This window comes from Salvia miltiorrhiza, chromosome 4 (genome assembly GCF_028751815.1).
Source record: "Salvia miltiorrhiza cultivar Shanhuang (shh) chromosome 4, IMPLAD_Smil_shh, whole genome shotgun sequence".
In the NCBI taxonomy this organism is placed as follows: domain Eukaryota; kingdom Viridiplantae; phylum Streptophyta; class Magnoliopsida; order Lamiales; family Lamiaceae; genus Salvia; species Salvia miltiorrhiza.
The window spans coordinates 27,592,463-27,736,641 of NC_080390.1; the positions used below are offsets into that span (position 1 = coordinate 27,592,463).

The 144,179-nt window shown below is 39.3% G+C and overlaps 10 protein-coding genes and 2 long non-coding RNA genes across 24 annotated transcripts in view; 6 read left to right on the plus strand and 6 right to left on the minus strand.

The window, feature by feature from the left end:
- LOC131019563 (putative GEM-like protein 8) overlaps window positions 1-892 on the minus strand; it is a 1,135-nt gene extending 243 nt beyond the window's left edge. The window contains exons 1-4 of the mRNA XM_057948141.1: window positions 758-892; window positions 588-680; window positions 239-513; window positions 1-163 (exon numbers count right to left, since the gene is read on the minus strand). The exon at window positions 1-163 is cut by the window's left edge and continues 243 nt beyond it. Coding sequence (XP_057804124.1) covers window positions 1-163; window positions 239-513; window positions 588-680; window positions 758-878 — 652 coding nt within the window. The 5' untranslated portion in view covers window positions 879-892. The remainder of the gene's footprint in view (window positions 164-238; window positions 514-587; window positions 681-757) is intronic.
- On the minus strand, window positions 758-4,231 carry LOC131019561 (protein sym-1-like). Of its 2 annotated transcripts, XR_009100332.1 has the most exons (8): window positions 3,733-4,231; window positions 2,964-3,051; window positions 2,521-2,615; window positions 2,196-2,268; window positions 1,992-2,084; window positions 1,793-1,879; window positions 1,541-1,682; window positions 758-910 (listed from the first exon to the last, which is right to left on the minus strand). XR_009100332.1 is itself a non-coding variant. In XM_057948139.1 (7 exons), the coding sequence occupies exons 1-7, from the start codon at window positions 4,074-4,076 to the stop codon at window positions 1,599-1,601; spliced, it is 864 nt and encodes a 287-aa protein (XP_057804122.1). In that variant the 5' UTR covers window positions 4,077-4,231; the 3' UTR covers window positions 1,425-1,598. The 2 variants fall into 2 exon arrangements, 1 of the variants encoding a protein (XP_057804122.1); XM_057948139.1 differs by lacking the exon at window positions 758-910 and having other exon boundaries at window positions 1,425-1,682.
- A 3,852-nt stretch (window positions 4,232-8,083) lies between these two features.
- LOC131019568 (uncharacterized) lies at window positions 8,084-8,789 on the minus strand. Its single transcript, XM_057948146.1, has 2 exons — window positions 8,571-8,789; window positions 8,084-8,487 (listed from the first exon to the last, which is right to left on the minus strand). The coding sequence occupies exons 1-2, from the start codon at window positions 8,594-8,596 to the stop codon at window positions 8,157-8,159; spliced, it is 357 nt and encodes a 118-aa protein (XP_057804129.1). The 5' UTR covers window positions 8,597-8,789; the 3' UTR covers window positions 8,084-8,156.
- Window positions 8,790-20,738: 11,949 nt separating this feature from the next.
- LOC131019560 (DNA-binding protein RHL1) lies at window positions 20,739-24,867 on the minus strand. Of its 2 annotated transcripts, none has more exons than XM_057948137.1 (9): window positions 24,430-24,867; window positions 24,095-24,205; window positions 23,837-23,923; window positions 23,517-23,728; window positions 22,402-22,822; window positions 22,005-22,046; window positions 21,849-21,897; window positions 21,176-21,210; window positions 20,739-21,093 (listed from the first exon to the last, which is right to left on the minus strand). In XM_057948137.1, the coding sequence occupies exons 1-5, from the start codon at window positions 24,739-24,741 to the stop codon at window positions 22,672-22,674; spliced, it is 873 nt and encodes a 290-aa protein (XP_057804120.1). In that variant the 5' UTR covers window positions 24,742-24,867; the 3' UTR covers window positions 20,739-21,093; window positions 21,176-21,210; window positions 21,849-21,897; window positions 22,005-22,046; window positions 22,402-22,671. The 2 variants fall into 2 exon arrangements, with proteins under 2 accessions (XP_057804120.1, XP_057804121.1); XM_057948138.1 differs by having other exon boundaries at window positions 21,779-21,897.
- A 1,068-nt stretch (window positions 24,868-25,935) lies between these two features.
- Window positions 25,936-26,349, plus strand: LOC131019570 (uncharacterized). Its single transcript, XR_009100339.1, has 2 exons — window positions 25,936-26,055; window positions 26,139-26,349. It is a non-coding gene; the product is annotated as an uncharacterized LOC131019570 (long non-coding RNA).
- A 19,503-nt stretch (window positions 26,350-45,852) lies between these two features.
- Window positions 45,853-51,629, plus strand: LOC131019552 (plastid division protein CDP1, chloroplastic). Its single transcript, XM_057948118.1, has 12 exons — window positions 45,853-46,428; window positions 47,024-47,137; window positions 47,302-47,439; window positions 47,638-47,742; window positions 47,836-47,958; window positions 48,100-48,468; window positions 48,690-48,785; window positions 48,886-49,005; window positions 49,570-49,635; window positions 49,729-50,499; window positions 50,600-50,790; window positions 51,227-51,629. The coding sequence occupies exons 1-12, from the start codon at window positions 46,126-46,128 to the stop codon at window positions 51,309-51,311; spliced, it is 2,481 nt and encodes an 826-aa protein (XP_057804101.1). The 5' UTR covers window positions 45,853-46,125; the 3' UTR covers window positions 51,312-51,629.
- A 7,666-nt stretch (window positions 51,630-59,295) lies between these two features.
- LOC131023224 (uncharacterized) lies at window positions 59,296-61,182 on the plus strand. Its single transcript, XM_057952766.1, has one exon. The coding sequence runs from the start codon at window positions 59,296-59,298 to the stop codon at window positions 61,180-61,182; it is 1,887 nt and encodes a 628-aa protein (XP_057808749.1).
- A 12-nt stretch (window positions 61,183-61,194) lies between these two features.
- On the plus strand, window positions 61,195-61,817 carry LOC131023226 (uncharacterized). Its single transcript, XM_057952767.1, has 2 exons — window positions 61,195-61,340; window positions 61,436-61,817. The coding sequence occupies exons 1-2, from the start codon at window positions 61,195-61,197 to the stop codon at window positions 61,815-61,817; spliced, it is 528 nt and encodes a 175-aa protein (XP_057808750.1).
- A 1,021-nt stretch (window positions 61,818-62,838) lies between these two features.
- Window positions 62,839-64,410, minus strand: LOC131019567 (uncharacterized). Its single transcript, XM_057948145.1, has 3 exons — window positions 63,957-64,410; window positions 63,581-63,751; window positions 62,839-63,467 (listed from the first exon to the last, which is right to left on the minus strand). Exons 1-3 carry the CDS (start codon window positions 64,170-64,172, stop codon window positions 63,390-63,392), a joined length of 465 nt encoding a protein of 154 aa, XP_057804128.1. The 5' UTR covers window positions 64,173-64,410; the 3' UTR covers window positions 62,839-63,389.
- Window positions 64,411-64,413: 3 nt separating this feature from the next.
- On the plus strand, window positions 64,414-76,248 carry LOC131019553 (pollen-specific leucine-rich repeat extensin-like protein 1). Of its 11 annotated transcripts, none has more exons than XM_057948125.1 (6): window positions 64,414-73,240; window positions 73,350-73,422; window positions 73,532-73,632; window positions 74,259-74,379; window positions 75,679-75,782; window positions 76,040-76,248. In XM_057948125.1, exon 1 carries the CDS (start codon window positions 67,541-67,543, stop codon window positions 69,494-69,496), a length of 1,956 nt encoding a protein of 651 aa, XP_057804108.1. In that variant the 5' UTR covers window positions 64,414-67,540; the 3' UTR covers window positions 69,497-73,240; window positions 73,350-73,422; window positions 73,532-73,632; window positions 74,259-74,379; window positions 75,679-75,782; window positions 76,040-76,248. The 11 variants fall into 11 exon arrangements, with proteins under 11 accessions (XP_057804108.1, XP_057804112.1, XP_057804106.1 ...); XM_057948129.1 differs by having other exon boundaries at window positions 73,350-73,419; XM_057948123.1 differs by having other exon boundaries at window positions 64,414-73,177.
- Window positions 76,249-93,188: 16,940 nt separating this feature from the next.
- On the minus strand, window positions 93,189-94,334 carry LOC131023227 (uncharacterized). Its single transcript, XM_057952768.1, has one exon. The coding sequence runs from the start codon at window positions 94,332-94,334 to the stop codon at window positions 93,189-93,191; it is 1,146 nt and encodes a 381-aa protein (XP_057808751.1).
- A 4,458-nt stretch (window positions 94,335-98,792) lies between these two features.
- Window positions 98,793-99,749, plus strand: LOC131019571 (uncharacterized). Its single transcript, XR_009100340.1, has 2 exons — window positions 98,793-99,078; window positions 99,431-99,749. It is a non-coding gene; the product is annotated as an uncharacterized LOC131019571 (long non-coding RNA).
- Window positions 99,750-144,179: the final 44,430 nt, after the last annotated feature.

The following is a 144,179-nucleotide window of genomic DNA, read 5'->3' on the forward strand; positions in this document are numbered from 1 at the left end:
AAATAGCCCTTCGAAGATTGAGCACAGCCTTCTCATACCTCACAAATCCCATGAACCAAAACTCATAATCATCTTGAGTCACAATCTCTATATACTTGTGCGTTGGATTGTTAACATTCTCACTCTCATTTGCTGCCTTGATCTTCTTCATCGGAATCGAAACCTACAAAGTCAGTTGGAGTTAGTTATGTTATGTAGCAAGTAGCTGAGACTGAGAGTGTGTAAGAACTACTCCTACCTTGTAAGGAATCCTGATAAGGCCGCCGGAAGAGGAGTGGACGGTGATGGATCTTTCACTGCAGAAAGAGAGTTTGTGTGTGGAGATGAAGAGAATCCCAGCAATTGGGCCTGCAGTTGTTGACAGATAACACTGAGATGCTTTCAGCAACTTCTCTCCATCACTCACTCCAAATATGTCTCTGAATATATTCTCTCTTCCCCCTTTCTTTATTATTTTCGCTCCAACGCTCAGCTTCCCCTTCACTGTTTCTGATAATTTTGGCCCCATCTTCACTGCACATCATCATTCAAGATTAATGCTAATATATAAACTTTCTCATTTAAATTTAATCCAATCGTATATATACCGTGTTCGCGAACTCTGTAAGCAAAACTGGTTCCCTTCCTCTCCAGTTTCTTCATCTTCTGATTCCTCCCAGCTGCAGCTACCTCCTCATTTTCTGCAAATTTCAACAACACAAATCCTCACACGCAGTGACAAAACAAAGAGTGAGAAATGATGGCGAGATTGGGATACCGGTGAAGGGAAGGGAGTGATCTGAGGAGGAGGGACTCCGAGATGGGCTAGAAGGTTCGGACAAGGAAGTCGATCTTGTCGGAAAACCATCTTCAAACTCATGATCCTTGGTTTTCTCCATCAAAGATTCAATCTTTTTTCTTGCTGACTGTGCTGATAAGAGAAGAGAAGAGAGAAGAGGAAAGTTTTAGGAAGAATCGTGGGGAAGTTGTGATAATTGAGGAATGGAAATTAGGGTTTACGCTGTCAATGTCGGAAGCCCCACAGTTTGCATTATTCGTGAGATTGAAGCACCCAAACAAAAATACAGCTTCAATTTTCCAAGCATTCTTTTCTTTATTCCTCATTTCAATTATGTGCCATTCACAAGTTTCCGTTGCCACATTTGGACTTGATGGAAACTTCCTCTTAGTCAAATTAGGTTTGCGCTTTAAACAATTGCTAAATAGGACAATTTCAGTTCCACGTAGTCGCATTTAAAAAAAAAATAACGTAATCGCATTTTTTTAATTAAGGGATTACTGTTTTATTAAATTATAATTATCTTTACCCATCTTTGGTTTTGGGATTCTTTAATATTCTTTTCTTAATAACTCCGACCGGTTAATTATACAACAAAATCTGTCTTTGAAAGCTGTGTTATGTAGCTAAAGAATCTTTGACCAACTTTGAAGGGTAATTTTGAATACATAATCATCATACCATAAGCATATATATTTCAAAATTTTGGCACAAGGAAGTAGTAAAGCATCCTCTAAATTCAAACAAAATTAGCATGAGCACCTCAGAAGAAAAACATGGATCATTCTTGAAAGAAGGTGAATTCTAGGAAGAAGGTAAACTAGTATTCCACAGGAACTTCTTTATGAGCTTTATAGGAAAGAATCACGTTCCATATCAAGGCGATAAAATTGGCAGCAAGGACCTGCAAACCAAATTGGTGATTATGTGACTTAATAAACAATCGTTTACTCAAATAAAAGAATAAATGGCATTCATCATCTTCATTCCAACTAGTTTAACGATTGAACAAACCTGAAATTGCTGTGGAACAAATTGGAAGTTGAGGAACTGAAATGGTATCCAGACAAACCAATTTGCAACAACTGATGACAACCATTCCTACAAAATAAAGGTTAAACATTATTATCGTGCATGAAAACTCAGATCCTTCCCTGTCGAACCAAATGTTACCCGTGTTTAGTAATCATAAAGAAAGTAAGAGTAAAAATACCTGTTTTAGCTTCGGGATTACATTTGATGGTCGTCCCTCAAGTGTCACCAGTGTAGATAGGAAAGTCCCAATAAAAATGGGAGAGAAAATAAACTGCATATGAAATACCAAATGTAAATTGGATTAGGGAGTTCGATTCAGGTATAACAACAGCCAAAAATTAATCGACCTCATAAGTGAAATTCAGCAGCTTAAAGATGTGACCTGATCAAGGAAAAGCCTCAAGAAAGTACCAGAAGCTCCAGGGACAGTAACCACTTTACTCAAATACGAATACCTAAAATATGAATTAGGAGTAGTTAAATCGTGTATATAAAGTATATTAGTGAATGCAGATTAGGCATTTATTCAAGACAACTTTTCAATGCCATCACTTGTGATCTCATGAATGCAACAAGAGAATATAAAGGAGACAAGATATAGGTCAGGGCTTTACGGTATCAAGTTCAAGTAGGAAACTAATCCATAAAGACAATAAGTAATACAAAAACCAGAAAAACAGAAGACCGGACAAATTTTCAACAGTTACCAGAAATGTAATGTCGGACCAACCAAAGCGAGACCCAACAGAGTGAAGATAAATGTCCGCTTCAAATCAGGAGATGGCACTTGATCAATAAAGAGCTGACGAGCATTGTACCCAATAGAAAGGAAAAGAAGAGTATTATTTATGGAAATGAAGATACAACATTCAGTCAATTACAGAGGTAAATAAACTAGTTCTACATTTGATGCATGACTATGCCACACCCAACTCTTCAACTAATAAGTTAATAAAACTTGGTGAAACACAATTCACAAGTTATAGTAACCACTAACCACAACTGGTTTCAAAGACAAAGCAAGTGGTTCTTTTCTTTTTCTTCTTTTTTTTTGTTTTTGTTTTGTTTTTTGTTTTGGCTTAATTTCTTATGAATTGATTGTATAGAGTTAAGCTACGTCATATAAATGACCTCTACCGGGCTAGTTTACCTGACAAATAACATCACCAACCAAAGTTAAAATTGCGGAAGTGACAGCCTTTGTGATCACAGGATGCTTGGCAAGAAGAGACAGATACCTGGAAACAAACTTAAAATGAGATGAATGCAAGGAAGTGATCATCAATTAGCAATAAATCAACAGAGACGCCAGCAGTCGTGTAGCTAAATCCCCTGCCATTGCTCTATAACATCATAATCTAATGTAGGACACAAATTGCACATAGAGATTAAGGGGTTGTTTACTTTTAAGGATTAGGCTAGATAGATTAAATTAGTATAGGCTAATCCATTAATTACTAAGATGAATTGGAACTTTGGCATATTCCAAGGTCCATGATAATTTCTATCATTTGAGATAATTTTGTTTGATTCATATCATTGAAAGGGTGTGTGATTGGAGAAATCCTAATGAGGATAAAAATACTCAATCGTGTATCTAATCGATCATGAAAAGTAAAGGCCCGCTAAAGAACATCCTCGGATGATGAATTTCAATTCAACATCCTAACACCATCCTCGGATGATGAATTTCAATTCAACATCCTAACACTCCCATATTTTTCATAGCCTCACTTCTCTTGCATAACTAAGGAACCAAAGATTGAAACTTTTTTGAGACTGAGCACTCCACTCATTGGACCAATGCTTAATTACTGAAACAGAAATTATCCAATTCCACGAAACTTTTCAAGCACAGAAATGTCATCAAAGGTGTAGTCCTTCAAACTAGATATATTACAATGTTTGAAAATAGTTACCATGAAATGAGTGACCAGTTACTATCATGACCTCCACCTCCACCTCCACCTGCATCTCCACCACTACCACTGTTTCTGCCATCTCCACCGCCACCGCCAGCTCCACCGCCACTCAAAACCTGAAAAGAGCGAAGGCCCAAAGGCTTCGACCCATATATTCTAAACCCGTTTGCAGAAGCCAGAGAAATCCTATTACGGCAGACTGCAGAGCTCCCGTTAATATGAATTGAATTGCACGCAAGAATTCTGCTTGGGGTATTACTCTGGGTGCGGCGGAAATTCGCCGCCCATCCCGAAAAAACATTGTACTTTTGGGTAACAGTTGTGGGATTCACGGCCACCATAGTTTGTGCTGCGTCCGTCCCTCGCTCTGCTTCCTATGGATAAAAATATGAAAATATGGGTTTTATGTACAGGCAATGTGGGTTTTAGAGCTATCTCCAAGGTGCTGTAGAGCTGGTCCTCATCTTAAAGCCTCGACTACAACACAGAGAAGGCCAAGGGAATTTTAATTTTCTTATTTTTATTTTAATATTGCTTTAATTTTAAACTTCAAGATTATGTTCCCTTCGTCCCAACAATAGTGTCTCAGTGTCTCATAGCTTTTGGCCACGGAGATTAAGAATTGTGTAAAAAGTAGATAAAGTAAATTGGTGAAAATTATTTAAATATTTGGTATAGAGAGATAATATATTATCAAAAAGATTAAAAAAAATTAATAATTTATATAAAATATACTAGTAAATAAAAATATTAAAATAATTAAAAAATAGGTAAACAACTAAAAGAATTTATTTAGAATTTTAAATGAATAAAGCTACTTGCAAACTACAGTATTCAAAATTCACCTCGAAAAAAGCTCGTTCAGAGCTCAATTCGATAATAAACGAGCCGAGCTTGAGTATGATTTTGAACTCGATAATTTTATTGAGCCGAGCTCAAGCCTAACAGCAGTTGGCTCGTTGAGCTTGCGAGCATGTTGGAATTTGATTGTTCGTGAACATATTTGCAAGCTTGTTCATTAGTCTGTATAATGCACGAGCCTTAAATGAGTGGAGCTCGAACTCGAGTAACATATTAATTAAGAAGCTTTTCTAAAATGTTTAACGAGTTCGAATTCGAACAGTATATATACGGACATCTAACAAGCAGAGCTCGAGCTCAAGCTGAAATTCGATATTATCGAGCATCATCAGAGCCAAGCTCGAATCGAGTGTGTGAAGAGTCGAACTCGATCAACAAGATAAAAGCTCGAACGCCCGAATTTAAATGAGCCAAGCTCGAACCTGCTAGTATTCGGCTCTGCTCGTTTACAGCCCTAGTCTCCACCCCCATTATTTTTCCTCATCTCTTTCTTCTTCCCCAAGTGATCCTATCTCTCTCATTTTCTTTTTGAATGTGCGTGCAAGCACGCGCAGTATTACACAAGCTTCGTGTCGGGATCGAAAAATAGAGTGAGGCCTCGAGTCAGGGGTCACTAGCGCAACGGGGTGTGATGGTGGGCGGCTCAAGCCTTGTACTCGCACCCCCGCTGGAGATGCTTTTAGTATATATATATATATATATATATATATATATATATATATATATATATATATATATATATATAGGTCGCATTCAATGGAGACCATTTCTTATATAGAGAATGAAGACCAAATCAAGGCCATTCATCTCAATCCAATCAATGATCCAGATTATTTCCTGATTTGATTTTTCATGTAATTAAATAATGGTTAATTACATTTATTTAATCCAAAAGGGCAAAAACGTCCACTCAAATCCACGAATTATGGCATCTGGTTGAACAAATCCCGAAAATTACTCTCTTCCAATTCTGGGACCTGATTCGTCAATGAACATAATAGATGAACATTAGTATGTTCATTGTTTTCCTACGAACATTTCGATGAACATTAGTATGTTCATTGGTTTTTCTACGAACATATCGACGAATATCAGTATGTTAATTGGTTTTTCTACGAACATATCGACGAACATCAGTATGTTCATTGGTTTTCTACGAACATATTAACGAACATCAGTATGTTCATTGATATTTTCTGCGAACACTTCATTGACGATATGCAGATCTGCAAATCCGGCGACGGCGCGGCGCGACGGTCGCCACCACAAGCGTTCTACCATCGTCGTCTTCATCGGCTTCACCCTGACGACGCCGGGGCAGCACAGCCTCGAGAATCCCTCTGCCTGCGACGTCGGCGGAGCACCAGGAGGAGGAAGAAGAGATGGATGCGATAGGGGAGGGAGGCGGTGGAAGAGAGAATGGAGGGGATGGCGGCGGAGCAGAAGCGGCGACGGCGGGGAGGAAGGCAGCAGAGCAGCAGGGATGGAGGCGGCGGGGAAGGGGGGAGAGTGATTGAGAGAGAGAGATAGAGAGAGAGCGTGAATGAGAGAGAGTGAGTGAGATTAGGGTTAAATAGAAAATGACATGCTTAACCTTTTGATTATAAAATAAATGAAAATTAATAAAATTAATCAATTAAATTACCACCATTAGATTAAGTTAGATCAAGGAATCAGATTTGGTCTTCATTCTTTATATAGGGGAGTGGTCTCCATTGAACTCTCCCCTATATATATATATATATATATATATATATATAAAGGTTAAACAGAGAATGATAAGTATTTAGAGAAAGGAGAATTAATCTGGATCATCCAATCAAACAAATCTAATGGTCATTTTTTTTCTATATATTTTCTATTATTATAACCGAAAAGGTTAATATTGTCCTATGAGATTTTCGGCCAGCATGTTTTAAGGGAAACAAATCTTAGTTTATCTATTTTTATTTGGTAAGATTTGATTCTCAATATCTATTCTAATCTCTTAAGTCTACCGTAAATTCTTCTTCTGTAAAATCTGTTATACTTCTCATTATACCGAAAATCTTCTACTGTAAAACCTTTTCTTCTCCTCATTATACCGAAAATCTGTAAGTCTTGTGAAGATTGAAGTCGGCGGCCATGGAGTCTGTTTTCATGGAGGATCTAGGTAATGTTGGAATTTTTCTCTAGATATGTTTGGAATAATTTTGAAAGTCTTCTGTAGGAATAATTTTCTCTAGATACCTCTTCTTTCTCATCTACACCATTATACCGAAAATATGAAAGTCTTGAGAAGCTTTAAGTTCTGTAGGAATAATTTTGTTAAGTTCTGTACATGAATAGTCTATCTACACCATTATTTCAACATCTCTTATTGTGCGTTATTCCCTGTTCGGTTTCTTTGAGTTGTCTGTTCGTTTTTTGATGATGTTTATTCATTTCTCAATTCTGTTCTGAATTCTCATTTTTTTTTGCTTTTTAAAGTGGAATTCATATTTCGCTATTTTTTTCCAGTTTGCTGTTATTTTATTAAACTAGCATTAACACTTCATCAAACTTTAATTTTAATGGCTTGCCATTTAGATTTTGCGTGGGTATTTTAAATAAAACAAATTTTATTGTTGTTTTGAAGAATATCTGGCGTATTTAGAAGATGAAACAAAGGAACTTGTATTTCCGGAATGCAATGCTAAAAGCAAACCGTTTGAGGGGCAGATATTTGCAAATTTAGGCGAAGCATGTCAGTTCTACAAAGACTATGCAAAACTATGCAAATTAATAGAAGGACATGGTTCTTGCTCAGAAGCCAATGCGTAATTGCAAGAAATGCAATAAGATGGGGCATCATGATTCGAGGAATTGCCCAACAAAAAAGACTTCTCATTGATTATTTAATTTTAGTTGATTAAACGTTTATTTTTTCTTATTATTGTGAACCTTTAGCTATTTAATTTTCAAGAACTATGGTGAACTTTTTTATTTGATATCATCTTATTGGGTTTTTTCATAATATTTATTCGTATAGTTTATTTAGTTAACATCATCGTCTATTAAATTCACGCATGGAAAAAATATATTCATTTTTTGGCGAAATATTTTCTATGTTCAATATTTTTATATAGGTCGTTCAAACATTATATGTATACTGTTCATTTTAGTCATTGTTTGGCGAAATCTTTGCTATGTTCATTATTTATATATTGTTCGTTCAAACATTATAGATAGTCTGTTCATTTTAGTTAGCCAAAAATCGTATGTACCATCATTACGGTTTATTTTATTTTGATACGATACACGTTCCTTTAGTTAGCCAAAGACAGTTTACTTTCTGGTTTAAAATCATGTTGTATCGCAAATCAATAAATTTAACTCATCGAATTAGACACAATTACCATAAATTAATCAAAACAATTTAGATAGTAAAAAAAGCCAGATAATTTATCTTAAGTCCATAATATTTCAAATCAATCTAAGAGCATAACATCTCTAAGAAAAAACGATCAATGTTGGAAAACTGATAATTAAAATATGTCCAAAAATCTAGATAATTAAACTCCCGTAAAAATGAAGCTAACTCAACCGGCCAATAATGAATTTATGTTAACAGATGGATCAAGACAAATCTCATGATATTCTTTTGCAGCAGTCTCCTGAATCTCTTTTTTCTTATCATTCCCATTCCATGATATTATGGACGAGCAATACCTCACGCGCATTCGAGATAATTGGCGTGCACTTGCGTTGTACATGTCACACTTCCAATTTGATGAAATATCTCCCATGAAGTTCTCCAAACATCGCATAAGATAAATAGCTGTGTCCAATGTATTTCGTTTGTCCGCCCACTTCAACTTGACAATATGTATTTTCGAATTAGCCACAGATTTTGCCTTGATGGTCTCCTCTCTGTAGTTGAGATAATACGCCCACGTTTTTACTGAATTTTACTTATGTTGCCGTCATGATATGTATTTATAGTAACCAAATACCTCATCGTCCTTTGCTGAACCACCATCGTCAGCGGCCGCACTTTTCATTTTCTTTGCAACGGTCATGTCACAAGCAATGTCTCCCTGTTCATCTACATCATCCAGCAGGGACGCTTCCATCCCTGAGTGTGCAGCAGGGACGCTTCCATCGATCACAACATCCTTGGAAAAAAAATATTAAAATGCATTAAACTAGGTTTAAAATATAAGTTTATTTTAACACAAATATATTTATAACGAATTTGACAGTAACCTAGTAATTTACCTTATCCATCGTGATAGTTTTTTGATTTTTATGATATTATATTCTAAATGTAATGGTTGATTTCTTTAAAAACTACATCCTCAGTCACTTCAGCTGTTGCGGCAACGTCCACTACGCTACTGATGCCTTCACCCTTTTCTCCATTGTTTTCAGCAACGATACCACCGATAACATCAACCTTTCACAAAGTATTTTCATATATATTATAACATTAAACGAACATACCATATCAGGAAAGTGAACAGAGGCACACAATTAAAATAACACCACCATATGCTTGATTCCATCGATAACAGCAAGCTTTCACAAAGTATTTTCAAAGTATATTTTATAACATTAAACGAACAGACCATATCAGAAAAATGAACAGAGGCACACAATTAAACGAACACTACCCTATGCTTGATTCCATCAATAACAGCAAGCTTTGACAAATTAACATTAAACTATATTTTATAACATTAAACGAACAGACCACATAAGAAAAATGAACAGATGCACACAAATAAACGAACACCAGCCCATGCATGATTCCATCGATAACAACAAGCTTTGACAAAGTAATTTCAAACTATATTTTATAACATTAAACGAACAGACCATTTCAGAAAAGAGAACAGATGCACACAAATAAACGAACACCACCATATGCTTGATTCCACCGATAACACCAAGCTTCGACAAATTAAAAAGAACTATATTTTACAACATTAAACGAACAGACCATTTCAGAAAGACTTCAATTTTTCACAAAAGTTTTTCGATATTCAGCGAAATTCAATTGTTCAAAACATAAAATCCAAAACCTTTTATATTTGAACAAAAAATCTCTAAAACATTACATGGATAGCCAACATCTCATTGCGAAAGACTTCAATTTTTCACAAAAGTTTTTCGATATTCAGCGAAAGTTTTTCGATATTCAATTGTTTCAAACATAAAATCCAAAACCTTTTATATTCGAACAAAAAATCCCTAAAACATTACATTGATAGCCAAAAAATTCGCAAAAACATAGATATACCCGTTCGATTTCAGCAAAATAAACCCTAAACAGAACAATGTTTGAAAATCACAATTCCCTCAGTATTTTTGAACAAGTCGTCGGCGGGATAGGGAAAAAAAGAACTTGAAACGAAACCTTACCTGGCGGCGTCGAAATCTGCTATAGAGAAACCCTAGCTATTGTGGCAATCGTTGGATACGAAAGGAAATAGACGCCGGCTGTTCGAATTTCCACTTGGGTAGGAGCAAACTGGTATGACGCGGTTGTGAGGAGTAAATGTCGGACCTACTGTTTTTACTATTTGCAATTTTACCCAATTACCCTAATGTCAATTAAAATATAATTTTGAACGCTTAATATGGTAATTAAAAAATTCAGCATGATTAAATCTGAGCCTTACGATCCATCATTTTTTAGGGATGAGATTTATTCTCTATTCTCTATACATAGGGTTATTCTTTGTTTAACTTGACCCTATATATATATGGGGTTCAATTCTACATAAAATGTCTCTAAGATTGAGAAGTAAGAAGTAATCTAGTCCATTAATTTCACATAATCCAACGGTTCAGATTTCAATCACAAGATCATTTCATTAAATAATAATATGCATGTAAATTAATTTGAAATTCATCAGGGTTATATATGTCAATCTTATTTCATCATATTAAGGAAATGTAATCAAATCCCCCTATTTTCTCTATTTCCTTGTAGATGACGATATGATTTCGATTTCAACGAATTTGTGGCATTTATCTAATCAGTGTATCATTTTATCAGTCGTTTTCATTTTCATCTTCCTCTCTGGTTCGACAAAATTCGCCATGGATAGCAGAAGAGTTGAAGGTTCCATTTCATTTCCATCCTCATCTCTGGTTATACGGCAATCTGAACTAGTTCGAAAGAGAAATATTGCAGCGACAGGCTTGAAGAAGGTAATGTTTTTTTAGATTTGCTGGGTTTCTTGTTCATGTGTGATTGATGAGTTTCTCTTTTTTTAATTTCCGATCAGGTTCGAGGAAACAAAGCTGGGGGGTGGGGGATCCTGGAGAAGGTAATTTTCTTGATGAAATAACACGGTGGGTGTGAGATTTTTTCATCTATAAAAATTCAAATATGTTTTTTCTGGGTTTTTTTTGTTCAATTTATAAGTTTAGTTCTTTGGTTTTAGTTATATAATTAGTTTCGTTCGAAAGATTGCTACTTTCTATATTTTGGTCATTAATGATAAATTATCTATATATTCTACATGGAAGTTCAATAAACTAAATCAATAAGTTTGTTGCATATTGTTATGTTGCTCGCTGAGTGGTATTCCGATCGTCGTTTCGCGATGGTGTTCAGCCATGGAGGCTCTGTTTAAGTTTACTTGTGCAGATAAACAGGTTGAGACCGTGATAACTCAATTTGTGCACCCGAAGAGTAAAGTGGTTCCTCACTCTCTGTGGGATCGACCCTAGCTTACCGCTAAGACTAACCAATCCAGTTGTGGGCATAGGAGTGTGTACTGTCCGTCTAGGGCATACACAAGTATTTTGACCGCGCCGCGCGATGGGCGCGTCGTCAGTCACCAAATACCCAAGAGCCTTGTAACTTCAGCGGCAATGGAAGCCTCATAATCAACCTTAAAATCATAGTTATTAACAGCGCAAATCGTGCTCACTGTCGCACATCACGCTGCGTCGCGCACGCAGATCGCACTGTATCGCGATTCAGAGGTTAATGTTCAATAACGAGCGCTATATACGCTATTTCCTAATCGCGCATCACGCTTTATAGCAAGCTATTGATTACCATGCTCAGAATCAACCAAGGAATCTTTGTCAACTTCCGAATCAAGCACCACAGCATCACATAGGGGCCCTTCTCCGTTGAGCAAGGATTTATACTCGCTACCCTCAACAGACAATATCAGACACAAAGTCATGAGATTAAGGAGACCATTTAGGGTTCAAGGATAGAGAAAGAATAGAGATTATTAAAGAATGAATGGGTAAATAGGGGTGGGGAGGGTAATGTTAGTTGCACTAGGATTAGTGTTAATTAGTTCAAGTTAATTAACTTGCTGGGAATGTTTAAAATAATTTGTAATGAAAAATTGTGTAAATAAGAGGGTGTAGGGAAGATAAAAATTAAATGAATTGTGTGAACCTTACTACTAAAATGGATGTGGTATATTTGTAAAAGAAATTGTTGCATAATTTTCGTGAATGGGGAGAGTAATTTTTTTGGTTAAATGCATCTAAATTAACAAACTTTAGTCAAAATTCATTTTTAACACGAACTTCAAAAATCCATTTTTATACACCAATTTTGGGATCTTGTTAGCGAGGCTAAACTTCAGTTATACGTGTGTTTTTAAATGGCCGGAGATGAATTTGTTGTTAATATTGAACAGGATCACAAAGTTGATGTACAAAAATGAATTTTAGAAAGTTCATGTTAAAAATAAAGTTTAACTAAAGTTCGTGAATTTAGATGCATTTAACTCTATTTTTTTTCATTGAAAATTTCACAATAGATTTTTTTTCTCAAAATAACTAAAAGGGACTAAAAGGGAATGAAAAAAATAAATTGTTGGATTACAAGCTCGCGGGCGTAGTTACAATGAAACCAGAAATGTAGGAGATGAGATTACAAGGTGAAAACTGAATTGAAATTACAATTTAACAGAACCAGAAAATAGCCGAGTCGAGGAGGGTCCTCTGTCCGCAAGACGAGATACGCCCCGGTAGTGCTCTCGGTTTGGCGTGTCGCCTAGGCCCAAAGACCACCCAAAGACCAATTGCCAAGATCCAAGTCCACGGCCGCGCGTCGGGTGACGGGGACGGGCCGGGACCGGGGTCGGGCGACGGGGCCGGGGCCGGGCGGGCGGCGGCGGCGGCGCGCGCGTGTGGGCTTTGCAACCCGTCACGTGTGCACACAGTTTTATTACATCCTGTGATGTAATAGCTTTTATACTGTAATAAATGTGATCCACATCCCGATGTGGGATAAACATTAAATCTTATTTAATGCTTGTCTTTTCCCACGACTCCATGTTTCAAGTACCCAACTTTAAACAATTATTTCTCACTCACCGGAAATCGGTTTTGAGCAAATAAATATACTACGATCATCTACTCGGAACGTAGATCGATCTTGTCCCATTTAATTCTGCTAAATTAAATGTTTTCGGTACTCGAAAAATTATCAAATATTGGTTACTCACAACCAATTTCCAACAATCCCCCACATGAGTGGAAATAGCCAAATGCAAATGCAGACACAAGCTCTGTTCTCAAGAGACCTTAGTGCATTAGAATAGGTGGTTTGCGGCCTTGAACCATCCTTAGTTAATACTATCGGATATACTGGTGAATTGGTAGAACTTGATGTCTTTGAACCATTTCTCCTTCGTGTATACCGAGACAACAGTATTAACACACTAACGCCTCAACCTCATTTCGTTCTCACGTTTTTGTCCTTTGCGGGCCTTGGACAGCTCTTTGGATTCATAAGTGTTAGGTCGATGCGGCCCCCACATCTCACTTATATAGGTGATTCTTTTCCGAGTATCCTGCTATACTCAACCTCCCTGAGGTGTTTAGGAATCATTAAAAGTCAGGACTTAACCTTACCACTAAGCAGGTTTCAACACTCAGTTGCTCTCTAGGGAATGCAAGTAGTTGAGTGTTCTACTTGGAATCTTATAGCTTAGTTTTCCCATTGAACCACGTTCTTGGGATCTCCAGTCATCATGGTTGGGTTACCACTATAATCATCCTTATTTTGTGGATTTTACACCCATTCCCTCTAGCAATTTATACATCTGATCTCGATTCAAAGCTTTAGTGAGCGGATCGGCCAGATTATCTATTGACTTTATATAGTCAATTGAGATAACTCCACTTTCGATCAAATGTCTTACGGTATTATGTCGTCGACGTATGTGTCGAGACTTACCATTATACAACCCACTTTTCGCTCTCCCAATAGCTGCTTGGTTGTCGCAGTTTATCATGACGGGCGGCACGGGTTTTGACCAACATGGAATATCTTCCAAAAAGTTTCGTAGCCATTCCGCTTCTTCACCTGCTTTGTCTAAAGCGATGAATTCTGATTCCATGGTGGATCTAGCAATACATGTCTGTTTTGTAGACCTCCACGAGATTGCTCCTCCCCCTATAGTGAACACGTAACCACTCGTTGATAACGAGTCCTTCGCGTCGGATATCCAGTTAGCATCACAGTACCCTTCAAGTACCGGGGGGTATCTCGTGTAGTGTATTCCAAAGTTTAGAGTATATTTTAAGTATCTCAAAACTCTCTCAAGTGCTTTCCAATGTTCTTTACTTGGATTGCTTGTATAGCGACTTAATTTGTTCACTGGGCATGCAAGATCAGGTCGAGTGCAATTTGTAATATACATAAGGCACCCAATGATCCTTGCATATTCTTCCTGTGCGACAGGTTCACCCATGTTCTTCTTCATGTGAACGTTGAGTTCTAATGGGGTTTTTACAGGCGATTTGTCAAACGCATTAAACCTTTTGAGCACTTTCTCAATGTAATGAGATTGTGTCAAAGTTATTCCATCAGTGATCCTGAGAATTTTCATTCCAAGGATCACGTCAGCCAACCCCATGTCTTTCATGTCAAAATTCCTTTTTAACATGTTCTTCGTATCAACAATGATACGATTGTTGCTTCCCATAATCAACATGTCGTCTACATAGAGACACACCATAACGTACCCATTGCTAGTGCTCTTGATGTAGACACATTTGTCACATTCGTTGATTTTGAAGCCATTTGACAACATGACATTGTCAAATTTCAAGTGCCATTGCAGCGGCGCTTGTTTTAGTCCATAAAGAGACTTTACTAGTTTGCATACCTTTTTCTCTTGTCCAGGTACTACAAACCCTTCAGGTTGCTCCATATAGACTTCTTCTTCCAGATCACCGTTTAAGAACGCAGTTTTGACATCCATTTGATGAATCTCAAGATTGTGCAGAGCTGCAATCGCGAGAAGCACTCGAATAGATGTAATCCTCGTCACTGGTGAATAGGTATCGAAAAAATCGTACCCCTCACGCTGCTTAAATCCTTTAACGACTAAGCGCGCTTTATACTTGTCTATTGATCCATCAGCTTTATATTTCCTTTTTAGGATCCATTTACATCCTAAGGGTTTACAACCTTCGGGTAAATCAACCAACACCCAAGTGTGGTTTTGCATGATTGAATCAATTTCACTCTGGACTGCTTCCCTCGAGAGTAGCCCGTCTGGTCTAGAAAACGCCACTTTGATAGATGAAGGTTCTTCATCTAGCATGAAGGCGATATATTCTGGACCAAAGTCCTTGGCAATCCTGCCTCGTTTACTACGTCTTGGTTCTGACACTTCAAGGTCAGGGCCTGGTCGCTTTCGCGATTCGGGCACTGTCTCAACAGGTTCAGAACTAGTAGCTTCTTCTCTAGTATCGTTGCTTGTACTAGCTTCTTCTTTTCCCTTGTCTTTACAAGGAAAGATATTCTCAAAGTAGACAACGTTATTTGATTCCATCGTCATTCCTACAGTCATTGTTGGAATGTCTGATTTGTGAACCAAAAAGCGATGTGCATTGCTGTTTAGTGCATACCCAATAAAGATACAATCAATTGTTTTAGGACCGATTGTAACTTGTTTGGGTGGAGGCACTTGTACCTTGGCTAAACACCCCCACACTTTAAGGTATTTGTATGAGGGCTTTCTGCCTTTCCACAACTCATAGGGAGTGACGTTGCTTCCCTTGAGCGGTATTTTATTGAGGATATAGTTGGCTGATAGAACAGCCTCCCCCCACATGTTCTTGGGTAACCCAGAACTAATCAACATGGCATTCATCATCTCCTTAAGAGTTCGATTCTTGCGTTCAGCAACACCATTAGATTGAGGTGAATATGGAGCAGTTGTTTGATGTATTATGCCACTAGCGTTGCATAATTCCTCAAACGGAGCAACATATTCTCCTCCTCTATCGCTTCGAACCATCTTAATTTGACTACCAAGTTGATTCTCGGCTTCTGTTTTGAAGTTCTTAAAAGCTTCAATAGCCTCATCTTTACTTCTTAGAAGATAAAGATAGCAATACCCTGTGCAGTCATCAATAAAAGTGATAAAGTACTTCTTACCACCTCGAGTTTGCACAAACTTTAGATCACACACGTCGGTGTGGATTAGTTCTAAAGGTTTAGTGCTCCTTTCCACAGAGTGAAACGGAGACTTCGTCATTTTTGCTTCAACACAAATTTGACATTTGTTTTGAGTGTTAAACTCGTTTATTTTTAGTAAATCCATATTTACTAATCTTTTTATCGCATTTAGATTAACATGTTCTAATCTACAATGCCATAAATCACAACACTCAACCAAGTAAGAGGAAGTAGTAGCATTTTCATTGATAGGCTTGCCAGTTACACGCTTGACCGGCTGAACATTAAGCTTGAAAAGCCCATTGGTGAGAAAACCCCTACCAAGGTACTTTCCAAACTTGGTTACAACAACTTTCTCGGACTCAAAAACTAGTCTAAAGCCCTTATTAACTAGTATGGACCCCGAGATGAGATTCTTGCGGATGTCCGGGACATGCAGCACATCCTTCAAGGTTATCTCCGTGCCGGATGAAAGCTTGAGCACCACATCACCCATTCCGGCAACTTCCGACGACGCTTGGTTACCCATGCTTAGCTTCCTCCCTTCAACAGCCTTGTAGGTAGAGAAGCGCCTCTTGTCGGAGCACACGTGCACGGTTGCGCCCGTGTCAATGAACCAAGCACCTTGGTTCTCAACAAGGTTGACCTCCTCGGTGATAACCGCCACTAAGTCATCCTCGTTCCAATCGTCGAAGTCCTTCTCGACAACGTTGGCATCTTGCTTCGCCTTTTTCTTCTTGGGCTTGCGACAGTCTTTCGCCAAGTGGCCCGGTTTGCCACAGTTGTAGCAATCCCCTTCGAACTTGCGAGCAAGAGCTTTAGCTTTGCCTTTGCCTTTGTCCTTGGGATTAGGACGCCCACGTTTGTTGGAGTTGGATGGGCCACCACGCTCCAACAAGTTAGCTTTGGCCTCAACTTGGCCCTTCCCCTTGCCATCGATCCTCCTTTCCTCGCATTCGATGCGAAGCCTCACGATCAAGTCCTCAAACGTCATCCCCTTTCGTTTGTGTTTGAGGTAGGTCTTGAAGTCCTTCCAACTTGGGGGCAATTTGTCAATCACCGCCACCACGGTGAATGAGTCGGAGACCACATGTCCCTCGGCGAGTACGTCGTGCAAGATAAGTTGGAATTCTTGCACTTGGTCGATGACGGGCCTCGAGTCCACCATCTTGTACTCCATGTACCTGGTTACACATGTATTCTTAGTGCTAGCATCATTTAGCTTATACTTTTTGTCTAGTGCCTCCCACAACACTTTGGAGGTCTTTACATCAACATATACTTTGTACAAACTATCCCCTAGACCACCTAGAAGGAAATTTTTATAAAGAAAATCGCCATTATGCCACGCATCATAGGCTGCACGAACGGTGAAGCTCGTCTCATTCTCCGCCGGTGTGGGCGGCTCGTTGTTCGTCAAGTATCCCGCATACCCCAACGTCGTGAGGTAGAAGAACATCTTTTGACGCCAACTCTTGTAGTCGGAGCCACAGAACTTCGGTGGCTTGTCGGCGGTTGCGTTTGCCCTTGGGGGTTGGGTTGACACCGACCCCACCATGTGGCCATAGCCCATCATGTTGGTCCCGAAGGCCCCAACGTTTTGTCCAAACATGGACCCCATGGAACCACTCGAAGTGGAACCAAACGTTGACCCAAACGGAGTTTGGCCAACCGTTCCTTGCACGGAACTATCTCCTCCAAGTGTGGTTTGGTTAGCACCAAACATGAAAGGAAATGGTGTTGAACCACCAAAAGGACCACCACTAAAAGTGGAGGCAGCAGCGGCAGAGGTGGCGGGGGCCATGGTTGATGCGGCCGCGGCAGCAGCGGCGGCAGAGGCAGCGGCAGCGGCGACGACATTGGCAGCCTCGGTGGAGTTCGCAGGACCGGTCGACATCTCCAGCAAAGGTATTAGGTTTCGAAAATATTATGTTCAATTAGAAGTTCAAAACTCCCACGTTGCAAGCTTATCTCGTCTTGCGATTGTTGGAATACAAGCTCGCGGGCGTAGTTACAATGAAACCAGAAATGTAGGAGATGAGATTACAAGGTGAAAACTGAATTGAAATTACAATTTAACAGAACCAGAAAATAGCCGAGTCGAGGAGGGTCCTCTGTCCGCAAGACGAGATACGCCCCGGTAGTGCTCTCGGTTTGGCGTGTCGCCTAGGGTAGGCCCAAAGACCACCCAAAGACCAATTGCTAAGATTCAAGTCCACGGCCGCGCGTCGGGTGACGGGGACGGGCCGGGACCGGGGTCGGGCGTCGGGCGACGGGGCCGGGGCCGGGCACCGGGCGTCGGGCGACGGGGCCGGGCGGGCGGCGGCGGCGGCGCGCGCGTGTGGGCTTTGCAACCCGTCACGTGTGCACACAGTTTTATTACATCCTGTGATGTAATAGCTTTTATACTGTAATAAATGTGATCCACATCCCGATGTGGGATAAACATTAAATCTTATTTAATGCTTGTCTTTTCCCACGACTCCATGTTTCAAGTACCCAACTTTAAACAATTATTTCTCACTCACCGGAAATCGGTTTTGAGCAAATAAATATACTACGATCATCTACTCGGAACGTAGATCGATCCTGTCCCATTTAATTCTGCTAAATTAAATGTTTTCGGTACTCGAAAAATTATCAAATATTGGTTACTCACAACCAATTTCCAACATAAATTAACAAAAGAATGAAAAGAAAAAAAAATAAAAAAAGAAAAAAAAAAGAAATTAATAACAAAACAAAAGTGGAGGAGGTGGTTTCACTTGGCCTCTCCCCTTTCTCCTCCAATATACCCTCAATGGTATTTGGTGGGAATGTATCATCAATGCGTTCCCTTATTAGAGATGCTCTAAATTGGTACTCCCTCCGTTCACAAAAAAATTATCATATTATAGACGGTACAAATTTTAATAAAATATACTTAAAGTTGTTAGAATGTGTTCTCTTTGATTGTAAATTTATCATGAGAAAATGAGAGATAAACAAAATTTAACCCTTTAAATCATTCTTTTCTTTTCCCACATTTCCTACTTGACCCTTACTCATTCCTCATTTACACTACAAATGAGGGATAATATTATCCCTCCAAAAATGGTGTGATAATATTATCCCTCCTTTGTTGTGTAAATGAAGAATGAGTAAGGGTCAAGTAGGAAATGTGGAAAAATAAAGGAATGAATGATTTAAAGGGTTAAATTTTGTTTATTATTTCTTTTCCCATGATAAATTTACAACCAAAGAGAACGCACCCTTAGTGAATAAAAATCTCACTTAATTGTGAGTGAAATTATGTGGACGATACTATTATAATAGAAGTAACTAATTTTTTTATGAAATGACCAAATAGAAAATTATACTTGGAAAATGGCTATTAATTATATGACTAGCATTTGCACTCGTGCAACGCACGAAAAATATTTTTATATTTTATTATATATAAAATTGATATTAATTTGATTATTATATAAAAAATTCTAAATATAATTAAAAAATACTTTAATTTAAAATAAATATTTTATTTTAATATAAAAAAATAAAGAATAATTCACATATATAAAAATTGATATTGTGAAAAAAAGAAAACAATATAAGTTAAAAGATAATTGAAAAAAAAATAGATTTATTCAAACGAAATAGGAGAGAGGAGAGAGAATTTTCTAAAGTTTTAATCTTTAAATTAATATAATTTTTATATTTTAAATCTAATATTTACATATCATATACTATCAAATTAAAGCTCTTATCATGATCTTTAATTTGATATCTATATCAAATATTTTATAATTAGTCGAATTTCATAATTTTAGAAAATAAATAAAATAGAAAAGACAAAAGGTTAAAGAAAAAGAAAAAAAAAGATGTATAGCTTATAAATAAATCTTTAATTTTATTGTAGTCACAAATTGCCACTCAGTTTTGAAATTGATTTGAAATCAATTTGAAATTGAGAACTCCCTTTTTAATATAGTACTAGCATTTGCATCCCGTGCAATGCACGGAAAAATATTTTTTATTTCTTATATTTATATAAAAATTAATACTAATTTAATTATCATACTTATAAATATAATAAAAATTAATTTTAACTAAATATATTTGAATTGAATATTAAAAAATAAAAAAAATTACAATTATAAAATTTGATGTTATGAAAAGAAAAAAAAATAAAAAAAAATAAAAAATACTAATAAAAAAGAATTAAAAAAATATTTTTTTTTTCAAAAAGATGAGAGGAGAGAGAAATTTATAAAATTTTAATATTTAAACAAATTTAATTTGTATATTTTTAAATCAAATATTTACATAAAATATATCAAATTAAAACTCTTATCGTGATTTTTAATTTGATATGCATATTAAATATTTTATAATTAATCGAATTACACAATTTCGAAAAGAAATAAAACAACAAATAAGAAGTTAAAGAAATGAAAAATAAAAAGAAAAATATAATTTAAACATAAACCTTCAATTTTTATTATAACTACATAATTGTTATTCAATTTTGAAATTGATTTCAAATTGAAAACTTCATTTTTAATATAGTATAGATAGATGTGATAATACTACGTGGCGGTGTTGCATAAGTAAAAGGCATAAATAAAAATAATAAAATTTTAGTGAACAGGCAGCTGCTGAATTGAAAAGGCAGCCAACTCGTGATTGCTACCACAAAACAAACCCTCGGATTATACAATCACAAGAGCTGAGCAAGTAACTGAATTACCCTTATTTTTATTCAAATTAATAAGGAATTTTGAATTCGATGCTGCTCTATTCAACATCAATCTGTCTCCACAGCTAAATTGAATGGCTTCAGAATTTTCATACAAAAAATAAAAATCGGTGAAGAGGATACAGGAAAAGGAAAGGAAAATTGAGCTGGTTCTATTGCACTAATACATTGATGTGTATGGAGAGGGAGAGGGAGAGACCTGTGGATTTCTTTAGTATATATGTCTGAATTAAGGGAGGGTAACACGGTCCTGCAGAATCTCATCAACTTTGATGCTCTAGTGTATAGTGCCGCCATTTCAAACAGTCCAATCTTCATCACTTTCACTCATGTCCTGAACAAATAAACCATCAACAATACACCAAACACTATTCCCTCATGTTTCACAGAATAGTCATTTTATACAAAAATAATACCTCATGTTTCTTTTTCTGGTCCTTACTTACCATCCCTGTATAAACAAGAAAACTATTACTGGAACATTCTTCCGAGAAGAATCATGCCCATAAAGATTCAGAATATAACAGAACGAAAGTCAAATCGACATCATTTTAAGAAATGCCAATGTCTCGTACGAGTAAAACACATTAATCAAAGAAATGACACAAATCAATGGCCTCTAAGACATTCAATTGCTACACATGATCTATCAATTCGAATTTTTTCATAGATCCCTCTTAGGCCAATAATTTTTAAATTGCCAAAGCTTCTCTATTGCCAGGCTTAGTGTAGCTTCAAATGGTTATATAGTCTTGATCTTTTAGAAGTGTAAATAAGTAAGGTATTTAGAGTCAGATCCAACAAAGAACTATGGGATTTTTATGTGTATACCAAGATAAATCCTAGTTATATTTTATATTCCAACCATTGGTGCATTCAAATGACATCGTAAAGATCACATACATAGAGAAAGCGACAGAAAGAAATAGGAAAGTTTTCAAGAGATTATATCCAGCAGAGAAATATGGAGCTTGCGTGTTCATTAAAATAACTGCAGTTATGTTTTACACCAAGCTTACATGAATTCGAACAGCATCATATTGATTGAATACACGGCGAGAGAGACAGAAGCAGGGTGAGGGTGCTAACCAGATTTTCTTCCCCCTGTTTTCTTTCTCCCTTTTATAGGCTTTGAGGCCTGAACACAATAACCATTGAAATGAGGGAATCAAGTAGATTTAAAAAAATCTCCGAGCCAAATTCTTTCAAAGGAGGCAAATGAAAGCAGAAAAGGGAAAGTCATACTTCAGAAGTGTTGGTTTTGTTTTCTGCATCCTTCTTCCCCTTCTGGAAAATTGATAGAACCTCATCAGACATGAAACATGATACAGAAACGCAAAAGAACATTTTTATCCATTAGCAGTAGTTTCAGTATTAAAAGCATGCATACGGCATAGTGGATACGCTAGAAGCAGGATGGACCTGCTCATTGTTAAAATTAGATTTTAACATGAACTATTATGCTCTATCGTACTGTACCAAACATGGGAGAAAAATATATTTGCAATAAAGAACATCTAATGTTATTTGATCATCAAGTTCAACGAGATCCATAAAACGCATCTACTGTGGCCGCTAGAAGTTATTTAATGGTAACAAAATTCGTAGGGAAATTATGCTTAAGGTAAATGAGAAACATTACCTTCTCCTCCACTTTCTTAAACAGTGAAGATAATGTTGTCTGAACAAGAGGTGTGCTCTGATTCTCAGAGGCATCCTTAGCCTTACCAGTCCGCTTATATCGATCTGAAGCTGGATCTTTTCTGGCATCATTGTTGTCACCCTCAAATACAGAAGGGGAGCAATTTTCTGTCTGTATATGTCTATAAGGAAATTTTCTATAGGAGATCAATACTCTTGTGCATACACGTGAACTATTAGAGGGGGGGGGGGGTCTAGACAAATATACAAGCTACTTCCTAGCTTGGTAAACGGGAAAAACAATAACAAGGATATTTGTAGATGGGTAAATTCTTTTAGTTTCAGTATCAACTTTCACATCCTCTTCTTCAGGTGTCTCATCTCCATTTTCAATAAAATCATCCCCAGATGATTCTGCAAATCTGAGAAGAGAGATACAAAATATCACAGGAATAATCATAACTCAGATCACAATAAAAGAAATGTTTGACATAGGTAGTGAAGAATTCGAATGAATGTAGACAAATTGGGACAAAATGAAGAAGTCTGAAAACTCTACTTGGCTTTCTGGGGCATTTTATGCTAATAAGATAAAAAATAAAATTAACTACTCCTTTTAGCAGGACATACTGCCTAAAGTTCTTGTATCAAAGAACTTCGGTATTGGAAGTCATGGTAAACAAAATTTTCATAATGTGCAAGATGTAATCCTTGGTATAAAATTTATAAATAAATAAATCAACAACTTTGCAAGCAATTATCTTAATGAATTAAGCTGCCACGTGATCCTGAGTTGTCTGAATAAAAGAAACTTCAAATAATCTTACCTGCATTGGAACATAAGCCTATGACAGTTTATCTCACATCAGATAAGAATTGGAAAAGTGCGTAGAGCCTACAAGCTTTTGGTTTTAATAAATTCTAAGACAAATTTGTCATGGGGGAGTATCTGCATATACTTGCCACTTACAGTTCCTAAGCAAACCTTAACACTCAATGAAAAGAAATGTGATGTCTAAGTTTAGCATTTAAAGTAAGCAGCCCTTAGAAAATGAATGAATCAGGCATCTTACAGTTCTTGTAATATATCATGTTAAAGGAAAGTCAAGTTTCTACCTGAACATTTTCCCAGCGGTCGTGGCTGAATGTCTGGTGGGAGTCATTTCGTCCAACTCTTTGTAATCATTTGGACCGTCAGTTAACTCATCCTCTAAATAAACTTTTTCAGACTCTCGTTCCAAGCTTTTCATTGCAGGTTTTCCAGAACTTTGTTTACAGTCCGACGTGACCCCTACTCCACCCTTGAAATCGACTTCTGCATGATTTTCCTGGGCGAAATCATGTCACGGTTATTTAATCACATTTGGTTTGAGCGAAAGGCCAATTGGAAAAGGTATTTCTCCAGTCACTTGATAGCAAAATAACATACAACTGACCTTATTGAGCTCCTTAGGAAACTCAAGCTGTAACTCTTCTGGATTCTCCTTTTTTGTCCCAATCCACCAAGCATCTGAAAATACTACCTGGAAGTAAAGAAGACCAAATACTTGACTTTAAGCCCCAAGAGAGTTAGAATAGGGAAAAGGGAAAAAATATATGTGAACTGTATGAAGTCTTAACATTTCATCTCGAAATATGTTGAACAAACAAATAACAAATAAAATTACAACGCCAGCATAGGAAAAGTTTCCAACCATATTCTCAAAGTAGTCATCACATGTTACATTCTTCCCGCTCTTGGAAAATTGCAGTGTCAAGTACCTATTCTTTGGATAAACAATTGTTCCAAACAATTTCATCTGACCCTGCACATTTCAATAAATCGGAAAACTATCATCAAAATTTGCTTAAGTAAAGCAATCTAAGATTTCCTTTCGCCATCCTTCCTGAATCAGGATAATACGGAAAGCATAACGAACAAAAATTCAGAACAACTATCGACCATCATCAACCTTCCCCAAACTAGCAAGCTAAAAAAACCCAGAAACGAGCAGAATTATAAACGGAGAAGACATTTAAAATCAAAAACCTGGGGGAAATCTAGGTATAGAATGGGGTTTTTGGTGCCAAGGTCTTTGAGCTCCCCGATTTTTCCACCAGAAATGGGGCCGAGAAGGCCCGGGAAGGAGAAGAGGTATTTGTTCTTCCGCTGTGACTTCCTCAAAATATCCCTGCCGTGGTGCTTGATCACCGTTTTTGACGGGCCGAGAGCATCTGAAGTGGCCACCTTCACGGCAGCCTGCGACAGAATGTTTCGGGAGAAGGCCAATTTCTTCAGCCGTGACCTCTCTCCCGCCTCCGGGTCGGCGGCGGTGACATCTTTCTTGCCTCCTCGAACCATTTTCCGTGCTTGAGCAGAGCAGCTCAGTTGTCGGTTGTGGGAAGGCGGGTAATGTGATTCATTAAATTTCGTATTTCATTTTACTCACCATAGCTTATGAAATACTATATGCAAACTGTTTTGGCACGCCTCCAATTGTATCTTACTCCCTAGGGATGGCAATGGATCCGGGACCCGGTCCAGATCCGCGGATCCAGACCCTTTTTTCTGGATCTGGACCTTGCAAAATTTGGACCCGGCGGATCTGGACCGGATCTGGACCACTCTCTAAAAAACCGGATCCGGATCTGGAGTAGAAGGTATAAAACCCAGATCCGGTCCAGATCTCTCTAAAAAACCGGATCCGGATCTGGAGTAGAAGGTATAAAACCCAGATCCGGTCCAGATCCGGATCTGGACCCGGTAATATTATAGATATAATATTTTTATTTTTTTAATTTTATCCAACCCTAAACATATCTAACTTTTACAATTCAATTTCAAAATCAAAACCCTACTTCATCTAATCATCTCACGGTCTCACTCTCACCTCACCTGCGCCGCTCACCTATCCTCCACGCCACCCGCGCCGCTCGCCTATCCTCCGGCCGGCGGCCGTGCACCTCCGAATCAGCCCCTCCGGCCTTCCCCACCTGAGAGCAGCAGCGTGAGCAGCAGGCAACGCCAATCCATCTACGGCCGCTCCATCTCCGTCCACCTTCGTCCACCTCCGGTCTCGGCCTTTCCCCCACCCGAAATCTGTGGACTTGAGCGGAGGCTCTGCTGCAGAGCAGGTTCTCAGCGTGAGCAGAGCAGCGCAAGGCAACGCCAATCCATCTCCGGCCGCTCCTCTCCGGCCGCTGCTCGTCCTCTCCGACCGCTCCTCTCCGGCCGCTGCTCATCCTCTCATCAGGTAAACCTTCATTCAGCTTTACTTTTGTTACTTTTGTTACTTTTGTTGTCTATTCAAATTTGTGTATCAATTCTTGTATATCACTAGATGATAAGTTGATGATGCATTTGTATTTAAGAATAATATCTGGAACATGTGATGTGGAGTTGTTGTTGCCTAGTGATGTTTTGTTAGCTAATCTTTATTTAGCAATTGGTGGCATATGTTGTGCTCTTGATTTTGATGAGATGATTCTGCTACTTGTGTTGTGGTTAATGCAATGTTATGTTATGGTTTATGATGTGCATTATTATTATCTCTTTTACTTGTATTCATAATATAATTTTTCTTTTTTCCAAGGTAAATTGGAGGACACACATTCTTATTCTATTGTTACCGAAGATTGTGATGAAGATGGAGATCAAATTGATTATATTGATATGGTATTTGATTTTAATCCATTTTATATTTTTTACAATTGAAATAAGTTTTATTTCTCATTATATCTTGTTCTTAATTTTTGTAGGATGTTGATGATGTCGAAAGTAGCTGCAATATGGAAGACATCTTTGAGGATTACAGAAATTGATCGTTTCAATATTAGGATTATTATGTTCTCATTTTGGATTGTTTGGTTTTAAATGAATTATGATGTTCTTATTTATTTTGGATTGTTTAGTTTTAAATGGATTATGGTGTATTTTGTATTCTTGAATGATTGTTGAAACTTTAGACAATTGTTATGATTTTTATTTTAATGTTTAATTAGCTTAGAATTTATTTTTTAGAAAAATGATATGGATCTGGGTCTGGACCCGAGACCCTGTGGATCTTATGGATCTGGGTCTGGATCCCATTTTTTTGGATCCAATGGATCTGGACCGGATCTGGATCTAAGTAAAAAAACATGGATCTGGATCTGGACCAAGCAGGATCCGGTCCAGATCCGGCCCATTGCCATCCCTATTACTCCCTCCGTCCCCAAAGAAGAACTTCTTTTGGGTACGGCATAAATTTTTAAGGAAAAATGGTAAAGTGTATTGATAGTGAATAAAAATATATTATAATTAGTATTGTGAGTGGTGAAAAGGTGAAAAAGTATTATAATTAGTATTGGGAATAGTAAAAAAGTGAAAAGTAAGAATAAATAAAGTATTATTAGTGGTGGGGTAGTTGTCCAAAAATGGAAAGAAAGAAAGAGGAACTTATTTGGGGGACGTCCCAAAAAGGAAAAAGAGAAACTTATTTCAGGGACGGAGGGAGTATCTTTTTGGCTAAATGTCACTTTCTGTCCCATCGTTTGACCGAATTACCGATTATGTCACAATTTTTTTCGATAATATCTAATTGATACTTAATCTATCAACTTTTTTTTAATTGTATCCTGTAAAAATTTTCAGGCGCCCGGCAAGAAGCTTAAGGATCTCCTTGCGCACAACCTCCATCAACATAGGATTCAAGCGCCGCTGGGCATCTCGCTTGGGTGTAGCTCCCTCCTCTAGGTTTATCCTGTGCATGCATGTGGCTGGACTAATGCCACGTATATCTCCTAGGCTCCATCCCAGTGCTGCTTTGTTTCTCCTCAAAATTTCGATCAGCGCTGTTTCTTGCTTTAGAGTCAGAGTAGCCGAGATGATAACTGGCTTCTCCTCGCCTTCTTCTAGAAAAACATACTTGAGATTGGCAGGGAGTTCCTTCAGTTCCAGCGCTGACCTCTTGGTTCCTATTTGTTCATCTAAGGGCAGCTCGGTATGGCTGGACTGCACTGAGCTCGGTAGGGCTGGCTGGGCTGAAGGGCAGAGCTGGCTTCGGCAGCTCTGGCATCAGCAGAGCTGGCTGGGCAGCGCTGAAGGGCAGAGCTGGCTTCGGCAGCTCTGTCATCGGCAGAGCTGGCTGGGCAGCGCTGAACTCTTCAGCTTTCCTAGCTAATTCCTCCATGTCGGCCGATCCAGCGCAAACTTCCACGCATTCCTGCTCCTGTAAAAATACCTTCTCAACCAAGCCATTAATAGCATCTATATATGAGCATTCATTCATCAAGTTGGCAGAAGGCATAGCCCGATTTTCATGCACCGAGAAAGACACCGATTCCCCTAACACTGTCATTTTAATAGTTCCATTTTTGACATCAATCAACGTGTTAGTGGTCGCCATAAATGGTCTTCCTAATAGCAGGGTGTGATCTCTACCATTCTCGTGCACATCCCCAATCTCAAGGACAACAAAATCAACAGGCACTATCGACTCTAACTAGGATATCCTCTACTATACCACGGGGATACCTGACTGACCTATCAGCAAGTTGGAGGCACATGCGAGTAGATTTTAAATTACCTAACTCTAATTGTTGAAAAATAGAGTAAGGCATCAAATTAATCCCAGCCCCCAAATCTAACATACCCGTGGCTTCCTTACCATTTCCGAAAGCAATATTAATCACAAAACTACCTGGATCGCGTTGCTTGGGTGGCAAAGATTGCTGCATGATTGCATTTGCAACTTCGGAGACCAGCACATTCTCATTGTCACCGAACCTTCTTTTGTTGGATGCCAATTCCTTGAAGAATTTCACATATGCAGGCACATTTCGGATCACATCAAGAAGAGGCAAATTCACATTTACCTTGGCCAACATGTTGTAGAATTCCTCAAACTGTCGGTCCTGCTTCTCATTTCTCAATCTGTTCGGAAAAGGAACTGGTGGTCGATAGGGTGTAGTAGCTTTGTGGAGCTTGACCTCCTTCTCCTTCTCTCATTCCTTTTGCTGGTCTGCCGTCTCTCCATCAGTCGGGCTGGTCAGCGCTGAGCTTGGCAGCTCTGGTCTGGGCTGGACAGAGCTCGGCAGCTCTGCTCTGGTAAAGGCAGAACTCGGCTGCTCTGCTCTGGTAAAGGCAGAGCTCGGCTGCTCTGCTCTGGTGTGTGCAGGAACATCCACTTTGTTATCCACCATCTTACCATTGCAGAGCTCGGCTGCTCTGCTCTGGTGTGTGCAGGAAGTATGGTGGTTGTTGTTGGTAGCCCACTTGGGGTGGTCGACGGTATTGATTCCCCCCAAAGTTTTGATTTCCCCACCCAGCATTCAGCTGATTTCTCCATCCTCCAATGACATGTTGTTAGCCTTGATTCATGTTCTGCCCATATGGTCTGCTTGGCCCTTGATTGTAACTTTGAAATCCTTGTGCCGCATAAACTTCAGCTTGTCCTTCCGGAGTAAATTCTCCCATTCTATGGCACTCATTGGCTCCATGGCTGAAATCTCCACGTATACCACACGGCTCAACATACGGCAGGGCTGGGTTCGGCAGGGCTGACATCGGCAGAGCTGGATTTGGCTGAGCTGACATCGGCGGCGCTGAGCTCTGAACTGGAGAATTTTCCATCTTTTCCATCTTGAGCTGTTGGACTTCTCGCATGATCGAGGCCAATTGTTGCTGCATCTCGAACTGATTTGTCACGACACTAGCCTCTACTCTCCGTCCTCGGACTGGTTTTTGTTGGGAGCTCTCGACCAAGGTCTTGAAAATCTCTTTCAGATCTGCCGCAGTCTTCCGAGCTATGTTTTCTCCTGCTGTGCTGTCCACCATAAATTGGGCAGTTTGCACTAACCCATCGTAGAAGAACTGCATCAACATAACATTAGTGAATTGATGTTGAGGGCATTGACGGAGGAGTTCTTCATATCTCTCCCAAGCTTCATGCAAAGGCTCATCCGCTCCTTGGGTGAACTCCATTATTTTTGTTCTCAGCTCCTGTATTTTGTGGCTTGGGTAGTATTTCAACATGAATTTTTCACAAGCATCTCCCCACGTAGTGATAGAGTTGGGCGGCAGAGAAAGCATCCACGTCCTCGCCCGGTCTTTAAGTGCATAGGGGAAGCACTTGAGCTTGAGTTGGTCCTCCGTGAGGCTAAGCAGAGGAATCGTTTGCACTTGTGTGCAAAAATCTCGGATGAATTGCAGAGCATCCTCGCTAGGCATCCCATGGAACACCGGCAACAAATTCGAGTCATTGGGTTTGAGATTGTAGTTTCTCACAGCAGTGGGGAGCACGATTGCCGACGTGTTGGTATCTCCAATCACCGGCCTGGTGAAGTCTCCCATATATTCCATGTTCTGCGCCATGACTTTTTATGAGGACGAAGGGAGTAGTTTTGAATGTACTGTATAGATATGAAATGAGAATGACTAATTAGTGTATTTTCCTTATTTATTAATAATGTTTACTTTGTTATGCTCGGGTTTTACTGACACATATAACCAATTATTATAGCAATTTATATCTAATTACTATACGGATTTGACATGAGAATAAATAATAAAATTATTTTTTTAATCAAGTTCGAAACATGTACGAGTATATAAATTCTAAACTGATCCTAACATTAATAGATATGTCAATATGATTTTTTTTTTATAATTTTTATTTTATTTAGCCTATCTATTATTATTGTTTTGTTTGTAATGTTCGATTGTTATTGTAACAGATAATTAATTAGTGTAACAATTTTGATTTATATATATCAAACAAGTTCTGGTGATTAGCGAGTATATTATACTTGTTGAGACATGAATGAGTAGTAAAATCACTCGATTGTTTGGGACGGGTATGGATACATTTCAAACGATTTGAATGGTTGAATCGTAGTCTCATTATTTCAATTCACCAATTGATTTTTTTAGAAAACTTCATATATTGTAGAATATAAATACATTGGAGTCTCATATATTTTAAAGGGGTATTGGCCTATAAATACCCAAACTTTTTGCATTTTCTGGTTTTGCACCTCAACTTTAAAATCAGCCTATAAATAACCAAAGTTTGTATTCTTTCTGATTTTGCACCCGACGAATTTTTACCCTCAAATCGTTGATGAGATGACAGTCAGATTGAGAAGGAAGTTTGAAGTTCATAACAAAATAGATAAGCTTGTTGTCAATGTGGAATTTAGAAAATGTAATTGTAGATTTGGGATGTCAATCCGGCTACCATATTAGCAACGATTTGGGGGTTAAAATTCGTTGGGTGCAAAATCAGAAAGAATACAAAGTTCGGGTATTTATAGGCTGATTTTAAAGTTGGGGTGCAAAACTAGAAAATGGTAAAAGTTCGAGTATTTACAGGCCAATACCCCTTTTAAAATATAGTTTTACTTTTTATTATTAATGTCTATCAAACAGTTGAGACTGAACCCCTTGAGCCTCCAATTGAATCTTGTCCCAGGCCTTCATCAACCCCCACTCAAATTCCATCCAATATTCATTCTGTCTCTACCACAAACGTGCCTCACCGCCCACGCTCTACACCTAAAAAGACCTCTACCAAATTCGTCTCAAAGTCAACATCCAAACTTACTTCCAAACACACCTCCAAGCCTCAGCCCAAACCTAAATCCAAGGGAAAAGAAGTACAATCATCCTCCCATGTGCTAGTTCGTTTTGGCAATACAGAACAACATAAATCTCTGTTTCGTCTCGCGGTCGGGCCATGCGGCTGCATGCCTGGACCGCGTGACCTCCGACGCGTGCGCTCCGTCCCGCGAACTTCCCGATGCTCGTTCTTCCTCGTCCGGTGTCCGATTTGACCTCCATTTGCACCTACGGACTCGTCTCTTCATATACTTCTCTCTACTATCCTCAAAATCATTCCAATTCGAGTCCGAAACCTATAAAAACAACACGAGCACAGACGAATAGTTTATTCCATAAAAATATGCAATTTAAACCATAGACAACTCAACACTCAATAAGAAACGCCCAAAATACTAAAGAATAACGCGACATAGGAGTGAAAAATGCATGTAAATCAATTAATTATAAATTTATTTTTACTATTATTTTGTTAGAATCTAATTAATGGTTAATTAGATTAATTTTAATTCATTTATAATATGTGAAGTATGATTAATTTTAATTAGTTAGATTAATTTGTTAGATTAAAATTTATTTTTACTATTATTTGGTTAATTAGAATCTAATTAATGTTTGTTAGAGTTTGATTAATTTTAAATTAAAGTTTGATTAATTATAAAGCATGATTAATTTTAAGTATGAATTTGTTAGAGATTTATTTATGTTAGATAATTTTATTAAATTAAGTATGATTAATTGAATTTTAAGTATGCTAGTATGTGTTTTATCATGAAATGATATGTTATTATATATTGTGGGATAGATTTAATCAATTTCTTAAAGATCTTCTCCCTTTAAGATAGAAATTGATTATTTCTTGAGGATCTTCTCCCAACAAATGATTGTTTTAAATTTAATTACTTTGCTTTTTATTGCTTTATATGTATTGTATTATTGCTTCGACAATGGGGGGTCGGGTAGACCTAGTATAGGCTTAGTAAATTAGGACCACTATGGTCACTATAGCTGCTGGTAAAGTCGAGCACTTGGTAGTTAGGATAGTGGGGTTATGCTGTCGAAATTTTGTTTGATTCAAGTAATTTATGATGTTTTATTTATTTTTTTCAATTAGAATTTACAAGAATGGGTGATAATCGTCTGTAGATGTATGTGAGATACAATGATCGTTCTGCATTTGAAACGAGACTTGAGAGTTTCCTTGAGTATGCGATAAATCAAACGGCGTACACAGATGGAGTAGGTAACATTAGGTGCCCGTGTAAGTAGTGTAACAATGAAGCCTTTTTATATGTACCTAAAGTCAGAGAACATGTTATTAGGCGTGGATTTGTCCACAATTACACAACCTGAGTTTATCACGGGGAAGCACTGATGTATATGCCGATTGAACATGTTGGATCTAGTAATTACCAAGTAATGGATGAGGATGATGGGTCATACAATAACTACGAAAGGATGGTGCATGATCATGCTGGACCTAGTAATTACCAAGGTCTTTCAAATCTGGAGGAGCCGCCCAATCCTGATGCTCAACAGATTTATGACATGTTGAACGCATCCGATAATCCATTGTACCCATCCTGTGACACTTACTCACAGTTATCCTGGATAACTCAATTCATGAGCATAAAGGCTGAAAGCCACATGTCAGAGAGAACTTACAATCAGTTGTCTTCTGACTCAACTGGAAACACCTCTAAGTTGACTTGCAATAGAACAAGGACATCCTAGTGATGGTAAGTTGACCCAGTGTCATCTCTCAAGGAAAGTCTTTAAGGGCTTTTAGTAGTATCGTAGGAAAAAGCAATAAAAGAAAGCAGTAAAGAGTTGGATTATTAAACTAAAACTTAGAATTAAAAACTTAAGCAAAAACCGAACTTAAAATTAAGCTAGGCAAATTAAACTATTAAACCCTAGGCAAAATTTTAAAGAACTTAAATTAAACCTACTTATGAAATTAAATACTTGTAAATCTAAAGACTTCTAATCTAGGCGTAAAACTAAGTGCATAATTTAAATTGCAGAATTAAAAAGAAAGCATAAACATAAACGAAAAGCATAAACATGATTAAACAAAATAAATTGAATTGAAATACGAAATACCGTAAACGTCTTGAACGTGTAATTGTGTCACGCAATCACAATCCAAGAATAAAAGCTAAACAAAACTAAATTGAAACTAACTAAAAAAATAATAAAATTCGAAACTATGAAAGCACTAAGAAAGCAAGTAAAATCCTAAGTTTTCGGCTGCCAAGGGAAGATCTCAAAGGCGTCCAAAAATTAGGGCAAAGTGTGATATTTTACAATGAAAAGTATGGCCCTATTTATAGACTTCAAATCCCTCTAGATCACCATGGAAGTTGCCATGCAAAGTAGAATTCTAAAGGCAATAGAATCGTGCAAGATAAGGCAACTCTCCAGCTGTGACGCGCGCTCTGGAAATAATCTCCACCCTGGCGTTTTCGATTCCTCTGGCCTGGAGATTGACTTCGCTGCTCTGGCGATGACTTCGCTGCACTGGCTATTGATTTCTCTGCTCTGGCATATGACTTCTCTGGCTTGTGATTCCTCTGGCTATTGGATTTCTCTGGCGATTGGATTTCTCTGCAGCGCGGGGCTTCGCTTCTCTGACGCGCCAGAGTATGCATAAAAACGTAATTCTTAGCCCAAACTTCTCCAACATTTGCACTCTTTATCTCGAAATCCTAAATCTCCTGCAAAGCATAAAATACACCATAAAACGCACCAATTTCCAGAAGATTATCTTAAAATAAAGCTCATGAAAGCCCCTAAAATTAGAACAATTAGGCATAAATCATCTTCGATGTTTCAAAATGTATTATCGAAGAATAACAACTGTCCAGAAGACTTCTATAGTACGAAGAGAAATCTGCGCGGTTTGGGTTTACCGATAGAGAAGATCGATTGTTGTGTTAATAATTGCATGTTATATTGGGGAAATGATAGTGAGTTGCACAACTGTAACTTCTGTGGCGAGTCACGATATAAGAAGATACGGCGTGCATCTGGAAGATTGCGAAAGAAACACGTTCCCGCTAAACAGATGCACTACTTTCTTTTGACGCCCCCACTGCAGAGGTTATTTGCATCTGCAGCAACAACCAAGAATATGCGTTGGCATGCGACTTCAACAGACGATGGGGTTATGCGCCACCCGGCAGACTCTCCGACTTGGAAACACTTGAATTTAGTTTATCTAGAATTCGCTCAGGAGACCAGAAATGTGAGATTAGGCCTCTCTACAGATGATTTTGCCCCCTTTGCACAATCAGGACGTCAATATTCATCTTGGCCGGTAATTGTCACACTATATAACTTGCCTCCATGGTTGTGCATGAAAGAACAATTCATGTTCCTCACAGCTCTCGTGCCTGGGCCATCTAATCTAAAGATGAAGTTGGACGTATTCTTGCAGCCACTGATACAAGAGTTGAAATATTTGTGGGACGTAGGCGTGAACACTTACAACGTATCTGTGAAGTAAAATTTCCACATGCGGGCAACTCTTATATGGACTATCAGTGATTTTCCAGCGTACGCTATGTTGTCTGGGTGGGGTACAGCTGGGAGATCAGCATGTCCACACTGTATGGAGAATACAGAAGCATTTACTCTACCGAAGAGTAGAAAACAATCGTGGTTTGACAATCATCGGAAGTTCTTACCTCATAACCATATGTTTAGAAGAAATAGAACTTCATTCTTGAAGAATAAGACTTGCAATATGGATCCACCAGAACAGAGATCGGGAACAGAAATCTTGAATCAAATAGAGCAGTTGGGCTTCGTGAAGGTTACAGAAGACTTTGATGGCAGAAACGCTCAACTCGCAAAATATCAAAACATTGGGTGGAAGAAGAAAAACATATTTTGGGATCTTCCCTATTGGAAGGATCTTTTGATTCGACATAATTTGGATGTCATGCATATTAAAAAAAATGTGTTTGATAACGTGTTCAACACTGTCCTCAATGTGAAGGGAAAGACAAAAGATACAGAAAAGTCGAGAGAAAAATTGAACATCTTCTGTCGACGGCCTGAATTGAAGAAACTGGATGGAGCCCGACAGTATCCAAAAGCATGTTACACGCTTGAAAGGGATGAGAAGAAGATTTTACTTCAATGGATCAAGAGTCTTAAGTTTCCCGATGGGTACGTGTCAAATATTAGCAGATGCGTTGATTTGAACAACCTGAAGATGCACTACATGAAAAGTCACGACTGTCACGTGTTCATGCAAATACTACTACTTGTTGCCTTTAAAGAACTTCTTCTTAAGAACGTTTGGGAGACAATTACAGAGTTAAGTTTCTTCTTCAGAGAATTAACACCCCGCAACATCTCAATACATGATATGGGAATACTAAGTGAGAAGATAGTTGTTACTCTATGCAAACTTGAGCGTATCTTCCTACCGAGTTTCTTTGACTCAATGGAGCACCTACCTGTTCATTTGGCAGATGAAGCACGACTTGCCGGTCCAGTGCAGTATCAGTGGATGTATCATTTTGAACAATATTTGGGGACATTGAAAAATCATATAAAAAATAAAGCCAAGTTTGAGGGATCCATCAGCAATGCATATATACTAGAAGAAATGTCAACCTTCTCTTCGTATTACTTTGAAGATCATGTGACTACAAAGTGGAGAAATTTGCCTCGCAATATTGATGAGCCTGTTGCCGAGAATGATGATCCTAATGTACTCTTAATATTCAAACCAGTTGGACGTCCGATTGGCCGAATGACAAAGAGATACATGGAGCCAAAAGAATACATTGTTGCGCACATGTATATTTTGAGCAACTATGCGGAGGTTACATACACATATATCAAGTGAGTATTCTCGTTCAATTTATGTATATTTTCAGCATCGTACATAGGTAGTAACATATAACTTTTTCTTTGTATCCCAGGATCTTCGAGGAAGAAATGCGATATGCAAATCCTTCAATCACCGGAGCAGAGTTAGAGGTTGCATATGATAACAATTTTCTTGTGTGGTTTAGCCATTATGTAAGATGCGACTTACTTATGTTAAATATACATTTACTTAACTAAAATTGGTGTGCAAACTTAAATTATTGCGTGTAACAGGTGAGTCGTCCTTCTAACGACGATTTGAACTTGTATATTAAGTCGCTTGCAGCTGGGCCCTTAAATGAGATTAAAACATACTCCGGATATTTTTTGAATGGCTATAGATTTCACACGACTGATCGTGATAGAGACAATGCGACTGTGAACAGTGGCGTTTGCATTAAAGGCTCGGTCTATGACAGAGATGTGCTAGATTTTTATGGGTGTCTGCAAGAGGTTTGCGTGATGGAGTATCCGGGGTATCCAATTAAGAAGACAGTCTTGTTCAAATGTGAATGGTTTGACTTGTCGGCTCAGGGAACTTCTATTGATACAGACTTCAAGCTGATTTCAGTGAACCATACAAGAAGATATAAGAAGTATGATCCCTTTGTTTTAGCGAGTCAGGCAGTTCAAGTGTTTTACTGCCCCTATCCCAGTACGAACCAATCAAAGAAAAACTGGTGGTCAACATGCAAGGTCAACGCAAGATCAAAGGTTCAAGTCTCTACTGCCGCATCTAACTCAACATTAGATCAACCGTTCCAACAAGAGGTTGTTACTATTATATCTACCCACACAACTGTAGACATTGACCAGCCACTTCTTGTTCATCCCCTCGGTGGAATTGTTGACATTGAAGATGACAATGAACTAGAAGACGACGATCAACCGTTGACATCTGATGACGACAGTAGTGATGATGGCAGTAGTGATGGTTAGGAAACATATTGGTGATAGGAATAATTGTATTTGTTTGTTTGGAATATTTGGCAATGTATATATGTTCATTTGTTTGGAATATTTGACAATGTATTTGTTTGTTTGGTTGGTATATAGTGGGGTTATATTGTCAAAATTTCGTTTGATTCAAGTAATTTATGGTATTTTATTTGTGTCAATGCTTATCTAAATCAATTTGAAATAAGTAACATGTCTACTCGTAGGGGGTTCTTAGGGTTTGGTCGATCTGCACAGCATGAGCAGACTGATGACTCCAGTGCAGGGTCCGGCCCGCACATTTCTGCGACTCCTGAGACTCTCCAGGCCTCTAGTAGTTCAAGGGCTAGAAGGCCCAGAGGCCCATCAGCTGCCGAGATCAGTGCCAGCTCGACTAGGGACGCTGAGAAGATTGTCTTTCAGATGATGCCTATGTTAGCATGTAAGATGAGCGAGGGCAGTTCTGTACACGAGCATGTCATGCACATGATAAATCTCTTTGATAGGCTCGAGTTACTCGGAGGAGGTATCGAAGGAGATGTCAAAGTCGATATCATCCTGAATACTCCCCCCAAGACTTTTGAGAACGTCCGTCTTAATGCCATTATGAGCAAGGCCAACTATACTCTTAATGAGTAATTGAATGCTCTAGTTATGGCAGAGGGAGTCTTGGGCAAAGGGAAAGAGGTACTTGTCGCTGCCAAGGGATTTGCTTATTCGTCGAAAGGCGGGAAAAAGAAGTGGAAAGGTCCGAAGGGCAAGGGAGGCAAGGAAGATAGTGGGAGTAGCAAAGTGGGCGGCCCTACCGGCGGCGTGAAGAAGCCAACGGGAAAGGGAAAGTGCTTCAAGTGCGGCAAGACTGGGCACTGGAAGAAAGATTGTCCGGTGCTAAAGGCAAAGGGACAAGGTACGTCACACGTTTTAGTAACTGAGACATGTTTAGCTTCGTTTTCTACTCATTCTTGGGTAATGGATACGGGGGCAACTGACCATATTTGTTACACCTTGCAGGGCTTCATCCCGACAAGGGAGCTGGAAAGTGATGAAATAACCATCTCCATGGGTAATGCGTCGAAGGTCGCAGCTGTTGCAATTGAAGATTTATCTTTATGTTTTGGTGATGACATTTTAGTTTTGAGAGATATTTTATATGTGCCGGAGTTTCGGCGGAACATAATTTCTGTTTCAAAGTTATTTTTGGATGGATATTCAGTTACTTTTGATAGAGGTGTTTCTATCATGAAAAATAACATGATTATTTGTTCCAGAATTTTGAACAACTCTTTCTATACTATTACATGTCCAATTAATAATTCTGACCATGTTGCATCTACATCACAAATTTGTCCAAATCCAAATAAAAGGAAATACTTTTCTCATGAACAATATACACATGATTGGCACCTAAGGTCAGGCCACATCAATCTAAACATGATCCAAAGGCTCGTGTCAAATGGAATTTTAAAAGATTTTCAAGCTGTTCCATTTAGAACCTGCGAATCCTGTATAGAAGGAAAGATGACGGCAAGACCTTTTAAAGCAAAGGGGAATAGGGCCTCACATGTGTTAGAATTGATTCACTCTGACTTGTGTGGACCGATATCCACAAAAGCTCGTGGAGGGTATGAGTATTTCGTCACTTTCATTGACGATTACTCAAGATATGGGTATATTTACTTACTTCAACACAAGTCTGAATGCTTTGAGAAATTCAAAGAATTCAAGGCGGAAGTGGAGAAGAGATTGGGTAAATCTATCAAGTCATTGATGTCTGATCGCGGTGGCGAATACCTTGGAAACGAGTTTAAGCAATACTTGTCAGATTTTGGGATCACATCCCAATTGAATGCACCGGGTACTCCCCAACAGAATGGTGTAGCGGAGAGAAGAAGTAGAACTCTTTTGGAAATGGTACGATCAATGATGAGTTATGCATCGTTGCCTATTTCGTTTTGGGGATATGCCTTGGAAACAACGGCTTACTTGCTGAATCTAGTACCGTCCAAGTCTGTGCCTAAGACTCCTACCGAATTATGGTTAGGGCGAAAGCCCAGCTTGCATCATATAAAGGTATGGGGTTGTCCTGCATACGTGCTTGACAAAGAGGCAAAGAAATTGGAGCCTAGATGAGAAGTAATGCTGTTTGTAGGATACCCAAGGGAAACGAAAGGTGGTTATTTCTATAATCCTAAGGATCAGAAAGTGGTTGTTAGCACCAATGCACGATTCTTGGAACATGATTATATAGATAAACACAAGTCTAAGTCCGAGATTGTCCTTCAAGAAATCGAAGTCAATGGACAGGCGATTCCATCACCCCAGCCAAGTGTGCAAGTGAATGCACCACAGGACACTGCACAAACCATTGTCACAGCTGTACCACCACCGCTTCATCGTAGTGGGAGGGTTATCGTCCAACCCGATCGATTTATGTTCTTGGGAGAATCTTTGGATCTTCTCCCTATTAATGAACAAAAGGATATCGACCCTGACAACTTTAGACAAGCGATGGAAGATTTAGATGCAGATTCTTGGTACGACGCCATGGTTTCTGAAATAGAATCCATGACTGCTATGGATGTATACGAGAAAACTGAATTACCAGATGGCTTCTTGGCCATAGGTAGTAGGTGGGTATACAAGAGAAAAAGAGATTCGGATGGCGAAGTCGCGGCTTTTAAAGCTAGACTGGTGGCGAAAGGCTATACCCAGGAACATGGTATAGACTATGATGAAACCTTTTCGCCGGTTGCCATGCTTAAGTCCATCCGAATACTCCTTGCCATAGCAACCCACATGAACCTTGAGGTTTGGCAAATGGATGTCAAGACCGCTTTCTTAAACGGTTTCCTTGAAGAAAGAAGGGACATCTATATGCAGCAACCCGAAGGGTTTGTGAAGAAGGGCGAAGAACATCTTGTGTGGAAGCTAAAGAAGTCCATTTATGGACTTAAGCAAGCTTCGAGGTCATGGAACAAACGTTTTGACGAGGTCATCAAATCCTATGAATTTACTCGTTGCGAGAACGAAAGTTGTGTGTACCATTTAGATGCCAATGGTGACGTGGTTTTCCTTGCACTTTATGTAGATGATATCCTCTTCATTGGCAACAATGTGGCACTATTATCGGACATAAAGAAGTGGTTATCCGAACAGTTTCAAATGAAGGACTTAGGAGATGCAGCGTACATCCTAGGGATCAAGGTTGTTCGTGATCGCCAGAAAAGGATGTTGAGATTATCTCAAGCGTCCTACATTGATATTGTGATTACTCGTTTTAGCATGCAAACTGCCAAGAAAGGGTTGCTACCTTTCAGACATGGCATTCCTCTGTCTAAGGACATGTGTCCTAAGACGCCTAGTGAGGTTGAGGAAATGAGGAAGGTACCATATGCTTCCGCTGTAGGTAGCTTCATGTATGCGATGCTTTGCACGAGACCTGATATTTGCTATGTCGTTGGCATGGTTGCGAGATATCAGTCAAACCCTGGACCAGGACACTGGACTGCGGTAAAGCATATTCTCAAGTACCTGAAAAGGACTCGAGACTATAGGCTAGTTTACCAGTCAGACAGTCTAACTCCTTTGGGTTATACCGATTCGGATTTCCAGGCTGACCAGGATGAGAAGAGATCTACCTCTGGTTATGTGTTTACCTTGGGAGGTGGAGCCGTATCATGGCGGAGTGCAAAGTAGAAGTGCATTGCAGACTCCACCATGGAAGCCGAGTATGTAGCTGCTTCTGAAGCTGCTAAAGAGGCTGTATGGTTGCGAAACTACCTCTTGGATCTAGGAGTGGTACCTAATTTGCCTAAGAGTATCATAATTTATTGTGATAACTCGGGTGCAGTGGCAAATTCTAAGGAACCCAGGACCCACAAGGCGACCAAACACATAGAGAGAAAATACCACATTATACGAGAAATCGTACACAGAGGAGATGTGCTGGTTGAGAAGAACAATACCTTGGAGAACTTAGCTGATCCTTTCACAAAGAGTTTACCGCAGAAGGCCTACGAGAAGCATGCTCGAAGGATGGGATTGCGGTTGATGCCACCCACTTAGAAAACTTTCAGTATAAGTGGGAGAAGTGATAGTGTTGTAATAGCTAATATTTAGACACATTGTATACTAAAAGTTTGCTTTAGTATAAGTGGGAGATTGTTGGATTTGTATACTGAAAGCAAGAACGTTTTATGCTTGTATACAATGATTCCTGTGTTCACTATTTAATCTCCTATCTGATTGTGTTCATGATTGCATATGTATGTCCTTTGTCTCTATACAAGTAGATTATATGGTGTGTTGTAGATCACAGAAGACCATATAATTGGAATAACCTTAAGAGATATAAAATGATCACAGCCGAGATGACTCTAGGATGAGTCGTTGGTTTAGGCTGCAGTATAGATGGAAGGAGTTTGTCTTGACTACTTGTCTATACTGGTACATCATAACGTATTGATAGGATCACAGTGAGATGTATTCTTCTATCTGACATAAGTGAAGAATCAAGATCTCGGTGACTTAATAGAATCTTAATATTAATAAGATTTCAAATATATATGTTGATTCGTGTATCACTTTGACTTACTATGGGTGAGAGTTATATATTAACTTGAGTACTCTGTATCTTGGGTGATAGCGGTCAATATATGATATTTGGTTATCTATATTAGTACCCGTATCCGGTATAGGAAAATGACATCCCCTTAAGGAGCTCAATAAGGTTTATTGCGTTAAACCCTGCAGGTTGATTAAGTTCAGACGCAATAATAAGGTTTGAGTGATACTGCTTAAGGATTACAAAGAGATTAATTAATTTAAGCTGTCAGAGCTCTAATTAATTAATGGATGTCAGATATTTTAAATACGAAGATTTAATAAGTCTAAATACAAGCCCCGACTCATCATCGGCAATAAAGAGGTAAGTCAGTATTGATTCTCTAGTGGAATGAATTAATACTTATGAATTAATTATGATCTGGGCTGATCATAGAAATTAATTCATTAGAGGCCCATCTTTATTCCTTGTATCTGGTCCCTGGACTGGCCCAAAGTCTCATGTGCCCTAGTAGGAGTTAAATTTCGCCCATCACAGTTATGGAAGCCCTAGGACTGTATTTTGTCTATAAATACAATTGTCTGTTCTCAGAATAAGATATACACAATATTAGGGTTTTAGAGAGCAGCAAAGGGGTGCCAACTTGAGAAGGCCGATTTTTCTCCTTGGGAATTCTCACAGCTCGTTGTCCATCCAACGGTGGGAGTTGAGCGGGATACAGTTCAGAAGGTCATAACTGGAGTCTTTCAATTCAGTCATTGACAGCCTTTGCATACAATTTACAAGTAAGTGTTTCTAACTCCAATGTGCAGAACTTAAATTCATAGGAGCATGTTAGGAATTAATCGTTGTATGGTGAATTAAGATATCCGAGAAACGATCCTATTGGGGCTAAAATCCTTCAGCCTAATGGGTAAGTATTTTAATTTAAATTATTATTTTTCGTATAACAAATAATTCCTTAAATTACTTTTACACAATGCTTTGATGGAGCCAGTGAGTCTGGCCAAAGCCTGCACTAAAGCATTTAAAAGGGTTGATAACCCAGGCGGGTACACTTGGAGGTTGACTCCCCCGGGGATGAAGGATTCGTACTTTGAGAAATTACGGGTATAATTAAATTTATAGTACATATAAATTTATCATGATCTATTGTTAAATGTTATATATTAAATTAACTATTTCTTTCAACAGAAAGAGTTTGCTTGGTCGCCTGAGGAAGAGTCTGAGGTAAGGGCGATGTGGGAGCACAAAGCCAGCAAGAGGTACAGTGACATGATGAGCGACCACAAGAGGAAGCTCAGGGCTAGTATCGATGCATGTTTGCTGATGGATAGACCCCTCTGGATGTCTACCGAATTCTGGACGGGACTCCAGGCATACTGGGACCAGGAGGCTGTTCAGGCCATTTCCCAGCGAGCACATGCGAACTGGATGTCTGAGCCCGATGGACCCGGTACAGGGATCAACAGGCACGTGGGAGGGTCTCAGTCCACTCGTATTCTACAGCAGAGTCTGGTTAGTAATTATCAAATAAATTCATAAGTAATATATATATATATATATATATAATATCGCAAATAATAACTTATTTATCTTATATGCATGCATGAACATAGCTTGGAGACTGGACTCCCCCAACTGCACAGAACTATAGCACCTTCCTCCGCCTCCACATGCGCGAGGATGGAACTTTTCTGTCAGCGAGGGATGAAAGACTAGATGTAAGCGTTTAAAGTTTAATCAAATATTAGTAATACATAGTGAAATGTATTTATTTTCTAACAATTATGCATTGTTATGTCTGAATTGGCGGAGATTCGTCGCATTGTTGTTGAGACTGGACGAGAGAACCGGCTGGATGAGATCTACTTGGAGGTCGTACAGCCCGATAGGTCCCGGCTCTACGGCACTGGAAGTGCCGGTCGGATCCAGGTTAATAGGGAGTCTACTCACAGCACAGGCACTTCCGCGATGTCTCAGCAGCTGTATGAGACACGGATCTCCACGCTGGAGGAGCGCCTTCAGGCCGAACAAGCAGCATTTGAGGCCAAACGAGCAGCACGTGAGGCCCTTGAGCAGCGTATGGCTCAATTCGAGGAGTTCATGAGGCGGTCGGGTCAGCTACCTTGAGCAGCACTTCTACGTATTTTTATTTGGTTGAACTATTTAATTCATGTTTTGGAACATAATTACACTCGCACCTTCTTTTTACATTTATGTTTTCTTGAACTATTTATTTCATATTTTCAAACAACATTGCACTTACTTCGTAACAAAGTAATAAATAAATATTTTTTCGACATAAAAATAAGGACGTATGGAAATAAATTCAAAATACATTACAATTAACAAATTAAAATATTTAAGGGGTATAAACTATATTGATAAAAAAAATATTAATAAATAAATATTTCTTCGACATAAAAATAAGGACGTATGGAAATAAATTCAAAATACATTACAATTATCAAATTAAAATACGTATAGTGTATAAACTAGATTGATAAAAAAAATAAAAAAATAAATTAATAATAAATATTTTTACGACATAAAAATAAGGACGAAAACGAGCCTGATCCGTAATTAACAACATCTCATGGATATCATCTCAACATATTCTAAGGTTATGAATATATGATATTGTATATTGAAGTATACTTTAAATGAATTAATAGGTACTAGATATATCAATAATACGAGTGTTCTGTACTGGTGACCATTCGAAAGGAACTTCAAAGTTAAGCGTGTTTGACTTAGAGCACAACTAAGATGGGTGACCGACTAGGAAGTTCGTCTAACTTATGCAATACAGTATAAATATGTAAATAAATTGTGGGTATAAATAAATAAATAAATAAATAAAACAAAAAAATAAATTTTAAAAAAAAATACCAGCGGCAAACAACCGCAGCGGGTATTCGGGTACCCGCAGCATGTAGGCGGGACGGGTGAGGGTGGGGGTTTCAGATGATTTTGTCCCGCGGGTACCCGCATTTCGCGGGTAGGGTACTCGCGGGTACCCGAATTTACACCCCTAATCTCTGCATATTAAAACCTCCAAACCAGGAACTGAAATACCTAATGGTGGCTCTAAATTAAAGACAACACAGATTCTGAATCATAACCAACAACATAATTCAAGAACCTCCACAAATAGGAATTCAAGAACCTTCACATATAGGCATTCCATTCCTAGTGATTGCTACAAATAGGACAGAGAAGTTGCAGTCTCGAATTTTTTTTGTAACAAAAATAACATAAATCATCAAGCAAAACATCATTGACTCAATCGATCTCTGCATATTAGAACCTCCAAACCAGGAATGTAAATTATACAATTAGCCCACCACAGAAGGATAAAACGAAGGCATCACCGCCATAAACCGTATATCAATTCCACAATTAGCCCACCATAGGAAGAGAAAACAAAGGCATCACCAGTCATAAACCGTAAATCAAATCCACAATCAGCCCACCGCAGAAAGAGAAAACCGAGGCATCACCGGCCTAAGCAAAGTCAAAAAATAAAAATATAACACAATCACATGCTAAATAAGGGTCAAGATGCCATGAAACCAAATCCCAAGCAATTTCAGATATCTTATTCTTTTTTCATTGCTCTAGCATTCAAAGTTGTTTGACCGACATTCTTGATCGTCGATGAAGCTATCCATGGCCAGATCTACGGTCGTGAGAGGCATTTTCGGCACCACCGTGTTTGGCTCGAAGGCCCACAAAAATAGTTGTATGGAATCGGTGTGGGTCGCCGTCAACGGACGTGAATAAGTGGGAAGAGATTCCGTCTCAGTCGTGAGAGGCATTTCGGGCACCACTGTATCCGGCTCCAAGGCCCACAAAAATATGGGTATGGATTCGGTGTGGGTCGCCGTCAACACCCATGAATAAGTCGGTATAGATTCAGTCTCAGGCTGCGAATCATAGAAATGTATTGAGTCACAAGGATGAATCAATCAGTGACTTAGAGAGATTATTGACAGACATCATGAGTGAAGGAGAAAAAATGATTCAAGCAACTAGGGTTTGTGTGTTGTTCAAAAAGGTTATGTAGATGTTAAGAATGGATAGGTTGGGTAGATTAGAAGGCCGATTAAAGCTTTAGATTAATGAGCCAACTTAATTAATTAAGTTGGGTTAGTGATTTAAGTTGTGGGCCAACCTGGTAAAATAGGGTAATTACATTAAAATAGTAAGGCTTTTTTAGAAAATTGTGTTGGGAATAGTGTTTAAAATGGAATGGGAACATTTTTTGTAGACGTACTACAACGGCGAAAAGGGAACATTGATAGTGAACGGAGGGAGTATTAAAGAAAATGAATGGATATAAAATATAGAGAAGATGAAAATTGAGTACTATGGGTAGTTCTGCAATGCCTCTTAAAATTATGGACCTCAATTAAATAAGAAGAAACTTCTAAGGTCAAATTAGAACATCCGAAAATTTGGGGACACCAAGACCAATTTCACACAATTAACGGAGTTCATCCCTTCCTTGTTTGGAAGTTTTCCTTTTTGATAGAAAGGAATAAAAGAAAAGGAAAGAAATACTCCATGTAGCAAGGAAGGACCGTTTAGCAAAAAATCGAGACAAGTTAGGCTCCATAATCCGTCCTCAAATTCGCCAATGCAGATCAATTCCCACTCCAAAAACCCTTGCTAGAATTTTTTTTCTTCAACATTGAGAATCTATTTCAGAAATGTATGCAGACGACATGGAGCAGCTGATTTAGGATTTTATGGCCAATATTCACACGTTGGTGCCCAGTGTAAATAACATATACTTCTACAGTGAAACTGGAAACAAGTTCTGCTGTTACAATGCGGGCGATACTCTAACTTGGCGGCGGAACTACGACGCGAAGAAGAAATGCAGCGGTTGTGATTTTCACAGTGGCTGCGGAGCTAGGGATCCGGCGGTTGGCCGCTCATGGAGATTGTGTGCTGCCACGGACCTTCGTGTCGTTCAGGATAGTCCTAATAAAAGTATCAATGCTCCGAATCAGGTTCCGCTTATTGAAATCCCCGTCACTTGCTACCAGGTTAATGCAGTCTTATTTTGTTGAAATTTGTAATGTCGTTTATATAATCTTTTTCTCTTGTGGATCGTAACTTGATTGGGTTATACAGTTGTTTTAGATTAATTGGCAATTATACTTGCTGGAAAATGTAGTTAAAAGGGGACACGTGAAATTTTGAAGCGATACTAAATGACTGAAAATGGCTAGAACTAACCTCAAGAGCTAAGTTACTGAGTGCCATAGATAGTTTCAGTTCACTTACGGTAAATATTATATTAGCTCGTCCTTGTTTTACGGGCACAGGAATGTCAGATTGCAATATTATAAAGTCCTTGTGATATTTCTCATTTAGCTCTGAACACCTTAAGAATATTTGTGTAAATAATGATCAGAATCAACTTGATACGGGCTTATCCCATCTCATTTCTGGTCCTTTGGTCTAGTGGGAGCTTTTTAGAGCAGTAGGATGTGTCATATTATGCGGCTAAGTTTCCGAAACTGCCTGCATTATAACACATGGTCTCATTTCTTGAGGGAAACATATAATTTACGTCACTACTAATTAAGGATTTAATCTCTACCTCAGTTCTTGATTTTTGGTGATATGTGATTTCAGCTTATTGGGGTTCATGATCAAGCAGAGAAAGATGAAATTGTTAAGTCAGTGATGCATCTAAAAAATGCAGAGATTGAAGAGGGATACACCAAGGATGCTGTTTTGTCTCGCCGGGTCTGGATCCTATGTTCTTTACGCACTCTTTCCTATTGATTCATTCCCTTCTCATGCCTGGTGGACGTAATATGATGAGTAACTTATTCATCTATGCTCTACCTTTTCCCCAGCAAGTTGTCCCTGATTTCTGTATTGCTCATATACTTGTGTTCTTTGCTCAGGATGTTTTGATGGATGTAAGAGACAAACTCCTTTTTGAACCAGAATATGCTGGAAATTTCAAAGAGAAGCAGCCGCCTAAATCTTCTCTCAAGATTCCCTGGACTTGGTTGCCTGGTGCTTTATGCCTTCTTCAGGAGGTAAGCCTGGTCATTCACTTAGATATTGATCTTTCCAATCTGCAGTACATAATGTAGCAAGTGTGATTTTAACCTTGCTAAAATACCAGCAGTATAATCTATTGTTTGCTGGCCCTACATATCTGCAAAAGGAGAATATAGTGTGGAAAGGTCTTCCATATAATCTAGAGTTAATGTCATTCTATTGGATTAATATAGGTCGGTGAAGAGAAGCTTGTGCTAGAAATTGGGCGAAGAGCTCTGCAGCATCCTGAATCAAAGCCATTTGTTCACGATTTGCTTCTATCTATGGCCCTAGCAGAGGTAAGAGAAAAAGGAAAGAGGTTAGAACCGCATCAATTTTTACCTGGCACTTTTGTTATGTTTCACCTTCTTATTATAGGTGCTTTCTTGAAGTGTGCAATTGCCAAAGTTGGATTTGAGAAGAACAATATATCTCAAGGATTTGAAGCTCTTGCCCGTGCTCAGTGTCTTCTGAGGAGCAAGATATCTCTCGGGAAGATGATGTTGTTGTCTCAGGTAACCACCAGTTTTATTGTGGGCTTTGACCCCGGATTTTCTTTTGTAAGGTTCTTCCCTGGTTAAACAAACAACAAATATACCAATCCTATTATTAAAGACAATTTGCTGCTTAATTTACTCAAGTCTTATTGCTTTTAGATAGAAGAATCATTGGAGGAGCTTGCTCCTGCTTGCACATTGGATCTTTTGGGCATGCCCCATACGCCTGAAAATGCAGAGCGAAGAATTGGAGCAATTGCAGCTTTGCGTGAATTGTTGAGACAAGGCCTGGATGTTGAAACTTCATGTCAAGTTCAAGACTGGGCTTGTTTTCTGAATCAAGCACTCAAAAAGCTATTGGCTACAGAAATAGTGGAACTCGTTCCATGGGATAGCTTAGCTATTATCAGAAAGAACAAAAAGTCACTTGAGGCACAGAATCAAAGGGTTGTCATTGATTTCAGTAGCTTCTACGTAGTTATGTTAGCTCATATTGCCCTTGGAGTTTCAAGCAAACAAATAGATCTGGTAGTTATCTTTTTCTGATACAATATCAATCATGTCTGACTTCCACTTAATAGATGATGCTCTATGCCTTTGATTCTACATTTTCTTCATTCTCACTCTTACATTACTTGTGAATGTAAGGTCATTCCATGCTTTATAGGATATATAGGGTCGTGGAAGAGGTCTATTTTTCGTTGTTTTCAAGTGATTATAACTTCTCCATTGTTTTTCCTTTTTTGTAGATTAACAAAGCAAGGTCAATTTGTGAGTGCTTAATAGCTTCAGAAGGCATTGACTTGAAATTTGAGGAGGCCTTTTGTGCTTTCCTTCTTGGGCAGGTACATCTTTATGCTCCTTTCCTTCTTCATTGTTGCATTTTATCAATTTATCCATTTTTTTTACCAGTGGTTAGAAAATCTTAGATATTGAATTTTCCAGGGTGATGAAGCTACAGCTATTGAAAGGTTAAGACAGCTCGAACTGAATTCTGCTCCTAGTTCTCAGAAATCACTGCAAATGAAAGAAACTAAAGAAGTTTCAAGTGCCAATAAACCATTGGTAGATTTCTCTGTTATTTAAACTTCTAATCTATATATGTCATTCTTACAATTACAAAAGACAAGCATCAGTTTTGTAATTTTTACATGCTACTGATTGTTAGTTTTCCACAGATCTATGACCTGCTTCTAATTTAGTGAATACAATCTTTATGTTATTTTTTTTCAAAGAAAATTGGATTGTGCTGTTTCTTTATAATCATAAGTTGTTTGGTTGGATGAATTTATGCAAGATAACCCTTTAGCAAATAGTTGCCACCGTTAATCTTCCTTTTTCCTTATATCTTAACTCTGAAACACGGAAAACTTTAGCTTGTTCTGTATCCAATTTATAATTAATCATATTGATATCCACAAGTAGGTTAAGAGCCCTTCTATACAGCCTTGTTTGCAAGCAAGTTGATTCATGAATGTTGATTTTGAATTTCTTCCTGTCATTTCTGCGGAGATTGCAATCAGTTATAGAGCTTGGTATGTTTGCATGTTGTTGATTGAAGTTCTACTGTAATTTTTATGATTCTAGTAATTTTGATGCTTCTCAGAGCTTTGCATTTTGTCTTTCTAGGAAACATGGTTGAAAGATGCTGTTCTTGGCATGTTTCCAGATACTTGCGATTGTACCCCATCCTTGGTAAATGCTTTCTTCCATCTCTGAATTTGCATAATGTTTGCAAATTGCAAGTGTTCTTGCCTCTCAAATTCTAATTACCAGTTGCAATAATAGGCTGATTTTTTCATTGGAGACAAAAGAGCTTCTGGAAAAAGACAGTACAAAAGATCTTCTCCAGCATTATCCGACATAAGGCACAGATCACTTTCTGTTGCTCTTCCAATGGATCGAAGAGATGAAGAGTCAGGTTCTTTAACAGAAACTTCACGACATCTTGGGCCAGCTGTCAAGCAGCTCACTCCTCCTAACCTGCAAAGTCCACTGATAGAGGGCAAGGCCATGGCTGGAAGCAATGTTAGCACACCCTCAATTCAATTGAAGAGAACATTAGGTTCCAAGCAGGGTGGAGTGTGGACTATGTGGTTGGACTTCGGTGATGTGATTGGTAAGATGGTATATGCTGCTGCATTAGGCTGCATCTCGGTTGCCCTGTTTAAGCTAGTAAAGTCGCAACGGTTGAGACTGGGAAATGGATCTAGATGGAGGATGTATGAACAAAGAATTGCTACAAGCTCTCCTATCCTGAAAAATTCTTCTACAGATTTTAGTTTCAGACATGCGAAAACTAAGCAAAATGGTATCATGAGACAAATCCAGAAAGCCTTTTCTCTTGTTACCATGCAGTCTAGGGACCATCCAGAATCTGCAGACCTGCAAACAGCTTCTCCCTCTTCTTCGATATCATCAACATATAGGTTTCCAATGCCGGTTGATGATGCTGAGGCTCTTGTCAAACAGTGGCAAGCAATTAAAGCTGAAGCACTTGGGCCTAACCACAACATACGCGGGCTTGGTGAAATACTTGACGGACCAATGCTTGAGCAGGTGAATTTCATTTCATGATTGTAGTGAAGTAGTGTATTTCAACGCATCTAGTCTCTGTCATATGCTTCTTTCTAACTTCTGGTCAGTGGATTTGTTCTAGTGGCAAGTGTTGGCTGATACTGCCGAAGCAAGGGCATGCTATTGGAGATTTGTTTTGCTACACTTGAAAATTGTACATGCGGAGATTTTGAAAGATGGGGTTGGTGGGGAGATGGCGGACATAGAAGTACATTTGGAGGAGGCCGCTGAACTGGTGGATGAGTCCCAGCCTAAAAACCCAACTTACTACAGGTAAAAACTTGTTAATATTCTTTTCAATCTCAGGTATTTTTTACTACCTGAAAACTGAGGAAACCTAGTGGTGCTTGTCTTCCTTTGTTTCGTATGAGCTACATTACGTATGGATATGTACAGCCATCTATTAATGTCTGATCAGGTCATAACTTGGTAGAAAATCTTCAGCATTAATGTCTAATTCGGGAGAGTGACCTGATATCTTTCTGCATAAGTTCACATTCTTTCAACTATCTGTTTATGTGTGGTTTTTTTGAGTCTAATTTTAGGTAACAGCGACTATGAATTATGAAATGCTTACCATAGAAAGCATGTTTTGCTTTACCATCACAAATGATTTCCATGATTGTGATTGTGATCGAACAAAGTAGAGCATTTATTCTGTTTCCTTGTGCACCTTAGCATTTCGTAATATCAGACTTATCTGGTGCAGCCCTTATAAGATCCGTTATCTCCTGAAGCGGCAAGACAATGGATCATGGAGGTTCTATGAAGGTGATATTCTAACTCCGTCATGAACTTTGGTCGGAGCTGACTGCTGCCGTGTGTAGTTCTCATCAACAGATGCTCCTCATCCACGCCAAAGCTGACTCTGAATTTGACGGAAAACTGAGGAGCATCGACATTGTCATCGGCATTGTGCTCCCCTCCTTCCTATAAAGCTTGTGAATTTAGCAGAGCTAGTTAGGGTATTCCATTTATTTGTTCTTACATTGCCATCAGTCTTAACCAGAAGCAGCTAGTTATTATAGGAGTTTGAGGTTTGTGGCCGGGCTTGAAATTGTATCTAATTCCATTATCTATTTATTTGGTAAATTGGGCCATTATTTGCTACAGAGACCTATTTATAAGGGAAACGGATCAAATTAGGAAAAGAAGGAATGGTACATAAACCAAATTTGATGAATCATTTACGAAATAAATCCAGGTTCATACATATGCGAAATTGATCAATAATCTTGCTTATGTAGGTTTTACTTTTTATTTTTATCTGTAGTTTTAATTGATCAATTATTGCAAATTCTATTTGATAATTTATAAGTCCCCTTATTGAATTATCTTAGTTTTCAATATTATTTTCACTCTCTTTTCAATTAGGATAATTTAATTATTTCTATGTTTACGAAATATGCCCTTTCGTCTGTATCGATATCAACATTCTTAACCTTTATTATAAATATAAATATTTTTTTTTAATTTCTTATTCGTATCCAGATTTTCCCAAATAGAATAATTGAATAAAAAGATCCAAAAATTCAAACACACTAGTTAATTAATAATGTTCGAGCATGACTATGAATTAAAATGATAAGATTGATATTATTCAGCCACCCAGATTTGTCTAAAATTTATATATTCGTATTTGTTCCAAAGATAATCAAAAAAATAATTTTATTACTCGCTCTAGTCTTAAACGCGCATTGACTAACCAAACACATTTGAATTTACAATTTTTTTTAATAATAATTGGATATTCGTCACAATAATAACTTGATCGTCATAAATTAAATATTAATAATAAATAAAAAAATAAGAAAAAAATAAAAAATAAAGTGTAGACATGTCGATTAATGTTCATATCTGTTTAAGAAATGAGTTTGGTACACATGCTCATCCAAAACCACCCGTATAATAATATCCGCTAATTTCTCAAACCCATTTAGATCTATAAGATAGACTAATTAATTCAGCATTAATTGTTACAATATTTTATTATATGTCTCAATAAAACTCAAGCATTACAGAGTAAGCATTAATAATACATAGTATACATATTCATTAACTAATCTTTCTTATCTAAAACTCGCATAGTAATACCCTCTTGCTTCCCGAATTCATTTGAATTTATTAAAATAAGTTGTTATATGATTGATTATATGTCTCAATAAGATTCTAGTATTACTTCGCTTCCTCATTAGTGAAAGAGGAGGGTTTAGGACCACTGTTCGATAAGGCGAACAGTTTACGAACAACTTTGGAGACATTGATTGGTACTTCTTCTTGCACTTCGAAGTCCGAAGAGGCAAAGACATGAACTTTGGTGAAAAGTTCATCAGAGTCGTTATAGTGCAGTTCTTGGTAGAACTGTTTGATCGGAGAAGTCAGAAGGTATGGTGCTTCTTTGATGACTAAGGAAAGCCATTGGTGCCTTGACATAATTTCTTTGGCCTCTATGTACCCTGGTTTTGATTGGAAGGAGGGTACATCCAATGAATGTTCATATCGCACTTCCTTGTTGCTGTAATCTATTGTTTTCTTTGAATATGATTTCGCCATATCTGTGATTCTGAAAGAACAAAAGATTTGAGCAGAAATTCTCACAATGGATTGTTGTGGAATGAATGATTAGTTTACATGTAAGAGAGAGAAGAGAAAATGATCAGGCGTGGATGAGAGATAGACAAATGATGATGTGTGATCGTGGGAGATGAACAATTACTTAGGACTTTGAAAAGACACCGACAGTTTGAAATCCGCGCGCCAATGTGTATTTAATGAAATTTGAGATCCGCATTAAATGCCCGTCAGTGAAATTCCTTAAAATAAGAGATTTATGCGATATAGAGTATTTTGTTTAAACTTTAGAAATGAATGAACTGAATAAATTTTACTAAAGGCGGGACAAATTAAAGCATTTTTAAACCCAATTTAAAAGACTTGTCCAGCAAGAATGTTTCAATCTTAGTTCCCAACAATCAGTTAAGGCTTCAAACATTTCTCATCAGTTAGACAAAAGAATTTTTAAACATAAATGTTAATAACTGATTTAACTGATAAACTCTTGTTTAATGTATAAATTTGAGTTACTCACTAATCGACTGATCATCGTAGTCAGTCAATTCCTCGTCATCAATTGAACAGATGAGTTTAGTTCCCCCTCAAAGATATAATCTTATATTTTTCATGACTATCACAGCAAGGTAACAGGAGCAAACATTAAACATGATAGAGACAATGAGAGTTTGTCTTTTGACAAAGAATTTCAATTCATTCAAGAGGGAAACAATAACTGATAAGTCATTAGTTACAGAACAAAATAAGTTAAAAACACGATTGAAAACACGCGAAAATACTAATTAGTCAAAACGACAAAACTATCTCCTTTCATCTATCTTACCAAACAAGTTCAGCAAACAAAACACACTTTTCTCTTCATCTTACCATACCACCTGGATTAGTCAGTGCGAGGTCATTTGGTAGACCTTTCTTCAGAATTCTTTTCAGTTGTTTCTTCACTCTTCTTTTCAGTCTCAGTCTCTTTCTTTTCATTTCCTTTCTTCATTCCGCTTTCCTCCTGACGACCTTGAGGTTCATTTGCAGCTGCATCTTTTGCTTGATATCTACTCTGATGCTGAAGACTTATTACTGCTGACTCAAGGAAGGCAAACTTGGACTTGAGATTAGTTATCTCCATCTCTTGAGCTTGAAGTTTCTTCTTTCAGTGCATTTGTCATGAGTTTGTCTACTTCTTTGTCGGAGAATGTTGGGGTAGAGCCATCGGAAGGGAGATGAAATATTTTCCTTACCACTTGAGAGACATTTATGATATGTTTCTTTGAGGATGAGAAATCTGCATCAGTGAAGATATTGATTTCTGCGGTGCATTCTCCAGTGGCTTCATTCAGAGCAATGGAGTCGTAGAACTCTTTGATGGTCTGATCTCCGAGTAGGAAGGTTGGCACTGAATGTATGAAGTTTAGCCAGCCATGTCGACTGAGAATCTCGTTAATCTTGTCGTGTTCGGCAAGATTCAACAGTGCTTCGGTAGAGATTGAGGATTCATAGCAAACGAATTTCTGATCCACTGGCTTGGATGTTTTCGCCATGATGAAGTGACTTTTAAAATTTTTCTGCAGAAACTCAGAACTTTCTCTCACAGTAGATGAACTGTGGAGTTCAATGGTTAATCAGGGAGAGAGAGTTGAAGGATAACTTCTGCTGTGAGTTATGAAAAGTTAGAAGCAGAGGAATTGAGCGTATCCTTGCAGAAAATGAATCGATTTTAAGAAAATATGGAAAATCGTGTCCTAGGCAGTTTCAACGATCTTTTGGAATCCGGACAAATAGAAAATCAACACGTGTCATGAATTCCGCTTTGTTAGTAAAAAGGGCGGGATCATGAGATCGTGGAGTTAACTGCTTTGAAATAAAATCTAAAAAGATTTTCATTAAGGCAAATAAGTACAGCATAAGCATAAAGCAGATAACTTAAGACAATCCTATTAAAATGGCAAAGTGTTTCAGTCAACATTTCTCAGGAATGACAAAGAGGCTTACTAGCCAACTGATTATTTTAATCAGTTGATTCCAGAAGATGGTTGAGATGTGGTTAAGTTCTTTTTGTCGTCGTCGACTGATGGCGTCAGTCATGAATCTTCAGTTGATGAAGTTCCCCCTTGACTGATACCTTTTGCGGTAACTTCAATTGTACCTTCAGTTTGTTGACTGATCATCTGACATTGGAGCTCTTCTGATTCTTCATTTTTAATCTCATCTTCGTTCTCTTTCTTTATTTCTCCATTTTCATTGTCGCCGTTGTCTTGGCTGCTGCTTCCCTCTTTACTATCCTCGATTGATGTGGAAGCGAAGACGAATTTGAGAGTCAGTTCCATCAATCGTGAGGATAAGTCTGCTTCACGATAGATGACTGATCTTCTTTCTAGTGATGAAGGATCATCAGTGTGAGTCGTGATCTCTTGATGCTCGATTGTTAGTGAGGAATGTGCAGTCAGAATTCTCTTTCCCTTGTCGTCTTCAATCCGTTTCTTTCTGAGAAAATCTTCTCGTGAGATGGATGGGAAGAGCTTTACTTTGTCTTCCTTCATGTCGAATTCAACCCATTGATCTTTCTTGACTTTTACATTTGACACTTTGATCAGAACCTCATCAAGATCTCTTCTCGTCCGAATGAGATTTGCATCTACGTCTCTGAGAAGATGAATGAGTTGGTCTCTCTCAATCTGATTTGTCTGCATCAAGTCTTCCAGTCTGGCGTACTGAGTAGCCAGTTCTTCTCCATCTTCATCTTCAGCGGGGATCATGGAGATTTCATTCATTCTTGAGGTAGTCTTGGCTATGACCATTTCCAGTTTTTGTTTCTTCACAAGAACATTCTAAAAAATTCTCCTTTGATCACCGTATACAGTTAAAGCTTGATCAACTTCTTTTACTTCAAGAAGATCTTGTTCTGAAGTGGTGGATTCTTATGATGACCTTGAGTACTCAAATCCTTCTTCAGCAATTGCCTTTCATTTCTCGATTTGCTTATCTTTAATCTCTCTAGAGTGTGAGTGTGAGGATGAGCTGCAGGGGTTAGAAGACATAGCAAGACAGAAGGAAAAACAGAGGAAGAACACTTAGCACAGAGAAGAAATAAATTTTTTGAAACTCTTCAAAATCTTTTGACAACCCTTCTGAATAGGATCTAGTTCAGTAGAACCGGATCAAATCAAATTGTTCTTGCGAACAACCTGCTCTGATACCAATTGTTAGGTCCCGGAAGGTCTAGAATAGGTGTATGGGGAGGGGGGAATACACCTATAGACTATTTTTTTAAAACAAACACAACCTTTTGATTATTAAAAGAGTTAAGGAAAACTTTGATTCCAAAGGTTGAAGACTGATACTGAATCTCTCTTCAGTAAAGAGATATCAGTTAAGTGCAAGACTTTAACTGATAAGTGCGAGGCTTCAGTCTTAGTTATAAAATAGAGGAGTGTTATGAATCTTACTGACTATCCGAAGATTTATCAGTTAGACTTATAACACTGGCAGCGAAAAAACTTTTCTTTTGAAATAGCCTTTGTGATTAACACGTTGTCAAGATTTTAGTTTCACTTTGTAGTTAATCAGTTTCAGTTAACAAAGAGTTTGTGCACAGATAAGAAAGTAAGAACTGAAAGCAATAAACGACAAATGAATTTTTACGTGGTTCGGAATCCAATTCCTACGTCCACGGTCAGTTGATCACACTGACAAACACTCTGGGCTTGTGCTTACGGGTGCGCAACAAACCTTACAACTGAAAATCAAATTTTCAGTACCAACACATTGGGTTGGATTTCTCAAACACTCTTAGCTCGCTAAGACACAACAATGTCTTCTTTGCGACTGCTAAGATCTCTTGGAGTTAGAACACTGGTCTGAACTCATCTCGGCTCAAACTCTCTTTTCGGTCAGTTGAAAGGAGGTTCAAAAATTGCCAACAAGATCACAAATAACAGATTCTCTGTAATCGGTAACTTAGGCTTTGGATAAACAATATTTGCCTAATGTTCTAAGAGAATATATGTAATCAGTAGTAGACTGATTTTGGCCTTAGGATTCTCTTCTTCGATTCATACTTTGGAAGGCTTTGATTGGCTGAGTGGCGATTTCGGCAGCGTTTCAGCTTGTGTATTTGAGTCGGTGAAGATTGAAGTGTTCCTCGAGCTCTATTTATAGGAGAGGTACGTCTTAAATAGATCTGTTGGCGGAGATGGTCTTCAAGAATTCATCCGTTGGAGAGAAATTCAAACTTGGCTGTGGCTTCAATCTTCGAGGTTCCTTGTTTGGTGAGAAACGGCTATTCAGGTACAGGAGGTAAAACGTCTCTGAAAAGTTAATCACCAAAAAAGAATGCTCTGCAGAGAAATGACGATCCTTAAAATCTCTGCATTTAATGCGGTTGTACTTTGGAGTGCGTGACTTCCTTTAAACTTCTAGAGTATCAGTTCAAGGAAAAATATTAACTGATACTTAACTTTAGTATCAGTCTGCTGAATCCATGTGGTCTGCATTAATAAATCAGTCATAACTGATTCTTCAGATGAGAAACTCGTTTAGTCAAATATCAGTATTTGACTCTACCTTTAATCGCGAACAATAGTCGAGTTCTTCAGTCTTCAGTCTTTGGTCCTTCGTTCTTCATTCTTCATTCATCCAGTCTTCAGTCTTCAGAACACTAGCTAAACTAGAAGGTGAACTCCAACACTTGAGTTCGAAAGGTTCTAGTCTATTACAAGAAAAACCTAAGCATTTTGGTATCATCAAAATAAGGGCTAGGATATTTCATTAAGTTCTCAACAATGTTTATAGAAACTCCTGACTTATATACTCTTTCCATCAGGGACGGAGCCAGGAGTTAAGTTCGGGGGGCTGAATTTGTACGGGGTTCGATGAGAATTTTTTTTGGGCATCTTGTATATTTAAGGCATTTTTTTACTAAAATACGAGCATAATAGTAATAATTTCATAGATTATATAATTTCAATATATTACAAATTAGTTTCAATACATGACAATTTTTTTTGAACATTTCGTATATTTTAGGCATTTTTTTATTAAAAGACAAGCATAATCTAAATAACAAAAAAAAAAAAATAAAAAAAAATTGGCCATTTCATACATTTTCTATTAAAGACAAGTATAATAATAATAGTAATAATAATAATGAACAATATTTTCATAGATTATATAGTTTTAAATATCACGATTATCCTTATATATGAGTGAATATAACTAGCAAATCAACTTTTATATAACAAAGTTCTTTAATAATAGGTACAAACATATATTTATATGTGTGAATATATGAATCTAGCCTATTTCATATTGTAAACTTAAAATTTAGCCTATAGGATTAAAATTTAAAATTTTAGCCAGTTTTTGCGTGAAATGTCCGAAATGCCCTTGTATAAATAGTGAATTCTGGCATTTGCGTGAAATGTCCGAAGTGTGCAGCGTGAATTCTTCTTCTTTTCTCCTTCAATCCTTCAAATCTTCAAGCATCCAGCTGCAAATCTTCATCGTCTTCCGGCATCGTGCGGCGCTCCAATTGTCATCTCCGTTGCTTCGCCGAATTTGTCGTTGATGTGCGTGAATTTGTGGTTGATCTGCGTGATTTTATATATTCAATTTTTTTTTGTTCGATAATCTTCAATCTTTAATTTTGTTGTTGTTTTGTTGTTTTTCATAGTTTGTCGTGGTTCGCCGGCGGTTGAAGGTGTGTTTGCGAGGTTCATTGCTGTCGATTTTATCACCCTGGAGTTTGTAGGTTAAAGGTTAGAGCTTTTGTTTCTGTAGTTGTTATGAATGTTCTTCAATTCTCAACTAATTCGTTGAATTCACGACTAGTTATTTAAATTCACAACTGATTTGTGCCTTAGATTTGTTTACATGAACTGGAAACTAGGGTTTGTTGTGCTGGTTGTGAATTGTAGGTATAAATCTATAATTCACAACCATATTAATTTTAGTTGTGAATTTTGTGTGTCAGTTCTGAATTATAGTTTTAGATCTGTTGTGAATTAGTGTCTTAGTGTCTTAGTCGTGAATTAGTGTCACGACTAGGGTTTGTTGTGCTGGTTGTGAATTGACAACAATTTGATGTATTTTGTTGTGAATTATTGTCTTCGGCTGTGAATTAGTGTCTTTGGTTGTGAATTCCCTGTTTCAATTGGTAATTTGCGGATTTTATGTTTTAATTTACAGTTTTTTTATTAATTATATTTTATTATACAGATGAGTCGACCTGAGATTATTATACATTATGGTGGTGAATTGGTGAATGACAAGTATCTTGGTGGACAAAGAAGGTTTCACTTAATTCCTCCTGATGGATTGAAGTATTCGAGCTTGATTAGTCATATTCATTTGCTAGTTGCAGTTGATATGAGCTCTATGTGTTATCTATTAAGTTCTGTTGTTGTGGCACCTGATGGAGATAACATTGTAATGAATGTTATGAATGATTTGGATTTGCAGTATGTTATTGATACTTCTGAGGTTCCCAAAGTGTTTGTGACTGTTTCACCTCGTTTGTTGGCTGGACCTGTTGTTGGAGATGGCTTTGTTAATGATAATCTGTATGAAAACATTGACGATATTGATTTTTACTTAGATGATGGTGATGAGGTTTCTGATGATCAGGATAGTCTTGATGACTTGGATGATGATTTACAGCAAGATGTTCCCACTGTTGTTAGAAGTCGACATATAGTTCCACCTTTGCCATCTTCTTCTTTTGTTAATGATGGTTTGGATGATCAGAGCATTAATGTTGATACTAGCAGTATGCGACAATGGATTATTCCAGGTGCAATGTATCAAGCTTCGTTGCCTGTCGATGGAGCTATTGATGTTGAGTTATATTCTCGAGATTCTTTAGCTGTTGGATCTACCTATATGGACAAAGATAGTATGATTACTGCATTGGGTCTGTACCACTTGAAGAATCGAGTTGAATTTGTTGTTAGTAGGTCATCCACTAGCAGATTTAATGCTAACTGCAAGTATCCAGACGAGTGCCAATTTTTGATGCGTGCGACTGCTTCAAGTACAGTTTGGAGGGTGATCAAGTGGATTGCACCCCACACTTGTCAGATGGATTTTCGCCACCATGGTCCACGTACGGTTTCTTCAAAGATTATTGGTGCTTTTTTTGCACCAACATTGATGCACAATGGTGCAGTTTTGAAGCCTAAGGAGATGGCAGCTCAATTACAGCGAGAGTATGGATTTCATGTTGACTATTCAGCTGCTTATGCTGGGAGGAATCACGCCATCAAGCTTATTTATGGCGATCCTGATAAGTCTTTTCAGTTGATCCCCTCTTATCTTCATATGGTGCAGCATTGCAACCCGGACTCGATTATTGATTTGGAGACTAATGGAGATGATGTCTTTAAGTATTGCTTTATGGCTCTTGGTGCTTGTATTCGTGGTTTTTTATCATCTGGGCGTCCTGTTGTTGTTATTGATGCTACCCATTTAAAAGGAAAGTATAAGGGTGTGATGTTTGTTACTGTGACAAAGGATGGAAATGAACAGGTTTTCCCATTAGCTGTTGGATTGGGTGATAAGGAGAATGACAGTTCATGGTTATGGTTTCTTACACGGTTGAAACGTGCTTTTGGTGTTTTAGAGAACATGTTATTTGTTTCAGATCAGCATATCAGCATAAAGAATGCTGTTGAAGCTGTGTTTCCTGGAGTTCCTCATGGTCTTTGCACGTATCATTTGCAGAAGAACCTTGCAAGATATGGTGCAAATGTTGTAGCTATGTTTCAGAGAGCTGCAAATAGCTACAAGAGGGAGCAATATGATTTGCATTCTGGGCAATTGGCCTTGGTTCGTGACAAAGGTGCATATAGGAAGTTGATGGATATTCAGCCTTCTAGATGGGCATGTAGTCAGTGTAGAGTTCGTAGATATAACTTCATGACGTCTAATTGTGCCGAGGTATTCAATGGTAGGCTTCGATGGGATAGGAGATTGCCCGTATGCACCTTGCTAGAGTTTGTGAGAACATTGATATGTCATTGGTTTGCAGAAAGGCGTAGCAAGGCTTTGGCAAGAACTCATCCACTTACAGAGTGGGCTGCATTGAAACTAGACATCTCAGTTTAGAAAGGTCGGACAATGGAGGTTAATGCAATTAATGCATTCAAATTCCCAGTTTCTTCTAGTGATCGAAACTATGTTGTTGATCTTCGTGCTAGGAGTTGTTCTTGTCATGAGTTTGATCTTGACTTGATCCCTTGCCCTCATGCTGCTGCTGCTATATTGTAAGTTTTTATATGTTTGTCTTTATTTTTGATGTTTTTGCTTTTTTTTGTATTGTATATATTTTATTAAATTTGAATATGTTGTGATTTTGTAGCAAGTCAAAGCAATCTTGCATTGCTTTTGTGTCTAGCTACTATACAATGCAGACGTTACGTGAGATGTATTCTATTGATGTTAATCCTATCCCACATCAAGATGAGTGGGATGTTCCTGCGGATGTGAGTTCAAGGGTTGTTCGTGTACCACAGAATCCTAGTCAATCAGGGCGTCCACAGGCTTCTAGAATTCCTTCAGCAATGGAATCTTCTACAAAGTCACATGTTAGTGTTTGTTCAAGATGCCACAAAACAGGTCATTACAAGTCAAAGTGTAAAGAAGAAATTCCAATTCCCATAGAAAGTGATGAGCAAGAAGTTGATCGTCCTCGTCGTGCTAAGCATTGCAGTATTTGCCAAGAGACTGTGTCCGTCATTTAATGCAAGTGCTTGATTGTGATTTCATGATTTTTTTTTGTTGCTTTTTGTTTTTTGGATTGTGATTGGTTGTGGTTGTGAATTGTTATTTTCGTTGTTATTTTGATTTAATTCTGATCAGTTAGGTCGTATGTTTACTGTTATTGTGATTGAATTCTGAACAAACTTGGTTGTGAATTGTTATATTTACTGTTATGTTATTCTGGACTGTTTTGGCTCTAAGTTGAATGTTGAAGTTTGAATTCACAACTGACCTCTTATTGTTGGTTGTGAATTTAAGATATAATACTTGAATTCCAAACAAACAATATTCGTTGGTCGTGAATTCACAACTGTTATGATTAGTGGTTGTGAATTCATGTTGAAGAGTATGCATTGACAACCCATCTGTACTGTTTTGGTTCTGTGTTGAATGTCGACGTTTGAATTCACAACTGACTTGTTATTGTTTGTTGTGAATTTAAGATATAATACTTCAAGTCACAACCAACAATATTCATTGGTTGTGAATTCACAACTGTTATGATTAGTGGTTGTGAATTCATGCCGAAGAGTATGCATTCACAACCCATAATTCTTGTAGTTGTGAATTGAATATTTAAATATCCTATTGAGAACCAACGGCTAGTTTTGGTTGTCAATTCAAATTTTAAAGCATGAATTTACAACAAGAAATATTGTTTGTTGTGAATTCTTGCTTTAAGACTTGTATTCACAACCGACAATAGCCGTTGGTTGTGAATTCCACTTACAAAGCTTCAATTCACAAGTAATTAGTTTTTTAATTGTGAATTAAGGCCTTTAATCTCGTATTCACAACCAACACTAGCCTTTTGTTGAGAATTTGAGCTTTCAAGTTCGAATTCACAACCATAAAAATTTGCTAGTTGTGAATTAAGATATTAAGTGGAATTCACAACCAACGACAATTGTTGATTGTGAATTCTAGCTTTATGACATGAATTCACAACCAACAATAGTTGTCGATTGTGCATATATAACAAAATTAAATAAAACAGTAACGAAAACAAAATAGCATTTAACTAAAACATTCATCATAACTACCACAACCCAAAGTATTAAAACATTCATCACCTAACCATTCACACTAGCTAGCAAAAGTATTAAAACAGTCAAACCACCACAAACCAAAGTTATTATCCCAAGCATCAAACATAATCAGTTTTAAGTTTCTAAACCAACCACCATTAAAATTTTCAAATTCTTGTTTTCTCACTCGTCATAACTGGTACTGAATGCATAAACTGTCGTCGCCATGTGATTTCTGCACTTCTTCAAACTGTTCCCACTGAAGCCATCTTCCCAGCGCCCTGTCAGAATTGCCTCCACAAACTTTACTGCAAATGGTTCGCAGTTTATATCATCTTTTTGCTCGTACAAGTTGCTTTCCTTAGGATGCTCTATCTTCCATTGCTTCATAGATTCTTCGAGCTCTGGTCTTGCATCGTAGAAACCTGTATATTTCAGTACGTATGGAAGCAATCTAGACAATGGCACGATGTTCTGTGTGCTTAGTACATAGTCATTTGCTGTGAAGATGTGCTGCTGGGAGTCCTAAACTGTGATCGATGCTTCTACCAGATTAATGCATAAGGTGATCCAGTGATTTGCAATGTTCACCACTGCAATAACCTACAAATTCAGAACCAAAAGCAATAGTAGGTTGTGAATTCCCAACCAATATTTTCTTTGGTTGTGATTTTTCTAATACTTTAAATTTTTAATACATAATTAGTGATTTTTACCTTATCATAATCCTGCCATAGTTTAATATGGCCCCACGACGGCTGCTCTCCAATGACAAACTGCGACAGTTCAAATAAGTCTTCCGTATTAATGTGAAGTTTATTTTGTGAACTTGACTCTGGTGTCTCTTCTTCACTTTTGTACTTTACCCATGTTTGGAAGACAGCAGCCTGTATAAGTATAGCGTTTTTTCTTAGTTTTACTTCAAGTATGGAATTGAATATAATATTCATAACCAATTCTACTTGTTGTTGTGAATTCATCCTTTCAAGCATGAATTCACAACCAAAATATAATTTCTAACAACTAATTCACAACCTACAATAGTTAAAATCCTTTGATTATGATTTTTTTTAAGCAAACAGATTTACTTACTGATGAGGAGTGATATGTGCATAGTAGGGAAATGGTGTAAACCAGAGAAGTCATCCTCGCCAGAGGAGGCGTATCTGCCAGAGAAGTCATCCTCGCCAGAGGAGGCGTATTTGCCAGAGAGGTCATCCTCGCCAGAGGAGTCGTGCTTACCAGAGGAGTCACCTCCGCCAGAGACGTCAACATCGCCAGAGAAGACGCCCTCGCCAGAGAAGACATTTTCACCAGAGGAGTCACTAAAAGCGCGAGGAGGTCTCCCGCGTAAAACCGAAATTACTATCTTACCCTTCAATGTATTAAAGGGGCTTAAGCCCAATTATCTTAGGGAATGGGCTTGAGGCCCTAAGGCTTATTCACATGCTTATAAATAGAGACTTAATAGTAGGTTAGAGGGGGATCTCATTTTTTACTCATTCATCTCTTGTAAAATGTAATACTCTCTCGATTATAGTAAAAAACCCCCGTGGACGTAGGTCTTCTCGACCGAACCACGTAAATCCGTGTCGTTTACTGCTTTCTAGTTTAGGTGTTGGTTTCTCGTTTCACCAACTGGCGCCGTCTGTGGGAAAATCGAGCTAAGGCGTGAGATTCATTATTCATCGAGTACTGTTCATCGGGTACTGTTCATCGAAGAAATTGGGGAATTGGGGTTACTGTTCATCGAGAAAAAAATTGAGAAAATTGGGGAATCAGATTACTGTTCATTGGAGAGAAATTGGGGAAATTAGGGATGTGGGTTACTGTTCATCGAGGCTAGAAAATCTGGGCAATCCGGACAATCTTGACCATTACCGATCAAATCGCCGGAGGAGTCCCCTGGTTAGGGGATCTGATTTTTGGGAGATACAGTTCCAATAAAACTCAAGAGTAGAGGAGACATTTGACAGAAAATAAGGGAGCTCGACTGCATTTGGGTGTTAGGGTTTAACAGGAGTACCAATCGTGCGCCGTCATCGCGCTGGTCGCCGGTCGCCATCGGTCACCGCTGGTTCACCTACACGTCGCGCACCATCGCCATTACCAGATTCCATTCATCCTTAACAATCGAAGGGATGCGTAGTTGCTGCTCAATCTGGCTCGTCGAGAAGAGAAAAGGGGAATCGGGATTCTGGGCAGGGAGTTCATCTTCATCGATTCTACCACTGAGGTCATCGAGTTTCTTTCTCGATTCATAGCTGTTGTTCACTCTAGCGACCCACAAATCTACATCCCAACTCCGCCGCCACCACTGAAGAGCCGGCGGGCGCCACCTGAAACTCGCCTCCATCTCCGAGTTCGCCACTGTACTTGGACTGCCGTTGCTACTATGCTCGGGTTCCGACGAGTCTGCAAGAGCTCACCGTCTTCGTTTCCCCAAGAGCTCGACTAAACAGGGCACTTGACCCTCCAACAAAAGCTAAGTCCAATCTTCTATATGCAATAAAATGTTTGATGCTTCAAATAAAACAGCTAGCTATAAAAAAGTCAAAGATGTATCTATATCTCATTGTATGATCGTGGTGTGATATGTGCATTAAAGTGATTTTTATTATCAACTATGGTCTGTTGATGCGAGCAAACTTTAGAATATTGGAACACGCTTAACTGAGCCTGAAATTGTTTGAGATGACATCAACTTGGCAATTCGCTAATCAAGTTTGTAGCATATGGTGTATACTGTGGAATATGGAAAAGGATTTGACCCTCTAAACAATTATTATTATGCGTATTGATTATCTTTTAGCATGGTTGCAATAGTATGAAAGTCAGATTGGGGCGAGCACCCATATCTTGGTGAAATATGTGAGTTGGTTAGTTGTCAATCCAAGAAAAATGATGCAGAGCGTGTGGCCTGATTCGTTGTCTAATTGATCCTTTTAATTGATCTCCACTCTTGTTATGTTGATCATTTCAATTGGCATAAGACCGTTTTTGAGCCAAGAAGTTTTGGAAGGGGCATGAATGATTTTCTAATAGCTTATGTATTGTTTGCTTTTCAAAGTCAACTGTGAGGTGTTGATCAAATCTGGCATGATCGATTCTTGATTGGCTTGATGTCCATTTATGCTTAATTATTTTGATAGCTTTAATGAAAAACATAAATTCTTCATTGTGTGTAAGTGAGTACAAATATGTAATCAAGTAGAGGCCTAGAATCAGCCGTTCATACTAAACTCGAGCAGCGTTTCCCAGTTCATAAATCCGGTTTTGAAATTGTGCTGTAGATATTTTATTTGCAATAGATCTCTCTGTTCGCAGACTAAATTGGCCTTATCTTATATCTGTTGTGATTTTTTGGGAATTTCTCTGATCTGATAGGTATTCCTCTGCTCTGACGAGGTGACGGGCATTCCTCTGCTCTGACGGGTGACGGGCATTCCTCTGCCCTGACGAGGTGACGGGCATTCCTCTGCTCTGACGGGTGACGGGCATTCCTCTGCCCTGACGGGTGACGGGCATTCCTCTGTCCTGACGGGTGACGGGCATTCCTCTGCTCTGACGGGTGACGGGCATTCCTCTGCCCTGACGGGTGACGGACATTCCTCTGCCCTGACGGGTGACGGGCATTCCTCTGCTCTGACGGGTGACGGGCATTCCTCTGCCCTGCCGGGTGCTCTGACGGGTGTTTCTCTGCTCTGGCGAGTGCTCTGCCGGGTGCTCTGACTGGTATTTCTCTGCTCAGACGGGCTGCTCTGACGGGAAACACAGATTTTGGGAAAGACTTGTACAAATATGATAAACATCATAACATAGAAAGGTAACCCACTAACTAGTGGGGATTCAGGTACTTCGCAGAACTATACTTTATCATTGCAGGATCTTGTCAAAACATGTGAACTTGATTGGGATATATTATTCTTTGTCACTTAGAAAAAATCATGATTTATATGATCTTTGATGGGATTTGAAAATTTGAATGAATTCATCGGTATATGAATATGGGAATCAAGTTGTGGCAATGGATTATATAATCTAGGGTTCGAATTCTCTTTGCAGCCCTGTCTTAAAGGGGCTTTCATATTTATACTAATATCTGTGCCTAAGAGATCTTGTAGCACAGGGAAATTAAATTGGGGAAAGCTTTGAACAAAATATGGGAACCGCCATAACGTGAAAACGGTAAACCACTTGTAAGTGGTAATTCAGGTACTTCGCTGAACTTTATCTCGTGGAAGCATGTGAGCATGATGGGGGAGTATTATGCTTTATTACTAGGCAAAATTATGTTTTTAGGGTATTTTTATGGGAACATGTAAGTAGGATAGGGATTTGGGAAATATTCTACTTCCTTACTTGGGCAAAACCATGACTTATATGATCTATGCTGGGATTTATGCAATAATAATTATGTCTTGGAAGCTGCACACCTTCTGCATATATGCTAGGGCTTGAACTGCAACTTGAATTATGTTACTTGGGAACTGTAGTTATGCTAACTCTCTCACAATCATCACAAGCATGAGCACCAAACACACACACACACTTAACATGTTCATGCAGGGCATTGCACATGTCACCAGAGGGGGGAGTAGGGTGTATACCCGTAGTCCCCAATTTTCAAATTCAAAAATTGCTTCTCAGCAAGTCAAGGGAAAAACAGAGGGATCATGCTTCACCAGAGCAGAGGGGTCACACCCAACCAGAACAGAGAGGTCCCTGACAATCGTAAGCCGCGAAAGTTGGTCGTGCCATCCGGGCCTTCCATGCTCCGCGCAGAGGTTCCTGACAATCGTAAGCCGCGAAAGTTGGTCGTGCCATCCGGGCCTTCCATGCTCCGCGCAGAGGTTCCTGACAATCGTAAGCCGCGAAAGTTGGTTGCGCCACCCGGGCCCTCCATGCTCCGCGCAGAGATAGCACTTAATCATAAGCCGCGAAAGTTGGTTGCACCCCCCGGGTTTTCCATGCTCCGCGCAGAGGTTGCTTTAACCGTAAGCCACGAAAGTTGGTGGCACCCCCCAGGTCCTCCATGCTCCGTGCAGGGTGTTCCTGTCAATCGTAAGCCGCGAAAGTTGGTTGCGCCACCCGGGCCCTCCATGCTACGCGCAGAGATAGCACTTAATCATAAGCCGCGAAAGTTGGTTGCACCCCCCGGGTTTTCCATGCTCCGCGCAGAGGTTGCTTTAACCGTAAGCCACGAAAGTTGGTGGCACCCCCCAGGTCCTCCATGCTCCGTGCAGGGTGTTCCTGTCAATCGTAAGCCGCGAAAGTTGGTTGCGCCACCCGGGCCCTCCATGCTCCGCGCAGAGATAGCACTTAATCATAAGCCGCGAAAGTTGGTTGCACCCCCCGGGTTTTCCATGCTCCGCGCAGAGGTTGCTTTAACCGTAAGCCACGAAAGTTGGTGGCACCATCCGGGCCTTCCATGCTCCGTGCAGGGTGTTCCTGTCAATCGTAAGCCGCGAAAGTTGGTTGCGCCACCCGGGCCCTCCATGCTCCGCGCAGAGATAGCACTTAATCATAAGCCGCGAAAGTTGGTTGCACCCCCCGGGTTTTCCATGCTCCGCGCAGAGGTTGCTTTAACCGTAAGCCACGAAAGTTGGTGGCACCCCCCGGGTCCTCCATGCTCCGTGCAGGGTGTTCCTGTCAATCGTAAGCCGCGAAAGTTGGTTGCGCCACCCGGGCCCTCCATGCTCCGCGCAGAGATAGCACTTAATCATAAGCCGCGAAAGTTGGTTGCACCCCCCGGGTTTTCCATGCTCCGCGCAGAGGTTGCTTTAACCGTAAGCCACGAAAGTTGGTGGCACCCCCCAGGTCCTCCATGCTCCGTGCAGGGTGTTCCTGTCAATCGTAAGCCGCGAAAGTTGGTTGCGCCACCCGGGCCCTCCATGCTCCGCGCAGAGATAGCACTTAATCATAAGCCGCGAAAGTTGGTTGCACCCCCCGGGTTTTCCATGCTCCGCGCAGAGGTTGCTTTAACCGTAAGCCACGAAAGTTGGTGGCACCCCCCGGGTCCTCCATGCTCCGTGCAGGGTGTTCCTGTCAATCGTAAGCCGCGAAAGTTGGTTGCGCCACCCGGGCCCTCCATGCTCCGCGCAGAGATAGCACTTAATCATAAGCCGCGAAAGTTGGTTGCACCCCCCGGGTTTTCCATGCTCCGCGCAGAGGTTGCTTTAACCGTAAGCCACGAAAGTTGGTGGCACCCCCCGGGTCCTCCATGCTCCGTGCAGGGTGTTCCTGTCAATCGTAAGCCGCGAAAGTTGGTTGCGCCACCCGGGCCCTCCATGCTCCGCGCAGAGATAGTACTTAATCATAAGCCGCGAAAGTTGGTTGCACCCCCCGGGTTTTCCATGCTCCGCGCAGAGGTTGCTTTAACCGTAAGCCACGAAAGTTGGTCACACCCCCCGGGTTTTCCATGCTCCGTGCAGGGTGTTATTTCAATCGTAAGCCGCGAAAGTTGGTTGCACCCCCCCGGGTCTTCCATGCTCCGCGCAGAGTGTTCAAGCTTGGATGGGAAGCAGCAAAGGAGGGAAGCAGCAAAGGAATGCATACAAAGGAGGGAAGCAGCTGAGGAATACTCCACCGTGATCTCACTGCTCTGCCGTGATTTCACTGCTCTACTGTGATTTCACCACTCTGCCGTGATTTCACTGCTCTACCATGATTTCACTGCTTTGCCGTGATTTCACTGCCCTACTGTGATTTCACTGCTCTGCAGTGATCCCAATGCTCAGCCACCGTCCGTGATCTCAATGCTCAGCCACCGTCCGTGATCCCAATGCTCAGCCACCGTCCGTGATCTCAATGCTCAGCCACCATCCGTGATTTCAATGCTCTTCCGGGATTTCAATCCTCTGTCGGGATTTTAATGCTCTACCGGGATCTCAATCCTTTGTCGGGATTTCAATGCTCTTCCGGGATTTCAATCCTCTGTCGGGATTTCAATGCTCTACCGGGATCTCAATCCTTTGTCGGGATTTCAATGCTCTTCCGGGATTTCAATCCTCTGTCGGGATTTCAATGCTCTACCGGGATCTCAATCCTCTGTCGGGATTTCAATGCTCTTCCGGGATCTCAATCCTCTATCGGGATTTCAATGCTCTACCGGGATTTCAATCCTCTGTCGGGATTTCAATGCTCCGCCATGACTTTAATGTTCTGCTCTGAAAGGGCATGTCTATGCTCTGACCGGGCTGCTCTGAGGGACATTTCTCTGCTCTGAGGGTATTTCTCTGCTCTGAAAGGGTATTTCTCTACTCTGATCGGGCTGCTCTGAAGGTATTTCTCTGCTCTGAAAGGGTATTTCTCTGCTCTGATCGGGCTGCTCTGAAGGCATTTCTCTGCTTTGAGGGGCATTTCTCTGCTCTGATCGGGCTGCTCTGAAGGTATTTCTCTGCTCTGAAAGGGTATTTCTCTGCTCTGATCGGGCTGCTCTGAAGGCATTTCTCTGCTCTGAGGGACATTTCTCTGCTCTGATCGGGCTGCTCTGAAGGTATTTCTCTGCTCTGAAAGGGTATTTCTCTGCTCTGATCGGGCTGCTCCGAAGGTATTTCTCTGCTCTGAAAGAGTATTTCTCTGCTCTGATCGGGCTGCTCTGAAGGCATTTCTCTGCTCTGAGGGGCATTTCTCTGCTCTGATCGGGCTGCTCTGAAGGTATTTCTCTGCTCTGAAAGGGTATTTCTCTGCTCTGATCGGGCTGCTCTGAAGGCATTTCTCTGCTCTGAAAGGGTATTTATATGCTCTAACCGGGCTGGGGTATTTCTCTGCTTTGACCGGGCCGCTCTGATATGTATTTCTCTGCTCTGATCGGGCTGGGGTACTTCTCTGCTCTGACCGGGCTGGGGTACTTCTCTGCTCTGACCGGGCTGATGTATTTCTCTGCTCTGACCGGGCTGTTCTGATGGGAATTTCTCTGATCTGATATGTATTTTTCTGCTCTGACCGGGCTGTTCTGACGGGGATTTCTCTGATCTGATATGTATTTCTCTGTTCTGACGGGCAGTTCTCTGAGCTGATAAACATTTTTCTGCTCTGATCGTGTTGGGTATTTCTCTGTTCTACTCTACGGGCTACACTATTTTGCGTCTCTGCTCTATGGGCTGTTTTGATCTATTCTAATCGCTGCTCAGCGAGGAATAAGCCGCCTCTTGGGCGTGCCACTGTTATCTATTGGCCTTCTCACGCGCTGGATTTCTTACGCGCTCAACAACAGGGTATATTGTTCAGACTCGATAAATATTTATGACGGGTTTTCTCACATGATCAGAGTATCATATTTCTCACTTCAACATGGGTTTTCCTATGTTATTCGGGTATTCTTGCAACGGTCTTCTGATTTATCTAACACAAAGCATTCATATTGCTTATCTATGCAAAGTATTCAATATGGGGTATTCTCAGCGCTGGTTTTCTTATGCGCCCAAAGAAATGGAAATTATTTATCTTTGTCAACATTCAACAAACAAGAAGGAAATCTAACTTGGAACTACAATTCCAAAGTCAAGGGAAAAATGTTTATCTTTGCTTTCTTATAATATTAAAACTCTTATGTCTTCATGATTTGCAGGGATTAAGGAAAACAGCACAGCGTTGGCTTTAACGATACTTCGCTGGTTGAACACGAAGAATACCCGGTTCAACCAGACTAGGGGGGAGTGGTTGATGAGGAGTGATATGTGCATAGTAGGGAAATGGTGTAAACCAGAGAAGTCATCCTCGCCAGAGGAGGCGTATCTGCCAGAGAAGTCATCCTCGCCAGAGGAGGCGTATTTGCCAGAGAGGTCATCCTCGCCAGAGGAGTCGTGCTTACCAGAGGAGTCACCTCCGCCAGAGACGTCAACATCGCCAGAGAAGACATTTTCACCAGAGGAGTCACTAAAAGCGCGAGGAGGTCTCCCGCGTAAAACCGAAATTACTATCTTACCCTTCAATGTATTAAAGGGGCTTAAGCCCAATTATCTTAGGGAATGGGCTTGAGGCCCTAAGGCTTATTCACATGCTTATAAATAGAGACTTAGTAGTAGGTTAGAGGGGGGGGGATCTCATTTTTTACTCATTCATCTCTTGTAAAATGTAATACTCTCTCGATTATAGTAAAAAACCCCCAAAACCCCCGTGGACGTAGGTCTTCTCGACCGAACCACGTAAATCCGTGTCGTTTACTGCTTTTTAGTTTAGGTGTTGGTTTCTCGTTTCACCACTTACCATGAAAGTTGTAGAAGTGATCGTCACTCGTCTTTTGAATTTAATTATGCCAGCCATCTCTGGGGACGTGTACAATACAGCCAAGTAGGAATCGATATGGATGTTTTCCATTTTCTTTTTGGGATCTGCCATGATCTTGAAGAAGGCAGACGTCACAGCCATTGGCAAACCAACATTTCGCCTACATTATACATTATCACTACTACAAAAATGCACATACATAACACCTCATACATAACGGTTTTTTGAAAAAACCGTTATGTATGAGCGCATTTTTAGAATAGATAACGGTTTTGACAAAAAACCGTTATCTATGTAGTGTTGTCCATACGTTTAGATAACGGTTTGAGTTATTCCGTTATATTTGTGCGTTATCTATTAGATACATACATAACGGTATTACAAAACCGTTAAGCCGACCGTTATCTATGAGCATCTTTTTATAGAATTTTAAAAATTAAAAGAAAAAAAAAATCAAAAAATTGGCTTCTTCTTCCCCAAATTGGCTTCGACACCACCACTTTCCCCAAAAACTTAAAGAAAAACAGGGCTTCTGCAATTCTTCTTCTCCATCCGCCTTCTTCTCCATCCGCCTTCTTCTTCGCCTCTCCTCCCCCCATCCGCCTTCTTCTTCCCCAAATCGACCCCTCTGCCATATACCAACTCTGTTCGCCCCGATTCTCCACCAAGTCCCGACTTCGAACCATGCCGATGCTCCAGCGCGGCGCACACTTCGGCGACCCGGATCGACGCCTCCTTCACCAACTCCAGCGCGGCGCACGCTTCGGCGACCCGGATCGAACCAAGTCCCAGCTTCGAACCCTAGGTTGTCGCAGGTGGCCTGTCATCGAAGCCTCTCAGGAAAGCCAACTTTCCCCTCACGACCTATCTCGAGCTCCTCTCTTTTTTCCCCAAATTCAGAACCCTAGGTCGTTTGTCGCCACCTCCACCGCTTCCACCGGTAGTCACCTCCCTCGCACTGAAATACTCCGATTTTAATGGCAGCGACCCTCTCTCTCTCAGATAATATGCACAAATTGGGCATAACTTTATCTTTCTAGGGTTCTAAATTGCTCCGGTAACGACAGTTCTCTCCAACTCCAGTAAGTCCTGAACTCTGCACTTCTCTACTCTGGGTTCGAATTTTTAAATTCTCGAGCAATTTTGTAAGTTATGCATACTTAGTAAGTTCTAGTTCTCTTCTTCGGAGAACGGGGTGTTGCAGTTGATTGATTCTTGTAGTCCGACTTAATTCAATTGCTTCTTGCACTGTAGTTATTGAATTCGCGGGGGATTCTGAATTCTTGATTGCTCCGGGTCCGAATTGTTATGACAGTTTTCTTAGGTGGTAAGCTTTGCTTAATTGAATATTAGGCATGGTGGATGCTCACAATGAAATCATGTCTTGTATTCCTGTGCTCTAAGACCTAAATTTGAAACTGATCGTGTATTGTTAGGCTGATGCTGGAGGTTCACCCTCACTTGTTGCTCGAGGATTCAGCACTGTTCAGGCTGCTAGTGGTGGTGAGCAACTTGAAATTCAAGTTCCAGTTGAAAGGTTCATTCTTCATTTCTCATCTGCTATCTCTTTATCTATATGCATATATTTATATGTGTATTTGTGTTTTTTTATTATTTACTATGTTTGTGGAACTGAGGTGCTAAGTGATTTGTCACAATTTCAGAAACGACTATCTCTGTCCTTGGAATAGTCATTAAGCCCAGATTCCTTTGACTCTTCATTTCTAAACATATTCATCTTAATAAAATACTGCTCAACCTCAGATATATTTGGCTAAAACTGGCAGATTTTTGTATTATATTTTGTCTTACCCTCTTGAAATTTGTTTATGGGAGAGAGAGAGCGAGAGATTGTATATATATGTGTATATATATAAAAATGGTTATTGTGACGTAAGAGCTAGCTTGCTTGTTGAGTATTGAAAGCTAAGGCTGCCTATGGTTCATGCTTGCACGTATGGAACTATTACTTTGAAATTGATGCTTCATTCAACCAAAAATATTGTCTTTGTAAATAGCATATCCTAATCCAAGATTCCTAGTTTTTTTGCATGGAAATATGGAGCTAGATTTAATGAAGTAACTCCCACTCTAGCTATAGCAGCAACCTGTAGGGCTTTTTTGGATTGCTGGATCAGGTATTAATTTTGGATCTATAATCAGAATTGTGTTGTTATCAAAAAGCTTGAAGCAGCTTCATCGAAGATATTTGGTGGGGATAGATCTAAGATCAAGAAAATTGAAGAGCTGCGAGACAATATCAGAGTAATACAAACGAATAAAGGTGGGATATCTAACCTAGTCCTAGTGTTTGTGCTTTTTCTGTAGTATTATTTTCACTATCAAAAAGACACAATCGAGTTTGATTTTTGGGGCAGAAATAACATCTTTGTCACAGTTGAAAAAAATATTACATGTATGTTAAAGGGGCTGCCTTCTTGTAGTTTTTGTGGATTTGCTTCTTCTAGTTCTTTTATGTTAAAGGGGCTGCCTTCTTCTAGTTCTTGTAGTGCTTTTACATGTATGTTAAAGTGAATCTATGTTACATTTTTGGGGATTTGCTTCAAATTTTGAATAGTGTTCTTGTGGTGAAAGGGGCTGCCTTCTTGTAGTTCTCTTAGAATGACTTCGTCTGCATTCGTTTCTTTAGGATGGCCATTTGCTTAGTTTCTCTCAATATCCTACTTCTTACATGTATATTACTGTGTTTAGTATTCGAAGTTGGGTATCATGTGAAGAAGAGAGTTTGCTTGAATCTGACTAGTGAAGAGTTGGAAGTATTCATCCAGATTTTGGACCCTTGTCCAAATTGTTGTTTTCTCTCATCCTATGATTACCTTAAAAAAAAAAAAAAAAAACTAGGCTAGATGGTTATTTGATTTTGATGGAATAGATTTGATGTTTGAGTGTTTAATTATTCTGTAGGCAATAAGAGTATTATATGTTAAATTAGTTTTTGAAATTCCTTTAGTTAGATAATAATGGGAATTAAGTTGGAGAAAGTTGGTCAACTAGTTGGATTCTAGAATACCAAGAATGAGGAAGAAACGAAGGGATAATTTTTTTCCTACTTTTTTTTTATCTTTATCTCTTGTAAATTAAATTTTTATCATGTGAACTTGAAATGATGTAAAATTTGGGGATCTAAATGTTGATTGCTTTATGGTAGTTCTCAATCGAAAATTTGGGAACCTACTGCTTGATTGCTTTATGGTAGTTCTCAATCGAAAATTTTCTCATTCTATTAATTGTTTGGAAGATATGGATGAGTGAGTGATTTATTGCCCATTGGTTGAATTGGATGGTTGTGTGACTAGCTTGTTTAGTGTCTTCCTTGATGTGAGGGGAATTGTGATTATGAGGATTACTCAGCTTGCCGTCTAATTTGTAGAAATTTGTACATGGTTTTGTGTTCACTGCCTTTTTTGCTTGTATCTCTAGTTTGTGGATAATGAAGTAGAAAATGAGCTGTAATGATGATGAAAATGGGCTTTTAGTTTGGTTGATGCATTTGGTTTTTGTTGTGATTTAAGGCGTTTCGAGCACTGCTTGCATTTAACATAATGATGCAATATTGTGATAGGGATACACACATAAGTTTGAGATTGCAGAGACATGTTTTGGAGAGATGGGGAGCCATTTAGGATAATTGGAGGAGACTTGCATTATTTCCGAGTGCATCTTGAGGTATGTAAGGTCACTATTATGTTGGTATTTTGTTTTACCTTGGACCAAAAATCATATGCTTGTTCTTGCATCAATTTTGGGTACTTTTAGTGCTTAGTAATATTTTCCTAAAAAATGTGAAATGGAGAAGTTTTTAGTGCTTAGTAACTTGATAGGTTTTGTCCATTTTACCAATCACTTTGATATGCTTTTTAAGTGTTTATCATGATGCTCTATATTGTGATTCTTGGTTGGCTCTTTGTATGATTTTGTGGCAGGTTTGTGGTGGATTAAATGAGTCGTACGTTGAGCTGAAGAGGCTTGTGAATTCACAAGAAAAGTTGTACCATATGGCTAGCTAGTTGCATATTTAATATGTTTAGTATTTTTGTAAGGCATAATAGTATAGATAGAGCAGTTGTTGAATTTTGACTATATTCAAATCTTGTATGAATTCTTTTTTATGATAATAATATAAAATTAAATATTTTGGATGATATATAATATTATTATTGTTGGTTTTATCATTTATACTGTTATGTATAAATTAATAGATAACGGAGAAATAGAAATCTAATTACGGTAAAAAACGTTATACATAACGGATTACCAAACGTTATTAATATCAAAAAAACGTTATGTATAGGTGTGTACATAACAGTGAATATTAAACTTTCATGACGGTTTGAAACGTTATGTATAATACTATAGATAACGGATATAATCCGTTACATATATATAAACAATCATTATGTATAATAGAATAGATAACGGATATAATACTATAGATAACGGATATAATCCGTTATGTATAATAGAATAGATAACGCTTAAATCTCCGTTATGTATGAAATCCACATACATTACACAATTATATATTACGGATATTTTCGCACATAGATAACGGATAAAATCCGTTATCTATGAGCGAATTTGGCGTAGTGTATACATGTGTTAGAGTTTATATATTTTTCAGTTGAAGCAAAATGAAATATATCATAAAACTAATTTGCATAGAATTCACAACCAAAACATAGAATTATTTTATTTTTTTGGCTGCAGGGGTGGGGTTGTTGTGAATTACATTAGGGTTAATGATTTAAGGTTTAGAATGGTTTTAGGGTTGTGAATTAATTTTTTATTGTGATTTCACAATAAAAAATTCCAGTTCTTGAATTCACAACCTTAATCTGTAACATTCTTGTTTTGAAATTGATGTCTAAAATATAATACTGATTTGTAATTTTTGGTTGTGAATTCAAGTTTTGAAGCTTGAATTCACAACCAACTGTAATTGTTGGTTGTGAATTAATGTAAAAAATCAGTAACAGACATAACAATTTACACATAACAATTTACACAGAACATGTTTTTTTAAATATTTTACATTTGTATTCATATTATAATAACTTTTATGTAAAAGATAAAAGTTAGTGTACTTACTTGTCCTTTGCTGTTTTGAGGAATTTGTCAAAGTTTGCTCCTCTCTTGTCATACGGACGAAATGGGCTGCAGAGTGCAGCTGATGCAGCTCGGGCCCTGATGTGTGCATTTTAGTTACCTAGTTTAGTGTGTGTTTTGTCATGATTTTATATGATTTTACATAATTTATGATATTTTGGATATAGGGATTGGGCGAAGAATGGAGATGGATCTTGTGGATGGAAGAAGTCGAAGGAAGTCGAATTTTACATGGATTTTGATGAAGTTTGGATGATTCGTGAAGATGAAAGAAGATTTGGGCTTGGAATATTTGCTTGGATTTTAATTAAACCCGATTAATTATTTTTGGGCTTTTTGTTCGAATGTTTGGCAGCCCATTTTAGAGTTTGCGGCTATTTGTGAATTGTGGGAGCTAATTCCCTTAGTTAACTCTTTTTGACCTAGCCGCTACTTTAGATACATATATAGGTGATTAGTTAGTTTTGAGGATATCATCCGCAAGTTTAGATTAGTTAGGTTATTATTATTGGTTTTAGCCGCCATTTAGGACTAGGGAATTAAGGTTGACTTCGGAACAATTTTTATTTCCTACGCATCAGATTAGTTGTTAGTTCATAAGTTTAGATTAATTAGTTGTTTTTGCTTTTGGTGGATTGTTGAAGACTGGCGGCTATATCGATTTTGGCAGACGGTTTTTTTTTAGTTTAATTCCAGTGTTGATTTTATTTATTTCGCAATTTAATTTATTTTTTTGTCTCATGTTTACTTTAATTTATTTGCTTGTTCTCAGTTTAGTTATGAGTAGCTAATTCTTTAATTCGGCGAGAATAATGAAACTCTAATTTAATGATCTGTGAGACCTAATTGGTTTAAAATTGATTCCTATTGATTCCGATTAATTCCTAGGTTCAAAGATAATTTCGATTTTATTTAAGTGTGGCCAACTTAAGTTTAATTGGATTACAGTCAATTAGCACCTCCAATCCGTAATTATTGGAATATGGCTGATTAGTGATAAAACTACCATATTCGTAGTAGGAATTAATTGGTATATTAATTATTGCTAGCTTATCTAGGATAACTGATATAAATTGGGTTCCTTCATCTTAATGCTATTAGAATATTAAATCTAGGTCTGGCGTCTCCAGCTAGGTTATATTTTAATAAGGGAAATAAGCAGGTCTGACGTCTCTAGCTGTTTATCGACACAGTAAGTAGGAATTGGGGTACGTCCGTTGCGTTTCACGGTATCCTATAACTGGTTGGTTGATAGGGATTGATTAATTATTGCGTCGAGGATCAGAGTTGAATTTGAGTGGATTTATTTGAGCCGAATTACCCTTTTCATATATTTACTTCAAGCGTATTTTATTTGATTTAACTCTGCATTTTTAGTTTAATTAACTCCTCTTAAAATTAAGGCGTGGTGGCATCACCGTTTTTATAGATTTAGGGATTTGAATGAATTTTAACTGCTTTCTGTGGGATCGACCCTGCTTACCATTATACTAATTTATTTTGGTAATTCCGCAGGAATTATTTGGTGGTTGGCGACGTCCACCAAATTGGCGCCGTTGCCGGGGAGCGGTGTTAATTAATTCTTTTCCCTTTGTCTATTTTTTATTTTATTTTATTTGTTTATGAGCAGATCGTCCAAGCCGAACCTCCTTTACGATAGTGAAATTGAGAAGACCGCGAAGAAGTTAGGGAAAGAGGCGAAGGCGAGGAAGCTACTGGATCTGCTGGGTTCACAGTCCGACCTTTCGGTTCGAACGGAGCAGTTCATCGAGGAGAAGCCCGGTGCTGTAGCTGCTGACGAGGTTCTGTTTGCCCAAACAGACCACGACTCAGAGACAGAATCAGACTTTGAAGAAGAAATCGACTCGATTTCGATTGCAAGTACTGAAAGTGACATGGCTGACGATCCGAGACTGTGCGATCTCTCCAGCCACGAAGCTGATGACCCCCCAACTCCGATCCGGATGCCGGCGGCTGCTACTGCTATAGAAATTAAGCTTGGGTTGCTTAATGTTCTTCCTAAGTACTACGGGAAGAAAGGAGAAGATCCATATAATTTCCTGAGCGAATTCATCAAGATCTGCAAGGTACAGAAGCGCCCTACTGATGTAACGGAGGAACACTTCAGATTAGCTGCTTTTCCCTTCACCATGACAGCAGAGGCGAACTCTTGGTTCGCGAGTCTCCCACCTTATTCTATCACTACATGGGCGGAGATGAAAAGGCTATTCCTGGAGCATTTTTTCCCTCCCACCAAGACGAACGCGCTAAAGAAGGAGATCAGTGGTGCAAATCAGGAGTATGATGAGTCCTTAAGCGCTTACTGGACCAGATTTAGGAGATTGGTGGATAGTTGCCCAAACCACAAGTTTACTGAGGGTGACTTGTTGCAGTATTTCTACCAAGGGATGACCGTTGACACTAAGAATTTGGTGAACTCAGCAAGTGGAGGGGGATTTTCCCAAAACACGGTGAGTGAAGCCAAAAGATTAATTCAACACTTGGTGGAAGCTACGAGGGAGTATGAGGAGCCGCGCATCCAACAGCTCAAGAAAGCTGCTCAAGCTAGTTCATCAGATTTTGAGGAGAAGTTCGAAGCAAGGATGGGGAAATTGGAGAGAATGTTGAGCACTATGGTGGAGAAAGTCGCAATGGCTGGACAACCACCAGAAAAGCCATGTGGAGCATGTGGTAATCCAGGCCACACCATCCTGCAATGCACAGGAGATGAGGGAGAATATCAAGCCCACGCGAATTCTCCCCACAATTTTTACAGCTACGACGCGCCACTGCCCCATTTGCCCAAACGGGACCAGTACTCAAACAATCACAATGCGCCATGGAGAAACCATCCCAATTTTCGATGGAGAGATCCCGAGCCGAAGCAGCCACCAACGATGCAGCAGCCACAGCAACAAAACTACCGCCCTCCACATCAAAGGACGGGGTATCAAGCTCCACAAACTCAGCAACATCCTCCCGAAAAACAAGGCAAATCTCTTGAGGAGATGATGGCGGAATTGATTGGCAACCAACAATTTTTGCAAGGCAATGTGCAACAGCTTCAACAGTCTCATGCAGAGCAAAAGGTGCAGATAGAGGGGTTGGCTCGTCAAGTGTCTCAGCTCGCGACATCCGTGAATCTACTCAAGGGCCATCAAGGCAAATTGCCATCGCAAGTCCAAGTGAATCCTCAGGAAAGTGTGAACTTGATCACCTTGAGAAGTGGCAAAGAATTGGATGAACCACCAATCAAGAAAGTGGAAAAAGCTCGAGAAGGCGAATCTGGCGAGAGCAACTGTTTGCCCAAACAGAACGATTCTGAAGAACTAGTGCTCACTGGAGGTCAATCTGGAAATATGTCTCGTTTGCCCAAACAGGACGGTGAGTCCGAAGCTGTGCAGAAAGGAAGGGAGGCAGAACGAGAAAGTGTTGAAGATGATTCGACCAAGGAGGAACCAATACTGAGCCTCCGCGATCCTAAGTTTGTGCCACCAGTACCTTTCCCAAAAAGGTTAGCAAGGAAGAAGCCTGAGGAAGAGATCAATGACTTCATGAAGATATTTGGAAAGTTGGAGATTAATCTTCCTTTCCTCCAAGCACTCAAACTCCCTCATCTGAGCAAGTTTTTGAAGGACTTCATCGATGGAAAGTCTAAGAAATCTGGAAAGATTGTGATGGGCGAGAACGTGTCAGCAGTGATACGAAAAGAGTTGCCGCCCAAATGCAAGGATCCAGGTATGTTTTCTCTGCCATGTTTCATCGGTGATACTAAGATTGAGCATGCTATGTGTGATCTAGGAGCTTCTATTAATGTCATGCCCTTAGCTGTTTATAATAACCTAATTGGTGTGAAGTTGGTGGCTACTAAGGTGGTGATTCAGTTGGCTGATGGGTCACGTGTTCATCCTGAGGGTCTTCTAGAGAATGTTCTTGTAAAGGTGCATGATTTTGTTTATCCTGCTGACTTTTATGTGGTGAAAATGAGTGGTATGCAGTCGAAAGAGTCAGCCGGTGTTCTGTTAGGTCGTCCTTTCTTAAGGACCACTAGGGCAGTCATTGATGTTTATAGTGGTACCATTTGTTTGGATTATCATGGAGAAAAGTTTACTTTCAACATTGATGATACCATGAAAAGTCCCCTTGTTGTTAAAACTGTTTGTGCCACTAACATTACTGACCCTTCTGTCCAAGAACATCTTGAGACTAAATCTGTGCAGGACAAGTTGGAACCGACCTTGATCAAAAGAGCAACTGGTCTTGATGCTCGTGGGATGAACAATGAAGAAGTCAAAGAATCTACCAAGTCTCTTCATGCCCACCCGAAATTGGCAGATTCTGGAAATACGTTCTGTTTGCCCAAACAGGACAAAATTCTTCATGATGACCCAAAATTCACAGGTTCTGGACATACGGTTCGTTTGCCCAGACGGAAGCCACGTTATAGAACTCTGCATTTTAATGTGGAACCACCCGACTTAAAAGATAAGTGTGAGGAGGAGCTCCGTTTGGAAGCCTATAATACCAACATGGGGTATGCAGATCTAATAGCGATAGCTTATCACAAGCATCGATTCTGGAGAACATTTGAAGTCGGTGAAAAGGTTCGATTCATGCTTGGAAGGCAATGGATAGGTCCTTTTGAGATACAGTCTGTTTGGCCAGGCGGACCAGTGGAGATTAAGAGTTTGGCTACGGCAAAGACGTTTGTAGTCAACTATCACAAGTTGGAGCCATATTGCGATGCATCTCATATGACAACAGTGGAAGAAATTCCATTGTCACCTCAGACGAGATTCTGATTGCATCAATAGTCTAGCCAAAGACTTTAAATAATGGCGCTTTTTGGGAGGCAACCCGATTTTCTTTCCCTTTTATTTTTCCTGTTTTGCCTTTCTCTTCCTTTATTTGTGTTTCGTTAAGTTTTTCTTTCAGTTTCCTTGTGAACGTGGCTGCACTACAGGAGAGCATCGCGAACTTGAGCGCCACCATTCGACAAGAGATGCGGCGGCGGCAGCACAAACGGTGACTTCCTTCCTTTTCTTGTTTTAGTTCGTGTGTTTGTGTCGTTTTATGTCTTTGTTTTTTCTTTTAGTTGTGTGTTTCGTTTGCTCCCTTGCTTATACTTTGTTTTGTTTGCTTGAGGGCAAGCAAAATCTAAGTGTGAGGGGGGCGTCTTTGAGTTTGTGTTCTGTTGAGTCTGTTTTGTGTGTCTTGAGCCTTGTGATTGTTGAAGTATTAGTGATAAGCATGCTGCCCGGTTGAGTTGTGTGATGAACTTGAGGTTTGACTTTAGTTTAGTTTGGGGATACACTTTTGTTTTAATGCAGACGTCTTTTTCTTTCAATTTTCCATGCATGCAATTTCTTTATTCTTCATGCAATTCGATTCTCAAGTACTAGCTTCTTGATTCCCTCGCTTTAGTTAGTTCAATTCTTGTTTATTTTTGTTCATCAATTTGCGGCTGGACTGGAATTCGAAGAAGGCAGACGACATCTGGACAATTTAATTCAAGTTTGATTTATTTCTTGCAATTTATTCTCTCAGTTTTATTCGCATATTTTATTATGTTTAATTTTATTTATTTGATTGTTTTTATTTTAAGCATGAGTAGCTAAATCTTTTAATTCGGCGAGAATAATGAAACTCTAATTTAATGATCTGTGAGACCTAATTGGTTTAAAATTGATTCCTATTGATTCCGATTAATTCCTAGGTTCCAAGATAATTCTGATTTTATTTAAGTCTGGCCAACTTAGGTTTAATTGGATTACAGTCAATTAGTTCCTGCCAATCCGTAATTGTTGGAATTGGACTAATTAGTGATACAACTACCATGTTCGTAGGGGGAATTAATTGGTATATTAATTATTACTAGCGTCTCTAGAATAATTGGTATAAATTGGGTTCCTTCATCTTAATGCTATTAGAATATTAAATCTAGGTCTGGCGTCTCCAGCTAGGTTATATTTTAATAAGGGAAATAAGCAGGTCTGGCGTCTCCAGCTGTTTATCGACACAGTAAGTAGGAATTGGGGTACGTCCGTTGCGTTTCACGGTATCCTATAACTGGTTGGTTGGTAGGGATTAATTAATTATTGCGTCGAGGATCAGAGTTGAATTAGAGTGGATTTATTTGAGCCGAATTACCCTTTTTATTGATTTACTTCAAAAGTATTTTATTTGATTTAATTCTGCATTATTAGTTTAATTAACTCCTCTTAAAATTAAGGCGTGGTGGCATCACCGATTTTATAGATTTAGGGATTTGAATGAATTTTAACTGCTCTCTGTGGGATCGACCCTGCTTATCATCATACTAATTTATTTTGATAATTCTGCAGGAATTATTTGGTGGTATACGACGTCCACCAGGCCCTAACCGTTATGAAGTCAAGCTTGTCGGGCCCTAACCGTTTCAGTTCTTCATCCACATCCATGTTCACCTACAATATGAAATCAGTTTATGTTATTAGTTGTTGAATAATAAGTACTAAATTAATAAAACAATACTGATAAATACTAGCCTGTGTATCCTGCTCTGTTTCTTCTTGCGTATCTTTGTTCTTTTCCTTTGTTCCATTCTTCTTGATTTCTTCCAGCACTTCACCCACCCGCTTTGCCACAAAGTTTGCTATTTCTTCGCTGAGTATTGACTCAGTCAGCATGTGTGTAGATGTCGTCACAGCAATTGCATTGATGAATTCAATGTCGCTTCTTATCTTGTTATGGACTTTATTTGCAATCTCATCAATGTGCTCAGGATTGAATGCAGAATTTGTGGCAACGGGTGTGCCAGTGGGTGGCTTGGGTGTCCTTCGACTTTCACCAACTCTCCTTGTCGTTATGGTTTGAACTCTTGGTTTTTCTTGCTTTATGTCTTCTGGCTCAATTTGTGAGTCTTGTTCTTGCTGTCCCTCTTCTTTTTCTGCCTCTCCCTCTTGTGTTTGTGTCTCTGCAGGTGTTGATTTAGGTGTATAAAACTTGGCTGATTTTTGACTCTGACTAGAGATGGCCAAAAAAACCGGAACCGGGAACCGAAACCGGGAACCGGACCGAAACCGGCGATTCCGGAACCAGAACCGTTAGAGACGGTTCCGAACCGGAACCGAAACCGGCTCAAACCGGTTCGGTTACGGTTCCATTTTCTGGAACCGCCGGTTCCCGGTTCCAAACCGGAACCGGAACCGTGGAACCGTGGAACCGGCCCGGAACCGCCAGAACCGCCAGAACCGGGAGACCTCGATTTGCGTGCGCTTTTGGATGAAAATTAAAGTATGAGATGCAGAGATGGGCTGGCAGCATAGTGAATTGATTGGCATGCTTTGCAGAGCTTTGTCTACTGCCAATAGGAGCGTATGTTCCCATTTTTAAAATTTCAAATTCAAACACCAAATTCACCTCAAATTCACCTCAAATTCATCTCAAATTCACCTCAAATTCACCTCAACATCTTCCTATAAATACACCCCTAATTCTCTTCATTTTTCCTCACACCAACTATCATATCCTCATTATTTCTCTGCAATTCACTCTACAAAAACTCTCTCTATATTACTTTGTTACTCTCTAAATTAGTCTCTGCACTCTCTTTCTCTCTATATTACTTTCTCTATATTACTCTCTTTCTCTCCACAAATACTCTCTCTCTGCACTACTCTCTCTACTACTCTTCTTCCTTCTTTCATCTCATTACAAAAATGGCTGCTTCCGGCTCTGGTCGTAGTGGTGGCAAGGGAAAAGCTCCCGTTGACTACACTGCTACCATTGGAAATAAACCCCGTGCCCCTCGACGCCAACGTGGGGTTGTTATTCGAGATCTCGACGAAGCAACCTATATTGGGAGTGAGAATCCTACTTCTCATTTCCAAAGGGTGCCCAATCGCCGTGAACGAGAAGAAATAGAGGATGAACAAATCCGTGCCGATGCGGAAATGGCGGAGCGCCTTGCTCAACAACAATCTGATGAAGAAATTCCATCCACATACCAAGATGAACAAGCCGATGCCGAAGCCATCGATTTGGAGGACGAGATGAACGAGATGGACGAGATGGGACCGGTCCGACCTCAACGATCGAAGGCGAGCAAGAAAGCACGAGCTCCGCGGTCCAACGTCTTCACGGTGTACTTCAAAAAAGTACAAGTGAAAGACCCCGAAACCGGCAAAAATGTCACGAAGGCCGTGTGCAACCTTTGTGGCAAATCTTATGTTTTCAACGCGGGGAATGGTTATGGCACCTACAACAAGCATATCAACAATGTGCATCCTCCCACCAAAGGCAAAGGTAAACAAACGCAACTCACCTCTACCCTCGGCGAGCAAGGTACGCCCGAAATCTCTCTTTTTAAGTATAACGATATTGTTGCTAGGGAAGTTATGGCGAGATTTGTTAGTACGGAATCTCTTGCTTTTCAATTTGCCGATAGCATGAGGTTTGAAGGCGCCATGAAATTAGCATATAATCCCTTAGCTAGAAGAATCCCACGTACAACTATGACTAGAACCATAGTTAAATTAGCTAGAAGATATAAAATTCAATTGCGTAATATTTTGACTACCTTACCACATAGAGTTTCTGTGTGCTCCGATATTTGGACATGTGCATTTCAACATAATTCCTATATGGGTATGACTGTTCATTGGGTCGATTTGCAATGGAATTTGAACAAACGTGTTATTGCTTTCAAAAAATTCAATTGTGCTCATACCGCCGAAAATATTGCTCTTATTATCTTGAAAATTTTGCAACAATTCAAGATTACTGAAAAAATATTTTCAATTGGTTTTGACAATGCTAGCGCCAATACCGCTAGTGTGCCTTCTTTAATTTGTGCATGTAATCCTTCGCTACAAGGTAAGTATTTTCATACTCGTTGCATTGCTCATATCTTAAATTTGTGTGTTCAGGATGGCCTTAAGGCTTTGGATAAATCAATAAAACCAATTAGGCAAGCTGTTGAGATGTTACGTGATAAGCAAAAATTACATAGGTCATGGCTAAAATTTTGTAAAGCTCAAACTGGACGTAGCAAGTGCTTTAACATAAACGTGTGCACTAGGTGGAATTCAACATATGATATGTTGAATTCAACATACGAATTTAAGGATTTATTAGTAAATTTTTTTACAAGTGAAGTGAGCTCTATGATTTTATTGCCATCTTATTGGGATGATTGTTATGATCTTGTGCAATTACTTAAAGTTTTTGAGGCCGCTACTAAAGATTTATCGGGTGTTTATTATCCTACTTGCTCACGTGTTCTTGTTCATTGTACAGTGATTATGGCTCAATTAAGTGTTTGTAGTAATAAAAATTTTTTACAAAGATCCGTTACTTTTATGGTTTTGAAATGGTTAAAATATTTCAAATATATTCCTAACATTTTTTTAATTGCAAAATGTTTAGACCCGTCTTTCAAATACGAAGGTGTTTGTGGCCTTTTAGAAATTTATTATCAATTTTTTAACGATATAAAATATAGCGAGGGTGTTACTTATGATGCTTTGGATATGCCGAACTTTATGGATATCAAAACTAGGCTTTATTGTGATTTACAAAACCTTTATCTAGATTTTACTTCAAAATATGGTCCAAATATTTCTCGAAAACAAACTGTGAGGAGTACCGGGTCTTCCTCTTATGGATTTGACACTAGTACTCAAGCGGGTCAAATGCTTCAAAAAATTTTCGCCAACAAAGGTCATAGTGGTGGTCATACACAATATTCTGAATTAGAAGAATACCTTTCCGAGCCAAAGGGAGGCGAATTGCTTAATGCAGGGCCAAATGACGTGGACGTGTTGAATTGGTGATCAATTAAGCAAGGCCAATACCCTATCCTTGCAATCATGGCGAAAGAAGTCTTTTCCGTCCCCGCATCAACTGTAGCGGTCGAGCAAGCATTTAGCGAAACGGGATACATGCTCGATGAACGAAGATCCCAAATGGCACCGCATAATCTTGAAGCCCAACTATTGCTCAAAGATCATACATTAGCCGAAGCAAGAGAGCAAGAAAATAAATGGGATGATTTGTTCGTAGAGTACCCCATATCCACGACCGAAGGCGACACCACCGATGCGAGCGAGTCATCTCAATGCACCGAAGGCGAAGACTTTGACGATGACTTCGACTTCGACATGTAGAAGACTTCATGATTATGCGGTGTCACCAAAGGTAAGACGAAGGTAAGAGAACTACGTGGACTTTGATTCCTTCGGGATACGTAGGCAACTTAATTATAACTTAAATGTTATAATTAAGCTCAAGTCCTATTTCCTTTATTTCTTTTTTCCCCCAAATTACAAGTTGTAAATTAAGAGTTGTAATTTTATTTTAGCATCCAAAAGTTGTAATTTGTAAATTATACTAATAAGAGTTGTTATGTGTAACTTAAATTATATTTGTAAGAATTGTAATTTATAAGTAGTTGATTCAAATAAAGTAATTATGCAATATTTGTAAGAATATATTCTTAGAAATATATATTCTTACAAATATTCTATCAAATATATTTGATAGAATATTTGTAAGAATATATTTGTACTCCTAGTTAAATATATTTGATAGAATATTTGTAAGAATATATATTTGTTAGAATATATTCTTTGTTAGAATAAATTGCAAATTTGCAATTGCAATTTTTAAGTTAAATATATTAGATAGAATATTTGTAAGAATATATATTTCTAAGAATATATTCTTTGTAAGAATATATAACTTAATTACATAACAATATAAGTTAATTAAATAAGTTAAGAATATATTCTTTGTAATAATATATATAAGTTAATTATTTTATATTTGTAAGAATTACAACCTTTATTTTATTTAATTAAAGCATATTTAATTTGAATACAATTTAAAAAAAAAAAAAAAGGCGGTTCGGAACCGGAACCGGCGGTTCAGAACCGAACCGGAACCGCCGGTTCACGGTTCGGAACCGGAACCGTCAAAGGTGTAACTCGGTTCGGTTCCGGTTCCCGTGTTCGGAACCGTGGAACCGCCGGTTCCGGTTCGGTTCGAACCGGGAACCGAACCGTGGCCATGTCTAACTCTGACTTGGCTGACTTTCATCTGTTTCCTCTACTTGCACAAAAACATACTTGTCTTTGCCATAACCAAATGCAAGTGGTGTTCCCTCTGGTTCGACAGACTGCCAGTAATCAGTTTCAGATTCTTCTGAATCTGGTAAAATTATTTCATGCAACTGCAATGTAAAATTGTTAGTTGGTAAATGTTGAAATATATAAATAAGAGTCATTTATAGACTGAGTTTGAACTTTGTAAGCCTTAATTCACAAGCAAACAATAGTTAGTTGGTAGGTGTTTATTTTTTAAACTTTTGTTTCTAATATTGAATTCATAATGATTAATAGTTATTGTTGTGAATTCTTTGTCATATACTTCACAACCAAACATTAGAAATGTTTTCCATAAAATTGAATTTATTGACCATTATACTGTATGTTGTAAATTGAAGCTTTAAAACCTTGAATTCACAAGCTAAAGAAATATTTGTTGTGAATTGAATCTGTAAAGCTGGAATTCACAAGCAACATAACTTTAGTAGTGAAATCTTATTTATAAATTGGTAATTCACAATCAGAATATGTAATTGGTAATTCACAACTAAAATTTCTTATGGTTGTGAATTCAAGCTCAGATCTCGAATTCACAACCAACATAAATATTGGTTGTGAAATATAATTTGTAGTTCAGTTTCAGTTTAGTTGTGAATTCACAACTAGGGTTTAGTTTTAGGGTTTAGGGTTTAGATTGGGTTTAGGGTTTAGATTTTAGGGTTTAGGGTTTAGTTTTTTGGGTTTAGGGTTCAATTCAGTTCAGTTTCAGTTTCAGTTTCAGTTCACTTCAGTTGTGAATTTAGTGTTTCAGTTCAGTTGTGAATTCACAATTGCAATAATTCACAACTAATATTTCTTATGGTTGTGAATTCAAGCTCAGATCTCGAATTCACAACCAACATAAATATTGGTTGTGAAATATAATTTGTAGTTCAGTTCAGTTTCAGTTTAGTTGTGAATTCACAACTAGGGTTTAGTTTTAGGGTTTAGGGTTTAGATTGGGTTTAGGGTTTAGATTTTAGGGTTTAGTTTTTAGGGTTTAGGGTTCAATTCAGTTCAGTTTCAGTTTCAGTTCACTTCAGTGGTGAATTTAGTGTTTCAGTTCAGTTGTGAATTCACAATTGCAATAATTCACAACTAGGGTTTAGTTTTAGGGTTTATAGTGGACTTATGGTTTAGTGTTTAGAGTGGGCTTATTCTGGTTGTGAATTTAGCTTGTTGTGAATTGTTGGTAATTCACAACCAATATTTTTAATGGTTGTGAATTCAAGTTTCGAAGCTGGAATTCACAACCAAGAGAAATTTTGGTTGAGAAATATAGATCAGTTTGGTTTTATAATAGTCCTTGAAGTAATTTATTAATCTTAAACATGCTAAAACGAATACATATTGATGCAATGTTATTTAAGTATTTAAATGTGACTTACATTTCCTGTGACCTCCGTCACAACAGAATTAGCCCTCGGGAATTTGAACCTCAATATTCTTGGCATTTCCTTGTCCTGTTTTGGATGGCCACAAGTTTTTCCCAACTGTGGAATTGCAGTATATATCCATGCTTGTTCAATGAAAAATAACTTGTCAGAATTTGATAAAAAAACTAAATAAAATTTTGTAATTAAATCAATATTAATGAATAGAAGCTTACCAAGAAAGCAATTGAGAATCTAAAGAAATGAATTCCATCTAGCTTATCCTTGTTTCTTTCTGTTCTCTCTGTCGGTTCCGTCTTTATGCTCTTCATGTACTGCAGCAGGTGCTGGTAGCTGTAGCTTCCCCATGGAAAATTTTTCCATTGATTGTCATCTTCAACCATTGCCCATAACCAAGGCTTCACCATCGTTTTCTTAGGTTCCATTCCAAGAAGAAAGTAGTAGACTAGCAGTATCTTGGAAACCTTCACATCATCCATTTTGTCCTTTGTAATCTTCCCATTTACAAACAGGTTTTTCAGTGTTTCGACGCTCATAGACTTGTTCTGGAATCTCCTCGTGAACAATGACTTTGCTGGAATGATTGCTTCACCATCATTGTTGAATGTTGATGCTCCAAATCTGAGCCCTGTTATCAGAGCATACTCAAATCTTCTGAATCTCAGCCTCTTGTCATTTATCATGAAGCTTAGTTCATCCTCATCCTTGCCGAAGCTTATCTCCCTTGTCAGTACATACTGCACAGCGCTCCCACACTTGTTAATCACATCTGGCAGCTTCAAGAAGTGACCAAAGCATGAATTTGTCATCTTCTTATGTGCTGCAGATCCCCTTAGCTTCAACACTGAATCGATTATGTTTAATATTTCTTCTTTGCAGTAGAAGTTCATCTTGAATTTTACATCCCTCATGTTTGGCCTTTTGTAAACCCATTCAATCTGTTAAGATCATGTTTAAAAAAAGAAATAAAAAAATCAGTACAGTTTCTTACCAAGGCTCGAATTCACAACCAAGGACAGCTCCAATCTCTAGTTATTGGTTGTCAATAATTCACAACCAATCTCTAATTCACAACCAATTCACGATAGTATATTTATGCACATTCATGCTTCAAGACATATATGTTTTTTAATTTTCAACTAAGAATGATGTTTTTGTGATTTCAGATGCAATACTTGGGCTTGGTTGTGAATTGAATATGTAATGCTCGAATTCATAACCAACCACAGCTCCAATTCACAACCAAAAGCCCTAGCTCCAATTCACAACCGAAAGCCCTAAATATTGCTCGTGAATTTTAGAACAGTTTGATGTTAAAATGTATTCAAAAATATTCACAAAATATTCCAAAAACAATTATTAACCTTGATCTCAGAATTCACAACCAAAAGGCCTAGCTCCAATTCACAACCAAAAGCCATAGATATTGCTCGTGAATTTTAGAACAGTTTGATGTTAATATGTATTCAAAAATATTTACGAAATTTTCGTAAAACAATTATTAAGCTTGATCTCACGATTCACAACCAAAAAGCACTACCTGTTGTTTGTGAATTTTAGAATAGTTCATCACAACATATATTGAACAATAATTACAAAGAGTTACTCTAACAATTCATCGCATGCATAACATTAACAAATATAATTTTTCAGAATTTAATCTAGATCTAGAAAACTTACGATATTTTCAGTCGCTTTTTCTTCATCGCGCTTTTCCTCGGCTTCATTTGCTATAACTATCTCCATACATCCTTTTTCGCGGTTGATTTTTGTAGTTTGTTCTTTCTTCTTCGCGCTTTCGTCTTCTTCCTGAACGATTATTCTTTCTTCTTCCGGATCGATTTCTGTAGTTTTTTCTTTCTTCTTCGCGCTTTCGTCTTTTCCAGAGATTTGTTTTTCCACCGTCGAATCTTTTACTGGATTCGGATTTTCCATTTCAGGAGCGGTTGCAGTCGTTTCCATCGGTTGTTGTTCGTCTTTGTGGCGGTGCAGAGTGCTGTGGAGCAGAGTCCGTCTGTGGTGGTTAGGCGGAGTTGTAGAGTTATGGCGGTGATGCAGGAGACTTGTCTACTCGAATATCTTTTCGCATTCACGTTTTGGTGCGAAATTCGGAGAGAGAATGAGCTGTAACTATTTGAATAATGTGTTAAAATTGTGAGTTAAAAGTGAATATTTTTGGATAAAATCGGATCAAAAATTGGAGAGAGAAATCTGTGAATTGCTTGCGAGATTTTGGATTTTGGTTGTGAATTCTAGAGAGAAGAAAAATCTGATTTGCTGAGAGAAAATTGTGAATTGGTGCGTGTGTTTTGGTTGTGAATTGTGTGTGGCTATTTTTTTAATTTTTAAAGTTGAGGGTAAAATGGTAAGTGTGGCTATATTTTTATGTTTTTATTTTAGTGGACAATTTTTAAGTTTACAATATGAAATAGGCTATTTTCAAAATCCACTCTATTTATATATAGATTCGAAAAAAAAAAATGAAAAATTGGAAGGGGGATTCAGCCTGCCCTAGCCCCTGGCTTCGTCCCTGCTTTCCATCTCCCAATGATTTTGCTTATCTACTCAGGCGGTATCACTCAAGGTCATTCAAAGGGAAGAATAAAGGTCAGTGCACAAGTGATAAATCATACATCAACATGAACAAATGTTAAACCAAATGAAAAGTTAGTCTTTCAATTAGAGTGATAGAGAAAATTTAGATTTTTACGAACATGGAGGGAAATTGTGAAAATAAAACAAATAAAATAACTTATGTGGATGTATTGCCACATATGATGTAATTATTAAAGTCAAAAGATCTAGAATTTTAGATAAATGAAAAGAAAAATTTTCATGAAGCCATGTAAGACCTAAAATTAAGGGATCAGAAATCACTAATCATATTATATAATGATTGCGGTAGATGTTTAGGCTAGACATGCATAAGTATCTTTGTCTTGCTGCTTAGTGGACTCCTAATTCCTCAATATGATAATGTAGAGATTCAAAAAGTTTAAGTTTGATTTTGAGAATGAATTTGAGGAGGGCCTCACTTATATATATATATATCAGAAAATTATGGTCCAACATGGGCTTATTTAGCCCAGTTAAATGCTTTTCATGAACATCAAAGTGTACAGTGCTTTCCAAATCGATCTATTTTCCATCAAGCTTGAAAGAATTGGTGACGATTACTATTTAAATTTACTATTTCCTTAGTCCCACTTATCTTGATGACACGCTTTCCTTTTTAGTTAATGACACTTTTTAAAAATAGTACGTGATCTCTACCTTCTCTACACATCAAATAAGTGTGATCCTGATTCACTTTACACTCTTAACACCACATTCAATCTCCGTGTCAAAAGCAAATGTGCCAAGATAAGTGGGAGTAATATACTGCATTGCATGACCAATAATTTGACATGTGATAAGAAACTGCAAATTACATGATGCGTAGCTAGCTAGGCACGTTTCTGGTTGATGATATCCAAGAATCTCCTATAAGACTCTTGCCTCTGCAGTCTGATGCCGTCGTTGAAATTCTTGATGAATCTCTCGACTTTCCGGTTGAAGTCTTCAAGACTCATCGAAGGGTCTCTTCGGACCAGCCCTCCTCTGCGCGTTAATGAAACTGCATCGTTGAAAGTCTCCGCCTTCCTCAGCTCCCTCCATTTAGGCGACGTCGGCACCACCTCCTCCGAGTCCAGGCGGCGCGGCGGCGGCGGCGGCGCATCCCATGTTTCGCTTTTCTTGAGAGGTGTCTTCTTGGGCATGGGCTTGGGCTTGGGCTTGGGCTTGGACTTGGGCTTAGGCTTTCCTCCTCCGATTATCGCCTCCCAAGTGGCATCTAATGTGTTATCACCCTCTTCTTCAACGAATACGTCCTTCCATTTTTCAAGAGGATTAGGAACTGCTGCTGTTACTGTACTAGTTTCTTCGGGTTGATCTTTTGGAGATGGAAGAGTGGCTTTTCCGACAAGCACTTGTGTTGAAGAAGCATCATGGTACCAGCTTGTACCTGATGATCTCTGCAGAGAAGTTGAGCTACTGCTGTTTCTTGATGGTGGTTGTGGCGGAGGAGTGACTTGGACAACATCCCATATTGGTGGTGCAGATGGTGGTGGTTGTGGGACAGCATCACATATCGGCGGTGCAGATGTTGGTGGTGGCTGAGTGGCTTCGACAACGTCCCATATCGGTGGTGCATATGGTGGTGGTGGTGGCGGAGGAGTGGCTTCGACAACATCGTCCCATATCGGTGGTGGTTCAACAAGATCATCCACATCAACATCGAGAAGAGTAGTGGTTTGTTGGTGTTGGTCGTAGGGTTGTTGGCGGCGGCGGGAGAAGGCGGAGGAGGCTAATATGAGGATGACCATGAGATTGATGGCGAAAATGATACTGAGAGGAGAAGACAGGAAGCATGTAATGGAATTCCAAAATCCCATAAGGCTGGAGAAAACAATCTCGTAAACTGCCTCTTTCATCACCACAACACTGGAGATGAGGCCCATTGATAAGAGCAGCAGCTCCAAGATTTTGCCTGAGATCTGTACAAATCTACTGTAGTTGTTCTCAGCTAAACTGTCTACAAACAGAAATGGCATCTTAAGAGTTAAGACAACCTAAAATCAGATTGATTAACTAAGATGTGTTGTGTTCAACTCAGCTTTGTAAAGATAAGAAAGGTAGGAGAAATGAAAATGCATTGTGTCTGATTTGCTCCTGGATCTTTACATCGGGCACTAAACTGAACTCTCTCTCTCTCAGGGACGGAGCCAGGAATTAAGTTCAGGGGGGGCTGAATTTACTACGGGGGTTCGGGGGCAGTAGCCCCCGAGAAATTTTTTTTTGGGCTTCGTATATTTAAGGCATTTTTTTTATTAAAATACGAGCATAATAATAATAATAACAAACAACATTTTCATAGATTATATAGTTTCAATATATTACAAATTAGTTTCAATACATTACAAATTTTTTTTTGAACATTTCGTATTAAAAGACATTTTCATAGATTATAAATAACAAACAATTTTTTTTTGGGCATTTCATACATTTTCTATTAAAAGACAAGTATAATAATAATAGTAATAATAATAATGAAAAATATTTTCATAGATTATATAGTTTTAAATAACACGATTATCCTTAAGTTAAGTATATATGAGTGAATAAAACAAGCAAATCAATTTTTGTATAACCAAGTTTCACTATATTTTATTAAATGAATTTTGTTTAGTTCAACTTATTAAATTGGATTTTAAGTAGAAATTATATTGGGCTCGATCATAAAATGGACCACTAAAAAAATTGTATACACATGTATATTTAAATAAACATTTATATATTTATGCATATATATATACATAGAAAATTTTAAAATTTTGAGGGGGGCGGTGGCCACTACCAGCCACCCCCTGTCTCCGTCTCTGCTCTCTCTCTCTCTCTCTCTCTCTCTCTCTTGTGTGTGTGTGTGTGTTTCTTTACAAATGGAAGAGGGAAGAAACAAAACTGAGGAAGGGCTTTAAGTAATTGATAAATATTCTTAAACTTAAAGCTGATTAGTCCATATATATACTGCCACCAAATCAGCGTTGCTTTTGATAGTATATTTTACTCCCTCCGTCCACGAAATGAGTACCCATTTATGGACGGCACGAGTTTTAAGAAATGTATTGAGTGTAGTGTGAATAGAATAAGGGTCCCACATTTTTTAGTGTATTAATTAAAAAGTTTTGTGGGGTACACTTGCCAAAAAGGGAAATGAGTACTCATTTCGTGGACGGACGAAAAAGGAAATATGAGTACTCATTTCGTGGACGGATGGAGTATATCATGAATGATGTATGTCGAGAATATGGAGGCGTTTGGTTTGACTGATAAGGCATGATTGATAAGATAATCCACTTTAATCAAGTGTTTAGTTTGCATGATTGAGCCCGTGATTGATAACTCGGCTCGCATATAATCACCTAAATGAGTGATTGTTTATCACTCCAAAGGTGAATGGATTATTTAATCACCCATTCAATTTTATCAATTTAGTCTATCCCATTTATCAAACCAAACGACTCCTAACGTGATGTATTAATTCTGGGTTTCGGCTTCAACATGTGGAATTTAAACAATTGATGAAATTTGGAGATATTTTCTTGGAAATATTATATTAGTTATTCATTAATATGATAAAGAGCACTCAATAATTTACAAAAAATTAGTATAATTTATTATTTGGTGACAGTAACCTAACAAATAGTCAAATTTAGCATTGCTATCAGATAAGCACTTTTTCCATTTTTAATGAAAACTGTAAATTGCTAAAGAAATTATAGTAGCTACGTACCTATAACTATAGATAGGTACATAAAAATTGTAGCGTAATTTAAGGTACGAATTTTAATAAATGTATAAAATAATAATCTAATAAGTGATTTAGAGCTTAATGTTTAAGATTCACGGGGTATTTTTTATGGTTAGTCTTAATAAATAAAATAATAAGTTGATGGATTGAAACTTTAGGATATTTCAAGGCCATTGATTATTTCAATCATTTGAGCATTGAACTAGTTTTACTTAATTTATATCTCATTAAAAATGTGAAATTAAAGAAATTTCAATCTCGAGAATAAAAATACTCAAAATTATACAAAGTAAACATCTAGTTAAGATTTAGTTTATCACGAGTAACTTATGGAATAAGATATTATTCAATATTTTGTTAGTTTGTAAGTCAAAATCTGTTGGTATTTTCATTATTCATTAATATTACATCTACATTGACTATATATAATGTGCTAACTTGCTATTCTCTCATTTGTTCAGCGTTTATTTGGTTTCCAAATGTAAGATGTACATCAAAATTAATTTATATATGTAGTATATTATTGCTGCATGCCAAACAAATAGTACACTCACGATCCTAAAATGGAAGCAATTTTAATAAAATGATATATAAAGAGTTATAAAATTAAAATATATTATTAATTTGATTAATATATATATATATATATATATATATATATATATATATATATGGAAATATTTTCATATAGTACCATGTCTTAATGTAGTACCGTAGTACCCAATTTTGACCACACATTCGAGACATGTGGCGCATCAAGATTGTCATACGTGGCAAGGAGCTTCCAAGGCATTCCAAGACAAACACTGTAGAAGGGTAAAATCGGAATATAATTTTCGAATATTAAAAAAAATAGATTTTCTCAAAATAGACATATTTTACATGCATATAATATCACATAAAAATGCATAAAGCTTGACACAAAAAATGAATAACTTTGAACAGAAAAATGCATTTCATTTTTACAAATTTGGTATTTTCGCCACCCCACCCCACAACCCTCCCCCCTCCCAAAAAAAAGATAAATTTCACATGCATATAAAATCACACAAAAATGCATAAAGTTTCACATAAAAAATGCATTAAATTGTACAAAAAGCATTTCATTTTTACAAATCTGGTATTTTCGTACAATTTAATGCATTTGTGTGTGTTCTGTTATGCATTTTTATGTGAAACTTTATGCATGAAAAACATGTTTTCCCATAAAATTTTAAAAAAATCAACAAAAAATATGTATATAAAAAAATATTTTTATTTTTTTTAATATTCGAAAATGATTTTTCGATTTTACCCCTGTACAGATTTTGTCTTGGAATGTCTTGGAAGCTCCTTGCCACGTGTCACAATCTTGATGCGCCACATCTCCCAAATGTATGATCAAGATTGGGTACTACGGTACTACATTAAGACATGGTACTACAGGAACCCATCCCTATGTATATATATATATATATATATATATATATATATATATAGGGTTGCGCTAAAATAAAACCCAAACTTAGCTTATAAAATAAGACCAAATATGGATCTTTGATTTTATTGATTTGGACGGCTAGATTTAATTCACGCAGGATTAGTGATGAGGCTAAGATGGTAATTACATTATTATAGTAAATCTCGCCCCTCCTTAATTTAAGGATCACGTTATGCAGTTATTAATATTCCATATCTAATTCATACATAAAACTGACATGACAAATAATTCATACATAAACATAAAAAAAATTCATACATAAATAAAAAATAATTCATGCAACAAATATAGGGTGAGGTTAAAACAATTCGTACATAAACATGACATGACAAATAATTCATACATAAACCTAAAACAATTCATATAATCTCCCCCCCCCCCCTCCTAATTTAGGGATTACGTTCAGATTTTCTCATGTTACATAGTTTCTGTAACAATTTTATTTCTATTTGATATTCTAAGTTCATGAATTTTACAGACTGTATGCGTGAATATTTTAAATATAAATGTATGAATATTTTAAGTAGACATGTGTGAATATTTTACATATACATATATGAATGTTTCTGGGTGGATGAACGAAAATCTTTCTCTTGCTTCGGCTTTCTCTTCTTTTTTTTTTTTTGTGGTAGAATGAATTTTTTTATTTTGATTCAGAAGATATGAGTGCTTTCGATTAAACACAATAAATCAAAATTCAAATTTGTATTAATAAACACAAAAATATTCGGTCACTTTGTAGTTGAGATTCATTTAATGCTTAAATGGCGTCACTCCCTTCCATAATCCCAAGATGTAATCATTGTAAATTTTAATTTTTTTAATAAATTATGCTTTAGAATCGGAAGATATTGGATAAAAGATTTGGAAAGTCAAACCAATCTCTGTAGCGTTAAAAACAATATGTCAATAATACCCTTATATGGCTTTCGATGCTGAATAATCAATTATTTTATATGAATTAAATCACCCATTAAAGATGGTAATCCAGCCATCCATCATCTAGATTATACGGCTGTGATTTAGTCTTATATTATAGACTAAGGGAAGTCCATTGAATAGCACTACCCTATATATATATATATATAGGGTTGAGATCAATAAAGAATCCCTTATGTATAAAGAATAAAGAAATAATCTAAACCATTCATTCCATGAATATTAACGGACAGATCTCATCCAAGCATTTAGATTTTTAATAGATTTTTATTGAATAACCATTTATGGAGGGATAAATTTGTAACTTATTTGTTGAAATTACTCTCTCTCCTACCACCACACCCATCATTTACGGGATTCCTAATATCAAGCAGTGATTGTGAGAATCAATATTCATACTAATAATTATTGCTAGTTTTGTGATTTAGGTTACGCCATCTCCCTGCAAAAGCACGCCGGCAGCCACTGCACCGCGCTGCGCCTTCTCCAACGCCGAGCAAAGAGACAGCAACGTCCTTGCTGCGTACTTCGTCGCGAGGCTAGACAGAACCGGCGGAGGAGCACCATGGTTACCAATTCTAATATATATTCGCAATTTGAACCGAATCATTAGATTTCTTTTCTGGTTTTTTGTTCGATTTTTTTTGTTTGGGTTTTACAGCTTTTGAATCGAATTTTTTTGCTGGGTTTCCAAAACTAAATCGAAATTTTGGTTGGGTTTTCGGAATCATGTTCGAATTTTTTGGTATATGTAATATGATTTTTTGGTTGGGTGGTTTTTTGAAATCCAGGTCGTTAATATGGGTTTCAGATTTCGATTTCGATTATGTTATATGTAATATGATTTTGACTTAGTTTCTGGGTTTGTGATTTTAGATTAGGTTCTATTGAATATAGTTTTCGATTCTATACATGAGTAGGATTTGGAGAGAGTTTGCACACCGAAGAGGATGTTGAAGAAACTAGGAGCCTTCGCCAAGGATCCTATACCGGAGACTTGCATTACAGTATGCGATGTTTTTTAGCTCGACGCTTGTGCTAGAATTGTGTTATGTTAATATGAAGTATTGGATTCGTATAATATTTATTTTTTATTCAGAAAATTTGTATTTTTATTCGACATCTTATAGTGACATGTTCACTATAATGTACATAGCTATATTGTATTCATTGTATTAGTTAATTTATTCAGTTTCTTGTTTTACTTATTCAATTAATAACACAGTGGTATTTGATGAATTTTCAATATTATTCACTATAATTTTAGTGAATAATACAATTAGCTTATGTGTTATTCAATATATATTGTAGTTTATTTGTTAAATTTATATATTTATTTAGTATAATTTATAATTGCATTTGCGAAATTTATTATAAATCATTTTGCACCTAAAAAAAATATAATATTATTATCAGGATATTATGTAGTTTATTATTAAATTTTCCAAGTATATTCATTAACTTTTGTAGTTTATTCAAATAAATTTGATCTTTATTCATTTAATAATTCTATAATGTATATAAATTATGTGTGGTAATGTCCTGTTTGTTTATTTATTCTTTATATAATTAAATTTGAGGCAGAAACAATTTATTCACATAAATATGATTTTTATTCGATATGTCTTGAACAATATTCGAATACGATATATTCATGAATAATACTACTTTATTCAACAAATTATTTTTCTTATTCACAATTTATGAGTCATGATTACGTAATTCAACACATTAATATCCATATTCACAAAACTATAATTCTTATTTGATATGTTTTGAATAATATTCAAATAGAATATAGTTATTGTTTATCATACCAAGAAAGTTATTCAACAAATTACTATTCTTATTCGCAAAAATATAATTCTTATTTGGTACGTTTTTTAACAATATTCAAATAGAATATAATTATTGTTTATCGTACCAAGAAAGTTATTCAACAAATTACTATCCTTATTCGCAAAAATATAATTCTTATTTGGGTACATTTAGAACAATATTCTATAATGTATAATTTTGTTTATCGCACAAAGAAAATTATTCAGCAAATTAATATCCTTATTCGCAAAAATAATTCTTATTTAGGTGCATTTTGAACAATACAATACAATTAATATTATTTATTGCATAAAGAACGAAAATTAATATTTACAAGTTTTGAAATAACTCTTGATACACAAACATACTAATGAAAAAGTTAATATGGTACAAACACACTAATAAGAAAAATAAAATTCTACATAAATTACTAATTTTATTTGAGCGATTAGGACTTAAATTCTTCATGCATAATTAATTAATGGATAAATATATATAAATTAGGGGAAGATTTTATTAGTTTGTGATTACACATTAAAATTATTTGAAGAAAAAGAAATTTGGATGAATAAAAAACAATGTTTTACGGATTAAAACAAATAAGCGAAATATTAGTAAAAAAAAAAAAAGAATTGCAGAATTGTTGAAATTAAATTTATTACTAATAAAAAAGTATGTTGAATGAAAAAAAAATAACAAACAATTAAAAACGTAATGATAGGCATGCATGCATAATATCTTCCAAAAATAAAATAATCATGTTTGACTTAAATATAGGAACACGTTAGATTGAAAAAGGGAATTACATTTTAACCCTTATTGCCTAAAAAAGAGAGATCAAATCCGCCAATTTGGACCGTATGATCATCGTGCATCAATGAATAGGATTAATTCTTTATTCTTCCTACATTTAGCTTTCTTTTTTGATCCATTCCCTATATATATATATATATATATGGTAGTACTATTCAATGGTTTTCCCTTAGTCTATAATATAAAACTAAATCATCACCGTCTATTATACAAATCCAACGGCTGAATTCCCATCTTTAATGGGCTGTATAATTCATTTAATAAAATAATGTATTCAGTAAACATGGTGACGTAAGGGTATTATAGATATAGGATTTTTACCTTCCATATCTTTGATCTTCTCTCTTCATATTAAATAGGAAATTTAAGATACGCAATGATTACAACTTGTTTTTTTTTTTTTTTTTTTTTTTTTTTTTTTTTTTTTTTTTAAGGGAGAAACACGATTTTCCATTTAATTGATTCACACGGTTCTGATTCTCACTCCCAATTAATTAGGGAATTTAAGATTTGAAATTATTTGATTTCATTCGAGAGGCATGTACATTTAGTTCATACCGGATTTACTATAATTCATACTTTACTTGATGGAATAATTCACTAAATAACTTAAAAAATTCATATGAATAGAAAGTAATTTTTAATACAATTTGATTTTTTTTTTCCGTGCATACTGATTGTGTATTTATATTCATACAATGAGTTGGATATGGTAATATAGAGTGAATTATTTTTTAGATGCGTATGAATCATTTATAGTGTCTGTGTGAATTGAATATGATTTTATAGATGTGTGAGTTTGGTGCTGAATTCATTGATAATATAAATTATTGGCATACTTGAAATGAATTATTTTTGGGTCCTGTATGAATTTTTACGATTTGGGATAATCTGATTTTATGAATAGTTTTTTATTTTCGTACGAATTGTTTTTGATTTACGTACGTATTATTTTGATTTACGTATGAATTATTTGGTTCGCACGTATCATTCCTATAAGTTATTGTATATATATATATATATATATATATATAGGGGAAGGCTAAAATAAGAACGCTTATTAAAATATAAATTAAGAACCATTTTCAACCCTTAGATCATCAAGATCTACAGTTGATTCATCACCTTGTTGGATATATTCATGGTCATGAGTTCGAATCCCAAAGGTAGCAAAAAATTATTTTTTCGATATTCATACCTTTATACAGTTTATTCATGCGTGTTATACATAAAATTCATGCATTTTTGCTGGTTCGTAATTCTTAAAATAAGGGTGGTTTATTGAATAACCGCCCCTATATATATATATATATATATATATATATATATATATATATATATGGTTCGCACATATACACATAGTTATTCATGCAGGGAGTATAGAAACGCAGATCAATATAGTATTATTTAGGATTTGCAATGTTCATACCCAAATATACAAATATTCATACCACTGTAATAAACATTCATACCACCGTGATAAACATTCATTCATAAATTTGTTTTGCACGTATCATTCATATAAACCTCACTAAATATTAATACCACTATGATAAATATTTAATTTCCTAAAAAATTTCGCTTCAGAATCGGAAGAGATTGGATTGCAGATTTGGAAGGTCAAACAACGTTGAAAAAGATATGGCAATAATACCCATTTGTAGCTTATGTTAATGAATAATCGATTATTTTATATGAATTATATAACCCATCAAATATGGGAATCCAGTCGTCCATCATCTAGATTGTACGGTTGATATTTAGTCTTATATTATAGACTAAGTGAAGTCCATTGAATAGCACTACCCGATATATATATGGGTGGGCTACCGTAAGAACACATCTTAAAATAAGAAATAAGAGCAATTTTCAATGTATGAATTTTATGTAGAATACGTATGAATTCGCTGTATAAATGTATGAATTGTGAAAAATAAATTTTTGCTACCTTTGGGATTCGAACTCAGGACCATAAATCCATCCAATAAGGTTACGAATCAACTGTAGATCTTGATGATCTAATGGCTGAAAATGATTCTTATTTTATATCTTAAAAAGTGTACTTATTTTAGCCCTCCCCTATATATATATATATATATATATAAAGAGAGAGAGAGAGAGAGAAAGAGAGAGAGAGAGAGATAGAGAGAGAGGTGAGCTAAAATAAAAACACCTTTTAAAATATAAAATAGAAACTATTTTCAACCCTTAGATCATCAAGATCTACGATTGATTCATTACCTTGTTGGATGAATTCATGGTCCCGAGTTTGAATCTTATAGGTAACAAAAAAATTATTTTGTACAATTCATACATTTACACAGCGAATTCATACGTATTCTACATAGAATTAATACATTTTAGGTAGTTTGTATTTTATATATTAAGAAGTATTTATACCGTAGCCCTCCCCTATATATATATATATATATATATATATATATATATATATATAGGGTTAGGTTCCTGTGCGAACTGATGAACAACGATGTTCATGTGCGAACCATGAACAACTATATAAAATACATGAACAAAAACACATGAACAACGATGTTTATGGCTTACTATCTTTTGTTTATGTATTTTATGTATTTGTTCATAAATAAAAAACACATGAACAAAAATATTCATGTGTTTTTGTTCGACAACCGTTGGATCTGCCCAAATCAACGGTTGTGATTAGTTCCTCATTCTCACAAAAAGATGTGGTTCTCACTCGATCATTTCCACACACACACACACACACACATATATATAGGGGTGAGATCCTGTAGTATCCACTCATCTCATAGTATATAAGTCCAAATCTGGACCACACAATGGGGCCACGTGGCTCACTAGGAGCGCGCCACGTGGTAGCGGCCTCCCAAGACCTTCCAAAACCTTCAAAGGCAAAAAACACGTAGGGGTAAAATAGTAATTTCAAAAATTATAAAAAAATCAATTTTTTTTTTATTTTTTTTTACCGAAATTTTATTTTTTTTCTCGCGGTCGTCGTCAAAATTATGCATATAATTGCACCAATATGCATAACCATAAACTCAAATATGGATAACGTTGGATAGAAATATGTGTGAGAACGTATCAGTATGCAAAACCTCGGGTGCTTCTCGCTGTCGAATAATGATATGCATATTTATATTTTTCTTTATGCATATTCGTGTTGAACTATATGCATAATATTGTGCGACACCGTCAGGTAGCTCTCGTCGTTGGTCACTTGACGGATCATACTTTTTCAGATGGGTCACATACTGATACTTTCTCATGCATATTTCTATCCAGCATCATGCATATTTGTGTTTATCTTTATGCATATTGGTGTTCAATTATATGCAGAATTTTGACGACGGCCGCGGGAAAAAACATGAATTTTCAATAAAAAATAAAAAAAATAATAAAAAAATTAAAATAATTTATTTTATTTTTTTTATTTTCAAAATTCTTAATCCTATTTTACCATTGTGTGTATTTTGCCTTAAAAGCCCTTGGAAGGCGTCCGCCACGTGTCACTCTCTTAGCGCACCATATGCATACATGGTGTGGTCCTTAGTAAGGATCTATACAAACCAGGGGGCTTAGCTCACCTGGCCACCGGATCCTCACTTAAGTGATGAGACCCGGGTTCGATCCCCTTTGGGAGCGAATTTGGTGTTTGGAGAGATAAGGTGGGCTTGGTGAATTCTTGGAGTGTTTGGGGAACTAATTGTTAACATCTAACATAACTTTGTCCAATAAAAAAAAAAAGTAAGGATCTATACACTATTATAAGGGGGTGGATCTACATGTAGGGGTGTGCATTCGATTATATGGTTCGGTTTTTGCTAAAACCAAACCAAACCAAACCATATTTTAGTTCGGTTTAAAAAAAAACTGAACCGAACCGAATTAATCGAATGAACCGAACCGAATTAACCGAAATTTTTATAATCAAAACCGAACCAAACCGAAAAACTGAATTAATCCAAAAAAAACAGAAAAAACCCGAAAATTTTGAAAAAAAAATTGAAAATTCCAAAAAATACAAAAAAAAAACCTATAAAATTTAAAAAATATTTGAAGTTAGATATTATAAAATTATAATTAAAATATTATATATATATATATATATATATATTATATATTTATATATTATATATATATATATATTATAAATATAATTCGATTTTTCGGTTTTGTTGGGTGTTTAGAAATCCGAACTGAAAAATTGAAGTTTTATGAAAAAATAAACCGAAAAATCGAACCATATTTTAAAATTTTGGTTTGGATCGGTTCGGTTATTCGGTTTTGGATTTTTTGCTCACCCCTATGACTACATAATCCACTATATATATATATATATATATATATATATATATATATATATATATAGGGTCGCATTCAATGGAGACCACTCCCTTAGATAAAGAATAAAGACCAAATCAAGGTCATTCATCTCACTCCAATCAACGGTTCATATAATTTTCTGATTTGATTTTTCATGTAATTAAATATTGGTTAATTACATTTATTTAATCCGAAAAAAGTAAATATGTCCACTCAAATCCACTGAAATCTGGGATCACATTGAACAAATCCCGAAAATTTCTCTCTTCCCATTCTGGGACCTGATCCGTCAATGAACATAATAGGTGAACATTAGAATGTTCAATTGTTTTCCTACGAACATATCGACGAACATTAGTATGTTCATTTATTTTTCTATGAACATATCGACGAACATTAGTATGTTCATTAGTATTTTCTACGAACACTACAGATCTACAGATCTGCAGAACCGGCGGCGGCGCGGCGGTCGCCACCACGAGCGTCCACGTGACCGCCCTGGACGGCCTGGTGAACGTGAACTCCCTCTTCACCGTCGCCGTCTTAGTCGTCGCTCCTTGGCGACGCCGGCGTCGACAGATTGGGTAGATTGGGGAGAGAGGCGAGGGAAGGGAGAATGGAGAGGACAACGGCGGTCTCGGACTCGGAGGGGACGGCAGATGAGACGGAGGAGGAGATGGAGGCGAGGAGCAGCAACAGGAGGAGGAGGAGATGCCGGCGGCTTCGCCGGAGAAGAACAGTGTGGGAGAGAGAGAGAGAGAATGAGTTGGGAGAAGAAAATACTCCCTCCGTCCCAATAAATGTGGCCACTTTGTTTTCGGCACCGAGATTAAGAAAGTGATAGTTAAGTGTGTAATCGTGTGTGGCCCACTTTTTTAATTAAGTGTTATCTATCAAAATTAAAGAGCTAATTAAGTCTCATTCTCACTACATCAGTTCTATATTTTCGCCGGAGGCGACGCCGGAGCCGGCGACGAAATCGCAAACTGTTGGAATACAAGCTTGCGGGCGTAATTACAATGAAACAGAAAGCAGGAGATAAGATTACAAACTAAACTGTATTGAAATTACAGAAATGATTAAACCAGGAAAACAGCCGAGTCGAGGAGGGTCCTCTCTCCGCAAGACGAGATACGCCCCGGTAGTGCTCTCGGTTAGGCATGTCGTCCCCAAAGATGAAATGACTTCGTCTCGTAGGTAGCAGCACCGCAGACCAACGAGCTCCGACGAACTGGAATGAGGCGAGAACAGAACTTAACAGATGGTGCAGAATGCAGCAGAGTTTGAGTGTAATGCTTGTTTCAGATGTGTGGATGATGCATGGAGGCTGTCCTATTTATAGGCACAGACCACATCAATAGGGGGAGCCTGCGGGTTTAATTCCATTGTTGGAATTCAAATGGTGTCGGGAGTTACAGGCAGTAACAGACGTAACAGCAGGGCTGTTTGAATCTGCGGCCGCGCGTCGGGTGACGGGGACGGGACCGAGACCGAGGCCGGGGCCGGGCGTCGGGTGACGGGGCTGGGGCCGGGGCCGGGCGGGCGGCGGCGGCGGCGCACGCGTGTGGGCTTTGCAACCCGTCACGTGTGCACACAGTTTTATTACATGCTGTGATGTAATAACTTTTATACTGTAATAAATGTTATCCACATTTCAATGTGGGATAAGCATTAATCCTTCTTTAATGCTTATCTTTTCCCACAGCTCCATGTTTCAAGTACCCAACTTTAAATAATTATTTCTCACTCACCGGAAATCGGTTTTGAGTAAATAAATATACTACGATCATCTACTCGGAACGTAGATCGATCTTGTCTCATTTAATTCTACTAAATTAAATGTTTTCGGTACTCGAAAAATTATCAAATATTGGTTACTCACAACCAATTTCCAACAATCCCCGACATGAGTGGAAATAGCCAAATGCAAATGCAGACACAAGCTCTGTTCTCAAGAGACCTTAGTGTATTAGAATAGGTGGTTTGCGGCCTTGAACCATCCTTAGTTAATACTATCAGATATACTGGTGAATTGGTAGAACTTGATGTCTTTGAACCATTTCTCCTTCGTGTATATCGAGACAACAATATTAACACACTAACGCCTCAACCTCATTTCGTTCTCACGTTTTTGTCCTTTGCGGGCCTTGGACAGCTCTTTGGATTCATAAGTGTTAGGTCGATGCGGCCCCCACATCTCACTTATATAGGTGATTCTTTCCCGAGTATCCTGCTATACTCAACCTCCCCGAGGTGTTTAGGAATCATTAAAAGTCAAGGACTTAACCTTACCACTAAGCAGGTTTCAACACTCAGTTGCTCTCTGGGGAATGCAAGTAGTTGAGTGTTCTACTTGGAATCTTATAGCTTAGTTTTCCCATTGAACCACGTTCTTGGGGTCTCCAGTCATCATGGTTGGGTTACCACTATAATCATCCTTATTTTGTGGATTTTACACCCATTCCCTCTAGCAATTTATACATTTGATCTCGATTCAAAGCTTTAGTGAGCGGATCGGCCAGATTATCTATTGACTTTATGTAGTCAATTGAGATAACTCCACTTTCGATCAAATGTCTTACGGTATTATGTCGTCGACGTATGTGTCGAGACTTACCGTTATACAACCTACTTTTCGCCCTCCCAATAGCTGCTTGGTTGTCGCAGTTTATCATAACAGGCGGCACGGGTTTCGACCAACATAGAATATCTTCCAAAAAGTTTCGTAGTCATTCGGCTTCTTCACCTGCTTTGTCTAAAGCGATGAATTCTGATTCCATGGTGGATCTAGCAATACATGTCTGTTTTGTAGATCTCCACGAGATTGCTCCTCCCCCTATAGTGAACATGTAACCACTCGTTGATAACGAGTCTTTCGCGTCGGATATCCAGTTAGCATCACAGTACCCTTCAAGTACCGGGGGGTATCTCGTGTAGTGTATTCCAAAATTTAGAGTATACTTTAAGTATCTCAAGACTCTCTCAAGTCCTTTCCAATGTTCTCTATTTGGATTACTTGTATAACGACTCAATTTGTTCACTGGGCATGCAAGATCAGGTCAAGTGCAATTTGTAATATACATAAGGCACCCAATGATTCTTGCATATTCTTCCTGTGCGACAGGTTCACCCATGTTCTTCTTCATGTGAACGTTGAGTTCCAATGGAGTTTTTACAGGCGATTTGTCAAACGCATTAAACCTTTTGAGCACTTTCTCAATGTAATGAGATTGTGTCAAAATTATTCCATCAGTGGTCCTGAGAATTTTCATTCCAAGGATCACGTCAGCTAACCCCATGTCTTTCATGTCAAAATTCCTTTTTAACATGTTCTTTGTATCAACAATGATACGATTGTTGCTTCCCATAATCAACATGTCGTCTACATAGAGACACACCATAACGTACCCATTACTAGTGCTCTTGATGTAGACACATTTGTCACATTCGTTGATTTTGAAGCCATTTGACAACATGACATTGTCAAATTTCAAGTGCCATTGCAGCGGCGCTTGTTTCAGTCCATAAAGAGACTTTACTAGTTTGCATACCTTTTTCTCTTGTCCAGGTACTACAAACCCTTCAGGTTGCTCCATATAGACTTCTTCTTCTAGATCACCGTTTAAGAACGCAGTTTTGACATCCATTTGATGAATCTCAAGATTGTGCAGAGCAGCAATCGCGAGAAGCACTCGAATGGATGTAATCCTCGTCACTGGTGAATAGGTATCGAAAAAATCGTACCCCTCACGCTGCTTAAATCCTTTGACGACTAAGCGCGCCTTATACTTGTCTATTGATCCATCAGCTTTATATTTCCTTTTTAGGATCCATTTACATCCTAAGGGTTTACAACCCTCAGGTAAATCAACCAACACCCAAGTGTGGTTTTGCATGATTGAATCAATTTCACTCTGGACTGCTTCCCTCCAGAGTAGTCTGTCTGGTCTAGAGAACGCCACTTTGATAGATGAAGGTTCTTCATCTAGCATGAAGGCGATATATTCTGGACCAAAGTCCTTGGCTATCCTGCCTCGTTTACTACGTCTTGGTTCTGACACTTCAAGGTCAGAGCCTGATCACTTTCGCGATTCGGGCACTGTCTCAACAGGTTCAGAACTAGTAGCTTCTTCTCTAGTATTGTTGCTTGTACTAGCTTCTTCATTTTCCTTGTCTTTACAAGGAAAGATATTCTCAAAGTAGACAGCGTTGTTCGATTCCATCGTCATTCCTACAGTCATTGTTGGAATGTCTGACTTGTGAACCAAAAAACGATGTGCATTGCTGTTTAGTGCATACCCAATAAAGATACAATCAATTGTTTTAGGACCGATTGTGACTTGTTTGGGTGGAGGCACTTGCACCTTGGCTAAACACCCCCACACTTTAAGGTATTTGTATGAGGGCTTTCTGCCTTTCCACAACTCATAGGGAGTGACGTCCCTTCCCTTGAGTGGTATTTTATTGAGGATATAGTTGGCTGATAGAACAGCCTCCCCCCACATGTTCTGGGGTAACCCAGAACTAATCAACATGGCATTCATAATCTCCTTAAGAGTTCGATTCTTGCATTCAGCAACACCATTAGATTGAGGTGAATATGGAGCAGTTGTTTGATGTATTATACCACTAGCGTTGCATAATTCCTCAAACGGAGCAACATATTCTCCTCCTCTATCACTTCGAACCATCTTAATTCGACTACCAAGTTGATTCTCGGCTTCTGTTTTGAAGTTCTTGAAAGCTTCAATAGCCTCATCTTTACTTCTTAGAAGATAAAGATAGCAATACCTTGTGCAGTCATCAATAAAAGTGATAAAGTACTTTTTACCACCTCGAGTTTGCACAAACTTTAGATCAAACACGTCGGTGTGGATTAGTTCTAAAGGTTTAGTACTCCTTTCAACAGAATGAAACGGAGACTTTGTCATTTTTGCTTCAACACAAATTTGACATTTGTTTTGAGTGTTAAACTCGTTTATTTTTAGTAAATCCATATTTACCAATCTTTTTATAACATTTAGATTCGCATGTCTACAATGCTATAAATCACAACACTCAAACAGATAAGAAAATAAGCTCATTCTTATTATTATTGAGTTAGATAAGCTCATTGGCTATGCTCTACCAAAGTGCTATCTAAACAATGATTATAACAACTTGAACTCAAACTCTAGTCTAAGCCGCAAAGTTGTCTTGATCAACTTCTACTCAATGATAATAATATCATGTCTCGCCTTCTTCTTTTTGAGCTTGTAGCAATTCTTTGCCAAGTGACCCGGTTTGCCACAGTTGTAGCAATCCTTCATTTTTGCTTTGCCCTTGTCCTTGGCATTTGGGCGAGCACGCTTGTTGTTGGAGGGACCGCCTTTCTCCAACAAGTTGCCTTTGATTTGAGATGAGTTTTCGACCTTGGTCATACATTCCCTCACGTCAAATTCTAGGCGCAGCTTAACCATGAGATCTTCAAGAGTCATCTCCTCTCGGTTTTGCATAAGGTAGCTCTTTAAGTCAGTCCAGCTAGGCGGAAGCTTCTCGATGACTGCCGCAGTGATGAAAGCTTCGGGCATTTTCATCCCTTCGGATTCCAACTCATGCAAGATGAGTTGGAAATCTTGCATTTGATCCATGATCGATCTACCATCGACCATCTTAAAGTCTAAGAACTTAGCTATTACATCATCACTACGGTACTTATTCTCTAGTGCCTCCCAAAGTGGTTTGGAGGTTTTACATTGGCGTATACATTGTATAAACTATCCTCTAAACCTTCCAAAATGAAATGTTTACAAAGATAGTCGCCATAGCGCCAATCGTCATACCCGGCATGCACAAAGAAATTGGTCTCGTTCTCCGCCGGCGTAGGAGGCTCGTCTTCTCACAGGAAATCGACCAAGCCCAAAGTCGTGATGTAGAACATCATCTTGTGCTGCCACATTTTGAAGTGTGACCCACCAAACTTGGGTGGCTTTTCGGCTATTGCATTCGCCCTCGGGGGCTGCATTGGCACCGATCCTGCCATGTTGCCATAGCTCACCACGTTGGTCCCGAAGGCCCCAACCGTTTGTCCAAACGTGGACCCCATGGAACCACTCGAAGTGGAGCCAATCATTGACCCAAACAAGGTTTGGCCAACCGTTCCTTGCACGGAACTACCTCCTCCAAGTGTTGTTTGGTTAGAACCAAACATAAAAGGAAGTGGTGTTGAACCACCAAAAGGACCACCACTAAACGTGGAGGCAGCAGCGACAGAGGTGGCGGGTGCCACGGTTGACGCGGCCACGGCAGAGGCGGCGGCAGCAGCGTTGGCAGCGGCAACGGCGTTGGCAGCGGCAACGGCGTTGGCAGCCTCGGTGGAGTTCGCAGGACCGGTCGATATCTCCAGCAAAGGTATTTAGGTTTCGAAAATGTTAAGTTCAATTACAAGTTCAAAAACTCCCACTTTGCAAGCTATCTCGTCTTGCGATTGTTGGAATACAAGTTTGCGGGCGTAATTACAATGAAACAGAAAGCAGGAGATGAGATTACAAACTAAACTGTATTGAAATTACAGAAATGATTAAACCAGGAAAACAGCCGAGTCGAGGAGGGTCCTCTCTCCGCAAGACGAGATACGCCCCGGTAGTGCTCTCGGTTTGGCGTGTCGTCCCCAAAGATGAAACGGCTTCATCTCGTAGGTAGCACCACCGCAGACCAACGAGCTCCGGCGAACTGGAATGAGGCGAGAACAGAACTTAATAGATGGTGCAGAATGCAACAGAGTTTGAGTGTAATGTTTGTTTCAGATGTGTGGATGATGCATGGAGGCTGTCCTATTTATAGGCACAGACCACATCAATAGGGGGAGCCTGCGGGTTTAATTCCATTGATGGAATTCAAATGGTGTCGGGAGTTACAAGCAGTAACAGACGTAACAACAGGGCTGTTTGAATCTGCCATGACTCCTTCGACAGCAGCAGTTACGTGGGAAGCTTTCTGGGAGACCAAGGGTTCTCCCGGGCCAAGCCCTAGCGGGCTTCGTGTGCGTGCGCGTAGGCCCAACCGAGTTGGGCCTCGTCCCCTTCGAACTAAGTTTTCATTGGTCCAAAAAGATAAGAGCCTAGGGTAGTCCCAAAGGCCAGCCCAAAGACCACCCAAAGACCAAGATCCAAGATCCAAGTCCAAGTCCAAGTCCACAGCCGCGCGTCGGGTGACGGGGACGAGACCGAGACCGAGGCCGGGGCCGGGCGTCGGGCGACGGGGCCGGGCGGGCGGCGGCGGCGGCGCGCGTGTGTGGGCTATGCAACCCGTCACGTGTGCACACAGTTTTATTACATGCTGTGATGTAATAGCTTTTATACTGTAATAAATGTTATCCACATTTCAATGTGGGATAAGCATTAATCCTTCTTTAATGCTTATCTTTTCCCACAGCTCCATGTTTCAAGTACCCAACTTTAAATAATTATTTCTCACTCACCGGAAATCGGTTTTGAGTAAATAAATATACTACGATCATCTACTCGGAACGTAGATCGATCCTGTCTCATTTAATTCTACTAAATTAAATTTTTTCGGTACTCGAAAAATTATCAAATATTGGTTACTCACAACCAATTTCCAACACAAACCAAATCCCAAATTGCAAAGCAGATCGCAAATGAACAGATCCAAATCAAAAGAAATGAACTAAATCAGATCGAAAATGAACAGAAATAAATCCCAAATCGCACATCGTAGATCCCAAATTGCAAACCAAATCACAAGAAGTTGGGTCGGATTTGTTCGATAGAGATGTGAGCAAGGGAGAAGAGGAGAGCTTCATGCCAAAGCCGGGAAAGAAGAGAGAAGCAGAGGTTGCGGCTGGTCGTTCTCGACGGAGTCTGGAGAAGAGTGAGGAAGAGAGAGGGCAGTGGCTTGCCTGGAGCGATGGCAACGATGACGGCGGTCGCCACTCACCCCTCACCTTTACAAGCGAACCAACAGAGGGAGGAAGAAGGAGATGCGGGCCACCCTCAGATCTAGGGCTCGCCATCCTCAGATCTAGGGCTTGCTACCCCCAAATCGCGACCACCCTCAGGGCTAGGGCTCGCTCTCTTGCCGGAATTACAGAGACGCGGCGGCGGCGCGACTCCGAATTTATGAAGAGCAGACGTCGGAAGGCAGGAGGCGGCGGCAGACATAAAGCTCTTTAGAGAGAGAGAGAAGCGATAGATGAGAAAGAGAGTCAGAGGGTGAAAGAGGGGGAGATAGAGAGAGATGCGAGAGGGTGAGGAGACGGCGGTCGTGGCGCAACGGCGGCGCCGCCGTCGACCAGAGGGTGCAGACGAGAGGGAGAGGGTGCGGCGCTGTGTATCTGCGTGATGTGTGTGTGAGTGTGTGTGTTTGTTTATGTAATTAGGGTTTAGGTTTAGATAACTAATTAGGCTTAATTAAATTATAAATATTTATATTTTGAGAAAGTGGCCACTTTTAGTGGGACAAACCAAAATGGAAAGGTAGCCACATTTATTGGGACGGAGGGAGTACAAAATAACAAACCTAACCTTTATTATATAAAATAAATGAAATAAAATCATAATTAAAGGTTAAATTATCACCCTTAGATTAAGCAAGATCGACGCACATGACTTGGTATTTATTTTTTATCTAAGGGACTGGTCTCCATTGAACTCTCCCCTAATATATATATATATATATATATATATATATATATATATATATATATATATATATAGGGGGCGGTTATTCCACAAACCCCTCTTAGTATATAAATTAAGAACTTATATTAACCTTAGATCTTGTCCTATTTAACGGCTGAGATCAAGTTTTGAAGATTCCCACCGATTCATTTTATGTTACAACTCAATTCGCGCATTATTTGCTTCGGAGGGTAAATTCGGCATTTCTTGTTGACTTTTCCAAATGGCGAGCTACACATTTCCGAAAATGATGCCTAATTTATTTGGAATAAAGATTTGACGTGATTGAAATTATGGCATATGGATATCCTTCGATTATTTGCGTGAACAGTACATTTTTATTATGTGAATTATTTTCATTCTTGTACTAATAAGTATGTGGAACGAATATATGTGCTAAAAATGAATGAATTGAGTTTGATATGTGCATGAATCTTTTTTGAATATATATGTCACTGATATGTACATGGGTTAGCTAATATCTTATTTGTGATGATGTATATGCATTGGCTATGTAATAACATATGAATATGTATTATTATTGTGCGAATTTAATGAGTATTTTGCATGAATAATTTATAATCGTTATTGTTGTATGCTTGATTAGTGAGAATTAAGTAAAAATTCGTGAGTTAGTGCATATTTGTGCTGAGAGTATATACATTAGCTCTATACTAAGGTTTGAATATCTATGTTTATTGTGCTAATTTAATGGGTATAATACATGAATAATTTGAATCTTGCTAATTTAATTTTTTGTATTATATTTATATTATATTGCTTGTATAAATTTCTTTAATAACTAAAATATGAATTGGAATATATTTTTGCATGCAAATTTTTTGTTTTAAAAATGGATTTAATGTATATTGGTATTTGTCACTCTTTTGACAAGTCGCATTCTTTTTAAAAATAAAGTTTCTGTGTTTACGTGTTGATGTGTTCCACAAAAATAAAGATATATAGGGTTAATTGTGATTGAATTACACAATCCCTTTAATTTAGGAAAGGATTATAACCGAATGACATAAATTACTTTTCTATCCAATCTATGTAGCCAGCGAGATTTTTTATGTAATTGTTGTGATCAAATCTGGCTGTCGATTTAAATTGATCCATTGGTTATTAACGGTTCTTAATTTATATCCTAACTCTAGTTCTTATTTTAACCTAACCCTATATATATATATATATATATATATATATATATATATATATATATATATATATATATATATGGGAGACTTCTTAACATATTAAATTTGAACTACCTAAAATGTATGAATTATATGTAGAACACGTATGAATTCGCTGTGTAAATGTATGAATTGCGAAAAATAATTTTTTTGCTACCTATGAGATTCGAATTCAAGACCATGAATTCATCCAACAAGGTGATGAATCAACCGTAGATCTTGATGATCTAATGGTTGAAAATAGTTCATCTTTTATATTTTAAAAGGTGTTTTTATTTTAGTTCACACTTATATATATATATATATATATATATATATGTGTGTGTGTGTGTGTGTGTGTGTGTGTGTGTGTGTGTGTGTGTTATAGGATTAGGTTATAATAATAATGTTATTTTTCATGAAAAATAAAAAATATTGTATAAGTCAGTATATAATGTTGTATAAAGTGCTTGTAATAACTGAATAATAATATTTAATTAATTGATAAAAATTTTGCTCTCTTTAAAATTTGAATTCAGGTAAATTTTTATCTCTTTAAAATAAATATCAATTATAAAATTTAAAATTTGTATTATAAATTTATTTTCATTTTTTTATCATATTTTTTAATTCTTAATTGATCTTTTTCCCATATATATTATTTTAAAATTCCACCGGTCCATTGGGGAATTAAAGTAATTAATGAGATTGTGGGACACTACTGCCCATATGAATTAGATTGGAATCATTCAACAAACATTTATTAATTTGAATAAAAAAGATCCATCTTATCTAGATAAGAAATGTTGAAAGACTACGACACTTGGATACGTCTACAATATATATTGATTACGTACGTGTTTGGTCGTTTACATTATGCGCCTGAAATATATCCTTATATACTAACTATGATATCTTAATATTTTATTTAATAAAAAATAATATAAAATATACATTTTTTTATAAATTAAAAATTTAAAAATATTATATTGATTTAAGAAATTCTGTATCACCTACGGAGATGAGATACGTAATGCAAATTTTAATTATAATTTTAATACATCATACCAAACGACATATTATGGTTGCATATATGCGGGTATCCCTCGTCTTAAAAAAAATGAATTTACCTACTAGGAGAACTTTAGTTTGTTGAATAATTAATCTCTAATTGTCGAAAAAATCTAGTTCAAACGCTAAAATTAAGGTACTGAAGTCGCTAATCTCTTATAACAGGTTATTGATTCAAGTTCCACCGACATAGTGTTTGGTTGTTGATTTGAGTAGCTTGATTATTTCATTGTAATATACTCATTCTGTCCACAAAAAATAATCATTCTTTGTCATTTTGGGACATTCAAAAAAATTAGTCTCCTCTCTTTTTAAACAATACCACATTACTTATTATCATTAATTAATTAAGCATCTACTTATTATTTACCCTTTTTAATTACCACATGTTGTGTCTCTTTCTTCAGTCATAATACAATTAATTATCATTGATGAGGAGTAATAGATGCACAGCAGAGGAATCATCTTTGCCAGAGGAACGAACCTCACCAGAGGAGCGGATATGTCAGGGAAATCACTCCCGATCATAGAAGTCACTTACGCCAGAGAAGTCACGTACGCCAGAGAAGTCGCTGAAGAGCGGAGGAACCGCCCGCCTGGGGGGCAAATTTACCACTATGCCCTTGACCACGCGGGAAGCATGCTTTGAAAGCGAAATTACTATTTTACCCCTAGCATGTAATCTATAAATAGCCACTTGTACGCACCTTGTAAATTTACGCTTTCAACACTTTTACTACGGCAACAATCTTTTCTCGTGCTCTCAACAATCTAGCAATCTTTTCTCATCGTTACGATCAATCTCTAGGTAAAATCCACAATTCACCGATACTTCACCAAATAAACGATCACCGTTCATTTATGCTTTACCAGCTGGCGTCGTCTGTGGGAAATCTGGGCTAGGACGTGAGTTTTAGTCGTCGGCGCATGCAGATCCGTAATTATGGTCGGATTTGCGTGCGCGGGCACCGATTGAGATAATAATTCGATTACCCAATCAAATCCGGGCCTATACACGTGTTTTCATGCGGATCCACTTCCGATCCTTTAAGATCGATGGTTTTTTATGTTTTCCTTGCATGTGCATGTGGGGGAGGGTATGGGAATTGAGGATCGAAGGTTGATTTGTGGATATTTAACACGCGATCATGATAATTGTGTGTGGTTATGCTGTTTTTTCGCTTAATTCTTATTTTCCTTATGAGTCTAACGTGTTTCGCTAATGATCTGTTGTCTGGTGCTCTGTTTTTGTGTTTTTGGGATTTTCACGGATCAATTACCGAGCAATACGTCTTCTCTTTGGAATTTGATTCCGAATCTATGGGGAAATCTCTACTGTTCTCTCTGCTTACGTTTTGAACCGTGCTCTGGGTTTATTTCCTAGTGCACGAGGGTGTTTTCTTATGGGATCTCTTAATGGCTTCCGTGCCAGAGTTAGCGATATTCCTCATTTCGTATTCCTCCGATAATGGATCATCCGATCTGCTTTTTACTTGAAATATCTTCTCACATTTTTCGTGTCTAGGTACCATGGACTCTTCCGATGCTCGCCGTACTCTTGAGAATGAGTTTGACAACGCAGGGCTTAATTCCGCTGCACATACTACTGAGGTTCCTACTTCGCTGTTCAACAGTATGCAGGCTAGCACCGTCTTCACCACGCCGCCAGGCTTCCACGCTATCTCAGCTACCCCACTGACGGGGCAAAATGTTAACATCCAGAGATCTGCTCTGGTGACACCGGGTTCCGACATGCTGTTTAGCCCTATTTTGTGATGATTTTATGGGTCTTTTTGTTGTGCATTCGAGCATGCTTCGTTTCTTTTTGCTCTATCTTTCACTTGCTCGATATTATTTGGTAGTATTACTGTTGTGTGCAGGAATCGGGAGCAGCCGCGCGTTTTGGCATCGTTTGGAGTAGTTTCGGAGGCAGAGCTCACGGCCGCCGCCGTCATGAAGCCGGCCGCTGCCCCACGGCGCGCACCGTGCAAATCTTGGAAGACTCCGTGAAGGCCCTCCACGGCGCCGCCGTCCCACGGCGGCCGCCGTCGCTGTAATCCGGCAGTTACGTTTTTCCGTATTTAAGCCCTTTTTTAGGGTTTTTCTACTCACTTTTCCGATCGCAGCAGCCTCCTAGGCAATTTCCCTTGTTTTCCCTTAGTTTTAGAGTAGTTAGATACATCATAAACATCTTTCGATTCGTTGGATTAAAGTTAATGTCATTGTGCATTCCGTTGGATTGGATTTCCGGATCGTACACTTATGTAAGAACTCAGTTTATGTTTTCTATATGAATGAATGCTAGTTTATTTCCATTGCTTAGATTATTGATGCTTAGTATTCAATTGATTAAATGTTTATTCTTTTACCTTGCCTAGATAATCGTTGTTTATGATTGTTGAATTAGCTATGCTTTCTCGATTGCTAGTTAGGTTTATTAGTTCCCTGCGTTCTTAATCTGCTTTCTATATTCGCCTAGATAGATTTGTACGCTTTCCGTTGATTCTGCATTGGATAATTTTACAAGCTTTATTTAATTACGCCTAGATTTAAAGAGAGAGTGTCAGACCCAGCTACCCGATTAGAGTGTTTAGATTTCCTTTCCTGTTTCCTGTGAGTAGCACGATCGAAGCCCTGCTAAGCCTTCCTTGAGAGACGACTTGAGTCACCTTACCGCTCTAGGACGACCTCGTATAAATTCGAGTCCATCCGCTAGGTGTTTTTGGATGAGTCAAATTTTGGCGCCGTTGCCGGGGAAGGCTTTAGGCATTTGATTGTGTTGCATTGTTTTCCGTGTTTATTTTTGTTTTCTTCTTTTAACTCGGTTATTTTTCTCCCTCCGGTGCGTTTGATTTGTTTGTTCGTGTTGTGTATGCAAGAACGTAGAAGCTTGAAGAGAAAGCTTGCACCTTACTTTGACAACATTCACCGACCTCGTGAGGTCCTTTCTAGCATGGAGGAGGATTCCGAGTCCAGTTCGAGAAACTTTGTGGAATCGCAGTATCCAGAGGAAGATTGTGAAGAGGATTATCCCAGTCTCGACCAAGAAGTAATGGCAGAGCAGAATGTACAGTATATGGGGGATTTTTCCAGGCCTGTTATCGGGAACACTAGCACGTCGGCAATAGTGCTTCCCATGGCAGTCCGGAATTATAATCTGAAGCCAAACGACTCAAGCCTGCTGCCGCTCTTTTATGGGATGCCGAGTGAGGATGCTCTACAATTCATCCGGGACTTCTGCGTGCAAGTACAGACCTTCCCACTGTTGGAGCTCACCGAGGATCAGTTGAGACTCAAGTGCTTACCCTATGCACTCAAAGACCGGGCGAGGACGTGGTTGCTGTCCTTGCCGCCAAACTCCATAACCACGTGGAGCGAGGCATGTGAGAAGTTCATGCTCAAATATTACCCTAATCACAAGACACATGAGATTAGGACTCAAATAATGAACTTCATGCAAGGAGCCGATGAACCTCTCCACGAGGCTTGGGAGAGATTCCAAGAGCTCCTCCGCCAGTGCCCGCAGCACCAGCTAGCACCCGTCATGTTGATGCAGTTCTTCTATGACGGATTGATTCAGACGGCACAGTTTATGGTGGACAGTACAGCAGGGGGCAACATTGCCCGGAAGACAGCTGATGAGCTTAAGGAGATTTTCAACACACTAGCAGCGAGTTCTCAACAAAAATCAGTCAGAGGAAGGAGGGTCGAAGCCAATGTAGTAGCCCCGAACAATGAGCTTCAGAAGCAAGTAGCGGACTTGATGAGGCAAGTACAGCACCTCAGGATGAATCAGGAGGAGTTCACATCCGAAGGAGGGGCAGAGGTCTATGCTGCTCAGAGCTATCCGGAGAGGCCTCAATCTGAACAGAGGCCCAGCTTTAATCAGGGGCAACAGAGCTCCAACTCGGGTTGGAGAAATCAGCAGAACTCGGGATGGAGGAACCAAGCCCCTGGCCAAGGGTCAGGATCAAACCAAGGTCACATGCAAGGACATGGGCAGAGTTCTCAATTTTGTCAAGTTCAGCAGCCTATAGGCTATCAAAACCAACAGCAATCCTACCTATCCCCGCAGCAATTCCCCATGCAACAAGGGAATTTCGAGCAGCCGCAACAGCTCTACCCACCTCAGCAGCACCAACCTCCAGGCCCCTTATTTGAAGACCAAATGCAAGCTTTCATGCAAACTAGCAAACAGGCGATGGAGGCTCAGAGTGCTACCATCAAGCGCCTCGAGACTACAGTGGGGCAATTAACAGGAGCCTTGAATCAGCTGCAGCAAGAACAGCAAACGGGGAAGTTCCCAAACCAGGACCAACAGCCGCATCAAGCTCATGTCGTGGCGGTAATCAAGGAGAATGCCCCAATAACCATGGGGAAATGGAGAAGCAAAACCGTGGAAGCAATCAAGGCTACCCAATGCCCCAGTGAGCCTCTGCCACTTGTAACTGTTGCACCAGACCAACCACCACCCAAGCAAGGAGATCCAGGTAGCTTTATTTTTGATATTAGCTTAGGTGGGGTTGAAAGGGCTTTTGGAATGCTTGATTTGGGCGCGGCAGTCAATTTGATGTCGTTTGATATTTTTGAGAAATTGGGTAATAAAGAGCTGAAATGCACGAATATGAAGATAGAGCTAGCTGACGGGTCTATCAGTGTCCCACGGGGCCTTGTTGAGGATGTTGAGGTGGTTGTTAGGGGGATTAGTGTCTTGGTTGATTTTGTTGTCCTTGATGTGGGAAAAGGGATTAAAGGCGAGAATGGGCATCTCGTGCTGCTTGGCCGACCCTTTATGGCTACCAGCCATACTCGCATCGATGTGGGTACGGGAACTGTAAGTATGGTAGGGGCAGGTAGAGCGGTAACTTTCTCTGTTTTTGATAGAAAACCTACTACCCCCACTCCCTTAATTCAAATCTGCTCTTATGTTGAAACATTTGATGCTTTGGATGAGGATTGTATTGTGCAGGAACTCCTTAGTAAGTTACAGGAGGAGGACGAGATTGTGGAGGAATTCCTAGCTATCTTGCAGGATGAGGCTGACATTGAGCAGAAACCTCTGGATAAACTGCACGAGGAAGGTGATATAGAGCAAGGCTTTCTGTCTGCTTTGCTACTGGAAGAGAAGTTCGATGAGGTTGTGTCACTCGATCTCCTTGGATGGGTGGATAGAGGACCATCTCATGATATGAGCATGGAACGCTCATTTGGAGGACCCGCAGCTGCAATTCAAGAAGTTATGTTTACAAGGGCGTTAAGGCAGCTAGAGCTTCAATCGGATTTTGGTTAAGCGGTTCTCTCCTAGTCGGGTTGGCGACTTTAAAACTAACGCTGCATGGGAGGCAACCCATGTTTTCTTGCTTTTTCTTGTTTTTGTTTATCTTTCGTTTTGTTTGTGTTTGAGTTCTTTTGTTTCTATTGTTTAGTGCAGGTTGTTGCGTTGGAGACTGCTTGTCTATGGATGAGAGAGAGGCAGACATCGTGGGACACTACAGACTCATCACTGGATCGGTATTTAGGAAAGTTTCCTCTTTCATCCCTCTTTTCGTTTGCACTGAGGACAGTGCCAGATTTTAAGTGTGGGGGGGGGTGTTTGTTGGTATTTGTGAATCCTGTGGGTGTCTTTTTGTTGCATTGTTGAGCTTTCTTGCGTTGGGGCGAATGGTCCCCTTCTCTTGTTTTCTTGCCTGTTTTTAAGTACATCGCATGATTGATGGTGGTTCACTGGCGATTCTGGATTGTTTCTGTGTTGTTTGTTATCCTTGTCCTTTGTGATTGAATTGTTCCCAATTTGGTGTAATTAGTTTAATGTTTGGATGCAACACCCTGATGAGCAACTCTTGACGTGATTTGTCCGGTAGATGCTAGGGGGAGTGTTTTCAGTGCAATTTCCTAATATCTTTCTCTGTGTTGAAATGTTTGGTTGGTTGTTGAAGTTTTTGATAGCTCTGGGTCTCTGCTCCTCTAATGGCATCATTATGAGCATGGGAAACCACACGAGAATATTTTGGATCACCTCCAAAAGTTCGATCTCGTGAATTATGGCCTATCTATTAAGAGCAAAAATAACTTGACCCCAAAAAAAAAGAGAAGTGAGATGTGAGAAAAATGAAAGAATGTGAAAAAGGAACGAGATATGATTGTAAAGGAAATTGCATTAGGAAATTCACCCCTAGTGGAGAATTGGGTCTGATCGGATTGAGTTGTATCATCTTGTTGTTGCATTTTTAAACCTTAACTTTGAACACTTGATTGGGGACATTGATATCTTGGAAGACTTGGATTGGTTGGTATTTTGCTTGGTGTGAAGAATCGCCTGTGGATTTTCTTTCGATGTTGTGATTGTTGCTTGAGGACAAGCAAGGATTTAAGTGTGGGGGGGTTGTTTAGCCCTATTTTGTGATGATTTTATGGGTCTTTTTGTTGTGCATTCGAGCATGCTTCGTTTTTTTTTGCTCTATCCTTCACTTGCTCGATATTATTTGGTAGTATTACTGTTGTGTGCAGGAATCGGGAGCAGCCGCGCGTTTTGACATCGTTTGGAGTAGTTTCGGAGGCAGAGCTCACGGCCGCCGCCGTCATGAAGCCGGCCACTGCCCCACGGCGCGCACCGTGCAAATCTTGGAAGACTCCGTGAAGGCCCTCCACGGCGCCGCCGTCCCACGGTGGCCGCCGTCGCTGTAATCCGGCAGTTACGTTTTTCCGTATTTAAGCCCTTTTTTAGGGTTTTTCTACTCACTTTTCCGATCGCAGCAGCCTCCTAGGCAATTTCCCTTGTTTTCCCTTAGTTTTAGAGTAGTTAGATACATCATAAACATCTTTCGATTCGTTGGATTAAAGTTAATGTCATTGTGCATTCCGTTGGATTGGATTTTCGGATCGTACACTTATGTAAGAACTCAGTTTATGTTTTCTATATGAATGAATGCTAGTTTATTTCCATTGCTTAGATTATTGATGCTTAGTAGTCAATTGATTAAATGTTTATTCTTTTATCTTGCCTAGATAATCGTTGTTTATGATTGTTGAATTAGCTATGCTTTCTCGATTGCTAGTTAGAACCCTAGGTTTATTAGTTCCCTGCGTTCTTAATCTGCTTTCTATATTCGCCTAGATAGATTTGTACGCTTTCCGTTGATTCTGCATTGGATAATTTTACAAGCTTTATTTAATTACGCCTAGATTTAAAGAGAGAGTGTCAGACCCAGCTACCCGATTAGAGTGTTTAGATTTCCTTTCCTGTTTCCTGTGAGTAGCACGATTGAAGCCCTGCTAAGCCTTCCTTGAGAGACGACTTGAGTCACCTTACCGCCCTAGGACGACCTCGTATAAATTCGAGTCCATCCGCTAGGTGTTTTTGGATAAGTCACATGCCAAGCTTGGTCCCCACATCTGGTGGTGGATCGCTAAACTTTGGACTGGTAGAGCAAATGATGGCTCTGCTCAACTACGCTACTGTGCGCCAGGCTTTGGGGACTCCTCTGTTGTCCACCATCCCCGCCACAACTCCCCTGCTGGGACGGGCTGCCTCAACAGGGCCCCAACAATAAGTTATGTGAATACCACAATTCTTACGGGCATTACACCAAGCATTGTGGACACCTTAAGCACCAGCTGGAGCTTTTAGTACGACAGGGCAACCTGGACCAGTTCATAGCCCGAGGCAACGAGGGTCAGGGTGAGAGGCCGGAGCATAGAGGTGAGCGAAGGCAGGACCAGGGAAATAACCGAGATCGCAGGCGAGAGGACAATCGCGATAATCGCAGAGGCGCGGTAGAGGATCAGGCCCTTCCTGACCCACCCAGAAGGGAAGTCCATATGATTTTCGGGGAAAATGGAACACCGACATCTAACAGAGCTAAGAAACAAGTTTTGCGGGCAGTGAAATCAGGATACTATCCTAAACAAGTCATGGGGATTACGGACACGATAGAAGAGCCGTCCATCACTTTTGGGTCAGAGGATTTGAGAACGCTCATGTATCCACATGATGATGCGTTAGTGATTAAGGATGACATAGCCAGTTGCATGGTCCATCGCGTGTTTGTGGACTCGGGCAGTGCAGTGAACATTTTTTATCTAGAATGTCTCCAGAATATGGGGATCGGGGCTAATATAGAGCCTACGAATGCTCCTTTGTTCGGGTTTGGAGGGGAAATGGTTATGCCAGTAGGGTATGTAGAATTGCCGATAACGTTGGGCAAGACAGATGCATGCAAAACCAGGGTGATCCGGTTCTTGGTGGTGGATATGCCAAAGCAATCTTATAATGTAATACTGGGACGCCCAGCTCTGACCGCATTCAGAGCAGTCATTTCAATGTTCCATCTCAAGATGAAATTCCCCGTCGAAGGGGGAAGGGTGGGAGAAGAGTGGGGTGATCAGACAATGTCCAAGGAATGCCATGTGCGGATGCTCACACATTCGTCAGGACAGAAGAGGGAAAGGGCAGCAGAGGGATCAGATACCCACAAGAGGGGAAAAGTGGGCGATGTTGCCGCTCTGGCAGAGGAACGACAAGAACTGACAAAGTTGCTGAAAGACCGGGATAGTACAGAAAAATCCGCTTTAATATCCACTAATGATGTGTGTAACATGATTGAATTGTTTCCAGGGAAGGAGGGTTTTCAAACCAAGATCGGCAATGAGTGAATAGGTCAGAGAGGAGCTAATTAGCTGCCTACAGAGAAATGCGGATGTGTTCACCTTCAGCACAGCCGACTTAAAGGGAATAGACAGAGAATTGGCAGAGCATTGCCTCAACGTGGACCCTAAGGTCAAGCCAGTGAAACAAAGAACAAGACACTTTGGGGCCGAGAAAGACACCGCGATCAGGGAACAAGTTCAAGGGCTGCTGGACGCAGGGCATATCGAGGAAGTGCAATACCCAGAGTGGATTTCGAACGCCGTAATGGTGGCCAAAAAGACAAACACCTGGCGAATGTGTGTTGATTACAGAGACCTGAACGCTGCTTGCCCAAAAGACCATTATCCTTTGCCGAGGATTGATCAGCTAGTAGACTCTACCTCTGGTTGCGCGCTTTTGTCAATGATGGATGCGTATCAGGGCTATCATCAGGTGAAGATGCATAGAGGGGACATTGCTAAAACGGCTTTTGCCGTCTGTTGTGGGGTTTACGGCTGGAAGAGTATGCCGTTTGGCTTAAAGAATGCAGGGGCCACATACCAAAGGATGATGGAAAAAATCTTCAAAGAACAACTTTCAAAAAATATATCGGTTTATGTTGACGACATGTTGGTACGCAGTATCAGAGCAGAGGATCACGTCTCTGACCTGGAGAAAATTTTTACAGTCATAAGAAATCACCGACTCATGCTCAACCCAGCGAAATGCACCTTTGGGGTCACCACGGGTAAATTCTTGGGCTACAAAGTTACTCCCACGGGAATCGAGGTTAATACAGATAAGGTCAAGGCCATTATGGATATGACCCCACCCAGAGGAATCAAAGAAGTACAGACTCTAAATGGACGTATCACTGCTCTGAGCAGGTTCATCTCCCGATCAGCGGAACGCAGCATGCCATTCTTCAAAATTCTGAGAAAATGGACCAAATTTCAGTGGACAGCGGAATGCCGAATGGCATTTGAAGATCTCAAGACTTACCTAGCAGAACTCCCAACCCTGACCAAGCCAGTGCAGGCGGAGGTGTTATACTTGTACATAGCGGTGGGGGAAGAATCAGTTAGCTCGGTGCTCATCAGAGAGGAGGGAAATCACCAGAGGCCAATCTACTTTGTCAGCAAGATCATTCAGGGCCCCGAATTGAATTACTCAGAGATCGAAAAGGCTGCTCTGGCGGTCATGATCACGGCTCGAAAATTGAGGCCTTACTTTTTATCACATCGGGTAGTGGTGCGAGCTGCTTTACCCTTTAGGCAGGTACTAGGGTGACCGGATTTGTCGGGAAGGATGGTCAAATGGGCCGTGGAATTGGGAGAATATGACATGGAGTATGAGCCAAGAACGGCTATCAAGGCACAAGCTCTGGCAGATTTTATCCAGGAGACTACTCGCCTCCCTGTGCAGGAGTTCTGGATTGCTTTTGTGGATGGTTCAGTCACCAAAGAAGGGTGTGGAATTGGGGTATACATCGTCTCTCCAAGCTCAGGAATATATCAGTTTGCTATCAAGTTCACTTGCAGGATGTCCAACAATGAGGCCGAGTATGAGGCCGTGGTCAGAGGAGCACATATTTTGTCAGAATTGTGGGCTGAGTGTGTTATCATCAGAACCGACTCCCAGTTGGTGGCTTAACAATTCTCGGGAGAATACCATATCAAAGAAGATCGGATGCGAGCATATTACAATAAGATCAACGAAATGAAAGCAAAGTTCATGGAATTCAAAATCGAGCAGATTTCTCGGGACGAGAATACCAAGGCAGATCTATTGGCTCGAGTTGCCAGCGCAGTGGAGCAAACGTGGAGTGATGAAATTACGCTGCTCTGCGATACCAGAGAAATGAGGACTTCACAGATCTTTTCAGTAGAAATCAAGGATGACTGGCGGGCCCCAATTATGCATTTTCTTAAAATAGGGGAGCGGTTGAGCAAAGAATCTAATCAGAGAGCTCGATACGAGAATTATTGCTTGATCAACGATCAACTCTACAAGCGGTCTTTTACCCACCCTTTATTAAAATGTTTATCTCCTGATGAAGCTGACTTTGCCCTAAAAGAAATTCATGCAGGTTGTTGTGGTGCACATACGGGATTCAGGGACCTTGTACGAAAATCATTCGGGCAGGGTTCTATTGGTCTAACATCAACAAAGATGCCAAGGAATTCGTCCGCAAATGCGAGGCTTGCCAGAGACACGCCGGGAGAATCAACGTCCCAGGGGAAACGATGGGCGTCATGCATGCTGCATGCCCATTCGACAAGTGGGGCATCGACATAGTCAGGAAACTGCCCACGACACCAGGGGGCAAGTGCTTTCTCATTGTAGCAGTAGACTACTTCTCCAGGTGGGTGGAAGCTGAGGCTGTTGCAAAAATCGACGAGGTCACAGTGGAACGGTTCATCTGCCGAAACATCTGTTGCCGATACGAAGTCCCCAGAATTATCATCTCAGACAACGGAACCCAGTTCACCGGGCAGAGAATTGCTGACTTCTGTGACCGAATGGACATCACTCAACGTTTCGTGTCCGTGGCTCATCCTCAAGCAAATGGGCAAGTGGAGCTAGCAAACAGATCAATCTGTGAGGGAATCAAAAAACGGCTGAATCAGAGCAGAGGGAAATGGGTCGAGGAGTTAGACACTGTCCTTTGGGCATACCGAACTAGCCCAAAGACAGCAACCGGAGAGGCGCCTTTCACTCTGGTATACGGATCCAATGCAGTCATACCAGCAGAGGCCAGATTGGAGTCACATCGTATCACTACCTACGACACAGAGCACAATTCTGAACTCCGAAGAACAGAGCTCGATCTCGTTGAAGCGCAGAGGGACGAAGCTCAAGTCAGAGCAGCGAAGTACAAGAGCATCATCAAGGCGGGATACGACAAGAGGGTCAGAGCAAGGAAGCTAGCCAAGGGCGACCTAGTCCTCAAGAGAGCCGACGCACTGAAGCCGGTGGGCAAATTCGAATCCAATTGGGAGGGTCTCTTCATCATCACCGAGGTCCTGGGCGGCGGAGCATACACTCTGTCGGATCCAGACGGTAGAGCTTTTCCTAGACCGTGGAACATCAATACTTTGAAAAAGTTCTATGTGTAATGTTGTTTAGACGACACGACAAATTGTAGACCGAATACTCTTTTTCCCCACATGGGTTTTAACGAGGTTCGGGGCCATGATATCAATAAAATCGGATACGTGGTTCTAGGGAATTCCCTGATGTTGACTCATTTATTTTAAATTATCGCTTTTCAAATTGCATATTCTACTTAACATGTTCATGTAGAGCATTGCACATGTCACCAGAGGGGGGAGTAGGGTGTATACCCATAGTCCACAATTTACAAATTCAAAATTACTGCTTAGCATGTCAAGGGAAAACAAAGGCAAAATTGCTTCTTAGCAAGTCAAGGGAAAAGCAAACATCAAGGGCAGATCAGTCATTTGAACCATAAGCCACGAAAGTTGGTTGCACCCTCAGGGTCTTCCATGCTCCGTGCAGGGGGTTACTATTGAACCGTAAGCCACGAAAGTTGGTTGCACCCCTAGGGTCTTCCATGCTCCGTGCAGGGGGTTACTATTGAACCATAAGACACGAAAGTTGGTTGCACCCCTAAGGTCTTCCATGCTCCTTGCAGGGGGTTACTATTGAACCATAAGACACGAAAGTTGGTTGCACCCCTAAGGTCTTCCATGCTCCATGCAGGGGGTTACTATTGAACCGTAAGCCACGAAAGTTGGTTGCACCCCCAGGGTCTTCCATGCTCGGTGCATGGGGTTACTATTGAATCGTAAGTCGCGAAAGTTGGTTGCACCCCCCGGGTCCTCCATGCTCCGCGCAGAGTGTTACTATTGAACCGTTAGCCACGAAAGTTGGTTGCACCCCCAGGGTCTTCCATGCTCCGTGCAGGGGGTTACTATTGAATCGTAAGCCGCGAAAGTTGGTTGCACCCCCGGGTCCTCCATGCTCCGCGCAGAGTGTTACTATTGAACCGTAAGCCACGAAAGTTGGTTGCACCCCCAGGGTCTTCCATGCTCCGTGCAGGGGGTTACTATTGAATCATAAGCCGCGAAAGTTGGTTGCACCCCCCTGGTCTTCCATGCTTCGCGTAGAGTGTTACTATTGAATCGTAAGCCGCAAAAGTTGGTTGCACCCCCCGGGTCTTCCATGCTCCGCGCAGAGTGTTCTAAAGGGAAGCAGCGAGGGGAAGCAACGAAAGAAAGTAGCGGAGGGAGCAGCAAAGAGATGGCCCAGAGGGAATAGTCAGAGAATCCTCAAAAGCAGTAGTCAGAGAAACCCTCAAAGCAGGAGTCAGAAAAATCCTCAAAGCATGAGTCAGAGAAATCCTCAAAGCAAGAGTCAGAGAAACCCTTAAAGCAAGAGTCAGAGAAACCCTCAAAGCAGGAGTCAGAGAAATCCTCCAAGCAGGAGTCAGGGAAATCCCGGAGGGAGGAGTCAGAGAAACACCCAGATGGCGGAGACCGAGCAACTACAGAGGGGCGAACTAGAGACGCTCCCGAAAGGGAAAATCAGAAGAATCACTCAGAAGGACCATTCAGAAGCATCAAACGGAAAGCATAGCCAGGGAAGCTGCTCAAAGGAAAGTCAACCAGAGGAATCACAAGCACTTCAACAAAAAACAAGAATTCTACCCTATACAACAAAAACATACATCACAACTCGAGGTCCTGGAATGCAAGCTCACACCAACCACAACAAATAAGAAGACAACACAAAGCAGGAATGAAGGCAGAGCCAGCACAGAAATTAAAAGAAGAAGACAAGTCATGAGGGAAATTCATTTATAATGCCAAAACGGCAGGACTATACATCAGGAGCAAAACAAATACTAAGTATGTACAAGTTCGGAACTACAATTTTTTTTTATAAACTAAGGGAGGGAATGGCAAGGCAGTCAAGAGGGAGGAGCAGGGACAGTGGGCTGGGGAGCGGCAGAGACGGGAGGATTTGCAGCGACCGGGGCAACAGCTTCAACTTCAGCTCCAGCAACAGCTATTGGGGCCTCGCCAGAGGGCCCTCCTGCCTCAAGCACGAGCAACGTGCCGGAGTCCTTCACCACAGGAAGACGCGCTTCCACATCCAGCAGCTTCAAAGCCTCTTGCACATAGGTTGTTTCATCTCTGTACAGGGCAAAAAGCTGATCCACCGCGGAGGAGGAAGAAGCAGGATCCTCGAAGGCTGAGGCCTGGAAGCCGGAAGGCAGGGGAGGCTCCATGCTGTACTGAGAGAACCCCAAGGAATTGTCACCAGCCGGACCCCGCAGCTGGTTCACAAAGCTCACCAAGGAAGCGCAGAAGCGAAGCTTATATACCAGAGCAGCAGGCACCGATTCAGAGCCGACCCCAAAAGCAAAATAGGGAAGGGCCTTCTCCAAAACCGGATACCACCACTCCGGTTTCTTGGGGGACTCGGCGGTGATCCCCAGCAGCCGGTTCAAGTCCTCGTCCTTGATGTTCTCCATCAAGGCTGTCATGTCCGGAGCCGCGATATGCTCCGCGGATGCGCCCGCCATCTCCAACGCCTTTATCGCAGATTGCTTTATTACGTAGGCGAAGATGGAGCCAAAACCCTCCAAATAATCCGGAGTCCGCTGGAAGGCTGCCAATGTACCCTCCAGCATCATACCCAGGAAATGCTGGCCCTGGGGAGACAAGAAGAACTCCAGGCGCTGGTCCCGGGCCCCCAGAACATAACCACAGTTCTGGGCACCAGTACAGGCCCTCCTCCAGCCACGCTTGGCTTCCTTGTATTCCTCATCATATTTCGCCCTGAGGCGGAGGAGGTTGTCGTGACCTTCTTTCTTGACCCTCTGCAGCTCAGAGGCTAGAGAGGCCTTCTCCACCTCCGCCTGAGCCATTTTGGCCTGCAGCTCAGCCACATCTGCCTCGGCTTTGCTAAGCCGCTCCACGGTACCGGCGACCTCGTCGTCGCGTTGTGCCGTCCGCTGCTTTTCTGCCTCCAGATTATGCTCCAGTGCACCGTAGTCATCAATGCACTGGATCACCTCTCCAACCTGGGACTCCAGCTGCAAAGAAAGGAAGAGAAAATGTCAGGGCAGAGAAATCAAAATTTCAGGGCAGAGAAATTAAGAGGTTAGTAATAAAATCATTCGAACATATTGAATAATGCAGGGCACCTGAAGCACCAGGCGGCTGAGTGAGTTAGCCAACGCAGTCTTTTTTATCTTCTGCGTGGCCTCTCTATCCTTGGGATGAATGTGGGAGAGGAGGGTGTGGACAAAATCACGCCCCCTTAGAGACGAGATCGGCTTGGGGCCCGAGGCCTCCGATTCCCCTGCAGGCAAGGCCAATGCCTTGCCCCTTCCAGCATCCACGGAGATCGCCTCCGCTTCACCTGCCGACCCAGCTTCAGGGTCCACGAACTTGCTGCCCTTCTGCAGGCTCTCCTTGCGCCGCTTCTCTGCAAGGGTCAGCGTGGCAGCCTTCCTCTTCCTTTGGACTAGGCGGGAGTCAGGAGTAGGGATGGTGTGAAGTGCTTGAGAGAGGGGCACATCATTGTCAATGTCCACCACTTGAATGGCGGATTTCCCCCCAATCTCGCCAGAACCAGATCCGCCTACCTTCTGGCTGTCTGGGCTGAACATAGATAGCACATCCATGTCCTTCCCCTTACCAGGGGGGAAGTGCTGCACCAAGGTGGTCTCCTCCGGAACAACTAGTATCATCTGGGAGATATCCACCCCAGGATCCACGGGTTGCCCGGAGCCCTGTTCCCCCTCGCCAGAGGGACGGTCGGCTGAGAGTTCAGCTCTACACTTGTTCCTCCACGACATCCCTGCAAACAAATAGGATTTTATCAACCAAAGCAAGGTAATAAATAATTATCACATATCTGCTAACACCTATTTTTACCTATGGATCCAGGAGGGTACAGGGGAAACAGTCCGGTGGCAGCTAAGGCCGAGTTATCCTCAGTTAGCTTCTTACAGGGGAAGGGAGCATCTTTATTGAGAGAGTTAAGGAAGTTGAGTACATTTAGATCAAAATCAGAGGGCTTTGCTGGAGTAGGAGGCTTATATGCGGTCCGGGACTCGTGCCACTGCAGCTCTTAGGCATCATACTGACGCGAGGAGCCTTGGTTGGTTTTCACATAACAATAACGGGATATGAATCCCTTGTCATGAGAGTTGAGGGAGTTGAGGAAGGTAGTGGGGTAGGTTTTGCGGGCGGCAAAACTATACAAAGGGTGACCCTGCCACCTAATAGTTTGGGTCTGAAGAAACAATTTAGCGGTGTCTTGGACACCATGGGCCGTGCAAAGAATATGAAATGCAAATAACCTTCGAAGAGCGGAGGGGGCCACTTGGAAGAAGGGGATGTGGAAGTGATTGCAGACTTGCACTAGGAGGGGAGGAGGTGGAAGCCTAAGGCCAGCATCCACCTGAGCTTGGAAGAGGGGGATTTTATTCATGTGGAGCTTGGTAAAGGACTCCGAAGCCTTAGAATAAGGCTCGCAGGTCAGGCCCTCCGGGCGCTTACATCTATCAAACATGTTCTGCATCACCGCCACACCCAGGCGGGATGGAGGAATGGTCTTGGGTGATTTAGGGGCGGAAGCAGGAGGCTCAGACGATGCTGGGGAATCCTGAGAGAGGCTAGGGTTGGAAGGAGGAGGAGAGTTAGTCGGAGAAGCTACAGGGAAGGGAGAAGGGGAAGGGGAGAAGTCAAGCTGGGCGATGGAGGTAGAGGCCATGATCGAAAAAAAAAACTTAAGAATTCTAGGGTTTGCACGCTCAATCAGAGCACCAACAAATCTCAAAATCACTCTACACTAAACACAAATATCGAGAAAGGAGGATATGCAAGTTACCTAAGTCAAGTAAGATCGATGGAAAAGACTGGAACGGAAGGGTTGTGATATACGCCGGAATTGAGAACAGGGAATCGCCGAAAATCGCAGTCGAAGGGATTCGGAAAGGTTGGAGAAGACGAATAGTGAGGATTTGAATCGCCTAAGTATAACATACGCGGGCAACTACCAACACGCGGGATGAACGACACGTGGCATCAGGGAAATAATCAACGGCCGAGGATTCCTACGGAGAGACGAAAAGACGCGAAGGGTAAAAAGTAACCTCGAAATACGGGAAAGTACATTGTGAAGGGACGGGCAGTTAATGCGAATGACGTCAGCCACGCGGGTGATTACTCTGCTCCAGAGCGAACTAGTCAGACCAGAGGGGGGAGTAGCTGATGAGGAGTAATATATGCACAGCAGAGGAATCGTCTTTGCCAGAGGAACGGACCTCACCAGAGGAGCGGATATGTCAAGGAAATCACTCCCGATCAGAGAAGTCACTTACGCCAGAGAAGTCACGTACGCCAGAGAGGTCGCTGAAGAGCGGAGGAACCGCCCGCCTGGGGGGCAAATTTACCACTATGCCCTTGACCACGCGGGAAGCATGCTTCGAAGGCAAAATTACTATTTTACCCCTAACATGTAATCTATAAATAGCCGCTTGTACGCACCTTGTAAATTTACGCTTTCAACACTTTTACTACGGCAGCAATCTTTTCTCGTGCTCTCAACAATCTAGCAATCTTTTCTCATCGTTACGATCAATCTCTAGGTAAAATCCACAATTCACCGATCCTTCACCAAATAAACGATCATCGTTCATTTATGCTTTACCAATCATTATTAACATTATTTTTTAAGTGATATTATTTCTTCATTTAAGTCATTATTATAAAAACTCGTGTCGTCCCTTCTAAAACTATGTTTTGTGGATGCTGAGATAAAATTTTATTAAACACCAAAGAGAAACAAAAACAAAACACCATTGAAAGCACAACGCAGCAGACTAAGGGCGGAGCCTCGTTAAAACCTCATTAAGAAAACCCGAGAGGGAAAAGCTTAATGAAGAAAAATAGTGCTCAAAAGCAGAGGCGCGGGAAGAGCAGAGATGGGATAACATCAGGGATTTCGGCCTAACCATCACCCCTAAGCTAACCTGCTCATGCCCAGCGATAGAGAAACACAAAAACTCAAGACATCCGAGTAAAGAAATGAATGTGGACATCATCAGTGACGAAGGCTTGAAGTCCGGTGATAGCTTAGTCCCAAAGACCCTCGACAGCCACGTGAGAAGCAAGATAGTCAGCCGATCTATTGCCTTCATGATAAATGTCGGAGATGCGCCATTCAAAGGAGTCGATATAGTGAGGTGCCTGCAGCCAATGCGCTTAAAACCTCCACAGAACCAAGGATGCGTGGGCCTGAAGAAGACGGACAACAAAGATGGAGTCTGATTTGAACCAAACTCTATTCCATCCCGCACGGTACGCCGACTCAATGCCGATGATGATAGCAAGAAGTTCAGCTTCAAACGCGGCCCCACGACCGCCTAAGAAATGATAACAGCCGAAGACATCATTAAACGCATTCCGAATGAGACCACTTGCATGAATAATTCCCTCGCGAACCGACCCATCGGTGTTAATCTTAACCCAATTCGGCGGAGGAAGATGCCAAGCCACATAAGTGTAAGTGATCGGCTTCCTGGGCTGACCGGTGATCGAGAGCTTGTGGAGAATTAAAAGCTCTGACACCGAGTTATCTATCGGCCCCAGGTCGAAGTTATTCGCAGCTTCCATGATGAAAACCCTAAGCTGCTTAAGAATGAAATAATGCGACGGAGTAGCAACCTTGTGAGTAATGTCGTTGCGGTGATTCCAAAGGCTCCAAATGAGCGAAATTACGCCCACTCTCCATAAATTTGTAACTTGCTTGCTGGCGCGCATATTGATAGCAAAAAGAAGTAGGCATCCGACGTAAAAAAGAGTGGGACAATCAATATTGAACCATTGAAAAAACTCCGTCCAAATGAAAAGCGAGAAGGAACACGTCAAAAGGATGTGATCCATGGACTCCTCCGCGGCTGAGCAAAGAGGGCAGCAGCTCGTGCTTTGAATACCCTGCCATCGGAGCACATCGAAAGTAGGCAACCTGCCAACGATAGTACGCCAAGCTAAAAGAGATCGGCGTGAAGGAATAAAAGAGTCCCAAATTCAGGTCCCCCACCTCACCTTCGGAAACTGCGGCCTTATGTAGTCAAACGCATAGCCTGCGGAAACCTCACCGAATCCCAAGTGAACCCAGGATCTGTCGTCCACGTTTCCGACGATGGGAGTAGTGACGATATCCACCGCAATGCTCAGGAAATTCTGCACAAAATTATTCATGAGATACCAAGTGCTCTCCTTGTAGTAATCACAAATCCGTTGAGAAAAGTAAGGTAGCATAAACTCCGAAATGTTAAGCTTGTCAACAAGCCTATAATCAAGCCAGTTGTCCCTCCATAAATAAATGTTATTAAGGGTGGGAAGATAGGGTTCGGGTATAGGGTACCCGATACTCAAAAAATTAGGGGTCGGGTTCGGGTATTTAGGGTATAAATAAATCGGGTATCGGGTATACCCGAAATACCCGAATTTTTTATTAAATATATTTTAAATTATTTAATTAAATTTAATTTTTAAAAATCTGAAATAGTAAAATTAAGTTTGAATTGAATCAAGTCCAACCCGAATTTTTAATTAAATATATTTTTAAAAATCTAAGATTTGTGCTTGTTGATTTTTGATTTGATGTTATATATTACTCCCTCCGTCCGCCAAAAGTGGAGCACAAATACTATATTGGGCATCCGCAAAGAGTGTACCTTTTTCCTTTTACAGAAATGGTCCCACCATCCACTTTAATCTTTTAACCTTACAAACACTTTTTATTTACAAAAAAATTCACCCCAAATTCAATCTCAACCACACATCTCATAAAGTGGTGGGACCATTTCTCCACTACATCAACATCAAAATCATCACCAATTTTATTAAATCCCGTGCCCAGCTAAAGTGCCCCACTTTTGGCGAACGGAGGGAGTATTTATTAATACAGGGAATTGAAAACGTACACAATTATATAGGGCAAAGGCTGAAAATAGGGGCTACATTTTAGAATTTTTGTAAAGAAAATCGGGTATTAGGGTACCCGAATACCCTATTAAGCTTAATTGGGTAATTCGAGTACCCTAATACCCGATTTACCCGAATTCATAGTTTGACTTTGAAAATTACCATTTTGACCGGGTAATTTAGGGTACCCGATACCCGAGTCGGGTATTTGGGTACCCAATTAAGAAATCGGGTTCGGGGTCGGTATTGGGTTTCGGCCTTATTCGGGGCCGGGTACCCGATCCCGACCCGATTCCCAGCCCTAAATACTATCACCAACTCCAAAAGTGAAAAAAAAGTTAGTCACCAAGTCATTGACAGTCCCTCGAACCCTTGTCCAAACGGAAGACGCAGCCCATTTAGAAACAGAATCCATAGTAGGAGTGAGATATTTTTGACGTAAAATATAGTAGCCAAAAGAGTTGTGCTTCATGATGTTCCAGCCAAGACGATACATAAAGCTATTGTTGATATTCGAAAAAGATTTCACCCCAATACCCCCATGCTCCTTCAAAGCCCGAGATTTGTCCCAGCTAACAGAGAATGAAGGTTTTCGAAAAATGCTACCGGTCCAAATAAAGGACCGACAGGCCTTCTCAAGAGCGCGAAGAAGTTTGGCCGGCCATTTGTATACAAGCATGCTATGAACCGCCACACTATTAATCACCTAAGAGACCAAGCAGAGACGCCCCACCATCGAATGTTGGGAGCCTTGCCACCGAGGAAAGTGAGCCAAAATTTTATCATACATGGGGCAAAGTTTGGTGGTAGAAACTCGACCAGAAAAAATGGGTACACCGAGATAAATGAAAGGCATTGAACCCACAGCAAATCCCAATGTCCGCTGAAGACGCAAACGCCGAGCCGGGGAAACTCTCTTCCCAAAATTGAGAGTGGATTTCTACTTATTATAGTCTTGACCCGACACAGTAGCATATAGCTGGAGAATTGAGTCAATCATGATGCAATTACGTTTAGAGGCACGACAGAAAATGAGAACATCGTCTGCATAAAGTAAATGAGAGGGAAAAATCATAGATCTAGAGTACCGCATACTCATAATCAAACCCATGTGTGCCGCATTAGGAAGAAGATGGCTAAGAACATCTTCTTCCAAGCCAAATAAAATCGGTGATAAAAGGGTCACCTTGTCGAACACCCCGACTACAAGAAAAATAGCCATGCAAGGATCCGTTGAAACTTATGGAAATGCGCACTGAATGGAGAATAGTTTTAATCCAAGAATAGAATATATCAGGAAAACCAAACGCCTGCAGAACATATAAGAGATAATCCCAGTTAAGAGTGTCAAAAGCTTTACGGATGTCCACTTTCAAAGCCATATTATTTCCACCAATCGACCTCTCCATGCAGTTAGCACCTTCCGAGGCCAAGATAATGCACTAATGGATCGATCTTCTGGAAATAAACCCGAACTGGTTGGCGGAAACAATGCCCGCAGCAATCGCATTGAGACGCACTGCCAAAATTTTGGCGATCACCTTAAAGAAAATATTGCCCAGCACAATCGGCCTATAGTCCGAGATAACTTTAGGATCTGTTTTCTTGGGGAGAAGGCTCAAAATATTAGAATTAAGTCCGGACGGAAGATAATGATGAGTAAAAAATCTCTTAGCTGCCAAAGTAAAATCATGCTCAATGATACCCCAAGCCGAACGGAAGAAGAAGCCGTTGAAGCCATGTGGACCCGGGCGCTATCTTTATCCATAGAGAAGACAGTAGCTTTGATTTCCTCCGCCGAGGGGCAAGCAATCAACGAAGTAGCCTGCTCCATGTTGATACTATTCAGAATGTAATTGTCGATCCAAGTGAAGTCTCTGGACTGATTGTTATCATCCGAGAAAAGATTCTTATAAAAATTTTCCGCATGAGAAGCCATGACATCGTGATCCTTCACCATCATACCGTTGATCTCCAGATTTTTGATGTTATGCCGAACACGTTTTATCCTCACCATATTATGATAAAACTGTGTGTTGCGATCCCCGCCATAAAGCCAACAGACTCTACTTTTCTGACGGAGAAGATCCGATTGACGAGAAAGCATAACCGAAAAGAGGCTTGAAGCTCCACCTCTTGATTAAAAAGATCATCCGTGTATCCCAACGTATCAATATGTTGTTGGAGAGCCGATAACTTGCTGTTGAGATCCTCAAGAGAGGTGTTGAAGTTGCCAAAAGTATTTTTGTTCCAAGCCTTGAGGTCTTTTCTTAGCCGTTTCAATTTGTGCATAACATACACAATAGGACAATGGGCTTCAACCGGCTGAGACCAGGACCTACCAACCAGCGGCAAAAATCTGAATGCGTCGTCCACATATTAAGAAAATGAAACGGCCTAGGACCCGAGATGCTAGAATGGCTGCTGCATTTAAGAAGAATAGGAGCGTGGTCCGAGCCCAATCGCTGCAGAACAATACTCTCCGCCGTGTACCAATGCTCCGCAAAATCACCAGTAAAAAGAATATGATCCAGAACCGATTCAGTCGGCATCGGATACCTCCGCCTGTCCATCCAAGTGAAAAAAAGGACCAGTTGAGTGAGCTTAAATAAGAGCATGGAGGTCAATGAAAGAATTAAATTCATGGCAAGAAATATGACCAGGAAGTCGGCATCCCCGACGCTCATGAGAACCGAGCACAGCATTGAAGTCCCCTAAAATAACCATGTGTTGAGTCATAAAGCCAGAGATGTCCTCCCAGAGCAGCCTCCGGGTAATGTAGTTACAACTCCCGTGCACGAACGCAATGCGGAACGTGTAACCGAGATGCGTAGCATCCAAAATCACCACTCGATCAGTGGAATGGAGCATCGAGCAAGTAACCAAAGTAGTAGTGAGAATTCAAATGTTAGAAGCATGATTGTCACGATCATTCCTATGGAATGGAATCATATCCATAGAACTCCGGTAAGAATCATGAATATTGTTGAAATTCGTCTTAGGCTCAATAAGACCTAAGATGATAGGACGATGGGAATGACAGTAGTTCTGAAGCAAGTTACGTGCAGTGGAAGTCATTCCACGAATATTCCAGGCTAGGATATTCATGTGGAATGGATGGAAATTTCATCATTTTGGAGATGATCTGTATCATTGTCAACAACATTTCCCCATGTTCTAGAGGCAGCCGAGTCCATGACTTTCGCCGCAGCAGAGTCCACAGGAATGACTTGGAAATTAGAGATATTGATACCTCTGCCAGCAGCTTCTTGAACTAAAGTGTTAAATTCCGAGTGGGCGCTCCCCTAGAAGCCGTCTCAACCGCAGATTAGTCCCCAGGAGAGGCGGAGTGAGAGTGCCGAAGTCGACCTTTGATGGAGTTTTCAGGTAAAGCTGTGTGCGCCAACTGTTCGACAATTTGCTTAGCAAGCCTGCCTCGGCCCCTTTTGACAGGAATTTCCAACGTTTGGTGGATGAAATCATATGATCTTATATCTAAAAATAAAGCCCCTCTAGTTAGTTCATTTAATTTGAGATAGAGATTACTATAAATTTCATAAAAGAAAAGTGTACTTTATTTAACGTTGGGGTACACCAATAATGCACTAAAATTTAAATTACATTGTAAATTTTCCGATAAATGCTTAAAACTTCCAAAGTTCTATCTAGAGGTTGATGAATTTAATCTGATCGCTTGATACCTAATAGATTAATGAACATGAAAGGCTAAAATGGATTTTATAAAAGCTATAGATTTTTGGGTAAAGGTGTGAATTAGGGTCGGGTCGGGTAACCCTACTAGCAAATTGTGGGTACCCGACCTGTAAAATCGACCAAAAACCATACCTTCACCGTCCCACTCTTGCATACACTGTGCGGGTACTCGAATACCCACTGCGGGTATTCGGGTACCCGCATTTTCCACAATTTTTTGGTAGCTTGTAATTTTGCTGTATTTTGTCCCGCTGGAGGATATTTTGCCCCGCAATTTGCGGGTACCCTCATTACCCGCGGGTATTTTGTCTCTCATTTCAGAAAAAAATTGAAAATATCCTTTCAATTTCATCGATTATCCATAAAACCTATGATGATGAAATAATAATAAAACTGTTGACCAACAAGTACAAATTCAAAATCAATTCTTAAGCTAAGTCATAAGTGAATTAGAAATTCAAAATCAAAACTGAAATAAAATTAATAATTATAAAAATTAATTATTTAGTAAAAATAAATTCGAGTATACGGGTACCCGATACCCGCACTCGACCCTCTTTGATAAAAATGAGGGTATCGGGTACCCCATATCCGCACGGGTATTGGGTTGGATGAGGGTATACTTGATACTCTCTACTTGAATTTACACCCCTAAAATTTTATATTATAAAATTCAATACAAAATTTGAATCCAATGATTATTTTGGTCCTTAAATCCTTACGAAGTTCTTGTAATTAATGATTGTGGGAAGATTATATCAAAGCTTCCACAATATTTTCTAAATGTTACTGTAGGGCTGTAAACGAGCAAAGCTACTCGTGAGCTATTCGACGTTTGACTTGATAAAAGCTCGATCGGTAATTTAATGAACAGCTCATTTAGCTAAACAAGCCAAGCTTGAGCATGACGATACTCGGCTCGTTAGCTCATGAAGGGATTTATCTTAAAAATATAAGATTATTCATTAAATGTCTTACAATATTTTATACTATATATAGTAATATTTGGATTAAGTATCTAATTAACATCATTTATTTACAAGAAAATAGTAAATATATTATATTTTTGTGAATCAAAATAACTTATATATTTGAAAATTAACTTATGTATTAGGAAAATAACTAAAATTTTGAATAAAAATTTAAATTTAAAAAGTTCGATTAGGCTCGGCACTGTATTCGACTCGATTAAAGCTCGATCGATAATTAATCAAACAGCTCGATTAGCTAAACGAGCCAAGCTTGAACAAGACACTATTCAGCTCGGCTCGGCTCGATGACACCCCTAGATGTTAGGGTGATATTGCCGCATATTGAAAAGTGGCATTAATTCTAAGGTAGTTCTCCCACTAATAGATGATCAATTATCCAAAACTAAGCAATAACATGTCTACGTTTTATCTGGGTCAAGTTAGCCGTGGTTGGACTTGTGATATATATATATATATATATATATATATATATATATATATATATATATATATATATATATATATATAGGCTAAAGTTCAATGAAGAAGGCCTAAATGTAAGAAAGAAGAGAGAAGTAATCTAATCCGTTGATCTTATCTAATCTAACGGATATGATTTATTCACGCCATGTTCAACGGATTTTTTCGTTGAACATATGGGGGGTCGAAACCCAGAACCCCCAAAAATATTGTATATATTCACGAATGTTCAACGAAAAAATCCGTTGAACATGGCGTGAATAAATCATGTCCGTTAGATTAGATAAGATCAACGGATGAGATTACTTCTCTCTTCTTTCTTACATTTAGGCCTTTTTCATTGAACCTAACCATATATATATATATATATATATATATATATATATAGGGGCGGTTATTCAATAAACCACCCTTATTTTAAGAATTACGAACCAGCAAAAATGCATGAATTTTATGTATAACACGCATGAATAAACTGTATAAAGGCATGAATTGTGAAAAATAATTTTTTGCTACCTTTGGGATTCGAACTCAGGACCATGAATTTATCCAACAAGGTGATGAATCAACCGTAGATCTTGATGATCTAAGGGCTGAAAATGGTTCCTAATTTATATTTTAAGAAGCGTTCTTATTTTAGCCTTCCCCTATATATATATATATATATATATATATATATATATATATATATATAGGAATGGGATCATATAGATCCCAATGCTTATAATAGATCCCTAGATCCAAATCTTGACCACACATTTATGACATGTGGCGCATCAAGATGGTGACACGTGGCAAGGAGCTTCCAAGCATTCCAAGGCAAAATCTGGAGGGGTAAAATTGGAATGTAATTTTCGGATTTAATAATTAAAAAAAATATATTTTTTTAGATTTTCTCAAAATATATATATTTTAGATGCATATAGTTTCACACAAAGATGCATAAAGTTTTCACATGAAATGCATAACTTTGAACAGAAAAATGCATTTAATTTTTCCAGTTTTGGTATTTTCACCACCCCACCCCATACCACCCCCCAATCCAGCCCACACCACCCCCCAACCCTCCCCATTACCACCCCCAAAAATAGGCATGTTTCACATGCATATAAAATCAAACAAAAATGCATAAAGTTTTCACATAAAAATGCATTAAATTATACAAAAAATGCATTTCATTTTAATAAATCTGGTAGTTTCGCCACCCCACCCCTGCCCCACCCCTACCCAACCCACCCCCCCCCCCCAAATTTTTTTTTTTTCAAAAACTGATTTTCTGATTGCTGACCCACCCCCACCCACCCACCCCCCAATTTGTTTTTTTAAAAAAAAAATTGGGGGGTGGGTGGGTGGGGGGGTCAGTGGTCAGAAAATCAGTTTTTGAGAAAAAAAAATTTGTGGGGGGGGGGGGGGGTGGGGGGTAGGGGTGGGTCAGTGGTCAGAAAATCAGTTTTTAAAAAAATAATAAAAAAAAATTTTGGGGGGGGGGGGGGTGGGGGGTGGGGTGGGGTTCAGGGGTGTGGGGGGTGGGGTTGGGGTGGGGTGAAATCTTATGCATTTTTATATGAAACTTTATACATTTTTATATGAAAGTTCATGCATTCTCGTATGAAACTTTATGCATCTAAAATATACCAATTTTGAGAAAATCTATTTTTTTTTTTTTTTTGGAATTTTGAAAATTACATTCCAATTTTACTCCTCTCCAGATTTTGCCTTGAAATGCCTTGCCACGTGTCACCATCTTGATGCACCACATGTCATAAATGTGTGGTCTAGATTTGGATCTACGGATCTATTATAAGCATAGGGATCCACCGGAACCCAACCATATATATATATATATATATATATATATATATATATATGCTTTCAAAAGGGAAACAATAATTAAATAAAATAAAGATAAAATGAGAATAATAACGTTATCTATGTAAAGAGTTGAGACAAGGGTTAGACTCTTTATCCGCATGACAAAAATGTTCTGCTACTAATGCTTGCGGTCTATAGCATATGTCTCCAAGATACAACGATTAGGTTGAACTCGATATGTTGCACCACATGTTGACAACATGTCGATGTTTTGGCGAACTACTCGATATCCAGGGCTGAATATCACTCCTAGGACTCGAACTAAATGCAGAACAAGAAAGATCGTTCGAATACGATCGAAACGGTATGATGTATATATGAATACTAAATGAATCGTATTTATTCTCCAATCGATGAATGAAATTTGCATTATGGGGCTCTCCGAACAAGTGCAAAATCCATGACTCTGAGTTAGGCGTGTGTCACCCACAGGCCAACGGTTGCCATGTGACGTAACTGCCAAAAGTTTTGGCTCGTCAACGCTCCTAGAGACGATGCGAAGTGCAAAGTGCACCTTAAAACGCCCATTGCGACGTACACGTGCCCGACACTGGCACTGAACTTGGACACCAAACTTCATGTATTAATTGCTCATTCATTACTACTTGAAAATGAGCAACTATATACACTATTTTCAATGTGCTTGAAATATAGATTACAAATCTACAAATAACTCTACAAAAATCCCAACGGATTTACACAATTTATACATAAAATTTCCAATAGAACTCGTGATCGAAAAAATATTAATTTTATTTTTTAGAATTTTTAATATTAAACTTGCGTATAATATATATTTTTTATTTATCTTATAAGTACACTCACAAAAACAACTCGTACTAACAGAAAAGATAAAGAACTTCACACCAAAAATTAACCTTTGAGACTTCGTTAGCAACTTGTTTTCTTTTACTCTCTCTGTTCACGATACATCTTTGTACGAGAATGGATACAGGCTTTAAAAGAAATAAACTGTATATTTAATGAGTGAAGAAAGGATCCCATAAATTAAAAGATTGATGATAATTAATGGAGCTATTTTTCAAAAATATAGATCCATTAGTGACAAAGTCTGTAAATATGTGCGGATCGTAAGAATGGTAATTAATGAGGTTATTTCCAAACTTGAACTAAGAAGATGTTTCG

Excerpts from the sequence above, each read along its gene's own strand:
- LOC131019561 (XM_057948139.1), bottom strand. The coding sequence starts at position 4,076 with ATGGTGGCCGTGAATCCCACAACTGTTACCCAAAAGTACAATGTTTTT. Across the intron at positions 3,052-3,732 it reads AACTGGTCACTCATTTCATG|GTATCTGTCTCTTCTTGCCA; the intron begins GTAACTATTTTC and ends GTTTGTTTCCAG. Across the intron at positions 2,085-2,195 it reads TGAGGCTTTTCCTTGATCAG|TTTATTTTCTCTCCCATTTT; the intron begins GTCACATCTTTA and ends TTTCATATGCAG.
- LOC131019568 (XM_057948146.1), bottom strand. The coding sequence starts at position 8,596 with ATGGTGGTTCAGCAAAGGACGATGAG. Across the intron at positions 8,488-8,570 it reads GTTCAGCAAAGGACGATGAG|AGAGGAGACCATCAAGGCAA; the intron begins GTATTTGGTTAC and ends TCTCAACTACAG.
- LOC131019560 (XM_057948137.1), bottom strand. The coding sequence starts at position 24,741 with ATGGTTCGAGGAGGCAAGAAAGATGTCACCGCCGCCGACCCGGAGGCG. Across the intron at positions 24,206-24,429 it reads TATACCTAGATTTCCCCCAG|GGTCAGATGAAATTGTTTGG; the intron begins GTTTTTGATTTT and ends TGAAATGTGCAG. Across the intron at positions 22,823-23,516 it reads ACCGCTGGGAAAATGTTCAG|ATTTGCAGAATCATCTGGGG; the intron begins GTAGAAACTTGA and ends CTCTCTTCTCAG.
- LOC131019552 (XM_057948118.1), top strand. The coding sequence starts at position 46,126 with ATGGCCAATATTCACACGTTGGTGCCCAGTGTAAATAACATATACTTC. Across the intron at positions 49,636-49,728 it reads GCGATTGTACCCCATCCTTG|GCTGATTTTTTCATTGGAGA; the intron begins GTAAATGCTTTC and ends TTGCAATAATAG. Across the intron at positions 50,791-51,226 it reads AAAAACCCAACTTACTACAG|CCCTTATAAGATCCGTTATC; the intron begins GTAAAAACTTGT and ends TATCTGGTGCAG.
- LOC131023224 (XM_057952766.1), top strand. The coding sequence starts at position 59,296 with ATGAGTCGACCTGAGATTATTATACATTATGGTGGTGAATTGGTGAAT.
- LOC131023226 (XM_057952767.1), top strand. The coding sequence starts at position 61,195 with ATGGAGGTTAATGCAATTAATGCATTCAAATTCCCAGTTTCTTCTAGT. Across the intron at positions 61,341-61,435 it reads CATGCTGCTGCTGCTATATT|CAAGTCAAAGCAATCTTGCA; the intron begins GTAAGTTTTTAT and ends GTGATTTTGTAG.
- LOC131019567 (XM_057948145.1), bottom strand. The coding sequence starts at position 64,172 with ATGTCTTCTCTGGCGAGGGCGTCTTCTCTGGCGATGTTGACGTCTCTG. Across the intron at positions 63,752-63,956 it reads GCACATATCACTCCTCATCA|GCTGCTGTCTTCCAAACATG; the intron begins GTAAGTAAATCT and ends ATACTTATACAG. Across the intron at positions 63,468-63,580 it reads TATGGCAGGATTATGATAAG|GTTATTGCAGTGGTGAACAT; the intron begins GTAAAAATCACT and ends CTGAATTTGTAG.
- LOC131019553 (XM_057948119.1), top strand. The coding sequence starts at position 67,541 with ATGCTTCACCAGAGCAGAGGGGTCACACCCAACCAGAACAGAGAGGTC.
- LOC131023227 (XM_057952768.1), bottom strand. The coding sequence starts at position 94,334 with ATGCCATTTCTGTTTGTAGACAGTTTAGCTGAGAACAACTACAGTAGA.